The sequence below is a fragment of the Salvelinus namaycush genome, unplaced genomic scaffold (assembly GCF_016432855.1).
Source record: "Salvelinus namaycush isolate Seneca unplaced genomic scaffold, SaNama_1.0 Scaffold233, whole genome shotgun sequence".
In the NCBI taxonomy this organism is placed as follows: domain Eukaryota; kingdom Metazoa; phylum Chordata; class Actinopteri; order Salmoniformes; family Salmonidae; genus Salvelinus; species Salvelinus namaycush.
Window position 1 is genome coordinate 79,154 of NW_024059153.1, and position 144,179 is coordinate 223,332.

The following is a 144,179-nucleotide window of genomic DNA, read 5'->3' on the forward strand; positions in this document are numbered from 1 at the left end:
TGTATTATCTAAGCCCAGGCACCACAGACTGCAGGAGATCCTTGTATTATGTAAGCCCAGACACCACAGACAGTGTTGGAGATCCTTGTATTATGTAAACCCAGACACCACAGACAGTGCAGGAGATCCTTGTATTATCTAAGCCCAGACACCACAGACAGTGCAGGAGATCCTTGTATTATCTAAGCCCAGACACCACAGACAGTGCAGGAGATCCTTGTATTATCTAAGCCCAGACACCACAGACAGTGCAGGAGATCCTTGTATTATCTAAGCCCAGGCACCACAGACAGTGCAGGAGATCCTTGTATTATGTAAGCCCAGACACCACAGACAGTGCAGGAGATCCTTGTATTATGTAAGCCCAGACACCACAGACAGTGCAGGAGATCCTTGTATTATCTAAGCCCAGGCACCACAGACAGTGCAGGATATCCTTGTATTATGTAAGCCCAGGCACCACAGACAGTGCAGGATATCCTTGTATTATCTAAGCCCAGACACCACAGACAGTGCAGGAGATCCTTGTATTATGTAAGCCCAGGCACCACAGACAGTGCAGGAGATCCTTGTATTATCTAAGCCCAGGCACCACAGACAGTGCAGGAGATCCTTGTATTATCTAAGCCCAGGCACCACAGACAGTGCAGGAGATCCTTGTATTATCTAAGCCCAGGCACCACAGACAGTGCAGGAGATCCTTGTATTATCTAAGCCCAGGCACCACAGACAGTGCAGGAGATACTTGTATTATCTAAGCCCAGACACCACAGACAGTGTTGGAGATCCTTGTATTATGTAAGCCCAGGCACCACAGACAGTGCAGGAGATCCTTGTATTATCTAAGCCCAGGCACCACAGACAGTGCAGGAGATCCTTGTATTATGTAAGCCCAGGCACCACAGACAGTGCAGGAGATCCTTGTATTATCTAAGCCCAGGCACCACAGACTGCAGGAGATCCTTGTATTATCTAAGCCCAGACACCACAGACAGTGCAGGAGATCCTTGTATTATCTAAGCCCAGACACCACAGACAGTGCAGGAGATCCTTGTATTATCTAAGCCCAGACACCACAGACAGTGCTAGAGATCCTTGTATTATCTAAGCCCAGACACCACAGACAGTGCAGGAGATCCTTGTATTATCTAAGCCCAGGCACCACAGACAGTGCAGGAGATCCTTGTATTATCTAAGCCCAGACACCACAGACAGTGTTGGAGATCCTTGTATTATGTAAGCCCAGGCACCACAGACAGTGCAGGAGATCATTGTATTATCTAAGCCCAGGCACCACAGACAGTGCAGGAGATCCTTGTATTATGTAAGCCCAGACACCACAGACAGTGCTAGAGATCCTTGTATTATCTAAGCCCAGACACCACAGGCTGAATGACTTGCATTTACAGATCAATTTGGAGATGTGTTTGTATTTTTGGTCCATTAGTATTTTCAAAACGTAAACATTAAAATGTCAAACTTGATCGATTTATACTTTCTTTTGTTTATCATACACGTCATCAACATTTTTAGGAAGTTTAACCACTTTAAAATGGACATGCATCAATAATGTAAAAGCCCATTTCATACAGAATGTTACAAACTGGACTACATTTAGTGACTAACTTAGAAGATGGTGACTGGGTCTAAACAGTCTTTTGGGGTTTGTTGGTCTTCATTCAGTCTAACTTGCCGTTAACTAACTAATTTCCAGGAAGTCAGACTTCCCACACCATTAGATATATTACCCAGAGTTGTGTAGTTACCATTAGATATATTACCCAGAGTTGTGTGGTTACCAATAGATATATTACCCAGAGTTGTATGGTTACCATTAGATATATTACCCAGAGTTGTGTAGTTACCATTAGATATATTACCCAGAGTTGTGTGGTTACCAATAGATATATTACCCAGAGTTGTATGGTTACCATTAGATATATTACCCAGAGTTGTGTGGTTACCATTAGATATATTACCCAGAGTTGTGTGGTTACCAGTAGATATATTACCCAGAGTTGTGTGGTTACCATTAGATATATTACCCAGAGTTGTGTAGTTACCATTAGATATATTACCCAGAGTTGTGTGGTTACCAATAGATATATTACCCAGAGTTGTATGGTTACCATTAGATATATTACCCAGAGTTGTGTGGTTACCATTAGATATATTACCCAGAGTTGTGTGGTTACCAGTAGATATATTACCCAGAGTTGTGTGGTTACCATTAGATATATTACCCAGAGTTGTGTGGTTACCATTAGATATATTACCCAGAGTTGTGTGGTTACCATTAGATATATTACCCAGAGTTGTGTGGTTACCAGTAGATATATTACCCAGAGTTGTGTGGTTACCAATAGATATATTACCCAGAGTTGTGTGGTTACCATTAGATATATTACCCAGAGTTGTGTGGTTACCAGTAGATATATTACCCAGAGTTGTGTGGTTACCAATAGATATATTACCCAGAGTTGTGTGGTTACCATTAGATATATTACCCAGAGTTGTGTGGTTACCATTAGATATATTATCCAGAGTTGTGTGGTTACCAGTAGATATATTACCCAGAGTTGTGTGGTTACCAGTAGATATATTACCCAGAGTTACCCAGAGTTGTGTAGTTACCATTAGATATATTACCCAGAGTTGTGTGGTTACCAGTAGATATATTACCCAGAGTTGTGTGGTTACCAGTAGATATATTACCCAGAGTTACCCAGAGTTGTGTAGTTACCATTAGATATATTACCCAGAGTTGTGTGGTTACCAGTAGATATATTACCCAGAGTTGTGTGGTTACCATTCGATATATTACCCAGACTTACCAATAGATATATAATCCTGATTTACTTAAAGGGAATTGTTGATTTGCTGTAAATTTTTTATTCTAGATAACATTTTATTTGTAAAAATGTGCCCAAAAAAATGCATTTAACATAAATGTCTTTATTATTTTACAGATAGTAAGATGAAAAAAAGTATTTATCGACAATCTGCTGTGGACAAGTCCGGTCCTGGAGTGTCTTAACAAAATGAAACTAAAAATATTTAGGATGACTTCATCCAGTGTCCAGAAAAATGTATTAGCATGAATTAGACATTTGTCTTTCTGAGCAAAAAATAAATACTCAATTCCAAATGTGCTCCTGTACTTCCCTGGTGTTGTCAGTAAGGCCTGGTGATGCCTCTCCCGTTGTGAGGTCTGATCTGTCCCACTGGTGTTGTCAGTAAGGCCTGGTGATGCCTCTCCCGTTGTGAGGTCTGATCTGTCCCACTGGTGTTGTCAGTAAGGCCTGGTGATGCCTCTCCCGTTGTGAGGTCTGATCTGTCCCACTGGTGTTGTCAGTAAGGCCTGGTGATGCCTCTCCCGTTGTGAGGTCTGATCTGTCCCACTGTGCTGTCAGTAAGGCCTGGTGATGCCTCTCCCGTTGTGAGGTCTGATCTGTCCCACTGGTGCTGTCAGTAAGGCCTGGTGATGCCTCCCCCGTTGTGAGGTCTGATCTGTCCCACTGGTGCTGTCAGTAAGGCCTGGTGATGCCTCCCCCGTTGTGAGGTCTGATCTGTCCCACTGGTGCTGTCAGTAAGGCCTGGTGATGCCTCTCCCGTTATGAGGTCTGATCTGTCCCACTGGTGCTGTCAGTAAGGCCTGGTGATGCCTCTCCCGTTGTGAGGTCTGATCTGTCCCACTGGTGTTGTCAGTAAGGCCTGGTGATGCCTCTCCCGTTGTGAGGTCTGATCTGTCCCACTGGTGCTGTCAGTAAGGCCTGGTGATGCCTCTCCCGTTGTGAGGTCTGATCTGTCCCACTGGTGCTGTCAGTAAGGCCTGGTGATGCCTCTCCCGTTGTGAGGTCCGATCTGTCCCACTGTGCCCCTGCTGCGGGTCACCATACTGAAGGTGGCGGGTGGTTTAGGACTCAGCGTTTTGGAGAAGAACCTGAACACAGACTCCATGCAGACAGATGGAGCCACGTTATGACTCTGGGTCCCAGCTGACATCTGAGAGCATCCTGCTTTCAGCGACCCCACCGGCTGGTTCAGGGGCTTGGAGCTCAGTACCCACCTGAAAGGCAACGTCTTATGTAAATGTGCAATGTACAAGAGAATATACGACCCCACCGGCTGGTTCAGGGGCTTGGAGCTCAGTACCCACCTGAAAGGCAACGTCTTATGTAAATGTACCAGAGAATATACGACCCCCACCGGCTGGTTCAGGGGCTTGGAGCTCAGTACCCACCTGAAAGGCAACGTCTTATGTAAATGTGCAATGTACAAGAGAATATACGACCCCACCGGCTGGTTCAGGGGCTTGGAGCTCAGTACCCACCTGAGTCAGTTACTTCCCTGGATCTGATCTGATCCCTCCTGGAGCGTGTCCTGACTTCTCTGGTTATATAAAGACAAGACATCAACCCACCTCCTGGAGCATGTCCTGACTTCCCTGGTTATATAATGACATGACATCAACCCACCTCCTGGAGCATGTCCTGACTTCCCTGGTTATATAAAGACATCAACCCACCTCCTGGAGCGTGTCCTGACTTCCCTGGTTATATAAAGACATGACATCAACCCACCTCCTGGAACATGTCCTGACTTCCCTGGTTATATAAAGACATGACATCAACCCACCTCCTGGAGCATATCCTGACTTCCCTGGTTATATAAAGACATCAACCCACCTCCTGGAGCATGTCCTGACTTCCCTGGTTATATAAAGACATGACATCAACCCACCTCCTGGAGCATATCCTGACTTCCCTGGTTATATAAAGACATCAACCCACCTCCTGGAACATGTCCTGACTTCCCTGGTTATATAAAGACATCAACCCACCTCCTGGAGCGTGTTCTGACTTCCCTGGTTATATAAAGACATCAACCCACCTCCTGGAACGTGTCCTGACTTCCCTGGTTATATAAAGACATGACATCAACCCACCTCCTGGAACATGTCCTGACTTCCCTGGTTATATAAAGACATCAACCCACCTCCTAGAGCGTGTTCTGACTTCCCTGGTTATATAAAGACATCAACCCACCTCCTGGAACGTGTCCTGACTTCCCTGGTTATATAAAGACATGACATCAACCCACCTCCTGGAACGTGTTCTGACTTCCCTGGTTATATCAAGACATCAACCCACCTCCTGGAACGTGTCCTGACTTCCCTGGTTATATAAAGACAAGACATCAACCCACCTCCTGGAACGTGTCCTGACTTCCCTGGTTATATCAAGACATGACATCAACCCACCTCCTGGAACATGTCCTGACTTCCCTGGTTATATCAAGACATCAACCCACTTCCTGGAACGTGTTCTGACTTCCCTGGTTATATAAAGACATGACATCAACTCACCTCCTGGAACATGTCCTGACTTCCCTGGATATATAAAGACATGACATCAACCCACCTCCTGGAGCATGTCCTGACTTCCCTGGTTATATAAAGACATGACATCAACACACCTCCTGGAGCATGTCCTGACTTCCCTGGTTATATAAAGACAAGACATCAAACCCACCTCCTGGAGCATATCCTGACTTCCCTGGTTATATAAAGACATCAACCCACCTCCTAGAGCGTGTTCTGACTTCCCTGGTTATATCAAGACATCAACCCACCTCCTGGAACGTGTCCTGACTTCCCTGGTTATATAAAGACAAGACATCAACCCACCTCCTGGAACGTGTCCTGACTTCCCTGGTTATATCAAGACATGACATCAACCCACCTCCTGGAACATGTCCTGACTTCCCTGGTTATATCAAGACATCAACCCACTTCCTGGAACGTGTTCTGACTTCCCTGGTTATATAAAGACATGACATCAACTCACCTCCTGGAACATGTCCTGACTTCCCTGGATATATAAAGACATGACATCAACCCACCTCCTGGAGCATGTCCTGACTTCCCTGGTTATATAAAGACATGACATCAACACACCTCCTGGAGCATGTCCTGACTTCCCTGGTTATATAAAGACAAGACATCAAACCCACCTCCTGGAGCATATCCTGACTTCCCTGGTTATATAAAGACATGACATCAACCCACCTCCTGGAGCATGTCCTGACTTCCCTGGTTATATAAAGACATCAACCCACCTCCTGGAGCATGTCCTGACTTCCCTGGTTATATAAAGACATCAACCCACCTCCTGGAGCGTGTCCTGACTTCCCTGATTATATAAAGACATGACATCAACCCACCTCCTGGAGCATGTCCTGACTTCCCTGGTTATATAAAGACATCAACCCACCTCCTGGAGCATATCCTGACTTCCCTGGTTATATAAAGACATCAACCCACCTCCTGGAGCATGTCCTGACTTCCCTGGTTATATAAAGACATCAACCCACCTCCTGGAGCGTGTTCTGACTTCCCTGGTTATATAAAGACATCAACCCACCTCCTGGAACGTGTCCTGACTTCCCTGGTTATATAAAGACATGACATCAACCCACCTCCTGGAACATGTCCTGACTTCCCTGGTTATATAAAGACATCAACCCACCTCCTGGAGCGTGTTCTGACTTCCCTGGTTATATAAAGACATCAACCCACCTCCTGGAACGTGTCCTGACTTCCCTGGTTATATAAAGACATGACATCAACCCACCTCCTGGAACATGTCCTGACTTCCCTGGTTATATAAAGACATCAACCCACCTCCTGGAACGTGTCCTGACTTCCCTGGTTATATAAAGACATGACATCAACCCACCTCCTAGAGCGTGTTCTGACTTCCCTGGTTATATAAAGACATCAACCCACCTCCTGGAACGTGTCCTGACTTCCCTGGTTATATAAAGACAAGACATCAACCCACCTCCTGGAACGTGTCCTGACTTCCCTGGTTATATCAAGACATGACATCAACCCACCTCCTGGAACATGTCCTGACTTCCCTGGTTATATCAAGACATCAACCCACTTCCTGGAACGTGTTCTGACTTCCCTGGTTATATAAAGACATGACATCAACTCACCTCCTGGAACATGTCCTGACTTCCCTGGATATATAAAGACATGACATCAACACACCTCCTGGAGCATGTCCTGACTTCCCTGGTTATATAAAGACATGACATCAACACACCTCCTGGAGCATGTCCTGACTTCCCTGGTTATATAAAGACATGACATCAACACACCTCCTGGAGCATGTCCTGACTAACCTGGTTATATAAAGACATGACATCCACCCACCTCCTGGAGCATGTCCTGACTTCCCTGTTTATATAAAGACATCAACCCACCTCCTGGAGCATGTCCTGACTTCCCTGGTTATATAAAGACATCAACCCACCTCCTGGAGCGTGTCCTGACTTCCCTGGTTATATAAAGACATGACATCAACCCACCTCCTGGAGCATGTCCTGACTTCCCTGGTTATATAAAGACATCAACCCACCTCCTAGAGCGTGTCCTGACTTCCCTGGTTATATAATGACATGACATCAACCCACCTCCTGGAACGTGTCCTGACTTCCCTGGTTATATAAAGACATGACATCAACCCACCTCCTGGAGCGTGTCCTGACTTCCCTGGTTATATAAAGACATGACATCAACCCACCTCCTGGAGCGTGTCCTGACTTCCCTGGTTATATAAAGACATGATATCAACCCACCTCCTGGAGCGTGTCCTGACTTCCCTGGTTATATAAAGACATCAACCCACCTCCTGGAGCGTGTCCTGACTTCCCTGGTTATATAAAGACATCAACCCACCTCCTGGAGCGTGTCCTGACTTCCCTGGTTATATAAAGACATCAACCCACCTCCTGGAGCGTGTCCTGACTTCCCTGGTTATATCAAGACATCAACCCACCTCCTGGAGCAGTTCCTGACTTCCCTGGTTATATAATGACATGACATCAACCCACCTCCTGGAGCATATCCTGACTTCCCTGGTTATATAAAGACAAGACATCAACCCACCTCCTGGAGTGTGTCCTGACTTCCCTGGTTATATAAAGACATCAACCCTCCTGGAGCGTGTCCTGACTTCCCTGGTTATATAAAGACATGATATCAACCAACCTCCTGGAGCATATCCTGACTTCCCTGGTTATATAAAGACATCAACCCACCTCCTGGAACATGTCCTGACTTCCCTGGTTATATAAAGACATCAACCCACCTCCTGGAGCGTGTCCTGACTTCCCTGGTTATATCAAGACATCAACCCACCTCCTGGAGCAGTTCCTGACTTCCCTGGTTATATAAAGACATGACATCAACCCACCTCCTGGAACGTGTCCTGACTTCCCTGGTTATATAAAGACATCAACCCACCTCCTGGAGCGTGTCCTGACTTCCCTGGTTATATAAAGACATCAACCCACCTCCTGGAGCGTGTCCTGACTTCCCTGGTTATATCAAGACATCAACCCACCTCCTGGAGCAGTTCCTGACTTCCCTGGTTATATAATGACATGACATCAACCCACCTCCTGGAGCATATCCTGACTTCCCTGGTTATATAAAGACATCAACCCACCTCCTGGAACATGTCCTGACTTCCCTGGTTATATAAAGACATCAACCCACCTCCTGGAGCGTGTCCTGACTTCCCTGGTTATATCAAGACATCAACCCACCTCCTGGAGCAGTTCCTGACTTCCCTGGTTATATAATGACATGACATCAACCCACCTCCTGGAGCATGTCCTGACTTCCCTGGTTATATAAAGACATCAACCTACCTCCTGGAACGTGTCCTGACTTCCCTGGTTATATAAAGACATGACATCAACCCACCTCCTAGAGCGTGTTCTGACTTCCCTGGTTATATAAAGACATCAACCCACCTCCTGGAACGTGTCCTGACTTCCCTGGTTATATAAAGACAAGACATCAACCCACCTCCTGGAACGTGTCCTGACTTCCCTGGTTATATCAAGACATGAGTTCACAACACTAAAAATGGAATATCATGAACATGCATCTTTCGATACTTCCCTGTTTATATAAAGACATCAACCCACCTCCTGGAGCATGTCCTGACTTCCCTGGTTATATAAAGACATCAACCCACCTCCTGGAGCGTGTCCTGACTTCCCTGGTTATATAAAGACATGACATCAACCCACCTCCTGGAGCATGTCCTGACTTCCCTGGTTATATAAAGACATCAACCCACCTCCTAGAGCGTGTCCTGACTTCCCTGGTTATATAATGACATGACATCAACCCACCTCCTGGAACGTGTCCTGACTTCCCTGGTTATATAAAGACATGACATCAACCCACCTCCTGGAGCGTGTCCTGACTTCCCTGGTTATATAAAGACATGACATCAACCCACCTCCTGGAGCGTGTCCTGACTTCCCTGGTTATATAAAGACATGATATCAACCCACCTCCTGGAGCGTGTCCTGACTTCCCTGGTTATATAAAGACATCAACCCACCTCCTGGAGCGTGTCCTGACTTCCCTGGTTATATAAAGACATCAACCCACCTCCTGGAGCGTGTCCTGACTTCCCTGGTTATATAAAGACATCAACCCACCTCCTGGAGCGTGTCCTGACTTCCCTGGTTATATCAAGACATCAACCCACCTCCTGGAGCAGTTCCTGACTTCCCTGGTTATATAATGACATGACATCAACCCACCTCCTGGAGCATATCCTGACTTCCCTGGTTATATAAAGACAAGACATCAACCCACCTCCTGGAGTGTGTCCTGACTTCCCTGGTTATATAAAGACATCAACCCTCCTGGAGCGTGTCCTGACTTCCCTGGTTATATAAAGACATGATATCAACCAACCTCCTGGAGCATATCCTGACTTCCCTGGTTATATAAAGACATCAACCCACCTCCTGGAACATGTCCTGACTTCCCTGGTTATATAAAGACATCAACCCACCTCCTGGAGCGTGTCCTGACTTCCCTGGTTATATCAAGACATCAACCCACCTCCTGGAGCAGTTCCTGACTTCCCTGGTTATATAATGACATGACATCAACCCACCTCCTGGAGCATATCCTGACTTCCCTGGTTATATAAAGACATCAACCCACCTCCTGGAACATGTCCTGACTTCCCTGGTTATATAAAGACATCAACCCACCTCCTGGAGCGTGTCCTGACTTCCCTGGTTATATCAAGACATCAACCCACCTCCTGGAGCAGTTCCTGACTTCCCTGGTTATATAATGACATGACATCAACCCACCTCCTGGAGCATGTCCTGACTTCCCTGGTTATATAAAGACATCAACCTACCTCCTGGAACGTGTCCTGACTTCCCTGGTTATATAAAGACATGACATCAACCCACCTCCTGGAGCATGTCCTGACTTCCCTGGTTATATAATGACATGACATCAACCCACCTCCTGGAGCATATCCTGACTTCCCTGGTTATATAAAGACAAGACATCAACCCACCTCCTGGAGCGTGTCCTGACTTCCCTGGTTATATAAAGACAAGACATCAACCCACTTCCTGGAGCGGTTCCTGACTTCCCTGGTTATATAAAGACAAGACATCAACCCACCTCCTGGAGCATGTCCTGACTTCCCTGGTTATATAAAGACATCAAACCACTTTTGGAGCATGTCCTGACTTCCCTGGTTATATCAAGACATCAACCCACCTCCTGGAGCGGTTCCTGACTTCCCTGGTTATATAAAGACATGACATCAACCCACCTCCTGGAGCGGTTCCTGACTTCCCTGGTTATATAATGACATGACATCAACCCACCTCCTGGAGCATATCCTGACTTCCCTGGTTATATAAAGACAAGACATCAACCCACCTCCTGGAGCGTGTCCTGACTTCCCTGGTTATATAAAGACATCAACCCACTTCCTGGAGCAGTTCCTGACTTCCCTGGTTATATAATGATATGACATCAACCCACCTCCTGGAGCGGTTCCTGACTTCCCTGGTTATATAATGACATGACATCAACCCACCTCCTGGAGCATATCCTGACTTCCCTGGTTATATAAAGACAAGACATCAACCCACCTCCTGGAGCGTGTCCTGACTTCCCTGGTTATATAAAGACAAGACATCAACCCACTTCCTGGAGCGGTTCCTGACTTCCCTGGTTATATAAAGACATGACATCAACCCACCTCCTGGAGCGTGTCCTGACTTCCCTGGTTATATAAAGACATGACATCAACCCACCTCCTGGAGCATGTCCTGACTTCCCTGGTTATATAAAGACATCAACCCACTTTTGGAGCATGTCCTGACTTCCCTGGTTATATCAAGACATCAACCCACCTCCTGGAGCGGTTCCTGACTTCCCTGGTTATATAAAGACAAGACATCAACCCACCTCCTGGAACATGTCCTGACTTCCCTGGTTATATAAAGACATGACATCAACCCACCTCCTGGAGCAAGTCCTGACTTCCCTGGTTATATAATGACATGACATCAACCCACCTCCTGGAGCATATCCTGACTTCCCTGGTTATATAAAGACAAGACATCAACCCACCTCCTGGAGCGTGTCCTGACTTCCCTGGTTATATAAAGACAAGACATCAACCCACTTCCTGGAGCGGTTCCTGACTTCCCTGGTTATATAAAGACATGACATCAACCCACCTCCTGGAGCATGTCCTGACTTCCCTGGTTATATAAAGACATCAAACCACTTTTGGAGCATGTCCTGACTTCCCTGGTTATATCAAGACATCAACCCACCTCCTGGAGCGGTTCCTGACTTCCCTGGTTATATAAAGACAAGACATCAAACCCACCTCCTGGAGCATATCCTGACTTCCCTGGTTATATAAAGACATCAACCCACCTCCTAGAGCGTGTTCTGACTTCCCTGGTTATATAAAGACAAGACATCAACCCACCTCCTGGAACGTGTCCTGACTTCCCTGGTTATATCAAGACATGACATCAACCCACCTCCTGGAACATGTCCTGACTTCCCTGGTTATATCAAGACATCAACCCACTTCCTGGAACATGTTCTGACTTCCCTGGTTATATAAAGACATGACATCAACTCACCTCCTGGAACATGTCCTGACTTCCCTGGATATATAAAGACATGACATCAACCCACCTCCTGGAGCATGTCCTGACTTCCCTGGTTATATAAAGACATGACATCAACACACCTCCTGGAGCATGTCCTGACTTCCCTGGTTATATAAAGACAAGACATCAAACCCACCTCCTGGAGCATATCCTGACTTCCCTGGTTATATAAAGACATGACATCAACCCACCTCCTGGAGCATGTCCTGACTTCCCTGGTTATATAAAGACATCAACCCACCTCCTGGAGCATGTCCTGACTTCCCTGGTTATATAAAGACATCAACCCACCTCCTGGAGCGTGTCCTGACTTCCCTGATTATATAAAGACATGACATCAACCCACCTCCTGGAACATGTCCTGACTTCCCTGGTTATATAAAGACATAACATCAACCCACCTCCTGGAGCATATCCTGACTTCCCTGGTTATATAAAGACATCAACCCACCTCCTGGAGCATGTCCTGACTTCCCTGGTTATATAAAGACATCAACCCACCTCCTGGAGCGTGTTCTGACTTCCCTGGTTATATAAAGACATCAACCCACCTCCTGGAACGTGTCCTGACTTCCCTGGTTATATAAAGACATGACATCAACCCACCTCCTGGAACATGTCCTGACTTCCCTGGTTATATAAAGACATCAACCCACCTCCTGGAGCGTGTTCTGACTTCCCTGGTTATATAAAGACATCAACCCACCTCCTGGAACGTGTCCTGACTTCCCTGGTTATATAAAGACATGACATCAACCCACCTCCTGGAACATGTCCTGACTTCCCTGGTTATATAAAGACATCAACCCACCTCCTGGAACGTGTCCTGACTTCCCTGGTTATATAAAGACATGACATCAACCCACCTCCTAGAGCGTGTTCTGACTTCCCTGGTTATATAAAGACATCAACCCACCTCCTGGAACGTGTCCTGACTTCCCTGGTTATATAAAGACAAGACATCAACCCACCTCCTGGAACGTGTCCTGACTTCCCTGGTTATATCAAGACATGACATCAACCCACCTCCTGGAACATGTCCTGACTTCCCTGGTTATATCAAGACATCAACCCACTTCCTGGAACGTGTTCTGACTTCCCTGGTTATATAAAGACATGACATCAACTCACCTCCTGGAACATGTCCTGACTTCCCTGGATATATAAAGACATGACATCAACACACCTCCTGGAGCATGTCCTGACTTCCCTGGTTATATAAAGACATGACATCAACACACCTCCTGGAGCATGTCCTGACTTCCCTGGTTATATAAAGACATGACATCAACACACCTCCTGGAGCATGTCCTGACTAACCTGGTTATATAAAGACATGACATCCACCCACCTCCTGGAGCATGTCCTGACTTCCCTGTTTATATAAAGACATCAACCCACCTCCTGGAGCATGTCCTGACTTCCCTGGTTATATAAAGACATCAACCCACCTCCTGGAGCGTGTCCTGACTTCCCTGGTTATATAAAGACATGACATCAACCCACCTCCTGGAGCATGTCCTGACTTCCCTGGTTATATAAAGACATCAACCCACCTCCTAGAGCGTGTCCTGACTTCCCTGGTTATATAATGACATGACATCAACCCACCTCCTGGAACGTGTCCTGACTTCCCTGGTTATATAAAGACATGACATCAACCCACCTCCTGGAGCGTGTCCTGACTTCCCTGGTTATATAAAGACATGATATCAACCCACCTCCTGGAGCGTGTCCTGACTTCCCTGGTTATATAAAGACATCAACCCACCTCCTGGAGCGTGTCCTGACTTCCCTGGTTATATAAAGACATCAACCCACCTCCTGGAGCGTGTCCTGACTTCCCTGGTTATATAAAGACATCAACCCACCTCCTGGAGCGTGTCCTGACTTCCCTGGTTATATCAAGACATCAACCCACCTCCTGGAGCAGTTCCTGACTTCCCTGGTTATATAATGACATGACATCAACCCACCTCCTGGAGCATATCCTGACTTCCCTGGTTATATAAAGACAAGACATCAACCCACCTCCTGGAGCGTGTCCTGACTTCCCTGGTTATATAAAGACATCAACCCTCCTGGAGCGTGTCCTGACTTCCCTGGTTATATAAAGACATGATATCAACCAACCTCCTGGAGCATATCCTGACTTCCCTGGTTATATAAAGACATCAACCCACCTCCTGGAACATGTCCTGACTTCCCTGGTTATATAAAGACATCAACCCACCTCCTGGAGCGTGTCCTGACTTCCCTGGTTATATCAAGACATCAACCCACCTCCTGGAGCAGTTCCTGACTTCCCTGGTTATATAAAGACATGACATCAACCCACCTCCTGGAACGTGTCCTGACTTCCCTGGTTATATAAAGACATCAACCCACCTCCTGGAGCGTGTCCTGACTTCCCTGGTTATATAAAGACATCAACCCACCTCCTGGAGCGTGTCCTGACTTCCCTGGTTATATCAAGACATCAACCCACCTCCTGGAGCAGTTCCTGACTTCCCTGGTTATATAATGACATGACATCAACCCACCTCCTGGAGCATATCCTGACTTCCCTGGTTATATAAAGACATCAACCCACCTCCTGGAACATGTCCTGACTTCCCTGGTTATATAAAGACATCAACCCACCTCCTGGAGCGTGTCCTGACTTCCCTGGTTATATCAAGACATCAACCCACCTCCTGGAGCAGTTCCTGACTTCCCTGGTTATATAATGACATGACATCAACCCACCTCCTGGAGCATGTCCTGACTTCCCTGGTTATATAAAGACATCAACCTACCTCCTGGAACGTGTCCTGACTTCCCTGGTTATATAAAGACATGACATCAACCCACCTCCTGGAGCATGTCCTGACTTCCCTGGTTATATAATGACATGACATCAACCCACCTCCTGGAGCATATCCTGACTTCCCTGGTTATATAAAGACAAGACATCAACCCACCTCCTGGAGCGTGTCCTGACTTCCCTGGTTATATAAAGACAAGACATCAACCCACTTCCTGGAGCGGTTCCTGACTTCCCTGGTTATATAAAGACAAGACATCAACCCACCTCCTGGAGCATGTCCTGACTTCCCTGGTTATATAAAGACATCAAACCACTTTTGGAGCATGTCCTGACTTCCCTGGTTATATCAAGACATCAACCCACCTCCTGGAGCATATCCTGACTTCCCTGGTTATATAAAGACAAGACATCAACCCACCTCCTGGAGCGTGTCCTGACTTCCCTGGTTATATAAAGACATCAACCCACTTCCTGGAGCGTGTCCTGACTTCCCTGGTTATATAAAGACATCAACCCACTTCCTGGAGCAGTTCCTGACTTCCCTGGTTATATAATGATATGACATCAACCCACCTCCTGGAGCGGTTCCTGACTTCCCTGGTTATATAATGACATGACATCAACCCACCTCCTGGAGCATATCCTGACTTCCCTGGTTATATAAAGACAAGACATCAACCCACCTCCTGGAGCGTGTCCTGACTTCCCTGGTTATATAAAGACAAGACATCAACCCACTTCCTGGAGCGGTTCCTGACTTCCCTGGTTATATAAAGACATGACATCAACCCACCTCCTGGAGCGTGTCCTGACTTCCCTGGTTATATAAAGACATGACATCAACCCACCTCCTGGAGCATGTCCTGACTTCCCTGGTTATATAAAGACATCAACCCACTTTTGGAGCATGTCCTGACTTCCCTGGTTATATCAAGACATCAACCCACCTCCTGGAGCGGTTCCTGACTTCCCTGGTTATATAAAGACAAGACATCAACCCACCTCCTGGAACATGTCCTGACTTCCCTGGTTATATAAAGACATGACATCAACCCACCTCCTGGAGCAAGTCCTGACTTCCCTGGTTATATAATGACATGACATCAACCCACCTCCTGGAGCATATCCTGACTTCCCTGGTTATATAAAGACAAGACATCAACCCACCTCCTGGAGCGTGTCCTGACTTCCCTGGTTATATAAAGACAAGACATCAACCCACTTCCTGGAGCGGTTCCTGACTTCCCTGGTTATATAAAGACATGACATCAACCCACCTCCTGGAGCATGTCCTGACTTCCCTGGTTATATAAAGACATCAAACCACTTTTGGAGCATGTCCTGACTTCCCTGGTTATATCAAGACATCAACCCACCTCCTGGAGCGGTTCCTGACTTCCCTGGTTATATAAAGACATGACATCAACCCACCTCCTGGAGCGGTTCCTGACTTCCCTGGTTATATAAAGACAAGACATCAACCCACCTCCTGGAGCGGTTCCTGACTTCCCTGGTTATATAATGACAAGACATCAACCCACCTCCTGGAGCGTGTCCTGACTTCCCTGGTTATATAAAGACATGACATCAACCCACCTCCTGGAGCGTGTCCTGACTTCCCTGGTTATATAAAGACATCAACCCACCTCCTGGAGCGGTTCCTGACTTCCCTGGTTATATCAAGACATCAACCCACCTCCTGGAGCAGTTCCTGACTTCCCTGGTTATATAATGACATGACATCAACCCACCTCCTGGAGCGGTTCCTGACTTCCCTGGTTATATAAAGACATGACATCAACCCACCTCCTGGAGCGGTTCCTGACTTCCCTGGTTATATAATGACATGACATCAACCCACCTCCTGGAGCATATCCTGACTTCCCTGGTTATATAAAGACAAGACATCAACCCACCTCCTGGAGCGTGTCCTGACTTCCCTGGTTATATAAAGACAAGACATCAACCCACTTCCTGGAGCGGTTCCTGACTTCCCTGGTTATATAAAGACATGACATCAACCCACCTCCTGGAGCATGTCCTGACTTCCCTGGTTATATAAAGACATCAAACCACTTTTGGAGCATGTCCTGACTTCCCTGGTTATATCAAGACATCAACCCACCTCCTGGAGCGGTTCCTGACTTCCCTGGTTATATAAAGACATGACATCAACCCACCTCCTGGAGCGTGTCCTGACTTCCCTGGTTATATAAAGACATGACATCAACCCACCTCCTGGAGCATATCCTGACTTCCCTGGTTATATAAAGACAAGACATCAACCCACCTCCTGGAGCGTGTCCTGACTTCCCTGGTTATATAAAGACATCAACCCACTTCCTGGAGCAGTTCCTGACTTCCCTGGTTATATAATGATATGACATCAACCCACCTCCTGGAGCGGTTCCTGACTTCCCTGGTTATATAATGACATGACATCAACCCACCTCCTGGAGCATATCCTGACTTCCCTGGTTATATAAAGACAAGACATCAACCCACCTCCTGGAGCGTGTCCTGACTTCCCTGGTTATATAAAGACAAGACATCAACCCACTTCCTGGAGCGGTTCCTGACTTCCCTGGTTATATAAAGACATGACATCAACCCACCTCCTGGAGCGTGTCCTGACTTCCCTGGTTATATAAAGACATGACATCAACCCACCTCCTGGAGCATGTCCTGACTTCCCTGGTTATATAAAGACATCAACCCACTTTTGGAGCATGTCCTGACTTCCCTGGTTATATCAAGACATCAACCCACCTCCTGGAGCGGTTCCTGACTTCCCTGGTTATATAAAGACAAGACATCAACCCACCTCCTGGAACATGTCCTGACTTCCCTGGTTATATAAAGACATGACATCAACCCACCTCCTGGAGCAAGTCCTGACTTCCCTGGTTATATAATGACATGACATCAACCCACCTCCTGGAGCATATCCTGACTTCCCTGGTTATATAAAGACAAGACATCAACCCACCTCCTGGAGCGTGTCCTGACTTCCCTGGTTATATAAAGACAAGACATCAACCCACTTCCTGGAGCGGTTCCTGACTTCCCTGGTTATATAAAGACATGACATCAACCCACCTCCTGGAGCATGTCCTGACTTCCCTGGTTATATAAAGACATCAAACCACTTTTGGAGCATGTCCTGACTTCCCTGGTTATATCAAGACATCAACCCACCTCCTGGAGCGGTTCCTGACTTCCCTGGTTATATAAAGACATGACATCAACCCACCTCCTGGAGCGGTTCCTGACTTCCCTGGTTATATAATGACATGACATCAACCCACCTCCTGGAGCGGTTCCTGACTTCCCTGGTTATATAATGACAAGACATCAACCCACCTCCTGGAGCGTGTCCTGACTTCCCTGGTTATATAAAGACATGACATCAACCCACCTCCTGGAGCGTGTCCTGACTTCCCTGGTTATATAAAGACATCAACCCACCTCCTGGAGCGGTTCCTGACTTCCCTGGTTATATAAAGACATCAACCCACTTTTGGAGCATGTCCTGACTTCCCTGGTTATATCAAGACATCAACCCACCTCCTGGAGCGGTTCCTGACTTCCCTGGTTATATAAAGACAAGACATCAACCCACCTCCTGGAGCGGTTCCTGACTTCCCTGGTTATATAATGACAAGACATCAACCCACCTCCTGGAGCGTGTCCTGACTTCCCTGGTTATATAAAGACATGACATCAACCCACCTCCTGGAGCGTGTCCTGACTTCCCTGGTTATATAAAGACATCAACCCACCTCCTGGAGCGGTTCCTGACTTCCCTGGTTATATCAAGACATCAACCCACCTCCTGGAGCAGTTCCTGACTTCCCTGGTTATATAATGACATGACATCAACCCACCTCCTGGAGCGGTTCCTGACTTCCCTGGTTATATAAAGACAAGACATCAACCCACCTCCTGGAGCGTGTCCTGACTTCCCTGGTTATATAAAGACATCAACCCACCTCCTGGAACATGTCCTGACTTCCCTGGTTATATAAAGACATCAACCCACCTCCTGGAACATGTCCTGACTTCCCTGGTTATATAAAGACATCAACCCACCTCCTGGAACGTGTCCTGACTTCCCTGGTTATATAAAGACATCAACCCACCTCCTGGAGCAGTTCCTGACTTCCCTGGTTATATAAAGACATCAACCCACCTCCTGGAGCATATCCTGACTTCCCTGGTTATATAAAGACAAGACATCAACCCACCTCCTGGAGCGGTTCCTGACTTCCCTGGTTATATAAAGACAAGACATCAACCCACCTCCTGGAGCATGTCCTGACTTCCCTGGTTATATAAAGACATGACATCAACCCACCTCCTAGAGCGTGTCCTGACTTCCCTGGTTATATGAAGACATCAACCCTCCTGGAGCGGTTCGTGACTTCCCTGGTTATATCAAGACATCAACCCACCTCCTGGAGCGTGTCTTCAGCCACTCCCGGCCCGCCGCGTCCAATGGCTGGTGCCACAGGCTGTGGGAGGAGTCCAGGAAGGCCGCCGCCCACACCTGCCTCACCACTTGCTGTGGGCGTCGGCACAGCAGGTCCACGAACGCCAGGCCTCCGTAACCGTGCGCTACCACGACAACATGCCGGGAGACGCAGCGCGACACTAGGAGGTCCCAGACGCGGTGCACGTGTTCCTCTGGAGTCTCCCCAACACCTCCTCCTTGGTTGGGGTTCATCAGGAGGACAGAGCTGCCCTCTTCCAGGACCCTCCTCACGTAGGGGATCATGCTGCCTCTCTCCAGACCCTCGCTGGCAGCAACCCTCCAGCTCCACAGCCCACAGCGCATCGTTCCCCGGTCCTGGACCACCACCAACAGGGTGGCAGGGCTCTCCAGGGCCCCAGGGGATAGGTACACGTAGCCCTGGCTGGGGGCTCCTCGGTGGGGGCTAAAGTAGACTCTGTGGTCCCCCTGCCCCTGGGGCTCTGGTGGAGGTGGGAGGTAGACCTCCTTGCTTAGAGATGGAGGAGGGCGGTAGACCTCCTTTCTGAGAGGTGGAGGAGGGAGGTGAACCTCCTTGCTGAGAGGTGGAGGAGGGAGGTAGTCCTCCTTGCTGAGAGATGGGAGGTAGAGCCTGATGAGGTGCAGCTGCTCCTCCAGGAGAGAGTGAACGTGTTGGGTGACGTGGAGACACAAGGCCCGGTCCTCTCTCTGGGTGGCGTCTGGGTCACAGCCCCGCTGGAACATGAAGGGCTCCTGGGTGACCCGGTGACACAGACGCCCGTCTGAGGTGAAGCGATACGGGAAGATTGAGGGAGGGGAGACAGCCTGACCCCCCTGGCTCTGGGTCTGACCCTGGCTCTTAGCGGTGTCCACCATTAACTCCATCCTGGTGCAAAGCATAAAGGGAGATGTCAAACACTGGGCCAACTGATCCTGTTAGCCTCTAGCCTGGTAGTATTGAGGAAGGGCTATCTGATCCCGTTAGCCTCTAGGCTGGGAGTATTGGGGAAGGGCTATCTGATCCCGTTAGCCTCTAGGCTGGGAGTATTGAGGAAGGGCTATCTGATCCCGTTAGCCTCTAGCCTGGGAGTATTGAGGAAGGGCTATCTGATCCCGTTAGCCTCTAGCCTGGGAGTATTGAGGAAGGGCTATCTGATCCCGTTAGCCTCTAGCCTGGGAGTATTGAGGAAGGGCTATCTGATCCCGTTAGCCTCTAGCCTGGGAGTATTGAGGAAGGGCTATCTGATCCCGTTAGCCTCTAGCCTGGGAGTATTGAGGAAGGACTATCTGATCCCGTTAGCCTCTAGCCTGGTAGTATTGAGGAAGGGCTATCTGATCCCGTTAGCCTCTAGCCTGGGAGTATTGGGGAAGGGCTATCTGATCCCGTTAGCCTCTAGCCTGGGAGTATTGAGGAAGTAAGCACATCGTTATTTGTATACAGGGATCATTTTACATTTCATGTAATAGATAGTGGGCTCCGAAATTATTGACACCCTTGATAAAGATGAGCAGAAATGACTGTATTAAATTATACAAATACTGTGCTATATTGTACGCTGAAAAAAAGACAGGGTAATTATATAATTTTATGCTAATACAATTGCTCCATTGGTGTGTGTGTGTGTGTGTGTGTGTGTGTGTGTGTGTGTGTGTGTGTGTGTGTGTGTGTGTGTGTGTGTGTGTGTGTGTGTGGCCAAAGAGCTCTATTTTCATGTCATCCACCAAATGTAAAGGCTGGAGTTTGTTAAACACTGGAACTTGGATTGGAACCTGGTGCTTTGGTCATATCACCTGTAAATACAGCTCTTTGTCCACGCAGACCAGCGGTGGGTTTGGAGTCCAAATCAGGAAGTATGAGCAGAAAATCTTCGATGTTGTGGGGGTTCCGCTGGTCCTGGGGCTCCGGATGCTTCCGCTGGTCCTGGGGCTCTGATCCTTCCGCTGGTCCTGGGGCTCCGGATGCTTCCGCTGGTCCTGGGGCTCCGGATGCTTCCGCTGGTCCTGGGGCTCCGGATGCTTCCGCTGGTCCTGGGGCTCCGGATGCTTCCGCTGGTCCTGGGGCTCCGGAAGCTTCCGCTGGTCCTGGGGCTCCGGATGCTTCCACTGGTCCTGGGGCTCCGGAAGCTTCCGCTGGTCCTGGGGCTCTGGATGCTTCCGCTGGTCCTGAGGCTCTGATCCTTCCGCTGGTCCTGGGGCTCTGATCCTTCCGCTGGTCCTGGGGCTCCGGAAGCTTCCGCTGGTCCTGGGGCTCCGGAAGCTTCCGCTGGTCCTGGGGCTCCGGATGCTTCCGCAGGTCCTGGGGCTCTGATCCTTCCGCTGGTCCTGGGGCTCTGGATGCTTCCGCTGGTCCTGGGGCTCTGATCCTTCCGCTGGTCCTGGGGCTCTGATCCTTCCGCTGGTCCTGGGGCTCTGATCCTTCCGCTGGTCCTGGGGCTCTGATCCTTCCGCTGGTCCTGGGGCTCTGATCCTTCCGCTGGTCCTGGGGCTCTGATCCTTCCGCTGGTCCTGGGGCTCTGATCCTTCCGCTGGTCCTGGGGCTCCAGATGCTTCCGCTGGTCCTGGGGCTCTGATCCTTCCGCTGGTCCTGGGGCTCCGGATGCTTCCGCTGGTCCTGGGGCTCCGGAAGCTTCCGCTGGTCCTGGGGCTCCGGAAGCTTCCGCTGGTCCTGGGGCTCCGGATGCTTCCGCTGGTCCTGGGGCTCCGGATCCTTCCGCTGGTCCTGGGGCTCCGGATGCTTCCGCTGGTCCTGGGGCTCCGGAAGCTTCCGCTGCTCCTGGGGCTCCGGAAGCTTCCGCTGGTCCTGGGGCTCCGGAAGCTTCCGCTGGTCCTGGGGCTCTGGATGCTTCCACTGGTCCTGGGGCCTTTGTTAACATCAACGGCATCATGAACTCTACCAAGTATCAGGACATTTTAGCCCAAAAACCTGGTTGCCTCTGTCAGGTAGTAGAGACTTGGTCCCCGAGTGGATGTTCCAGTAAACCAATAACCCCAAGCACACATCAAGATCCACAAAGAAATGGTTCATTGGCCACCAACAATCAACATTATGCAATGGCCATCTCAGTCTCCGGACTTAAAAACCCATTGAAAACCTTTGTTTTGAATTGCAGAGGGCAGGTCATTAACACATTTCATACAGTCCTTTTTTCTTCTCTCATCTTTACCAAGGGTGTCAATAATTTGTGACCCCACTGTATATCCTAACCAAGGGTGTCAATAATTTGTGAACCACACTGTATATCCTAACCAAGGGTGTCAATAATTTGGAACCCCACTGTATATCCTAACCAAGGGTGTCAATAATTTGGGACCCCACTGTATATCCTAACCAAGGGTGTCAATAATTTGGAACCACACTGTATATCCTAACCAAGGGTGTCAATAATTTGGAACCCCACTGTATATCCTAACCAAGGGTGTCAATAATTTGGAACCCCACTGTATATCCTAACCAAGGGTGTCAATAATTTGGAACCACACTGTATATCCTAAACAAGGGTGTCAATAATTTGGGACCCCACTGTATATCCTAACCAAGGTTGTCAATAATTTGGAACCACACTGTATATCCTAACCAATAAAAGGTCAAACGGTTTACAAGACAATTTATTTAAACTATGATTTATTTTTGCATTGGATTTGTCAGTTCATGTATCACCATGGCTACTGGCTAATAGCATCCCTCCTCACCAAAACATACCTGGCTAAAGTGATGCGTTGGCACTCGTTAGCCTAAAATAGGCGCCGTATGCGTTCTGGCGATCAGTTGTATACAATAACCCAAAGAAGCCAATGAGAAAAGGCACTAAACGTTACTTTACTATCGACTGAATATTAGTAATGCCCGCTCCGATGACGCTTTGACAGGTGGAAGCTACAAACGAAAAGCGACGACGTGACGTCTCAACCTCCATATATAGGTCAAGGTGCATGTCGTAGCGACGACGTGACGACTCAACCTCCATCTATAGGTCAAGGTGCATGTCATAGCGACGACGTGACGACTCAACCCCCATCTATAGGTCAAGGTGCATGTCATAGTGCGCGCAATGGCATGGAAATGCCGCGTGACATAATCAGTTAAAAAAATAAAAAGTTATGTTTAACTTCGAGATAACAAGCTTCAACCACACAGAGATGCTTTTATTTAAAATATTAAATTTTATTGTACATTTAATTCACACTCTTTATTGCTGAGCAATATGATATGGCCATTTCAGGACTGTCAGCTTTATCCACACATTGTTCCAACAGGAATGTATTATGAAGTATATGAGTTATATATAATTTTTTCCAAATGTTGCTAGATCTTTCTCTATGTCTGCCGGGTGCTGTGAGCGTCTGTGATGATGGTTGGTGGCTTGTATCCAAATGACCTTTCACTGTGTCGATCCGTCTATTTGTCCGTCTACCTCAGTGACCCTGCCGTCACACAGGGGATCGGAACCTCCGGTGCATCTGCAGGAACACAGAGGTCAGAGATCAGAGATTAGGGACAAGGTGAAGGAGTGGTTGATGAGAGGTGTCGTGGTCAGTCAGAGAGTATGAGGGACTAGCAAGTGTTCCCGCTAGCAGAATAAATACGCCTGGTCTGATAACAACCCTTATAGCCATTTCCCCTTTGGGGTCAGTTACAACGAGATGGAGATCAGTCTGGAGTAAGATCCTAATATTCACCTCTGCTGGGGTCAGTTACAACTAGATGGAGATCAGTCTGGAGTAAGATCCTAATATTCACCTCTGCTGGGGTCAGTTACAACGAGATGGAGATCAGTCTGGAGTAAGATCCTAATATTCACCTCTGCTGTGGTCAGTTACAACTAGATGGAGATCAGTCTGGAGTAAGATCCTAATATTCACCTCTGCTGTGTTGTCAGGTGTTGATTCCCCTCGTAACTCTACCTACGAAGAGAAACCTTTTACATTGAGGACACGGTGCTCACCAGAACAACCATCCAGGTAATGTACTGGTAATGTAGTACAGGACTGAAGATGGCGCTGCGGTGGATAGAGAACAACCATCCAGGTAATGTACTGGTAATGTAGTACAGGACTGAAGATGGCGCTGCGGTGGATAGAGAACAACCATCCAGGTAATGTACTGGTAATGTAGTACAGGACTGAAGATGGCGCTGCGATGGATAGAGAACAACCATCCAGGTAATGTACTGGTAATGTAGTACAGGACTGAAGATGGAGCTGCGGTGGATAGAGAACAACCATCCAGGTAATGTACTGGTAATGTAGTACAGGACTGAAGATGGAGCTGCGGTGGATAGAGAACAACCATCCAGGTAATGTACTGGTAATGTAGTACAGGACTGAAGATGGAGCTGCGGTGGATAGAGAACAACCATCCAGGTAATGTACTGGTAATGTAGTACAGGACTGAAGATGGAGCTGCGGTGGATAGAGAACAACCATCCAGGTAATGTACTGGTAATGTAGTACAGGACTGAAGATGGAGCTGCAGTAGATAGAGAACAACCATCCAGGTAATGTACTGGTAATGTAGTACAGGACTGAAGATGGCGCTGCGGTGGATAGAGAACAACCATCCAGGTAATGTACTGGTAATGTAGTACAGGACTGAAGATGGCGCTGCGGTGGATAGAGAACAACCATCCAGGTAATGTACTGGTAATGTAGTACAGGACTGAAGATGGAGCTGCGGTGGATAGAGAACAACCATCCAGGTAATGTACTGGTAATGTAGTACAGGACTGAAGATGGAGCTGCGGTGGATAGAGAGCAACCATCCAGGTAATGTACTGGTAATGTAGTACAGGACTGAAGATGGCGCTGCAGTGGATAGAGAACAACCATCCAGGTAATGTACTGGTAATGTAGTACAGGACTGAAGATGGAGCTGCGGTGGATAGAGAACAACCATACAGGTAATGTACTGGTAATGTAGTACAGGACTGAAGATGGAGCTGCGGTGGATAGAGAACAACCATCCAGGTAATGTACTGGTAATGTAGTACAGGACTGAAGATGGAGCTGCGGTGGATAGAGAACAACCATCCAGTTAATGTACTGGTAATGTAGTACAGGACTGAAGATGGAGCTGCGGTGGATAGAGAACAACCATCCAGGTAATGTACTGGTAATGTAGTACAGGACTGAAGATGGCGCTGCGGTGGATAGCGAACAACCATCCAGGTAATGTACTGGTAATGTAGTACAGGACTGAAGATGGCGCTGCGATGGATAGAGAACAACCATCCAGGTAATGTACTGGTAATGTAGTACAGGACTGAAGATGGAGCTGCGGTGGATAGAGAACAACCATCCAGGTAATGTACTGGTAATGTAGTACAGGACTGAAGATGGAGCTGCGGTGGATAGAGAACAACCATCCAGGTAATGTACTGGTAATGTAGTACAGGACTGAAGATGGCGCTGCAGTGGATAGAGAGCAACCATCCAGGTAATGTACTGGTAATGTAGTACAGGACTGAAGATGACGCTGCGGTGGATAGAGAACAACCATCCAGGTAATGTACTGGTAATGTAGTACAGGACTGAAGATGGAGCTGCAGTAGATAGAGAACAACCATCCAGGTAATGTACTGGTAATGTAGTACAGGACTGAAGATGGAGCTGCGGTGGATAGAGAACAACCATCCAGTTAATGTACTGGTAATGTAGTACAGGACTGAAGATGGAGCTGCGGTGGATAGAGAACAACCATCCAGGTAATGTACTGGTAATGTAGTACAGGACTGAAGATGGCGCTGCAGTGGATAGAGAGCAACCATCCAGGTAATGTACTGGTAATGTAGTACAGGACTGAAGATGGCGCTGCGATGGATAGAGAACAACCATCCAGGTAATGTACTGGTAATGTAGTACAGGACTGAAGATGACGCTGCGGTGGATAGAGAACAACCATCCAGGTAATGTACTGGTAATGTAGTACAGGACTGAAGATGGCGCTGCGATGGATAGAGAACAACCATCCAGGTAATGTACTGGTAATGTAGTACAGGACTGAAGATGGAGCTGCAGTGGATAGAGAACAACCATCCAAGTAATGTACTGGTAATGTAGTACAGGACTGAAGATGGCGCTGCGATGGATAGAGAACAACCATCCAGGTAATGTACTGGTAATGTAGTACAGGACTGAAGATGGCGCTGCGGTTGATAGAGAACAACCATCCAGGTAATGTACTGGTAATGTAGTACAGGACTGAAGATGGCGCTGCGGTGGATAGAGAACAACCATCCAGGTAATGTACTGGTAATGTAGTACAGGACTGAAGATGGAGCTGCGGTGGATAGAGAACAACCATCCAGGTAATGTACTGGTAATGTAGTACAGGACTGAAGATGGAGCTGCGGTGGATAGAGAACAACCATCCAGGTAATGTACTGGTAATGTAGTACAGGACTGAAGATGGAGCTGCAGTGGATAGAGAGCAACCATCCAGGTAATGTACTGGTAATGTAGTACAGGACTGAAGATGACGCTGCGGTGGATAGAGAACAACCATACAGGTAATGTACTGGTAATGTAGTACAGGACTGAAGATGGAGCTGCGGTGGATAGAGAACAACCATCCAGGTAATGTACTGGTAATGTAGTACAGGACTGAAGATGGAGCTGCGGTGGATAGAGAACAACCATCCAGGTAATGTACTGGTAATGTAGTACAGGACTGAAGATGGCGCTGCGGTGGATAGAGAGCAACCATCCAGGTAATGTACTGGTAATGTAGTACAGGACTGAAGATGGAGCTGCGGTGGATAGAGAACAACCATACAGGTAATGTACTGGTAATGTAGTACAGGACTGAAGATGGAGCTGCGGTGGATAGAGAACAACCATCCAGGTAATGTACTGGTAATGTAGTACAGGACTGAAGATGGCGCTGCGGTGGATAGAGAACAACCATCCAGGTAATGTACTGGTAATGTAGTACAGGACTGAAGATGGAGCTGCGGTGGACAGAGAACAACCATCCAGGTAATGTACTGGTAATGTAGTACAGGACTGAAGATGGCGCTGCAGTAGATAGCAGCCGTCTTACTGGCTCCTGACCAATTCTGCTAATGTGTGTGTTTTATTTACGCTGATCTTAACTTTGTTTTGTACATAATGTCTCCACCATCATTTCCAAAAAGAGCCCCTGAACATCAGAACAGCGATCACTAACCTCCATTTGGACGACAATTTCTACTTCAACGAGTCGGCGGCTCTGAACATTCTGCCTTCTCCGGACCAGGCCCTAATCCCCGGGAGAAGCAGGCGAGCCGGAAATCGTGGCGAGCAAATAGACCTCCATTGTCCTCTGTTCTATTGACCAACGTGTAATCACTGGAGAATAAACTGGAGGATCTCCATTCTATTGGCCAACGTGTAATCACTGGAGAATAAACTGGACGATCTCCATTCTATTGGCCAACGTGTAATCACTGGAGAATAACCTGGAGGATCTCCCTTCTATTGGCCAACGTGTAATCACTGGAGAATAAACTGGAGGATCTCCCTTCTATTGGCCAACGTGTAATCACTGGAGAATATACTGGAGGCTCTCCCTTCTATTGGCCAACGTGTAACCACTGGAGAATAAACTGGACGATCTCCATTCTATTGGCCAACGTGTAATCACTGGAGAATAAACTGGACGATCTCCATTCTATTGGCCAACGTGTAATCACTGGAGAATAAACTGGACGATCTCCATTCTATTGGCCAACGTGTAACCACTGGAGAATAAACTGGACGATCTCCATTCTATTGGCCAACGTGTAATCACTGGAGAATAAACTGGACGATCTCCATTCTATTGGCCAACATTGTAATCACTGGAGAATAAACTGGATGATCTCCATTCTATTGGCCAACGTGTAATCACTGGAGAATATACTGGACGATCTCCATTCTATTGGCCAACATTGTAATCACTGGAGAATAAACAGGACGATCTCCCTTCTATTGGCCAACGTGTAATCACTGGAGAATTAACTGGAGGATCTCCCTTCTATTGGCCAACGTGTAATCACTGGAGAATATACTGGAGGATCTCCCTTCTATTGGCCAACGTGTAATCACTGGAGAACAAACTGGAGGATCTCCCTTCTATTGGCCAACGTGTAATCACTGGAGAATATACTGGAGGATCTCCCTTCTATTGGCCAACGTGTAATCACTGGAGAATATACTGGAGGGTCTCCCTTCTATTGGCCAACGTGTAACCACTGGAGAATAAACTGGGCGATCTCCATTCTATTGGCCAACGTGTAATCACTGGAGAATAAACGGGAGGCTCTCCCGTCTATTGGCCAACGTGTAATCACTGGAGAACAAACTGGACGATCTCCCTTCTATTGGCCAACGTGTAATCACTGGAGGATCTCCCTTCGAGACTATCCTATCAACGGGACCTGAAAAACTGTCATGTCCTATTTTTCTCAGGGACGTGGCTGAACGAGGACAAGGATAATATATACAGAATACAAATATAAACGCAACGTCTAACAATTTCACAGATTTTACTGAGTTACAGTTCATATGAGGAAATCATTCAGTTGAAATACATTCATTAGGCCCTAATCTATGGATTTTACATGACTGGGCAGGGGCTCAGGCAAGAGTGGGCCTGGGAGGGCATTGGCCCACCCACTTGGGAGCCAGGACCAGCCGATCAGAATGAGATTTATCCCCACAACAGGGCTTTATTACAGACATAAATACTCTTCAGTTCCATCAGCTGTCCAGGTGGCTGGTCTCAGACGACCAGTTAATAAGCTGGATGTGGAGGTCCTGGCCTGGCGTGGTTACACGTGGTCTACGGTTGTGAGGCCGTTTGGAGGTACTGCCATTGTCACGGCCGTTAAAAGAAGAAGACCAAGGTGCAACTTGGTGAGCGTACATTTTCTTTTATTTAATAAAAATTACACCGAACAAAACAATAAACACAACAAAAACAAACCGTGAAGCTAAAGGCTATGTGACCTAAACATAGTCAACTTCCCACAAAGACAGGTGGGGAAAAGGGCTACCTAAGTATGGTTCTCAATCAGAGACAACGATAGACAGCTGCCCCTGATTGAGAACCACACCTGGCCAAACACACAGAAATAGAAAACATAGAAATAAAGAAACTAGAATGCCCACCCTAGTCACACCCTGGCCTAACCAAAATAGAGAATAAAAGCCTCTCTATGGCCAGGGCGTGACAGTACTCCCCCCCCTCAAAGGTGTGGACACCGGCCGCAAAACCTGACTCTAAAGGGGAGGGTCCGGGTGGGCTTCCTTTGCAGCGGCAGCTCTGGTGCGGGACGTAGACCCCCCTCCGCCTCTGGCTCCCCCCACTTTGGTGGCGCCTCTGGTGCGGGGACCCTCGCCGCCGACCCCAGACTGGGCACCCTCGTTGCGGGCCCCAGACTGGGCACCCTCGTTGCGGGCCCCGGACTGGGCACCCTCGTTGCGGGCCCCGGACTGGGCACCCTCGTTGCGGGCCCCGGACTGGGCACCCTCGTTGCGGGCCCCGGACTGGGCACCTTCGTAGCGGGCCCCGGACTGGGCACCCTCGTTGCGGGCCCCGGACTGGGCACCCTAGTTGCGGGCCCCGGACTGGGCACCCGGACTGGGCACCCAGTAGTAGACAATTTCCTGTTCGTTGTGTCGCAGTAATATGGTTCCTAGTTCTACTCAGGAGCACCTCTAGTTTCCAAATCCACAGAGTGTACAACCCAAGGAGCGTCGCTGCTCAGGGGGGCCCATTCTACTATCTGTACACAATGTACAGATCATAAGGTCCAATAAATTATAGAAGTACATAAACAAAAAACATTGTTGATCATGTAGGCTTGACATATATATATATATATATATATTATTTTTTTAAGACATAATATCTTATATAACTACTTTTAATTATTCTTTGTATGATAACTTACTATAAAATATATTAATAATTATATACATTTTCCATAATTTTCGCCCTAATTATGGGACTTTTATTCTGAAAGGTTGCAAAAATCCGTGACCCGGAAGTACTTAGTCATTCTTGTCTGCTTCATAGCGATGTGACCTTGTGCAACGCGTGATTTTACGAAGGAACCTATTTATCGTAACCTGTAATAGTTGTTTATTTGAAATGATGGTGACGATAACATAAAATATACATTTCTAACATAGTCATAACTTGCAGCTATGCTTTCTCTAATCAAATCCGCTCTTGTCGGATTGGCCAACACTGGTAAATCCACGGGGCTCCAAGGTAAGGTTCTGTCACAGTAGCTAGTTTACCGGACGAGGGGTAGACTTGTGACGGCGCAAACTGTTCAATGTTCTTTGTCTCATCAAAAACATGACAAGACTGACCCGTGTTTTGAAGTGTGCGAGAGGGCTCGACAACGCGTTAAGATTGGAAACGGACGCGAGTAACTAGTGTGGACGAAATGGAGAAAAGATTGCGGATGTAAACAGCTGCGCTTGATTGCGAACAATATTGGTGTCAGTTGTGATATTTAGCGGGAGGATGAGGGTCACGGATCTGAATGGACTGTAGTGGAAAGACAGGAAGAGATCACGATACAGAAAGCGATGGAGAGTAAAGAAAGCATAAAGGGGGCCAAGGTAGGAGACAATAACAGTGATGTGTTGGAGTGGAAAGTGGTGATGGTGTTTGGTGAGACCACAGGGCTTCATTTACACGCGATCCGACTAACCAATGTCATAGAGAAAGAGAGAGGTGTGAAGTCCAACTGGCCCGGTTCATTAGAAAAGGTAGATTGCAAATATTTTGTAGGTGTCAGGCTCATCAAGGGAAGATAATGCAATTGGAAAAGCTTAATGGGAAGAAGATGAAAAGTCATGTCCCTGGTTCTTATGCTAGGTTGAGGAGAGTCATCATGGTTGCTCCTGTATTAACTAGACTGACTGTCAGACTGATGGAGTTGACTGTTCCTGTATTAACTAGACCTACTGTCAGACTGATGGAGTTGACTGTTCCTGTACTAACTAGACCTACTGTCAGACTGGAGTTGACTGTTCCTGTGTTAACTAGACTGACTGTCAGACTGGAGTTGACTGTTCCTGTGTTAACTAGACCTACTGTCAGACTGATGGAGTTGACTGTTCCTGTGTTAACTAGACTGACTGTCAGACTGATGGAGTTGACTGTTCCTGTGTTAACTAGACTGACTGTCAGACTGGAGTTGACTGTTCCTGTGTTAACTAGACTGACTGTCAGACTGATGGAGTTGACTGTTCCTGTGTTAACTAGACCTACTGTCAGACTGATGGAGTTGACTGTTCCTGTACTAACTAGACCTACTCTCAGACTGATGGAGTTGACTGTTCCTGTACTAACTAGACCTACTGTCAGACTGATGGAGTTGACTGTTCCTGTATTAACTAGACCTACTGTCAGACTGATGGAGTTCACTGTTCCTGTATTAACTAGACCTACTGTCAGACTGATGGAGCTTCTACCATGACTGTTCCTGTATTAACTAGACGTACTGTCAGACTGATGGAGTTTCTACCATGCCAGTTCCTGTACCAGCTAGATGAAGAAGGAGCTAGCTAGCTGTGAATGGTTGCCCTACAAACCAACCAGCCAGATGAAGAAGGAGCTAGCTAGCTGTGAATGGTTGCCCTACAAACCAACCAGCTAGATGAAGGAGCTAGCTAGCTGTGAATGGTTGCCCTACAAACCAACCCGTTAGATGGAGCTAGCTAGCTGTGAATGGTTGCCCTGCAAACCAACCAGCTAGATGAAGTAGCTAGCTAGCTGTGAATGGTTGCCCTACAAACCAACCAGCTAGATGAAGTAGCTAGCTAGCTGTGAATGGTTGCCCTACAAACCAACCAGCTAGATGAAGGAGCTAGCTAGCTGTGAATGGTTGCCCTGCAAACCAACCCGTTAGATGGAGGAGCTAGCTAGCTGTGAATGGTTGCCCTGCAAACCAACCAGCTAGATGAAGTAGCTAGCTAGCTGTGAATGGTTGCCCAACAAACCAACCAGCTAGATGAAGTAGCTAGCTAGCTGTGAATGGTTGCCCTACAAACCAACCAGCTAGATCAAGTAGCTAGCTAGCTGTGAATGGTTGCCCAACAAACCAACCAGCTAGATGGAGCAAGCTAGCTGTGAATGGTTGCCCTACAAACCAACCAGCTAGAAGAAGGAGCTAGCTAGCTGTGAATGGTTGCCCTACAAACCAACCAGCTAGATGAAGTAGCTAGCTAGCTGTGAATGGTTGCCCAACAAACCAACCAGCTAGATGAAGGAGCTAGCTAGCTGTGAATGGTTGCCCTACAAACCAACCAGTTAGATGAAGAAGGAGCTAGCTAGCTGTGAATGGTTGCCCTACAAACCAACCAGCTAGATGAAGAAGGAGCTAGCTAGCTGTGAATGGTTGCCCTGCAAACCAACCAGCTAGATGAAGAAGGAGCTAGCTAGCTGTGAATGGTTGCCCTGCAAACCAACCAGTTAGATGGAGGAGCTAGCTAGCTGTGAATGGTTGCCCTACAAACCAACCAGCTAGAAGAAGGAGCTAGCTAGCTGTGAATGGTTGCCCTACAAACCAACCAGCTAGATGAAGTAGCTAGCTAGCTGTGAATGGTTGCCCAACAAACCAACCAGCTAGATGAAGGAGCTAGCTAGCTGTGAATGGTTGCCCTACAAACCAACCAGTTAGATGAAGAAGGAGCTAGCTAGCTGTGAATGGTTGCCCTACAAACCAACCAGCTAGATGAAGAAGGAGCTAGCTAGCTGTGAATGGTTGCCCTGCAAACCAACCAGCTAGATGAAGAAGGAGCTAGCTAGCTGTGAATGGTTGCCCTGCAAACCAACCAGTTAGATGGAGGAGCTAGCTAGCTGTGAATGGTTGCCCTACAAACCAACCAGTTAGATGAAGGAGGAGCTAGCTAGCTGTGAATGGTTGCCCAACAAACCAACCAGCTAGATGAAGACGGAGCTACCTAGCTGTGAATGGTTGCCCTGCAAACCAACCAGCTAGATGAAGGAGCTAGCTAGCTGTGAATGGTTGCCCGACAAACCAACCAGCTAGATGGAGGTAGCTAGCTGTGAATGGTTGCCCTACAAACCAACCAGTTAGATGAAGAAAGAGCTAGCTAGCTGTGAATGGTTGCCCAACAAACCAACCAGCTAGATGGAGCTAGCTAGCTGTGAATGGTTGCCCTGCAAACCAACCAGTTAGATGAAGAAGGAGCTAGCTAGCTGTGAATGGTTGCCCAACAAACCAACCAGCTAGATGAAGGAGCTAGCTAGCTGTGAATGGTTGCCCTACAAACCAACCAGCTAGATGAAGTAGCTAGCTAGCTGTGAATGGTTGCCCAACAAACCAACCAGCTAGATGAAGAAGGAGCTAGCTAGCTGTGAATGGTTGCCCTACAAACCAACCAGTTAGATGAAGGAGCTAGCTAGCTGTGAATGGTTGCCCTACAAACCAACCAGCTAGATGAAGAAGGAGCTAGCTAGCTGTGAATGGTTGCCCTGCAAACCAACCAGCTAGATGAAGGAGCTAGCTAGCTGTGAATGGTTGCCCTGCAAACCAACCAGTTAGATGGAGGAGCTAGCTAGCTGTGAATGGTTGCCCTACAAACCAACCAGTTAGATGGAGGAGCTAGCTAGCTGTGAATGGTTGCCCAACAAACCAACCAGCTAGATGAAGACGGAGCTACCTAGCTGGGAATGGTTGCCCTGCAAACCAACCAGCTAGATGAAGAAGGAGCTAGCTAGCTGTGAATGGTTGCCCGACAAACCAACCAGCTAGATGGAGGTAGCTAGCTGTGAATGGTTGCCCTACAAACCAACCAGTTAGATGAAGAAAGAGCTAGCTAGCTGTGAATGGTTGCCCAACAAACCAACCAGCTAGATGGAGCTAGCTAGCTGTGAATGGTTGCCCTGCAAACCAACCAGTTAGATGAAGAAGGAGCTAGCTAGCTGTGAATGGTTGCCCTACAAACCAACCAGTTAGATGAAGAAGGAGCTAGCTAGCTGTGAATGGTTGCCCTACAAACCAACCAGCTAGATAAAGACGGAGCTAGCTAGCTGTGAATGGTTGCCCTACAAACCAACCAGCTAGATAAAGACGGAGCTAGCTAGCTGTAAATGGTTGCCCGACAAACCAACCAGCTAGATAAAGACGGAGCTAGCTAGCTGTGAATGGTTGCCCTACAAACCAACCAGCTAGATAAAGACGGAGCTAGCTAGCTGTGAATGGTTGCCCTGCAAACCAACCAGCTAGATGAAGTAGCTAGCTAGCTGTGAATGGTTGCCCTACAAACCAACCAGCTAGATGAAGTAGCTAGCTAGCTGTGAATGGTTGCCCAACAAACCAACCAGCTAGATGAAGAAGGAGCAAGCTAGCTGTGAATGGTTGCCCTGCAAACCAACCAGCTAGATGAAGGAGCTAGCTAGCTGTGAATGGTTGCCCTACAAACCAACCAGCTAGATGAAGTAGCTAGCTAGCTGTGAATGGTTGCCCAACAAACCAACCAGCTAGATGAAGACGGAGCTACCTAGCTGTGAATGGTTGCCCTACAAACCAACCAGCTAGATAAAGACGGAGCTAGCTAGCTGTGAATGGTTGCCCTGCAAACCAACCAGCTAGATGAAGTAGCTAGCTAGCTGTGAATGGTTGCCCTACAAACCAACCAGCTAGATGAAGTAGCTAGCTAGCTGTGAATGGTTGCCCAACAAACCAACCAGCTAGATGAAGGAGCAAGCTAGCTGTGAATGGTTGCCCTGCAAACCAACCAGCTAGATGAAGGAGCTAGCTAGCTGTGAATGGTTGCCCTACAAACCAACCAGCTAGATGAAGTAGCTAGCTAGCTGTGAATGGTTGCCCAACAAACCAACCAGCTAGATGAAGAAGGAGCTAGCTAGCTGTGAATGGTTGCCCTACAAACCAACCAGTTAGATGAAGAAGGAGCTAGCTAGCTGTGAATGGTTGCCCTACAAACCAACCAGCTAGATGAAGAAGGAGCTAGCTAGCTGTGAATGGTTGCCCTGCAAACCAACCAGCTAGATGAAGAAGGAGCTAGCTAGCTGTGAATGGTTGCCCTGCAAACCAACCAGTTAGATGGAGGAGCTAGTTAGCTGTGAATGGTTGCCCTACAAACCAACCAGTTAGATGGAGGAGCTAGCTAGCTGTGAATGGTTGCCCAACAAACCAACCAGCTAGATGAAGACGGAGCTACCTAGCTGTGAATGGTTGCCCTGCAAACCAACCAGCTAGATGAGGAAGGAGCTAGCTAGCTGTGAATGGTTGCCCGACAAACCAACCAGCTAGATGGAGGTAGCTAGCTGTGAATGGTTGCCCTACAAACCAACCAGTTAGATGAAGAAGGAGCTAGCTAGCTGTGAATGGTTGCCCTACAAACCAACCAGCTAGATGAAGAAGGAGCTAGCTAGCTGTGAATGGTTGCCCTGCAAACCAACCAGTTAGATGGAGGAGCTAGCTAGCTGTGAATGGTTGCCCTACAAACCAACCAGTTAGATGGAGGAGCTAGCTAGCTGTGAATGGTTGCCCAACAAACCAACCAGCTAGATGAAGACGGAGCTACCTAGCTGTGAATGGTTGCCCTGCAAACCAACCAGCTAGATGAGGAAGGAGCTAGCTAGCTGTGAATGGTTGCCCGACAAACCAACCAGCTAGATGGAGGTAGCTAGCTGTGAATGGTTGCCCTACAAACCAACCAGTTAGATGAAGAAAGAGCTAGCTAGCTGTGAATGGTTGCCCAACAAACCAACCAGCTAGATGGAGCTAGCTAGCTGTGAATGGTTGCCCTGCAAACCAACCAGTTAGATGAAGAAGGAGCTAGCTAGCTGTGAATGGTTGCCCTACAAACCAACCAGCTAGATGGAGCTAGCTAGCTGTGAATGGTTGCCCTACAAACCAACCAGCTAGATGAAGAAGGAGCTAGCTAGCTGTGAATGGTTGCCCTACAAACCAACCAGCTAGATAAAGACGGAGCTAGCTAGCTGTGAATGGTTGCCCTACAAACCAACCAGTTAGAAGAAGGAGCTAGCTAGCTGTGAATGGTTGCCCTACAAACCAACCAGCTAGATGAAGAAGGAGCTAGCTAGCTGTGAATGGTTGCCCTACAAACCAACCAGCTAGATGAAGAAGGAGCTAGCTAGCTGTGAATGGTTGCCCTACAAACCAACCAGTTAGATGAAGGAGCAAGCTAGCTGTGAATGGTTGCCCTACAAACCAACCAGTTAGATGAAGGAGCTAGCTAGCTGTGAATGGTTGCCCTGCCAACCAACCAGCTAGATGAAGGAGCTAGCTAGCTGTGAATGGTTGCCCTGCCAACCAACCAGCTAGATGAAGGAGCTAGCTAGCTGTGAATGGTTGCCCTACAAACCAACCAGCTAGATGATCTTAAAGAAATTATCTTGATGTATTCTTGCAATCTTTGACATGTTTTTGACTGGCTGCCTGCAGCCACTATTATGATAGCTGGGTTGGCTAGCTAACGGCTTTAGCTAGCTAGCAGCAATATAAAACAACGATTGTTTGTTGTCTAGGTGTCCTGCAGAGTCATCTGAAGGTCCTGTCTGCTGGGATGAAGACATACGAGGTGCCTCCAGACTACAGCGGTAAGTATCTTACTTTGCCATGCACCTTCAGCATTCAATCATTTGAACTGGCCTCCTTCAATGAATGAATCATTGTGTTAACCCCTCTCATCTACAATGAATGAAGCATTGTGTTGACCCCTCTTATCTAGAATGAATGAAGCATTGTATTGACCCCCTCTTATCTAGAATGAATGAAGCATTGTGTTAACCCCTCTTATCTAGAATGAATGAAGCATTGTGTTAAACCTCTTATCTAGAATGAATGAAGCATTGTATTGAACCCCTCATCTAGAATGGATGAAGCATTGTGTTAACCCCCTCTTATCTAGAATGAATGAAGCATTGTGTTAAACTCCTCTTATCTAGAATGAATGAAGCATTGTGTTGACCCCCTCTTATCTAGAATGAATGAAGCATTGTGTTAAACCCCTCTTATCTAGAATGAATGAAGCATTGTGTTAACCCCCTCTTATCTAGAATGAATGAAGCATTGTGTTGACCCCCTCTTATCTAGAATGAATGAAGCATTGTGTTAAACCTTCTTATCTAGAATGAATGAAGCATTGTGTCAACCCCTCTTATCTAGAATGAATGAAGCATTGTGTCAACCCCTCTTATCTAGAATGAATGAAGCATTGTGTTAAACCCTCTTATCTAGAATGAATGAAGCATTGTGTCAACCCCTCTTATCTAGAATGAATGAAGCATTGTGTCAACCCCTCTTATCTAGAATGAATGAAGCATTGTGTTAAACCCTCTTATCTAGAATGAATGAAGCATTGTGTTAACCCCCTCTTATCTAGAATGAATGAAGCATTGTGTTAATCCCCTCTTATCTAGAATGAATGAAGCATTGTGTTAATCCCCTCTTATCTAGAATGAATGAAGCATTGTGTTAAACCCCTCTTATCTAGAATGAATGAAGCATTGTGTTAAACCCCTCTTATCTAGAATGAATGAATGAAGCATTGTGTTAAACCCCTCTTATCTAGAATGAATGAAGCATTGTGTTAAACCCCTCTTATCTAGAATGAATGAAGCATTGTGTTAAACCTCTCTTATCTAGAATGAATGAAGCATTGTGTTAAACCCCTCTTATCTAGAATGAATGAAGCATTGTGTTAAACCTCTCTTATCTAGAATGAATGAAGCATTGTGTTAAACCTCTCTTATCTAGAATGAATGAAGCATTGTGTTAACCCCTCTTATCTAGAATGAATGAATGAAGCATTGTGTTAAACCTCTCTTATCTAGAATGGCGACAAGTTGATGGTCATGGAGGTGAAGCATTCAGTTTGCATCATAACAACATTACATCATATCTGTCAAGGTTTCTGACCACACACACACACACACACACACACACACACACACACACTGGCTACAGGTCAAGATCACCCAGACTCCATACACTGTTTACCGTGACCTTGTCTCCTGTCTGTGACCCCTGTCTGTGACCCCTGTCTGTGACCCCTGTAGAGGTTGTGCTACCTGAAAGACCCAAGCTGAAGTTTCTGAACAAGGTGCCCAACTTTAAGAAGGCGAGGAAGGAGATGAAGAAGCTAAGAGACATTCAGGGACCAGCCCAGACAGCCAACACCTTCACCAAGGGACAGTACGGCATCGTGGTGAGTGTGTGTGTGTGTGTTGAATACACAGAGAACACAGTCTACATGCCTACGAGGGTTATGTGTTAAAATATTCTCCCATCAGGGTCTGTGGATGTAGTTACATTGACCTTTAGGGGGAAGTTTTGATCAATGTTCCAGAATTGTTCTGTGATTGATAAAAGTTATTTTATTTCTTCACTGTTTCAAACTTCCTCCTGTCATTGTCCTCCACTTCTTATCCAATCATCCTCCTCTCCTCAGGCACTGGGCGGGGCTACCTCCTTATCTAATCATCCTCCTCTCCTCAGGCGCTGGGCGGGGGCTACCTCCTTATCTAATCATCCTCCTCTCCTCAGGCGCTGGGCGGGGCTACCTCATCTAATCATCCTCCTCTCCTCAGGCGCTGGGCGGGGCTACCTCATCTAATCATCCTCCTCTCCTCAGGCGCTGGGCGGGGCTACCTCCTTATCTAATCATCCTCCTCTCCTCAGGCGCTGGGCGGGGCTACCTCCTTATCTAATCATCCTCCTCTCCTCAGGCGCTGGGCGGGGCTACCTCCTTATCTAATCATCCTCCTCTCCTCAGGCGCTGGGCGGGGGCTACCTCCTTATCTAATCATCCTCCTCTCCTCAGGCGCTGGCTACCTCCTTATCTAATCATCCTCCTCTCCTCAGGCGCTGGGCGGGGCTACCTCCTTATCTAATCATCCTCCTCTCCTCAGGCGCTGGGCGGGGCTACCTCCTTATCTAATCATCCTCCTCTCCTCAGGCGCTGGGCGGGGGCTACCTCTTTATCTAATCATCCTCCTCTCCTCAGGCGCTGGGCGGGGACTACCTCCTTATCTAATCATCCTCCTCTCCTCAGGCGCTGGGCGGGGACTACCTCCTTATCTAATCATCCTCCTCTCCTCAGGCGCTGGGCGGGGACTACCTCCTTATCTAATCATCCTCCTCTCCTCAGGCGCTGGGCGGGGGCTACCTCCTTATCTAATCATCCTCCTCTCCTCAGGCGCTGGGCGGGGGCTACCTCCTTATCTAATCATCCTCCTCTCCTCAGGCGCTGGGCGGGGCTACCTCCTTATCTAATCATCCTCCTCTCCTCAGGCGCTGGGCGGGGGCTACCTCCTTATCTAATCATCCTCCTCTCCTCAGGCGCTGGGCGGGGGCTACCTCCTTATCTAATCATCCTCCTCTCCTCAGGCGCTGGGCGGGGGCTACCTCCTTATCTAATCATCCTCCTCTCCTCAGGCGCTGGGCGGGGGCTACCTCCTTATCTAATCATCCTCCTCTCCTCAGGCGCTGGGCGGGGGCTACCTCCTTATCTAATCATCCTCCTCTCCTCAGGCGCTGGGCGGGGGCTACCTCCTTATCTAATCATCCTCCTCTCCTCAGGCGCTGGGCGGGGGCTACCTCCTTATCTAATCATCCTCCTCTCCTCAGGCGCTGGGCGGGGGCTACCTCCTTATCTAATCATCCTCCTCTCCTCAGGCGCTGGGCGGGGGCTACCTCCTTATCTAATCATCCTCCTCTCCTCAGGCGCTGGGCGGGGCTACCTCCTTATCTAATCATCCTCCTCTCCTCAGGCGCTGGGCGGGGGCTACCTCCTTATCTAATCATCCTCCTCTCCTCAGGCGCTGGGCGGGGGCTACCTCCTTATCTAATCATCCTCCTCTCCTCAGGCGCTGGGCGGGGGCTACCTCCTTATCTAATCATCCTCCTCTCCTCAGGCGCTGGGCGGGGGCTACCTCCTTATCTAATCATCCTCCTCTCCTCAGGCGCTGGGCGGGGGCTACCTCCTTATCTAATCATCCTCCTCTCCTCAGGCGCTGGGCGGGGCTACCTCCTTATCTAATCATCCTCCTCTCCTCAGGCGCTGGGCGGGGGCTACCTCCTTATCTAATCATCCTCCTCTCCTCAGGCGCTGGGCGGGGGCTACCTCCACTTTGGTCACATGGAGATGATGCGTCTGACCATCAACAGGAGGATGGACCCTCGCACCACCTTCGCCCGCTGGCGCATCAACGCCCCCTACAAGCCCATCACCAGGAAGGGCCTGGGCCAGAGGATGGGCGGGGGCAAAGGGAACATAGACCACTACGTCACACCGGTGAAGTACGGACGGATGATTGTGGAGGTCGGGGGACGGCTGGAACTGGGCGAGGTGGAGCCTATCCTCAAGGAAGTGGCCAAGAAACTGCCCTTCCCTGCCAAGGTCAGCCGCCTGCTGGGGATACAGGAAGGGTTAATAAAATGGGCAAAATCTAGAGGTGGTGCTGGCCAATCACAGTAGCATCTTCTCTTCTCTATATGCAGGGATATGTTGGGGGGAAAACTAACTAGTTCCCTATAAGGCTTGGGATATTGAATTCTACTGTGGTAGCATCAGAGACCTCATTACATTCTACTGTGGTAGCATCAGAGACCTCATTACATTCTACTGTGGTAGCATCAGAGACCTCATTACATTCTACTGTGGTAGCATCAGAGACCTCATTACATTGTACTGTGGTAGCATCAGAGACCTCATTACATTGTACCGTGGTAGCATCAGAGACCTCATTACATTCTACTGTGGTAGCATCAGAGACCTAATTACATTCTACTGTGGTAGCATCAGAGACCTCATTACATTCTACTGTGGTAGCATCAGAGACCTCATTACATTCTACTGTGGTAGCATCAGAGACCTCATTACATTGTACCGTGGTAGCATCAGAGACCTCATTACATTGTACCGTGGTAGCATCGGAGACCTCATTGCATTCTACTGTGGTAGCATCGGAGACCTCATTACATTCTACTGTGGTAGCATCGGAGACCTCATTACATTCTACTGTGGTAGCATCGGAGACCTCATTACATTCTACTGTGGTAGCATCGGAGACCTCATTACATTCTACTGTGGTAGCATCGGAGACCTCATTACATTCTACTGTGGTAGCATCGGAGACCTCATTACATTCTACTGTGGTAGCATCGGAGACCTCATTACATTGTACTGTGGTAGCATCGGAGACCTCATTACATTGTACTGTGGTAGCATCGGAGACCTCATTACATTCTACTGTGGTAGCATCAGAGACCTCATTACATTGTACTGTGGTAGCATCGGAGACCTCATTACATTGTACCGTGCCCCGCTATAGGGAGGACAATGAATCTGATTGTAAAGACATGTCTATCATTTCCTCTGATTCTAATCCTCTTCCTGACCTCTAACCTCTGAACCCTCCCTCCACCAGGTAGTAAGCAGAGAGAACCTGGCGGCGATGGAGCAGAAACACTATACCTGACCTTGTGTAACCTCTGACCCCTCCCTCCACCAGGTAGTAAGCAGAGAGAACCTGGTGGCGATGGAGCAGAAACACTATACCTGACCTTGTGTAACCTCTGACCCCTCTCTCCACCAGGTAGTGTCCAGAGAGAGCCTGGCAGCAGGAGCACTATACCTGATCCTGTCCTTATGTAACCTCTGACCTCTCTCTCCACCAGGTAGTGTCCAGAGAGAGCCTGGCAGCAGGAGCACTATACCTGATCCTGTCCTTATGTAACCTCTGACCTCTCTCTCCACCAGGTAGTGTCCAGAGAGAGCCTGGCAGCAGGAGCACTATACCTGATCCTGTCCTTATGTAACCTCTGACCTCTCTCTCCACCAGGTAGTGTCCAGAGAGAGCCTGGCAGCAGGAGCACTATACCTGATCCTGTCCTTATGTAACCTCTGACCCCTCTCTCCACCAGGTAGTGTCCAGAGAGAGCCTGGCAGCCATGCAGCAGGAGCACTATACCTGATCCTGTCCTTATGTAACCTCTGACCTCTCTCTCCTCCAGGTAGTGTCCAGAGAGAGCCTGGCAGCAGGAGCACTATACCTGATCCTGTCCTTATGTAACCTCTGACCCCTCTCTCCACCAGGTAGTGTCCAGAGAGAGCCTGGCAGCCATGCAGCAGGAGCACTATACCTGATCCTGTCCTTATGTAACCTCTGACCCCTCTCTCCACCAGGTAGTGTCCAGAGAGAGCCTGGCAGCAGGAGCACTATACCTGATCCTGTCCTTATGTAACCTCTGACCCCTCTCTCCTCCAGGTAGTGTCCAGAGAGAGCCTGGCAGCCATGCAGCAGGAGCACTATACCTGATCCTGTCCTTATGTAACCTCTGACCCCTCTCTCCACCAGGTAGTGTCCAGAGAGAGCCTGGCAGCCATGCAGCAGGAGCACTATACCTGATCCTGTCCTTATGTAACCTCTGACCCCTCTCTCTCCTCCAGGTAGTGTCCAGAGAGAGCCTGGCAGCCATGCAGCAGGAGCACTATACCTGATCCTGTCCTTATGTAACCTCTGACCCCTCTCTCTCCACCAGGTAGTGTCCAGAGAGAGCCTGGCAGCCATGCAGCAGGAGCACTATACCTGATCCTGTCCTTATGTAACCTCTGACCCCTCTCTCTCCTCCAGGTAGTGTCCAGAGAGAGCCTGGCAGCAGGAGCACTATACCTGATCCTGTCCTTATGTAACCTCTGACCCCTCTCTCCACCAGGTAGTGTCCAGAGAGAGCCTGGCAGCCATGCAGCAGGAGCACTATACCTGATCCTGTCCTTATGTAACCTCTGACCCCTCTCTCCACCAGGTAGTGTCCAGAGAGAGCCTGGCAGCCATGCAGCAGGAGCACTATACCTGATCCTGTCCTTATGTAACCTCTGACCTCTCTCTCCACCAGGTAGTGTCCAGAGAGAGCCTGGCAGCCATGCAGCAGGAGCACTATACCTGATCCTGTCCTTATGTAACCTCTGACCTCTCTCTCCACCAGGTAGTGTCCAGAGAGAGCCTGGCAGCCATGCAGCAGGAGCACTATACCTGATCCTGTCCTTATGTAACCTCTGACCTCTCTCTCCTCCAGGTAGTGTCCAGAGAGAGCCTGACAGCCATGCAGCAGGAGCACTATACCTGATCCTGTCCTTATGTAACCTCTGACCTCTCTCTCTCCTCCAGGTAGTGTCCAGAGAGAGCCTGGCAGCCATGCAGCAGGAGCACTATACCTGATCCTGTCCTTATGTAACCTCTGACCTCTCTCTCTCCTCCAGGTAGTGTCCAGAGAGAGCCTGGCAGCCATGCAGCAGGAGCACTATACCTGATCCTGTCCTTATGTAACCTCTGACCTCTCTCTCCTCCAGGTAGTGTCCAGAGAGAGCCTGGCAGCCATGCAGCAGGAGCACTATACCTGATCCTGTCCTTATGTAACCTCTGACCCCTCTCTCTCCACCAGGTAGTGTCCAGAGAGAGCCTGACAGCCATGCAGCAGGAGCACTATACCTGATCCTGTCCTTATGTAACCTCTGACCCCTCTCTCTCCACCAGGTAGTGTCCAGAGAGAGCCTGGCAGCCATGCAGCAGGAGCACTATACCTGATCCTGTCCTTATGTAACCTCTGACCCCTCTCTCTCCTCCAGGTAGTGTCCAGAGAGAGCCTGGCAGCAGGAGCACTATACCTGATCCTGTCCTTATGTAACCTCTGACCCCTCTCTCCACCAGGTAGTGTCCAGAGAGAGCCTGGCAGCCATGCAGCAGGAGCACTATACCTGATCCTGTCCTTATGTAACCTCTGACCCCTCTCTCTCCACCAGGTAGTGTCCAGAGAGAGCCTGGCAGCCATGCAGCAGGAGCACTATACCTGATCCTGTCCTTATGTAACCTCTGACCCCTCTCTCTCCACCAGGTAGTGTCCAGAGAGAGCCTGGCAGCCATGCAGCAGGAGCACTATACCTGACCTTGTGTAACCTATGACCCCTTCTCTCCACCAGGTAGTGTCCAGAGAGAGCCTGGCAGCCATGCAGCAGGAGCACTATACCTGATCCTGTCCTTATGTAACCTCTGACCTCTCTCTCCACCAGGTAGTGTCCAGAGAGAGCCTGGCAGCCATGCAGCAGGAGCAGCAGGACATGGAGCAGAACAACCAGAACCCCTGGACCTTCCAGAGGATCGCCAGGGGCAACATGCTGGGCATCAGGAAGGTCCTCAGCCCCTTTGACCTCCACAACCACGGGAAGTACAGCGGAAAGTTCCACAACCCAGGCAGGGTGTGAGGGAGTCGCCCGTGGTGCCGTCACATTTTAACAGCTGCGCTTTGGAACATGGCTTGCATCCAAAATGGCAGCCCATGGAGCCAAAATGGCTGCCTATTCCCTATACGGTGCACTACTTTTGACCAGAGCCCAGGTGCCATGTAAGACGCAGCCCATGGAGCCAAAATGGCTGGCAGTCATGGGGAGAATTCTCTCCTTCTGTGTGACTCCCTTATTGGAAATGTAGATCAGTGATTGGTGTTCAATCAGAAAATAAAGACACTTGTCTGAATCTTCTGTTTTTAAACGACTGTTGAATCTTCTGTTTTTAAAACGACTGTTTGAATCTGAATCCATCTGAAGAATGGAAGTTTGTGCCAATGGGTTTGTGTTGGATGGACATTTGTTGACCATCAACGTTGTCTGAAAGATCATTACGTGCCGATCTCTCCGACCCAATACATTTCACTCAGTGATCCACCTGGTCACGTGATGTTGTTAGACTCCACTATGTCACTCGAGCCCAGTTTATATGTCATATGTACAGGGATATACACATGGTACACAGTACAATGAAATGCTGACTACAGGTACACTCATTCAGGTGAGGTCTGATGGCGATAGATAACACACAATGTTTCCACAGCTGTCTCTCTCTATAATATCATGGAATGAAACCCCAACGTCACCATCTAACCAGTATATTATATAGTTACACCCCATCTAACCAGTATATTATATAGTTACACCCCATCTAACCATTATATTATATAGTTACACCCCATCTAACCATTATATTATATAGTTACACCCCATCTAACCATTATATTATATAGTTACACCCCATCTAACCAGTATATTATATAGTTACACCCCATCTAACCAGTATATTATTTAGTTACACCCCATCTAACCATTATATTATATAGTTACACCCCATCTAACCAGTATATTATATACAGTGGGGAGAACAAGTATTTGACACACTGCCGATTTTGCAGGTTTTCCTACTTACAAAGCATGTAGAGGTCTGTAATTTTTTTGTGAGAGACGGAATCTAAACCAAAAATCCAGAAAATCATGTATGATTTTTAAGTAATTAATTTGCATTTTATTGCATGACATATGGGCTGTGCCATTGAGGCATTCTTCATTTTGAAGTAGTCCATTTTCTTCTTCACTATTGGCTGACCCCTCCTGATGACCCAGTTGGACACGACTCCAACAGGGTCACCAGGAGGGATGAGCCAATGAAGTTGAAAGTCCCACCCAGTTTAATAAATTAAAATGGTGAAAGCCCTCAATGGCGCTGCCCTCTGAGGAGTGGAATGGACCTGGAACTCACTTCCTCTTGAAGACTTTGCATTAAGAAAGCAGTTGCAGGGGGCTTGGATTGGGAGTGACGGTGGCTGGGGAAACATGGAGAGGCCAGAGATAACCATACTTGTAAATTGGGCTAAGGAGAAGAACGCTGCCTAAGACGTCCTTTTGGCCACTAGAGGCCTCTATCATCCTCTATGAGGAGTGCGCATTGCCCTTTCCATCATGGCCGCCTGGAGTTGCCTGCTTGCCGCTCATAACGCATGCGCAATGAATACAAACAAATGTTTGAAAGAAATTTACCGCGAAACTGGTAAGTCAAGTTATAAACGTTTGTTTTAAGTGTTTTAGCTATTGTTATTCTACGACATTGGCCCTAACGGCAACGAGAAATTGCATTTCTAAACTGTTATACTAAATCGTCTTGTGTATAAAATGTAAAAAGGTCCTTAGCTAGCTTAACGTTAGCTGTTGTTGACAAAACAAACTACATCCGTGTTTCGTCTAGGCAGTGCTCATGTTTGCTAGCTTTCAGATTGTATATCATTATATATTTAGCGGCTATGTTTTTTTACCACTTTTCCCGTGTATGCCTTGATTAGTTGACTATCTGACGCTGTCTCTTTTTCCTAGTTAAAATATGAAGCCTGTCCGGGGATCTCGACGCGCCCCATCCAAGGCACCTAAAGGCAAGAAGACAGGCGAGAAGCCAAATAAGCCCGGTATAAAGACATGTCAACGGAGAGTATCTCAGGTGAGAACGTTTTGAAGAATTAAACCTCTGAGAGGAAACGGTTGTCCTTTGCTTTCATCTCATCATTCTGTCACACATTCTGTCTGCATGTACCCTCCTCTGCAGGAGGAGCCCCAGCCAGGAACCAGCAGCCAGGTCCCTCAGCCAAAACCACAGAAGAAGAAAAGTGGCACAGTTGCAGGTCCCAGGAAGCTGAAAGGTCAGGAGAAGTGGAAACCTCTGACCAAGTCCTCCATTACGGCTCTAGACAACATACTGGGCCTGTCTATACTGTGAGTAACATCCTCCATTATGGTTCTTGACTGGGCCTGTCTATACTGTAACATCCTCCATCATGGTTCTTGACTGGGCCTGTCTATACTGTGAGTAACATCCTCCATTATGGTTCTTGACTGGGCCTGTCTATACTGTGAGTAACACCCAGGAAGTCGACTGTGAATCTCAGCCACTGTTCATCTGTGTAGGAAAACAGAGGTGCTGTAACATGGCCACTAACCCATCGGTGACCTGAAGCTTGAATATCCCTGGTTTAAGGTTTCACTAGGTTGTTGTTACTGAGTTATTTATTTGTAACCCTCGCTCTGTTTCTCCCTCCGTCCTTTCTCTCTCCTTTTCTCGCTCCTTTTCTCGCTCCCTCAGGTCTGTTCTGGCCGGAAGATGGACTAAGAAAGAGGAATCACAGAAACATCTGAACATTCTGAAAAACAGGTGAGAGAACAGAACTCAGTGTAGGACTGGGGACAGTGGACCCACTATGATCAGTGTTGCCTAGCCCTGTACTGAGGGATCAGCCCATCCATACTCAGTGTAGGACTGGGGACAGTGGACCCACTATGATCAGCGTTGTCTCGCCCTGTACTGAGGGATAAGCCCATCCATACTCAGTGTAGGACTGGGGACAGTGGACCCACTATGATCAGTGTTGCCTAGCCCTGTACTGAGGGATAAGCCCATCCATACTCAGTGTAGGACTGGGGACAGTGGACCCATGATGATCAGTGTTGCCTCGCCCTGTACTGAGGGATCAGCCCATCCATACTCAGTGTAGGACTGGGGACAGTGGACCCACTATGATCAGCGTTGTCTCGCCCTGTACTGAGGGATAAGCCCATCCATACTCAGTGTAGGACTGGGGACAGTGGACCCACGATGATCAGCGTTGCCTAGCCCTGTACTGAGGGATCAGCCCATCCATACTCAGTGTAGGACTGGGGACAGTGGACCCACGATGATCAGCGTTGCCTAGCCCTGTACTGAGGGATCAGCCCATCCATAGATGCACTTATGTCACCCAAAATACTCGATTACTCATTATTTTCATAAACGGTACCAGTCAAAAGTTTGGACACGCCACCTTCCAGAGCTTTTCTTTATTTTTACTATTTTCTACATTGCAGAATAATAGTGAAGACATCAAAACTATGAATTAACACATATGGAATCATGTAGTAACCAAAAAAGTATTAAACAAATCAAACTATATTTTATATTTGAGATTCTTCAAAGTAGTCACCCTTTGCCTTGATGACAGCTTTGGACACTCTTGACATTCTCTCAACCAGCTTCACCTGGAATGCTTTTCCATCAGTCTTGAAGGAGTTCCCACATATGCTGAGCACTTGTTGGCTGCTTTTACTTCACTCTGCGGTCCAACTCATCCTAAACCATCTCTATTGGGTTGAGGTCAGGTAATTGTGGAGGCCAGGTCATTGGATGCAGCCTTCCATCACTCTCCTTCTTGTTCAAATAGCCCTTACTCAGCCTGAAGGTGTGTTGGGTCATTGTCCAGTTGAAAAACAAATGATAGTCCCACTAAGCGCAAACGAGATGGGATGGTGTATCGCTGCAGAATGCTGTGGTGGCCATGCTGGTTAAGTGTGCCTTGAATTCTAAATAAACCACAGACAGTGTCACCACCAAAGCACCCCTACACCATCACACCACCTCCTCCATGCTTCACATGGGAAACACACATGCAGAGATCATCCGTTCACCTACTCTGCGTCTCACAAAGACACAGCGGTTGGAACCAAAAATATCTCATTTGGACTCATCAGATCAAAGGACAGATTTCCAACCGGTCTTATGTCCATTGCTCATGTTTCTTGGCCCAAGCAAGTCTCTTCTTCTTATTGGTGTCCTTTATTAGTGGTTTCTGTGCAGCAACACAGTCTTCTCTGAACAAATCACATTTTATTTGTCACATGCTGTAACGGATTTCCTCCTCTTCATCCGAAGAGGAGGAGCAGGGATTCGACCAAAATGCAGCGTTGTGATTTGACATGATATTTATTGAACAAGACAAAACGAACTATACTTGAATAACTAACCAAAATAACAAACGACGTAGACGAACCTGAACATAAGAACTTACATGACACGAAGAACGCATGAAACAGGAACAGACTACATAAACCGAACGAACAAACAAACCGAAACAGTCCCGTGTGGCGTAACATACACAGACAGACACAGGAGACAACCACCCACAACAAACAATGTGAAACCACCTACCTTAATATGGCTCTCAATCAGAGGAAATGAAAACCACCTGCCTCTAATTGAGAACCATATCAGGTCACCCATTAACAAACATAGAAACACATAACATAGACTACCCACCCAAACTCACGCCCTGACCGTCAAACACATACAAAATAACAGAAAACCGGTCAGGAACGTGACACATGCGCCGAATACAACAGGTGTAGACCTTGCTGTGAAAAGCTTACTTACAAGCCCTTAAGCAACAACAGTTCAAGAAATAGTTAAGAAAATATTTACTAAATTTAAAAAAGTAACCCAAGAAAATTACATAACAATAACGAGGCTATATACAGGGGGTACCGGTACAGGCTAGTCGCTGTGCGGGGGTACAGGCTGGTCGCTGTGCGGGGGTACAGGCTGGTCGCTGTGCGGGGGTACAGGCTGGTCGCTGTGCGGGGGTACAGGCTGGTCGCTGTGCGGGGGTACAGGCTGGTCGCTGTGCGGGGGTACAGGCTGGTCGCTGTGCGGGGGTACAGGCTGGTCGCTGTGCGGGGGTACAGGCTGGTCGATGTGCGGGGGTACAGGCTGGGTCGATGCGCGGGGGTACAGGCTAGTAGTTAAATAAAGGTTAACTAATATACACTATCGTTCAAAAGTTTGGGGTCACTTAAAAATGTCCTTGTTTTTGAAAGAACATTTTTGTCCATTAAAATAACATTTATCAGAAATACAGTGTCGATATTGTTAATGTTGTAGATGACTATTGTAGCTGGAAACGGCTGATTTTTAATGGAATATCTACATAGACGTACAGAGGCCCATTATCAGCAACCATCACTCCTGTGTTCCAATGGCACGTTGTGTTAGCTAATCCAAGTTTATCATTTTAAAAGGAAAACCCTTTTGCAATTATGTTAGCACAGCTGAAAACTGTTGTTCTGATTTTAAAGAAGCAATAAAACTGGACTTCTTTAGACTAGTTGAGTATCTGGAGCATCAGCATTTGTGGGTTCGATTACAGGCTCAAAATGGCCAGAAACAAATAACTTTCTTCTGAAACTCGTCAGTCTATTCTTGTTCTGAGAAATGAAGGCTATTCCATGCGAGAAATTGTCAAGAAACTGAAGATCTCATACAACGCTGTGTACTACTCCCTTCACAGAACAGCACAAACTGGCTCTAACCAGAATAGAAAGAGGAGTGGGAGGCCCCGGTGCACAACTGAGCAAGAGGACAAGTACATTAGAGTGTCTAGTTTGAGAAACAGACGCCTCACAAGTCCTCAACTGGCAGCTTTATTAAATAGTACCCGCAAAACACCAGTCTCAACGTCAACAGTGAGGAGGCGACTCCGGGATGCTGGCCTTCTAGGCAGAGTTGCAAAGAAAAAGCCATATCTCAGACTGGCCAATAAAAAGAAAAGATTAAGACGGGCGAAAGAACAGACACTGGACAGAGGAAAGTAAAAACAGGTTTTTAGACATTTTTGCAAATTTATAAAAAATGTCAAACTGAAATATTACATTTACATAAGTTTTCAGACCCTTTACGCATTCATTTTTATTGAAGCACCTTTGGCAGCGATTACAGCCTTGAGTCTTCTTGGGTACGACGCTACAAGCTTGGCACACCTGTATTTGGGGAGTTTCTCCCATTCTTTTCTGCAGATCCTCTCAAGCTCTGTCAGGTTGGATGGGGAGCGTCGCTGCACAGCTATTTTCAGGTCTCTCCAGAGATGTTCGATTGGGTTCAAGTCCGGGCTCTGGCTGGGCCACTCAAGGACATTCTGACATTTTTTGATACCCTTCCTCAGATCTGTGCCTCGACGTAATCCTGCCTCGGAGCTCTACGGACAATTCCTTCGACCTCATGGCTTGGTTTTTGCTCTGACATGCCCTGTGAACTGTGTGACCTTTATATAGACAGGTGTGTACCTTTCCAAATCATGTCCAATCAATTGAATTTACCACAGGTGGACTCCAATCAAGTTGTACACTGCTCAAAAAAATAAAGGGAACACTTAAACAACACAATGTAACTCCAAGTCAATCACACTTCTGTGAAATCAAATTGTCCACTTAGGAAGCAACACTGATTGACAATAAATTTCACATGCTGTTGTGCAAATGGAATAGACAAAAGGTGGAAATTATAGGCAATTAGCAAGACACCCCCAATAAAGGAGTGATTCTGCAGGTGGTGACCACAGACCACTTCTCAGTTCCTATGCTTCCTGGCTGATGTTTTGGTCACTTTTGAATGCTGGCGGTGCTCTCACTCTAGTGGTAGCATGAGACGGAGTCTACAACCCACACAAGTGGCTCAGGTAGTGCAGCTCATCCAGGATGGCACATCAATGCGAACTGTGGCAAGAAGGTTTGCTGTGTCTGTCAGCGTAGTGTCCAGAGCATGGAGGCGCTACCAGGAGACAGGCCAATACATCAGGAGACGTGGAGGAGGCCGTAGGAGGGCAACATCCCAGCAGCAGGACCGCTACCTCCGCCTTTGTGCAAGGAGGAGCACTGCCAGCCCCCTGCAAAATGACCTCCAGCAGGCCACAAATGTGCATGTGTCTGCTCAAACGGTCAGAAACAGACTCCATGAGGGTGGTATGAGGGCCCGACGTCCACAGGTGGGGGTTGTGCTTACAGCCCAACACCGTGCAGGACGTTTGGCATTTGCCAGAGAACACCAAGTTTGGCAAATTCGCCACTGGCGCCCTGTGCTCTTCACAGATGAAAGCAGGTTCAAACTGAGCACATGAGCACATGTGACAGACGTGACAGAGTCTGGAGACGCCGTGGAGAACTTTCTGCTGCCTGCAACATCCTCCAGCATGACCGGTTTGGCGATGGGTCAGTCATGGTGTGGGGTGGCATTTCTTTGTGGGGCCGCACAGCCCTCCATGTGCTCGCCAGAGGTAGCCTGACTGCCATTAGGTACCGAGGTGAGATCCTCAGAGCCCTTGTGAGACCATATGCTGACACATTCACATTTGTGGCCTGCTGGAGGTCATTTTGCAGGGCTCTGGCAGTGCTCCTCCTGCTCAAAGGCGGAGGTAGCGGTCCTGCTGCTGGGATGTTGCCCTCCTACGGCCTCCTCCACGTCTCCTGATGTATTGGCCTGTCTCCTGGTAGCGCCTCCATGCTCTGGACACTACGCTGACAGACACAGCAAACCTTCTTGCCACAGTTCGCATTGATGTGCCATCCTGGATGAGCTGCACTACCTGAGCCACTTGTGTGGGTTGTAGACTCCGTCTCATGCTACCACTAGAGTGAGAGCACCGCCAGCATTCAAAAGTGACCAAAACATCAGCCAGGAAGCATAGGAACTGAGAAGTGGTCTGTGGTCACCACCTGCAGAATCACTCCTTTATTGGGGGTGTCTTGCTAATTGCCTATAATTTCCACCTTTTGTCTATTCCATTTGCACAACAGCATGTGAAATTTATTGTCAATCAGTGTTGCTTCCTAAGTGGACAATTTGATTTCACAGAAGTGTGATTGACTTGGAGTTACATTGTGTTGTTTAAGTGTTCCCTTTATTTTTTTGAGCAGTGTATAAACATCTCAAGGATGATCAATGGAAACAGGATGCACCTGAGCTCAATTTCAAGTCTCAAAGCAAAGGGTCTGAATACTTATGTAAATAAGATATATATTTTTTTTTTTGAAAAACCTGTTTTTGCTTTGTCATTATGGGATATTGTGCGTAGATTGATGAGGTGAAGGCTGTAACGTAACAAAATGTGGAAAAGGTCAAGGGGTCTGAATACTTTCCAAATGCTCTGTGTATGTATACATGTTGAGCGACTTGAGCCTCTACTGTAAGATGTCTTTCTTGGCTAAACACGTTGACTGTATTCTGGTTCCAGGTTCCTGTCTAAACTGGCTCAACTGCCAGTCCCAATCCAGAAACAGGAAATGATAAGTCATTCATCCCGTCAACACCAGGAAGAGACTAGGAAGTCAGCCGTTGGCAAGAAGATCCTCGACAAGCTGGTGGTGAGACACTGGAAGGGGGGTGTGTGTGTTTCAGTATTTGTGTGTGTGGTTATCTAGTCTGATGCTGTGTGTCCAGGTGGAGCTGAGGGCTGTGGTGAGACACTGGAAGGGCTGTGTGTGTGTGTGTGTGTGTGTGTGTGTGTGTGTGTGTGTGTGTGTGTGTGTGTGTGTGTGTGTGTGTGTGTGTGTGTGTGTGTGTGGTTATCTAGTCTGGTGTTACTGTGTGTCCAGGCGGAGCTGAGGGCTGTGGTGAGACACTGGAAGGGCTGTGTGTGTGTGTGTGTGTGGTTATCTAGTCTGATGCTGTGTCCAGGCGGAGCTGAGGGCTGTGGTGAGACACTGGAAGGGGGGTGTGTGTGTGTGGTTATCTAGTCTGATGATGTGTGTCCAGGCGGAGCTGAGGGCTGTGGTGAGACACTGGAAGGGGGGTGTGTGTGTGTGCGTTTCAGTATTTGTGTGTGTGGTTATCTAGTCTGGTGTTACTGTGTCTCCAGGTGGAGCTGAGGGCTGTGGTGAGCTCTCTAGAACAGCTAGAGAAGGAGAGAGACTCCCTGGAGCACCAGTGTTTTAACCTCAGACAACTACTGGAACAGCAGGAAGAGAGTAACCAGCAGGTAAGACAGACCAGACCTGGGTTCAAATACTACTTCACAGATCTCATATGCCTCCCCACAGCTGGGCCATTCCGTATGCTTTCCCACAGCTGGGCCATTCCGTATGCTTTCCCACAGCTGGGCCATTCCGTATGCTTTCCCACAGCTGGGCCATTCCGTATGCTTTCCCATAGCTGGGCCATTCCATATGCTTTCCCACAGCTGGGCCATTCCGTATGCTTTCCCATAGCTGGGCCATTCCGTATGCTTTCCCACAGCTGGGCCATTCCGTAAATGTACACTTGTTATGCGATAATGATAAATCAGGGATAAATGAGATCCTTTTAGGGGGAGATGCCGTCTGATATGGACATATTGTGATGAATGTAACTATGTTGCTGGATAACACTGTTTCTCAGGGCATAGTTACTTTACATTAGCGGCAGGGCTCTGAACTAGTGGTCTCACTGCCACGTAAGACAACGGACACGATAGCTTATGATTTAAAAAAGAAAAGCTATTTCATGTAACATAACCAGGAAATGCATGATTTTATATTACGATGTGTAACCTGTCAAAATAGGATCCAGAATGATCTGATTTAAAAAAAAAAAAATTGTCTCTTCAGAGAATTTGCCGACATTTTTTAATTTTTTTTACCTTAAGGCTGTATTATTCACAGCCTGAGGAAGTGGGAACTCAAAAAGCACCCTGTTGCTAACTCTCTAAATATGATATTGTTGTAAGATAGATGAATCAAATTAGCCTACATGTCTAATTGTATATCAGTAAATGTAGGCTAATGTCCTACAGAAACTTGCTAGGCCCAGGCTACTTGATGTAGACCTCTTCACTGCAAATGGAGCGCTCGGCTCAAAACCATACTGACTACAGCCTTCTCCGGGTTACAAAGTGGTGCCACGAACCCAATGTTACCGGGTCAGAAATACATCATGTACTCACAGAAAGCTGTGACTCCTCTCTGGAGCCACGAACCCAATGTTACCGGGTCAGAAATACATCACATACTCACAGAAAGCTGTGACTCCTCTCTGGACCCAATAACCCAATGTTACCAGGTCAGAAATACATCACATACTCACAGAAAGCTGTGATTCTCCTCTCTGGAGCCAATAACCCAATGTTACCAGGTCAGAAATACATCATATACTCACAGAAAGCTGTGACTCTCCTCTCTGGAGCCAATAACCCAATGTTACCAGGTCAGAAATACATCACATACTCACAAAGCTGTGACTCCTCTCTCTGGACCCAATAACCCAATGTTACCAGGTCAGAAATACATCACATACTCACAGAAAGCTGTGACTCCTCTCTGGAGCCAATAACCCAATGTTACCAGGTCAGAAATACATCACATACTCACAGAAAGCTGTGACTCTCCTCTCTGGAGCCACGAACCCAATGTTACCAGGTCAGAAATACATCACATACTCACAGAAAGCTGTGACTCCTCTCTGGACCCAATAACCCAATGTTACCAGGTCAGAAATACATCATATACTCACAGAAACCTGTGACTCTCCTCTCTGGACCCAATAACCCAATGTTACCAGGTTAGAAATACATCACATACTCACAGAAAGCTGTGACTCTCCTCTCTGGACCCAATAACCCAATGTTACCAGGTTAGAAATACATCACATACTCACAGAAAGCTGTGACTCTCCTCTCTGGACCCAATAACCCAATGTTACCAGGTCAGAAATACATCACATACTCACAGAAAGCTGTGTCTCCTCTCTGGACCCAATAACCCAATGTTACCAGGTCAGAAATACATCATATACTCACAGAAAGCTGTGACTCTCCTCTCTGGAGCCACGGACCCAATGTTACCGGGTCAGAAATACATCACATACTCACAGAAAGCTGTGACTCTCCTCTCTGGACCCAATAACCCAATGTTACCAGGTTAGAAATACATCATATACTCACAGAAAGCTGTGACTCCTCTCTGGACCCAATAACCCAATGTTACCAGGTCAGAAATACATCACATACTCACAGAAAGCTGTGATTCTCCTCTCTGGAGCCACGGACCCAATGTTACCAGGTCAGAAATACATCACATACTCACAGAAAGCTGTGACTCCTCTCTGGACCCAATAACCCAATGTTACCAGGTCAGAAATACATCACATACTCACAGAAAGCTGTGACTCCTCTCTGGAGCCAATAACCCAATGTTACCAGGTCAGAAATACATCATATACTCACAGAAAGCTGTGTCTCCTCTCTGTTACTAGAACACCAGTAGTTGCTTTGAAGACATCATTTTCCCGCAATAGCATTTTGAGGAACGGTTCTATGCTCGTGCTTTTCAGAATGCATCACTCCCTCCTCCGTGCTTCTCAGAATGCATCCCTCCCTCCTCCGTGCTTCTCAGAATGCATCCCTCCCTCCTCCGTGCTTCTCAGAATGCATCCCTCCCTCCGCCGTGCTTCTCAGAATGCATCTCTCCCTCCGCCGTGCTTCTCAGAATGCATCTCTCCCTCCGCCGTGCTTCTCAGAATGCATCACTCCCTCCTCCGTGCTTCTCAGAATGCATCTCTCCCTCCTCCGTGCTTCTCAGAATGCATCTCTCCCTCCTCCGTGCTTCTCAGAATGCATCTCTCCCTCCTCCGTGCTTCTCAGAATGCATCACTCCCTCCTCCGTGCTTCTCAGAAGGCATCACTCCCTCCATGCTTCTCAGAATGCATCACTCCCTCCTCCGTGCTTCTCAGAATGCATCACTCCCTCCTCCGTGCTTCTCAGAATGCATCACTCCCTCCTCCGTGCTTCTCAGAATGCATCTCTCCCTCCTCCGTGCTTCTCAGAATGCATCACTCCCTCCTCCGTGCTTCTCAGAATGCATCACTCCTCCGCCGTGCTTCTCAGAATGCATCTCTCCCTCCGCCGTGCTTCTCAGAATGCATCACTCCCTCCTCCGTGCTTCTCAGAATGCATCACTCCCTCCTCCGTGCTTCTCAGAATGCATCACTCCCTCCTCCGTGCTTCTCAGAATGCATCACTCCTCCGCCGTGCTTCTCAGAATGCATCTCTCCCTCCGCCGTGCTTCTCAGAATGCATCTCTCCCTCCGCCGTGCTTCTCAGAATGCATCTCTCCCTCCGCCGTGCTTCTCAGAATGCATCACTCCCTCCTCCGTGCTTCTCAGAATGCATCACTCCCTCCTCCGTGCTTCTCAGAATGCATCACTCCCTCCTCCGTGCTTCTCAGAATGCATCACTCCCTCCTCCGTGCTTCTCAGAATGCATCACTCCCTCCTCCGTGCTTCTCAGAATGCATCACTCCCTCCTCCGGGCTTCTCAGAATGCATCACTCCCTCCTCCGGGCTTCTCAGAATGCATCACTCCCTCCTCCGGGCTTCTCAGAATGCATCACTCCCTCCGCCGTGCTTCTCAGAAGGCATCCCTCCTTCCGCCGCTGTTTCTCAGAATGCATCACTCCCTCCTCCGCTGCTTCTCAGAATGCATCACTCCCTCCGCCGTGCTTCTCAGAATGCATCACTCCCTCCGCCGTGCTTCTCAGAAGGCATCCCTCCTTCCGCCGCTGCTTCTCAGAATGCATCACTCCCTCCTCCGCGCTTCTCAGAATGCATCACTCCCTCCGCCGCTGCTTCTCAGAATGCATCACTCCCTCCTCCGCGCTTCTCAGAATGCATCACTCCCTCCTCCGCGCTTCTCAGAATGCATCCCTCCCTCCTCCGTGCTTCTCAGAATGCATCCCTCCCTCCTCCGTGCTTCTCAGAATGCATCCCTCCCTCCTCCGTGCTTCTCAGAATGCATCCCTCCCTCCTCCGTGCTTCTCAGAATGCATCCCTCCCTCCTCCGTGCTTCTCAGAATGCATCCCTCCCTCCGCCGTGCTTCTCAGAATGCATCTCTCCCTCCGCCGTGCTTCTCAGAATGCATCTCTCCCTCCGCCGTGCTTCTCAGAATGCATCACTCCCTCCGCCGCTGCTTCTCAGAATGCATCTCTCCCTCCCTCCGCCGTGCTTCTCAGAATGCATCTCTCCCTCCCTCCTCCGTGCTTCTCAGAATGCATCTCTCCCTCCCTCCTCCGTGCTTCTCAGAATGCATCACTCCCTCCGCCGCTGCTTCTCAGAATGCATCACTCCCTCCGCCGCTGCTTCTCAGAATGCATCACTCCCTCCGCCGCTGCTTCTCAGAATGCATCACTCCCTCCTCCGTGCTTCTCAGAATGCATCACTCCCTCCGCCGCCGCTTCTCAGAATGCATCTCTCCCTCCGCCGTGCTTCTCAGAATGCATCACTCCCTCCGCCGCTGCTTCTCAGAATGCATCTCTCCCTCCCTCCGCCGTGCTTCTCAGAATGCATCTCTCCCTCCCTCCTCCGTGCTTCTCAGAATGCATCACTCCCTCCGCCGCTGCTTCTCAGAATGCATCACTCCCTCCGCCGCTGCTTCTCAGAATGCATCACTCCCTCCGCCGCTGCTTCTCAGAATGCATCACTCCCTCCGCCGCTGCTTCTCAGAATGCATCACTCCCTCCTCCGTGCTTCTCAGAATGCATCACTCCCTCCTCCGCCGCTTCTCAGAATGCATCTCTCCCTCCGCCGTGCTTCTCAGAATGCATCACTCCCTCCGCCGCTGCTTCTCAGAATGCATCTCTCCCTCCCTCCGCCGTGCTTCTCAGAATGCATCTCTCCCTCCCTCCGCCGTGCTTCTCAGAATGCATCTCTCCCTCCCTCCTCCGTGCTTCTCAGAATGCATCACTCCCTCCGCCGCTGCTTCTCAGAATGCATCTCTCCCTCCCTCCGCCGTGCTTCTCAGAATGCATCTCTCCCTCCCTCCTCCGTGCTTCTCAGAATGCATCACTCCCTCCGCCGCTGCTTCTCAGAATGCATCACTCCCGCCGCTGCTTCTCAGAATGCATCACTCCCTCCGCCGCTGCTTCTCAGAATGCATCACTCCCTCCTCCGTGCTTCTCAGAATGCATCACTCCCTCCTCCGCCGCTTCTCAGAATGCATCTCTCCCTCCGCCGTGCTTCTCAGAATGCATCACTCCCTCCGCCGCTGCTTCTCAGAATGCATCTCTCCCTCCCTCCGCCGTGCTTCTCAGAATGCATCTCTCCCTCCCTCCGCCGTGCTTCTCAGAATGCATCTCTCCCTCCCTCCTCCGTGCTTCTCAGAATGCATCACTCCCTCCGCCGCTGCTTCTCAGAATGCATCACTCCCTCCGCCGCTGCTTCTCAGAATGCATCACTCCCTCCTCCGTGCTTCTCAGAATGCATCACTCCCTCCTCCGCCGCTTCTCAGAATGCATCTCTCCCTCCTCCGCCGCTTCTCAGAATGCATCACTCCCTCCTCCGCCGCTTCTCAGAATGCATCTCTCCCTCCTCCGTGCTTCTCAGAATGCATCACTCCCTCCTCCGTGCTTCTCAGAATGCATCACTCCCTCCGCCGCCGCTTCTCAGAATGCATCACTCCCTCCGCCGCCGCTTCTCAGAATGCATCACTCCCTCCGCCGCCGCTTCTCAGAATGCATCACTCCCTCCGCCGCCGCTTCTCAGAATGCATCACTCCCTCCGCCGCTGCTTCTCAGAATGCATCACTCCCTCCGCCGTGCTTCTCAGAATGCATCTCTCCCTCCGCCGCTTCTCAGAATGCATCACTCCCTCCGCCGCTGCTTCTCAGAATGCATCTCTCCCTCCCTCCTCCGTGCTTCTCAGAATGCATCTCTCCCTCCCTCATCCGTGCTTCTCAGAAGGCATCCCTCCCTCCTCCGTGCTTCTCAGAAGGCATCCCTCCCTCCTCCGTGCTTCTCAGAAGGCATCCCTCCCTCCTCCGTGCTTCTCAGAAGGCATCTTTCTCTTTCTTTTCTCCCCCCCAGGCCTACAATTGGTTTTGTAATAGAAGGACTATAAAATAGGAACTAAGCCCATATTTGGGTATCTGGATCTCAGCATAGGCCTCTGGTCATTGTGACATTCATTGTTGGTTCTTTCATTGATACTGCAATATTTTCCCCAGGGCCCAAAGGCTAATACACTATATAGGGAATAGGCTCTGGTCTAATACACTATATAGGGAATAGGCTCTGGTCTAATACACTATATAGGGAATAGGCTCTGGTCTAATACACTATATAGGGAATGGGCTCTGGTCTAATACACTATATAGGGAATGGGCTCTGGGCTAATACACTATATAGGGAATGGGCTCTGGGCTAATACACTATATAGGGAATGGGCTCTGGGCTAATACACTATATAGGGAATGGGCTCTGGGCTCTGGGCTAATACACTATATAGGGAATAGGCTCTGGTCAAGGGTCATTTGAGATGCAGCCTGTGTGCTTCTGTTTATCTCCTCTTCTCTCCCCTTTCTCTCTCTCCTCTTCTTCCCCTACTCTCTCTCCTCTTCTTCCCCTACTCTCTCTCCTCTTCTTCCCCTACTCTCTCTCCTCTTCTTCCCCTACTCTCTCTCCTCTTCTTCTTCCCCTCCTCTTCTTCCTCTCCTCTCTCTCCTCCATGTTGTTTCAGATCCTCCAGTTGTCAGAACAAGGAGTCCTGCGTCTCCCCCCTGTACCTCAGCGCAAAGACAGACCCTTACAGGTCAACAAGCAAGCTATAACACACACACACACACACACACACACACACACAGGTTTCCATGCATTTTGGTAACCATAAACACTAGTCTCTCTAGTTATAACAGCATGTTTTCACCGCTGGGGTTTTATTGTGGCTGTGATCTGAGTTCTGTAGAAGAGGAAGTGACATATCTATGAGGTTCTGCTTCCTGTTAACCAAGTTCTTCCAGGGAAGATTGTTTTCCATTTAAAGACCTCTCAGAATAACCTGGAGGTCTATGACCGTATGACACGAACGTTCAACGGTCTGGAGTCACTTAGAAATGGCCTTTGAAAGAGAAGCACTTTTTTCTTCTCCTCCATTAAAATAACATCAAATTGATCAGAAATACAGTGTCGATATTGTTAATGTTGTAAAGGACTATTGTAGCTGGAAACGGCTGATTTTTTAAAATGGAATATCTACCTTTATCAGCAACCATCACTCCTGTGTTCCAATGGCACGATGTGTTAGGTAATAAAATCAAAGTTTATTTGTCACGTGCTTACAGTGAAATGCTTAGTCCAAGTTAATCATTTTAAAATACTAATTGATCATTAGAAAACCCTTTTGCAATTATGTTAGCACAGCTGAAAACTGTTGTTCTGATTTAAAGAAGCATTAAAACTGGCCTTTAGACTAGTTTGAGTATCTGGAGCATCAGCATTTGTGGGTTCGATTACAGGCTGAAAATGGCCAGAAACAAAGACCTTTCTTCTGAAACTCGTCAGTCTATTCTTATTCTGAGAAATGAAGGCTATTCCATGCGAGAAATTGCCAAGAAACTGAAGATCTCATACAACGCTGTCTACTACTCCCTTCACAGAACAGGAGTGGGAGGCCCCGGTGCACAACTGACCAAGAGGACAAGTACATTAGTGTCTAGTTTGAGAAACAGATGCCTCAGAAGACCTCAACTGGCAGCTTTATTAAATAGTACCTGCAAAACACCAGTCTCAACGTCAACAGTGAAGAGGCGACTCCGGGATGCTGGCCTTCTAGGCAGAGTTGCAAAGAAAAAGCCATATCTCAGACTGGCCAATAAAAAGAAAAGACACTGGACAGAGGAACTCTGCCTAGAAGGCCAGCATCCCGGAGTCACCTCTTCACTGTTGACGTTGAGACTGGACAGAGGAACTCTGCCTAGAAGGACAGCATCCCGAAGTCGCCTCTTCACTGTCGATGTTGAACCTGGTGTTTTGCGGGTACTATTTATTGAACCCGCCAATTTAAAAAAATAAAATAAAAAATGTTTTCTTAGTTTAAAAAACAATGTCATTTCTAAGTGACCCCAAACATTTGAACGGTAGTGTACATGTCATACATTAAAAAGTGACATCTTGGCCTCCTGAGTAGCGCAGCATCGCAGTGCTAGAGGCGTCACTACAGCCCCGGGTTCGATCCCGGGCTGTGTCGCAGCCGGGCCACGACCGGGATACCCATGAGACGGCGAACAATTGGCCCAGCGTCGTCCGGGTTAGGGGGAGGGTTTGACCGGCCGGGATGTCCTTGTCCCATCGCGCTCTAGCGACTCCTTGTGGCGGCCCGGGCGGATGCAAGCTGACTCCTGTCGCCAGTTTTTTCCTCCGGTTGGCCTCCGGGTTAAGCGAGCAGTGTGTCAAGAAGCAGTGCGGCAAGGCAGGGTTGTGTTTCGGAGGACGCATGGCTCTCGACCTTCGCCTCTCCCGAGTCCGTACGTTGTAGTGATGGGACGAGACTGTAACTACCAATTGGAGACCACGAAATTAGGGAGGAAAAAGGGGTAAAAAAGTACCAAAAAACCCAGTAAAATCTTGAAGGAGAAACAGTTTGTCAACTTCTGAGCAACGTAACATGAAATAAGAAGCACTAACTGTTCTCTCCCCTTCTAGGAGCAGATGGTGTGTCTGGTTCGTAGCGGACACTCCGTCACCACGGCCCGTCGCCTAGCAAAGACCCTCCAGACATCAGGGCCTGTCCAGGATGCCCAGACCCTACTGGAACAAGCCTACAGACACGCAGACCGCCTGGTCACTACACCTACAGCTGTCAGCCAATAGCAGGACTCCATCCAGCCTGGTTGGACAATAGCAGGACTCCATCCAGCCTGGTTGGACAATAGCAGGACTCCATCCAGCCTGGTTGGACAATAGCAGGACTCCATCCAGCCTGGTTGGTCAATAGCATGGACTCCATCCAGCCTGGTTGGTCAATAGCATGGGCTCCATCCAGCCTGGTTGGTCAATAGCAGGGCTCCATCCAGCCTGGTTGGTCAATAGCAGGACTCCATCCAGCCTGGTTGGTCAATAGCATGGGCTCCATCCAGCCTGGTTGGTCAATAGCATGGGCTCCATCCAGCCTGGTTGGTCAATAGCATGGGCTCCATCCAGCCTGGTTGGTCAATAGCATGGGCTCCATCCAGCCTGGTTGGTCAATAGCATGGGCTCCATCCAGCCTGGTTGGTCAATAGCATGGGCTCCATCCAGCCTGGTTGGTCAATAGCATGGGCTCCATCCAGCCTGGTTGGTCAATAGCATGGGCTCCATCCAGCCTGGTTGGTCAATAGCATGGGCTCCATCCAGCCTGGTTGGTCAATAGCATGGGCTCCATCCAGCCTGGTTGGTCAATAGCATGGGCTCCATCCAGCCTGGTTGGTCAATAGCATGGGCTCCATCCAGCCTGGTTGGTCAATAGCATGGGCTCCATCCAGCCTGGTTGGTCAATAGCATGGGCTCCATCCAGCCTGGTTGGTCAATAGCATGGGCTCCATCCAGCCTGGTTGGTCAATAGCATGGGCTCCATCCAGCCTGGTTGGTCAATAGCATGGGCTCCATCCAGCCTGGTTGGTCAATAGCATGGGCTCCATCCAGCCTGGTTGGTCAATAGCATGGGCTCCATCCAGCCTGGTTGGTCAATAGCATGGGCTCCATCCAGCCTGGTTGGACAATAGCATGGGCTCCATCCAGCCTGGTTGGACAATAGCATGGGCTCCATCCAGCCTGGTTGGACAATAGCAGGGCTCCATCCAGCCTGGTTGGACAATAGCATGGGCTCCATCCAGCCTGGTTGGACAATAGCATGGGCTCCATCCCGCCTGGTTGGTCAATAGCAGGGCTCCATCCCGCCTGGTTGGTCAATAGCATGGGCTCCATCCAGCCTGGTTGGTCAATAGCATGGGCTCCATCCAGCCTGGTTGGTCAATAGCATGGGCTTAGCACGGACCACCTGACTTTACCTGATACATAGTTAACGTTGTATTCTGTATCGGGAGGAGCCCTATTTGTTCATATCTGTATGTATTTTATTTTTCTAAGTGTTTCTTCTTTTTAGCTGTAGATGATCATTAAAAACCTGTAAAAGTATTTTGGACTGTTTTGATGTTCCTATGACGCTTATAGTTCTTATAATGCATCTAGTCCAGACAGGCTGGGTGACAGGCTTACTTCAGCCCTAAGATAATGCCTCTAGTCCAGACAGGCTGGGTGACAGGCTTACTTCAGCCCTAAGATAATGCCTCTAGTTCAGACAGGCTGGGTGACATGCTTACTTCAGCCCTAAGATAATGCCTCTAGTTCAGACAGGCTGGGTGACATGCTTACTTCAGCCCTAAGATAATGCCTCTAGTCCAGACAGGCTGGGTGACAGGCTTCAGCCCTAAGATAATGCCTCTAGTCCAGACAGGCTGGGTGACAGGCTTCAGCCCTAAGATAATGCCTCTAGTCCAGACAGGCTGGGTGACAGGCTTACTTCAGCCCTAAGATAATGCCTCTAGTCCAGACAGGCTGGGTGACAGGCTTACTTCAGCCCTAAGATAATGCCTCTAGTCCAGACAGGCTGGGTGACATGCTCACTTCAGTAAGATAATGCCTCTAGTCCAGACAGGCTGGGTGACAGGCTTCAGCCCTAAGATAATGCCTCTAGTCCAGACAGGCTGGGTGACAGGCTTACTTCAGCCCTAAGATAATGCCTCTAGTCCAGACAGGCTGGGTGACAGGCTTACTTCAGCCCTAAGATAATGCCTCTAGTCCAGACAGGCTGGGTGACAGGCTTACTTCAGCCCTAAGATAATGCCTCTAGTCCAGACAGGCTGGGTGACAGGCTTACTTCAGCCCTAAGATAATGCCTCTAGTCCAGACAGGCTGGGTGACAGGCTTACTTCAGCCCTAAGATAATGCCTCTAGTCCAGACAGGCTGGGTGACAGGCTTACTTCAGCCCTAAGATAATGCCTCTAGTCCAGACAGGCTGGGTGACAGGCTTACTTCAGCCCTAAGATAATGCCTCTAGTCCAGACAGGCTGGGTGACAGGCTTACTTCAGCCCTAAGATAATGCCTCTAGTCCAGACAGGCTGGGTGACAGGCTTACTTCAGCCCTAAGATAATGCCTCTAGTCCAGACAGGCTGGGTAACAGGCCTACTTCAGCCCTACGATAATGCCTCTAATCCAGACAGGCTGGGTGACAGGCTCACTTCAGCCCTAAGATAATGCCTCTAGTCCAGACAGGCTGGGTGACATGCTTACTTCAGCCCTAAGATAATGCCTCTAGTCTAGTCAAGCTGGGTGACAGGCTTCAGCCCTAAGATAATGCCTCTAGTCTAGTCAGGCTGGGTGACAGGCTTCAGCCCTAAGTTAATGCCTCTAGTCTAGTCAGGCTGGGTGACAGGCTTCAGCCCTAAGATAATGCCTCTAGTCTAGTCAGGCTGGGTGACAGGCTTCAGCCCTAAGATAATGCCTCTAGTCTAGTCAGGCTGGGTGACAGGCTTCAGCCCTAAGATAATGCCTCTAGTCTAGTCAGGCTGGGTGACAGGCTTCAGCCCTAAGATAATGCCTCTAGTCTAGTCAGGCTGGGTGACAGGCTTCAGTCCTAAGATAATGCCTCTAGTCTAGTCAGGCTGGGTGACAGGCTTCAGCCCTAAGATAATGCCTCTAGTCCAGACAGGCTGGGTGACAGGCTTACTTCAGCCCTAAGATAATGCCTCTAGTCCAGACAGGCTGGGTGACAGGCTTCAGCCCTAAGATAATGCCTCTAGTCTAGTCAGGCTGGGTGACAGGCCTACTTCAGCCCTAAGATAATGCCTCTAGTCTAGACAGGCTGGGTGACAGGCCTACTTCAGCCCTAAGATAATGCCTCTAGTCTAGTCAGGCTGGGTGACAGGCTTCAGCCCTAAGATAATGCCTCTAGTCTAGTCAGGCTGGGTGACAGGCTTCAGCCCTAAGATAATGCCTCTAGTCCAGACAGGCTGGGTGACAGGCCTACTTCAGCCCTAAGATAATGCCTCTAGTCTAGTCAGGGCTGGGTGACAGGCTTCAGCCCTAAGATAATGCCTCTAGTCTAGTCAGGCTGGGTGACAGGCTTCAGCCCTAAGATAATGCCTCTAGTCTAGTCAGGCTGGGTGACAGGCCTACTTCAGCTCTAAGATAATGCCTCTAGTCCAGTCAGGCTGGGTGACAGGCTTCAGCCCTAAGATAATGCGTCTAGTCAGGCTGGGTGACAGGCCTACTTCAGCCCTAAGATAATGCCTCTAGTCTAGACAGGCTGGGTGACAGGCCTACTTTAGCCCTAAGATAATGCCTCTAGTCTAGTCAGGCTGGGTGACAGGCTTCAGCCCTAAGATAATGCCTCTAGTCTAGTCAGGCTGGGTGACAGGCTTCAGCCCTAAGATAATGCCTCTAGTCTAGTCAGGCTGGGTGACAGGCTTCAGCCCTAAGATAATGCCTCTAGTCTAGTCAGGGCTGGGTGACAGGCTTCAGCCCTAAGATAATGCCTCTAGTCTAGTCAGGCTGGGTGACAGGCTTCAGCCCTAAGATAATGCCTCTAGTCAGGCTGGGTGACAGGCTTCAGCCCTAAGATAATGCCTCTAGTCTAGTCAGGGCTGAAGCAGGGACGTCACTAGACATTCAGAACATCCGGGGGCTCAGACCTGAAGACCTGAGGCTGACTCCGGGGGCTCAGACCTGAAGACCTGAGGCTGACTCCGGGGGCTCAGACCTGAAGACCTGAGGCTGACTCCGGGGAGGATTTGATCCCTGCGTGACTGATATGAAGCCCCTCCCCTGCACACTAGCAGTGACCGTTTTGCAGAAATATGACGTTAGGTTGCATATCTCACTGCTTTCTTCCATGCGCTGTGCTCTCTTGACGCCAAATAACCAACACTTAATATTAATTCAATGGATTGTGGTCAGTAAACCCATGGAATATGGTGTCAAAAAATGTTTTATTTATTAGCAAGTACAAAGTACAAGTTTATAACTAGAATTTTCAATGAAGAAAAATAGTTGGGAAAAGTATATTTCATTTGGTTGCAATGTTTTCATAAACCAAGTTCAATATTTGACAATAAAAAAAAGCCTCGATGTTGGTCACATTACTGCTAACTAATGTGGGGGGGGGGGGGGGCAACTTCTGCAGCTAATATGTACAGACGCAGGCACCCAACACACTGGAAAATCATGATTTTATCATATTTGTGGTAATAAATCAGATTCCAAGGTCAATTAGCTACAGGACAATATTTCTACCTAACTAATTACACAAAAACATATACTCTCCCTCCAACACCCCTGTAGTAACACATGTACATACCAGCATACCGTCCTTTCTCCAACTAAATATTCACAATGTGAGTTATATGACACAGTACTAGTGTAACGGATGTGAAATGGCTAGCTAGTTAGCGGGTACGCGCTAGTAGCATTTCAATCAGTTACGTCACTTGCTCTGAAACCTAGAAGTAGTGTTGCCCCTTGCTCTGCAAGGGCCGCGGCTTTTGTGGAGCGATGGGTAATGACGCTTCGTGGGTGACTGTTGTTGATGTGTGCAGAGGGTCCCTGGTTCGCGCCCGTGTCGGGGCGAGGGGACGGTTTAAAGTTATACTGTTACATTGATGCTGTTGACCCGGATCACTGGTTGCTGCGGAAAAGGAGGAGGTTGAAAGGGGTGTGAGTGTAACGGATGTGAAATGGCTAGCTAGTTAGCGGGTACGCGCTAGTAGCATTTCAATCAGTTACGTCACTTGCTCTGAAACCTAGAAGTAGTGTTGCCCCTTGCTCTGCAAGGGCCGCGGCCTTTGTGGCGCGATGGGTAACTATGCTTCGTGGGCGACCGTTGTTGATGTGTGCAGAAGGTCCCTGGTTCGCGCCCGTGTCGGGGTGAGGGGACGGTTTAAAGTTATACTGTTACACTAGGATGTTGAGTCCATCCATAAAGATTAGAAATTAAACTGTAGGTGCAAACCTATGACCTCACTCTTTCCCGTGCGCGTGTAACGGATGTGAAATGGCTAGCTAGTTAGCGGTGGTGCGCGCTAATAGCCTTTCAATCGGTGACGTCACTTAGCTCTGAGACCTTGAAGTAGTGGTTCCCCTTTGCTCTGCAAGGGCCGCGGCTTTTGTGGAGCGATGGGTAAAGATGCTTCGTGGGTGATAGTTGTTGATGTGTGCAGAGGGTCCCTGGTTCGCGAGGGGGACGGACTAAAGTTAAACTGTTACATGCAGACATCTTACTGCACTGAAAGATCTCTCAAGATCTGTTCATATTTTTTTTTTATCTTTTTTTTTCAGAAGTAATGTTTAGCAAGGACTACTTCCTCTGGCTTGAGAGAAATATACCATGTTTGTCTTGTGTGGGCCTCCCCTCTCTATGTTCTCGCTCTGCTCTGCTTTCCTGTATCTCCTATAGTACAGAAAACAGCAGAAATATGGAGAGTTCTGAACAGACACACACACAGAAGCAGTATACAGCACACACACACACAATATGAACTAAATCATGTCTAAATCTGGGCTCATTTCTGTTCCTTAATGATATTAGCAGTTCCCTCCATCTTAAACCTGATTTAACATTCAACTGTCTTACTGTTCACTACCTCAATAACCGGCGTTCTGTCGCGTTAGCAACAAAATCCGTGCAACCAAAACAGATGAGGTTGGCTTAGATTGTTAACGTGTAAACTATATTTCGTCTCCGATGTTTATTGAGAAAACAAATACATTTGCACAATGACCACTTGTTTCAAATACATCATTACAGTTGTTGGGGAGCTAGTTATCACGTTAAAAAAATAAAATAAACATATTTGCATTGACATTAAATCAGTCAAAACACGACATGGTATCAATAACATGCTGAAATGAGCCACGTTATGATTCCCCGCATGACAGTGTCACTCTTGCTGGCAGTCTGGCCATCCAGAATCACGACAGGCTGAAGAGCGCACATCGGTTTCCGTCACGTTGACAACCAACCCAGCTACTATGTAGCTAGATGCTAAATCATTGTAAACACAAACAATCTATTCACTTACTCCTGTAAATACAACAACCGTGTTTGTGTTTGCTGAGCTGCGTCTTCACTTCCGTATGTCCATCTTCTATAAATCCAGCTTTGTTTTTTCAACAGATAGCTAGCTAATTGAGCTGACGTTACCAAAAGTAGCTAACGTCATGTTAGCCTTAAATTAGCTAGCTATCTTTATCAGTAATGTATAACATATTTGGACAGTACCTGATTAAACAGTAATTGGTTAGTTGTACTTTTTGTCTGGTGGTGAACAGAGCTTCAGCAGTTGAATTGGATTCGAGTGGTCTAAGGCACTGATGTCAGTGTAAGAGGTGTCACTACAGTCCTTGGCTCGATTCCAGGCTGTATCACATCCTGGCCGTGATTTGGAGTCCTATAGGGCGGCGCACAATTGGCCCAGCGTCGTTCAGGTTTGGCTGTCATAGGAACAAATTCTTATTTATTACAAACTGACATATCTAGTCAAATAAAGGTTAAATAAATAAGTAATCAATAACTGTACTGTCAAAACCCTGCTCATAAAACGTGCTAGGTTGTTAATGAAGCAGCACTGATTGGGTAGTCCCTCACGTTAGTTAGTTTAACGTTATCTGTCAGGGCAGCTTTTGAATCAACATGTTGAATTGTAAGTTAGTCGAATCTGGTTTACTGTGAGGTCAATAACTATGAATAACATTATCATTGTGGGCTAACATAATGCGCTACATTAATAACACGCTGGCAAAGTTGACCTCGCTATTGTTCTCTTGTTTTAATCGGCCACAGAACAATGAGATATTTCAGTGGGTTTTAAAATGTGAAGCATCTGCTTGGCGTTTCCATATGGTACTGAGAGGAAGCCCACTGGCGGGCAGCGGGAGAAGATGGAACGAGATGGATTTTGGCCGACATTTTCAATAAAGTTTTATGTTCCCAAAACTAGAATATGTTATGAACAGAGTGGACTAAATGTTTGTAGACTTTAACCTTTGCAAAAAGTTTTTATTTATTTAAATCGCGTTGTTTAGGAGTTGTAAAGGCGGATTGATTTATTGCACATGCGCACTTCATAGAGGAGGCGTTGCCTAACAGAAATATGCAGATGAGGTTAGAACGCGCCAATAGGATCTCGCTAGGTCGTGCTTGGTTCTGCCCAACGTGGCTCATCTGTTCCCAGCGGAAACGACAGGCTGGGGTCTATCTTGGTTTAGTTATACAAATATTTGTTTGCGCTCGCTACCTCACAGTGGCGGTTCTAGACCATTTCAACTGGGGGGGGGCCAAGCTGGGGCCAGTTGTACTGTTAGAGGGGCCAGTTGTACTGTCAGAGGGGCCAGTTGTACTGTCAGAGGGGCCAGTTGTACTGTTAGAGGGGCCAGTTGTACTGTTAGAGGGGCCAGTTGTACTGTTAGTGGGGCCAGTTGTACTGTTAGAGGAGCCAGTTGTACTGTTAGAGGGGCCAGTTGTACTGTTAGAGGGGCCGGTTGTACTGTCAGAGGGGCCAGTTGTACTGTTAGAGGGGCCAGTTGTACTGTTAGAGGGGCCAGTTGTACTGTTAGAGGGGCCAGTTGTACTGTCAGAGGGGCCAGTTGTACTGTTAGAGGGGCCAGTTGCACTGTTAGAGGGGCCAGTTGTACTGTTAGAGGGGCCAGTTGTACTGTTAGAGGGGCCAGTTGTACTGTCAGAGGGCCCAGTTGTACTGTTAGAGGGGCCAGTTGTACTGTTAGAGGGGCCAGTTGTACTGTTAGAGGGGCCAGTTGTACTGTCAGAGGGGCCCAGTTGTACTGTTAGAGGGGCCCAGTTGTACTGTTAGAGGGGCCCAGTTGTACTGTTAGAGGGGCCAGTTGTACTGTTAGAGGGGCCTAGCTGGGGCCAGTTGTACTGTTAGAGGGGCCAGTTGTACTGTCAGAGGGGCCAGTTGTACTGTTAGAGGGGCCAGTTGTACTGTTAGAGGGCCAGTTGTACTGTCAGAGGGGCCAGTTGTACTGTCAGAGGGGCCAGTTGTACTGTTAGAGGGGCCAGTTGTATTGTCAGAGGGGCCTAGTTGTACTGTTAGAGGGGGGGCCAGTTGTACTGTTAGAGGGGCCAGTTGTACTGTCAGAGGGGCCAGTTGTACTGTCAGAGGGGCCAGTTGTACTGTCAGAGGGGCCAGTTGTACTGTTAGAGGGGCCAGTTGTACTGTTAGAGGGGCCAGTTGTACTGTTAGAGGGGCCAGTTGTACTGTTAGAGGGGCCAGTTGTACTGTCAGAGGGGCCAGTTGTACTGTTAGAGGGGCCCAGTTGTACTGTCAGAGGGGCCAGTTGTACTGTTAGAGGGGCCCAGTTGTACTGTTAGAGGGGCCAGTTGTACTGTTAGAGGGGCCAGTTGTACTGTTAGAGGGGCCAGTTGTACTGTTAGAGGGGCCAGTTGTACTGTTAGAGGGGCCAGTTGTACTGTTAGAGGGGCCAGTTGTACTGTTAGAGGGGCCAGTTGTACTGTTAGAGGGGCCAGTTACATTAGATGTTATTGTTGTCATATTGTTTTCTCCACTGCAGTGCAGGCATTAGCAGGCAAAAGGCCATGTTCATAATCATCATCGTTGCCACTGTCTAATAACGGATGTAAAAAAATAAATAAGAACGATAGTAAAAATGTGTTATGTAAAAATGGTTTCATACTCCACATTTAGGTGGGGGCCACAAGGGGGTCCAAAATTGTTGTCACAGGGGCACTGCCCCCCCCCCAGAACTGCTAGTGCTCCCTCAGAGAATGAACAGTCGCCCTCCGGCACAGGAATATACTTTTTTGGGGGGCGAATAAAAAATGACTGAGAAACCACTGTGACTCGGGCCTTCTAAAGTGCCACCGTACACAGAAATGGTGGTTTTAGGCAGCACTGAAAAGGCAGGGCAGGCCAGGGCTCGTGATTGGAGAGTTCATTGCAGTGTAGCCTAGCTTGTTTTACACCAAGACTCTGGGCTAAATCCCCGAAAGCCCAGGTCTGGTGACGTCAATGGGCTGAAGCAAGCCTGTCACCCAGCCTAAGATAATGCATGTAGTCCTAATAATGGGGCTGAAGCAAGCCTGCCACCAAAAATCTAATTTTATTTGTCACATACACATGGTTAGCAGATGTTAATGCGAGTGTAGCGAAATGCTTGTGCTTCTAGTTCCCGACAATGCAGTAATAACCAACAAGTAATCTAACCTAACAATTCCACAACTACTACCTTATACACACAAGTGTAAAGGGATGAAAAATATGTACATAAAAATATATGAATGAGTGATGGTACAGAACGGCATCGGTAAGATGCAGTAGATGGTATCGAGTACAGTATATACATATGAGATGAGTAATGTAGGGTATGTAAACATATAGAAGTGGCATTGTTTAAAGTGGCTAGCTTAAGATAATGCAATATAGTCCTAATAATGTAGTCCAGATAGGGCTGAAGCAAGCCTGTCACCCAGCCTAAGATAATGCATGTAGTCCAGACAGGGCTGAAGCAAGCCTGTCACCCAGCCTAAGATAATGCATGTAGTCCAGACAGGGCTGAAGTAAGCCTGCCACCCAGCCTAAGATAATGCAATATAGTCCTAATAATGTAGTCCAGACAGGGCTGAAGCAAGCCTGCCACCCAGCCTAAGATAATGCAATATAGTCCTAATAATGTAGTCCAGACAGGGCTGAAGCAAGCCTGCCACCCAGCCTAAGATAATGCAATATAGTCCTAATAATGTAGTCCAGACAGGGCTGAAGCAAGCCTGCCACCCAGCCTAAGATAATGCAATATAGTCCTAATAATGTAGTCCAGACAGGGCTGAAGCAAGCCTGCCACCCAGCCTAAGATAATGCAATATAGTCCTAATAATGTAGTCCATGTATTCCAGACAGGGCTGAAGCAAGTTGTAACGTATGAGTTCATGTTGGCCAGCAGTCATAGTGTATCTCTACAGTCTGCTAGTAAAACTGCAGTAATCCACAATATGTCACAGTGGATCTCTACAGTCTGCTAGTAAAACTGCAGTAATCCACAATATGTCACAGTGGATCTCTACAGTCTGCTAGTAAAACTGCAGTAATCCACAATATGTCGCAGTGGATCTCTACAGTCTGCTAGTAAAACTGCAGTAATCCACAATATGTCACAGTGGATCTCTACAGTCTGCTAGTAAAACTGCAGTAATCCACAGTATGTCACAGTGGATCTCTACAGTCTGCTAGTAAAACTGCAGTAATCCACAATATGTCACAGTGGATCTCTACAGTCTGCTAGTAAAACTGCAGTAATCCACAATATGTCACAGTGGATCTCCACAGTCTGCTAGTAAAACTGCAGTAATCCACAATATGTCACAGTGGATCTCTACAGTCTGCTAGTAAAACTGCAGTAATCCACAATATGTCACAGTGGATCTCCACAGTCTGCTAGTAAAACTGCAGTAATCCACAATATGTCACAGTGGATCTCTACAGTCTGCTAGTAAAACTGCAGTAATCCACAATATGTCACAGTGGATCTCTACAGTCTGCTAGTAAAACTGCAGTAATCCACAGTATGTCACAGTGGATCTCTACAGTCTGCTAGTAAAACTGCAGTAATCCACAGTATGTCACAGTGGATCTCTACAGTCTGCTAGTAAAACTGCAGTAATCCACAGTATGTCACAGTGGATCTCTACAGTCTGCTAGTAAAACTGCAGTAATCCACAGTATGTCACAGTGGATCTCTACAGTCTGCTAGTAAAACTGCAGTAATCCACAATATGTCACAGTGGATCTCTACAGTCTGCTAGTAAAACTGCAGTAATCCACAATATGTCACAGTGGATCTCCACAGTCTGCTAGTAAAACTGCAGTAATCCACAATATGTCGCAGTGGATCTCTACAGTCTGCTAGTAAAACTGCAGTAATCCACAATATGTCACAGTGGATCTCTACAGTCTGCTAGTAAAACTGCAGTAATCCACAGTATGTCACAGTGGATCTCTACAGTCTGCTAGTAAAACTGCAGTAATCCACAGTATGTCACAGTGGATCTCTACAGTCTGCTAGTAAAACTGCAGTAATCCACAGTATGTCACAGTGGATCTCTACAGTCTGCTAGTAAAACTGCAAGGTCCCTAACAGGGCTTTTTAGGGCCACTAGATCTGTTAATCTCCCATATGTACGGTCCCTAACAGGGCTTTTTAGGGCCACTAGATCTGTGAATCTCCCATATGTACGGTCCCTAACAGGGCTTTTTAGGGCCACTAGATCTGTGAATCGTCCCTCCTCAGGGTCCGTCTACTCTTGGAGTCAGACAAGTCGTCGTTGAAGACTCTCTCGATGGTGGAGGGGAGCGAGGCGCGGACGGTGCGCCCCAGGCCCCGCGCAGCGAACACGTAGAGGACAGGGTTCAGGGAGCTCTTCAGGTACACCAGGAACAGAGAGACGTACGCCCCCGTGAACGACGCCCGGTACAGCCCCGCCCGGTCAGGCCGCCCTGCAGCCAGCGCACGCAGGAAGCGGCAGGTAAAGTAGGGCACCCAGCAGCAGAGGAAGAGGAGCATGGTGAGGAAGAGGACCCGGTACAGCCTGGCCATCTGTCTCGCAGTCGCCGAAGAGGAAGAAGAGGAGGATGGAGAGGTCGGTCCGGCGCCCCCTGCCTGCCTGGCGCTCCACAACACGGCTACGTTACTCACCAGGAACACCGTTAACGGCAGGAAGAACCCAGCGACCGTCTCTGTCACAAACAGCCCCTTGCTGTACCCCAGGCTCTCCAGACACTGGGTAGTACCGTTGAACTCCAGCAGGTCGGCAGTGTGGAGGTACGGGGCAGCCAGGGCAGCAGCCAGCCCCCAGAGGACACCACACACCAGGGGAACCGCCCAGCGAGGACGCTTCATACTGGACCAGACCGGCCTGAGGAGACACAGACATCTCTCCACAGCCACGGCACACAGCAGGAAGGCTGCAGCGTATAGCCCCAGGCCTCTCAGGAATACCACCAGGCGGCAGACCAGTTTCCCCATGGGCCAGCTACAGCCGTGGGCCAGGTACGCCAGCATCAGGGGTGTGCGGAGGAGGAGAACCAGGTCAGCCAACGCCAGGTTCACTACGTAGACACGGAAGCTGCTGGCGCCGCGCGTCTCCCCTTTGCCCAAGCTGCCACGCCTCGTCAGGCGGCCACGCCCACGCCAGGCCAACGCGTACACCACTAGGCTGTTCAAGGACACGCCCACCTGGGGACAGATAAGAGGAAGTGATGTCATAGACCAGCAGACACTGCAGGAACCTCAAGAACTGGAGCTATGCCAAGTAGGAATGGTCTTTCTCCAGCCCAGCACTAACCCCCCTGATTCAACATGGCAGGGTCTTGTTCCAGCCCAGCACTAACCCCCCTGATTCAACATGGCAGGGTCTTGTTCCAGCCCAGCACTAACACGCCTGATTCAACATGGCAGGGTCTTGTTCCAGCCCAGCACTAACCCCCCTGATTCAACATGGCAGGGTCTTGTTCCAGCCCAGCACTAACCCCCCTGATTCAACATGGCAGGGTCTTGTTCCAGCCCAGCACTAACCCCCCTGATTCAACATGGCAGGGTCTTGTTCCAGCCCAGCACTAACACACCTGATTCAACATGGCAGGGTCTTGTTCCAGCCCAGCACTAACCCCCCTGATTCAACATGGCAGGGTCTTGTTCCAGCCCAGCACTAACCACCTGATTCAACATGGCAGGGTCTTGTTCCAGCCCAGCACTAACCCCCCTGATCCAACATGGCAGGGTCTTGTTCCAGCCCAGCACTAACCCCCCTGGTTCAACATGGCATGGTCTTGTTCCAGCCCAGCACTAATCCAACTAATTCAACATGGCATGGTCTTGTTCCAGCCCAGCACTAACCCCCCTGATTCAACATGGCAGGGTCTTGTTCCAGCCCAGCACTAATCCAACTAATTCAACATGGCATGGTCTTGTTCCAGCCCAGCACTAACCCCCCTGATTCAACATGGCATGGTCTTGTTCCAGCCCAGCACTAATCCAACTAATTCAACATGGCAGGGTCTTGTTCCAGCCCAGCACTAACCCCCCTGATTCAACATGGCAGGGTCTTGTTCCAGCCCAGCGCTAACCCCCCTGATTCAACATGGCAGGGTCTTGTTCCAGCCCAGCACTAATCCAACTAATTCAACATGGCATGGTCTTGTTCCAGCCCAGCACTAATCCAACTAATTCAACATGGCAGGGTCTTGTTCCAGCCCAGCACTAATCCAACTAATTCAACATGGCATGGTCTTGTTCCAGCCCAGCACTAATCCAACTAATTCAACATGGCAGGGTCTTGTTCCAGCCCAACACTAACCCCCCTGATTCAACATGGCAGGGTCTTGTTCCAGCCCAACACTAACCCCCCTGATTCAACATGGCAGGGTCTTGTTCCAGCCCAGCACTAACCCCCCTGATTCAACATGGCAGGGTCTTGTTCCAGCCCAGCACTAACCCCCCTGATTCAACATGGCAGGGTCTTGTTCCAGCCCAACACTAACCCCCCTGATTCAACATGGCAGGGTCTTGTTCCAGCCCAGCACTAACCCCCCTGATTCAACATGGCAGGGTCTTGTTCCAGCCCAACACTAACCCCCCTGATTCAACATGGCAGGGTCTTGTTCCAGCCCAACACTAACCCCCCTGATTCAACATGGCAGGGTCTTGTTCCAGCCCAGCACTAACCCCCCTGATTCAACATGGCAGGGTCTTGTTCCAGCCCAACACTAACACACCTGATTCAACATGGCAGGGTCTTGTTCCAGCCCAGCACTAACCCCCCTGATTCAACATGGCAGGGTCTTGTTCCAGCCCAGCACTAACACACCTGATTCAACACGGCAGGGTCTTGTTCCAGCCCAGCACTAATCCAACTAATTCAACATGGCAGGGTCTTGTTCCAGCCCAACACTAACCCCCCTGATTCAACATGGCAGGGTCTTGTTCCAGCCCAGCACTAACCCCCCTGATTCAACATGGCAGGGTCTTGTTCCAGCCCAACACTAACACACCTGATTCAACATGGCAGGGTCTTGTTCCAGCCCAGCACTAACCCCCCTGATTCAACATGGCAGGGTCTTGTTCCAGCCCAGCACTAACCCCCCTGATTCAACATGGCATGGTCTTGATTGAAGCCGATTGAATCAAGTGCGCTGGAACGAAAACCTGCACAGCAGTACCTGGATTGATGTAGAATTAACTAGAATTATCTGAACTATAATTATTCTCTAGACTAGAGACTCACCAGGAAGATGAGTATGGTGATTACCATCTGAGTGATGCGGCCTGTCTCTGCCTGCCAGGTATTAGTACAGCCCAGTCCTTTACTGGGTCCTGCTGGGCTGGGAGAGGGCTGCGTCAGGAACCACTGGCTGGTGTTCACAAGGTTCATAGTGGCTCAGATAGGAAGATATAGACCTGGAGCTGCAGTGAGGAGACCTGTGGAGACAGACAGTATGGAGATATATGTTAGTGTGGAGACATCCAGCTAGACCACAGTGAGGAGACCTGTGGAGACAGACTAGCTAGACCACAGTGAGGAGACCTGTGGAGACATCCAGCTAGACCACAGTGAGGAGACCTGTGGAGACAGACTAGCTAGACCACAGTGAGGAGACCTGTGGAGACAGACTAGCTAGACCACAGTATGGTGTAACATTGTATTCCTGTCACCGTTCTGTGACTGACAGCCTGTGGGACTGGTTTCACTGCCTCATCCAACGTGTCCAGCTGGGTCTGGGTAACCTATCCGTCTGTTAACGTGTTGAAACGTACAGGTGCTAATACATTTAATATACGTTTGATGGTCTAAAGATATTACTCAGAGGGCCGGATTCCCAAATCCAAATTAAGCCTTGTCATGGACAAACAATTATTCTAAATGGTGACTTGCCATTGAAAGGGTGTTTTAGTCCAGGACCTGGCTTTAATCTGGGTTTTAGTCCAGGACCTGGCTTTAGTCTGGGTCTTAGTCCAGGACCTGGCTTTAATCTGGGTCTTAGTCCAGGACCTGGCTTTAATCTGGGTCTTAGTCCAGGACCTGGCTTTAATCTGGGTCTTAGTCCAGGACCTGGCTTTAATCTGGGTTTTAGTCCAGGACCTGGCTTTAATCTGGGTCTTAGTCCAGGACCTGGCTTTAATCTGGGTCTTAGTCCAGGACCTGGCTTTAATCTGGGTTTTAGTCCAGGACCTGGCTTTAATCTGGGTCTTAGTCCAGGACCTGGCTTTAATCTGGGTCTTAGTCCAGGACCTGGCTTTAATCTGGGTCTTAGTCCAGGACCTGGCTTTAATCTGGGTCTTAGTCCAGGACCTGGCTTTAATCTGGATCTTAGTCCAGGACCTGGCTTTAATCTGGGTCTTAGTCCAGGACCTGGCTTTAATCTGGGTCTTAGTCCAGGACCTGGCTTTAATCTGGGTCTGAGAAACCTGTCCAGAAAGGGTTTAACGTGTCAAAACCACATGCTTCCTGGTTCATTCATGTCTAGAGTATTTTGGAGGAATGCACAGTGAGTGAGTCAGGGATGTGTTGGGTGAAGGGAATGAGGACCATCCCATCCTGAAGTCATCACCACAAGCACATCCTGAGTTCGGCTCAGCACATCCTGAGTTCGGCTCAGCACATCCTGAGTTCGGCTCAGCACATCCTGAGTTCGGCTCACCACAACCTGAGTTCGGCTCACCACATCCTGAGTTCGGCTCACCACATCCTGAGTTCGGCTCACCACAACCTGAGTTCGGCTCACCACAACCTGAGTTCGGCTCACCACAACCTGAGTTCGGCTCACCACATCCTGAGTTCGGCTCACCACAACCTGAGTTCGGCTCACCACATCCTGAGTTCGGCTCAGCACATCCTGAGTTCGGCTCAGCACATCCTGAGTTCGGCTCAGCACAACCTGAGTTCGGCTCACCACATCCTGAGTTCGGCTCACCACATCCTGAGTTCGGCTCACCACAACCTGAGTTCGGCTCACCACAACCTGAGTTCGGCTCACCACATCCTGAGTTCGGCTCACCACAACCTGAGTTCGGCTCACCACAACCTGAGTTCGGCTCACCACAACCTGAGTTCGGCTCACCACAACCTGAGTTCGGCTCACCACATCCTGAGTTCGGCTCACCACAACCTGAGTTCGGCTCACCACAACCTGAGTTCGGCTCACCACAACCTGAGTTCGGCTCACCACATCCTGAGTTCGGCTCACCACAACCTGAGTTCGGCTCACCACAACCTGAGTTCGGCTCACCACAACCTGAGTTCGGCTCACCACAACCTGAGTTTCACCCCTAAACTCTCTCTCTGGGCCTATATAAACACATCAGACAATATTGTCACACACACACACACACACACACACACACACACACACACACACACACACACACACACACACACACACACACACACACACACACACCTCTTTGAACCTTAACCTTTGAACCTAAATCTCAACCAAATGTAAATCCTAACTAGACGTTGAACTGATGTCTGTGCCCAGTGGGACGCCGCTAATTCTCTCTCTGTCTCTCTCTCTCTCTCTCTCTCTCTCTCTCTCTCTCTCTCTCTCTCTCTGTCTCTCTCTCTGTCTCTCTCTCTGTCTGTCTCTCTCTCTCTGTCTCTCTCTCTCTCTCTCTCTCTCTCTCTGGGCCTGTCCATGCTTATCAGACATACCTAGCTACCTTCCTAGGAATTACTCAATTACAACACACCCTGAACCCCGCTCCAACACACCCTCACCTCCACCAATACAGCCGCCACCCCACCACCACCCCCCATCCTGCCTTGCAACACACCTTCATGTTCATGCCTCCGGGTCTACTTCCAGCACAATGGGAACACTGACTTCTGCCAACTCACTGCAACTCTGTGTGTTCTGATAACTTATCACTTTCACTGACCGCTGCTGAGAGCCATGGCATTTTTTACAAAACACCATATAGAAACACATTTCTTTTCATTTCACAAATACATGTGGTATTTCCAAGTTTTTGTGATAAGATATTAGTTATTTAATAGATCGGTAGGGAAGTTTTAGTGAAGGTTTGACTTACCTGCCTCTGCGTCTGTCGGCCGCCCTGTGCTTCTGAGACGGAGAGAGAGAGAGAGAAGGACAGAGTAAAAGAGGAAGGAGTGGCTCGGCAGATTGATGCAATCTCTTGAAAAGGTAGCTATAGGATGTGTTTCCTCTTCTCTCTCTGTGAAGGCAACACTAAATACGTGGAGGATCATTACACACCCCGCTGATGCTTTCCTGTCTGAGTTCCAGCTACAGGAAGGATCAGGGTGGAGGATCATTACACACCCTGCTGATGCTTTCCTGTCTGAGTTCCAGCTACAGGAAGGATCAGGGTGGAGGATCATTACACACCCTGCTGATGCTTTCCTGTCTGAGTTCCACCTACAGGAAGGATCAGGGTGGAGGATCATTACACACCCTGCTGATGCTTTCCTGTCTGAGTTCCAGCTACAGGAAGGATCAGGGTGGAGGATCATTACACACCCTGCTGATGCTTTCCTGTCTGAGTTCCAGCTACAGGAAGGATCAGGGTGGAGGATCATTACACACCCTGCTGATGCTTTCCTGTCTGAGTTCCAGCTACAGGAAGGATCAGGGTGGAGGATCATTACACACCCTGCTGATGCTTTCCTGTCTGAGTTCCAGCTACAGGAAGGATCAGGGTGGAGGATCATTACACACCCTGCTGATGCTTTCCTGTCTGAGTTCCAGCTACAGGAAGGATCAGGGTGGAGGATCATTACACACCCTGCTGATGCTTTCCTGTCTGAGTTCCAGCTACAGGAAGGATCAGGGTGGAGGATCATTACACACCCTGCTGATGCTTTCCTGTCTGAGTTCCAGCTACAGGAAGGATCAGGGTGGAGGATCATTACACACCCTGCTGATGCTTTCCTGTCTGAGTTCCAGCTACAGGAAGGATCAGGGTGGAGGATTTACCATCTGATACAGTATGATACGTCTACAGGAAGGATCAGGGTGGAGGATTTACCATCTGATACAGTATGATACGTCTACAGGAAGGATCAGGGTGGAGGATTTACCATCTGATACAAATGTTCAAATTTTGGTCATTTTTCCGCTGTCCCGGTAAATTCCACCAGATGGCGAATGGAATCTTATTGCAAATGTACAAAACATCACCAATCACGACATGGCCATTTCTCCTAAATGGAAAAGACTACGAAGACGAAACTTGGTGAGCATAGGTTTGGACTAATGGGCTGTTTGCCCAGAAACAAGATGGCGTCAAGGCCTCAACACATTTTGAGTTATGGCCATTTTTCTGGGATTAAAGGTCAAAAACGAAAATAGAGCGCTAATTTGACCGCTTCACGTCAAAGTACATGTGTCAGGAAAAAAAGAACCAGACATTTATCTATCGCAATTTAAGAGAAATCGTACAATGTACAATTTGTGATGGTCAAAGAAATGTGTTTTCCCCCCCAAAAAAAGTTACACATCCAGTTGGAGCGTGTTCAGACGAATCCATTAAGGTGGGTTTCGGAGCTCTGTGAGATTTCTGTGATTTTCTGAAATCACACACACTCACTCAACCCTCTGTAAATCAGTCAGTTCTTAACGTAAAGACTTAAAATTCAAAATTCTGTAAGAGCCTACCCCAAGGAGGATATGTGTTCACTTTCAGCTTCCTGTGTCAACCGGAAGTGCCTTAAATTGGGGTCATAGGGGCTGTTTTGAAGGGTTAAAAAGGTAACATCTTTCCAAAACTTCATATGTGTGATTAGGCAACCCTCATGAACTGTAAATCACTCATTTCTCCCAACAGTTTGCAATGACATCGCTCCCCAGAGGAATACATTGCCTGCTCCCCTAAATTCAACCTGAAGCCTATGTGGGTTATGAATGTCTAATGAACCTGTCTTCGATGACAATTCATCAGGCCACTGTGAGCTCTACCTGTGTTGATTCTAAGCTTCCTGGAGCAACCGGAAGTCCCTTAAATTGTGGTCATAGGGGCTGTTTCGAAGGGTTAAAAAAAGTCAGATCTTTCCAAAACTTCATATGTGTGATTAGGCAACCCTCATGAACTGTAAATCAGTCATTTCTCCTAACAGATGTCAAAGAAAAAACTCACACACACACACACACATAAAGGATGGAGTGACACAGTGCGGGTCTTAAAGACACACAGAGCCTGCAATAGCATTACCATAATCTCAAGGCTGTGCTGAGTTCAACGAGATGCCCTGCTTGACCGTAGCTCGCTCGGTCTGAGCGCAGCAACCGTTCAAAAAAGTAGGCCCAAAATGAAACCTGGCCCTAAATTTCAGGTGCTTTTGGGTGACAGCAGGAGAACCGTTAGGGTTAGAAGCACAATTCGACCTCAGGAACGTTCCTGAGGTCCTCCCGATCTATGCAAACCTTGACCGTGTGGCATTAACCCTTAACAGTGAAAAGAAGGGGTTTACATCAAACAGTTTGCAATGACTTCTCTACCCATAGGAATACATTGCCTGCTCCCCTAAATTCAACCTGAAGCCTATGTGGGTTATGAATGTCTTATGAACCTGTCTTCCATGACAATCCATCATGCCACTGTGAGGTTTACCTGTGTTGATTCTAAGCTTCCTGGAGCAACCGGAAGTGGTTTTGATATACCCAACCTGCAGATTGTGAAACACTGCATTCAACCCTGTGTAAATCAGTCAATTATTAACGTAAAGACTTTAAACTCGGGATTCTGTAAAAGCCTACCCCAATGAGAATATGTGTTTACTTTCAGCTTCCTGTGCCAACCGGAAGTCCCTTAACCTGTCTAGGACTGGGGTTCCGCTAACCCCTCGCCATCAGCCAATGAAATTGCAGGGCGCCAAATACAAATCTCATAGATCCAATTTCTCAAACATACAAGTATTAGGCACTATTTTAAAGATACAATTCTCGTTAATCCAGCCACAGTGTCTGATTTCAAAAAGGCTTTACAGCGAAAGCTCCACAAACGATTATGCTAGGTCACCACCAAGTCACAGGAAAAACCCAGCCATTTTTCCCGCCAGAGTCACAAAAAGCACAAATAGAGATAAACATGCATAGGACTTCATGTTACACAATACATGTATGTTTTGTTCGATAAAGTGCATATTTATATTCAAAAATCTCATTTTACATTGGTGTGGTACGTTCAGTAGTTCAAAAACATGCTATGATTTTGCAGAGAGCCACATGAATTCACAGAAATACTCATTATAAATGTTTATGAAAATTCAAGTGTTATGCATGGAACTTTAGATACACTTCTCCTTAATGCAACCGCTGTGTCAGATTTCCAAAAAACTTTACGGAAAAAGCATAATCTGAGAACGGCGCTCAGAACCCAAACCAGCCAGAAGAAATATCCGCCATGTTGCGCAGTCAACATTAGTCATAAATACCATTATAAATATTCACTTACCTTTGATGATCTTCATCAGAATGCACTCCCAGGAATTGCAGTTCCACAATAAATGTTTGTTTTGTTCGATAATGTCCATCATTTATGTCCATTTATGTCAAAATAGCTTCTTTTGTTAGGGCGTTTGGTAAACAAATCCAAAGATCTTTCCAAAACTTCATACGTGTGATTAGGCAACCCTCATGAACTGTAAATCAATCACTTCGATAGCTCATTCAAGGACCCCGTAGCAACGCCCGGAAAATGTGGATTTTCAGCACCAATTAAGGTCGTTGCTCGGGCTCCAAATGACCTATCGAGCCGAAACTTGGGTTTCGAGGTCGCCTCAGCTAGGCCTACACATAATGTCAGAACTGGACCCGCAGCTAGAACGTAACTACGTGTTATATGTTTTTATTATGGTTAAAACAGAAGGCGATGTGAATTATGGGCCTGCTCTGAAATATGTGATAGTGGCTTCTAAACGAGTTGGAAAAAGTGGGTGTGGTGTCAGTTTGTATCAGTTTGGTGTCAGAATGATATCTAATTGACTGATGGACGGTGACTTGCGTCCATTTGCAATATGTTTAAACAGTGATAGACCATCACCAAATTGACATTCTGAAATGTACAAAATAAGTTAACAAAATAAGTTACGAACAACGCAAAAAAAAAAACGAACAAAATAGCACAATTGATTACGGGCATGTAAAATGTTAGCCATCCTCTTCGGCGCCATTTTATCATTTCAACAGCCTGAACCATAGAAGGAGCACATGAATATATGACTGTATCATCTGCATATGGATGTAACTTTGCTGGTTGCATCCCATTTCCCAAATCATTAATACAAATTGAAAACAACACAGGAGCTATAATTGAACCCAGGGGGACACCTCTATTAATCTCTAGAAAACTACACTTGTGATTGTCAGCATATATAACACATTGTGTTCTGTCAGAAAGATAATTCCTAAACCAATGTACTGCCCCCTTCACTGAGAACAATGTTACTGAGTCTAGTTAGCAACAATTCATTGTAAACTGAATCAAATGCCTTTTGATAAATCCACAAACAGAGCAGCACAATGTTGCTTTTTAATCAAGTGCATTAATGATGTTGTTTACCACTGCCATAGCTGCAGTTGTGGTGCTGTGCCCCGATCTAAAGCCAGACTGAACCCTGCTCAATATGTTCTTCTCAATTAAGACGGTTTTAGACTGTGATGTTCACTAGGGATTCATAGACTTTGGCCAGGATAGGGAGTTCACTAGGGATTCATAGACTTTGTCCAGGATAGGGAGCTCACTAGGGATTCATAGACTTTGGCCAGGATAGGGAGTTCACTAGGGATTCATAGACTTTGTCCAGGATAGAGAGCTCACTGGGGGTTCATAGACTTTGGCCAGGATAGGGAGTTCACTAGGGATTCATAGACTTTGGCCAGGATGGGGAGTTCACTAGGGATTCATAGACCAGGATAGGGAGTTCACTAGGGGTTCATAGACTTTGTCCAGGATAGGGAGTTCACTAGGGATTCATAGACTTTGTCCAGGATAGGGAGTTCACTAGGGATTCATAGACTTTGGCCAGGATAGGGAGTTCACTAGGGGTTCATAGACTTTGGCCAGGATAGGGAGTTCACTAGGGATTCATAGGCTTTGTCCAGGATAGAGAGTTCACTAGGGATTCATAGGCTTTGTCCAGGATAGGGAGTTCACTAGGGATTCATAGACTTTGTCCAGTATAGGGAGTTCACTAGGGATTCATAGACTTTGTCCAGGATAGGGAGTTCACTAGGGGTTCATAGACTTTGTCCAGTATAGGGAGTTCACTAGGGATTCATAGACTTTGTCCAGGATAGGGAGTTCACTAGGGATTCATAGACTTTGTCCAGGATAGAGAGTTCACTAGGGATTCATAGACTTTGTCCAGGATAGGGAGCTCACTAGGGGTTCATAGACATTGTCCAGGATAGGGAGTTCACTGGGGGTTCATAGACTTTGTCCAGGATAGGGAGTTCACTAGGGATTCATAGACTTTGTCCAGGATGGGGAGCTCACTAGGGGTTCATAGACTTTGTCCAGGATAGGGAGTTCACGAGGGGTTCATAGACTTTGTCCAGGATAGGGAGTTCACTAGGGGTTCATAGACTTTGTCCAGGATAGGGAGTTTAGAGAGAGGACGATAGGTTTTAGCATCTGAGGGCTCTCCACCCTTTTAGCAGTGGGAGGACATCAGTTGATTTCTAAATGCTGGGTATGGAGATGGATCAAGAGACTCATGTTGAAGATGTGAGCTACAGGTTCAGTAATAATATCAGCTGCTGTCTTTAAGAGGGAGGGGATCTGGACCAGCAGCCTTTATAGTGTCTATAGCCTTTTGACTGGGTGCTGTCTTTAAGAGGGAGGGGGTCCAGGTTGTCTGGACCTGCAGCCTTGTAGAGTGTCTATGCTTTTGACTGGGTGCTGTCTTTAAGAGGGAGGGGGTCCAGGTTGTCTGGACCTGCAGCCTTGTAGAGTGTCTATGCTTTTGACTGGGTGCTGTCTTTAAGAGGGAGGGGGTCCAGGTTGTCTGGACCAGCAGCCTTGTAGAGTGTCTATGCTTTTGACTGGGTGCTGTCTTTAAGAGGGAGGGGGTCCAGGTTGTCTGGACCTGCAGCCTTGTAGAGTGTCTATGCTTTTGACTGGGAGCTGTCTTTAAGAGGGAGGGGGTCCAGGTTGTCTGGACCTGCACCCTTGTAGAGTGTCTATGCTTTTGACTGGGTGCTGTCTTTAAGAGGGAGGGGGTCCAGGTTGTCTGGACCTGCAGCCTTGTAGAGTGTCTATGCTTTTGACTGGGTGCTGTCTTTAAGAAGGAGGGGGTCCAGGTTGTCTGGACCTGCAGCCTTGTAGAGTGTCTATGCTTTTGACTGGGTGCTGTCTTTAAGAGGGAGGGGGTCCAGGTTGTCTGGACCTGCAGCCTTGTAGAGTGTCTATGCTTTTGACTGGGTGCTGTCTTTAAGAGGGAGGGGGTCCAGGTTGTCTGGACCAGCAGCCTTGTAGAGTGTCTATGCTTTTGACTGAGTCCTAGAGCGTAGTATTGTCTACAGACTGCAACAGAATAAGAGTATTTTTGTTTTGTTTCACAATGTTTAAAAAGTTGATTTCAACACGGAGGAGGAAGGAACCGTTTTTAGTCACTGGGGCTCTAAAGTTAAAAACACACACACACACACACACACACACACACACACACACACACACACACACACACACACACACACACACACACACACACACACACACACACACACACACACACACACTTATTCCCAGCAGTTCTAATATCAATAGACGGCTTGACTGTATTACAGTTTTTCTCAATTGCTAAAACCCTAAAACCCTAATACCCTAAAACCCTAAAACACTAAAACCCTAAAACCCTAAAACCCTAATACACTAAAACCCTAATACCCTAAAACCCTAATACCCTAAAACCCTAAAACCCTAATACCCTAAAACCCTAATACACTAAAACCCTAATACCCTAAAACACTAAAACACTAAAACCCTAAAACCCTAAAACCCTAATACCCTAAAACCCTAATACCCTAAAACACTAAAACACTAAAACCCTAAAACCCTAATACCCTAAAACCCTAATACACTAAAACCCTAATACCCTAAAACACTAAAACCTTAAAACCCTAAAACCCTAAAACCCTAATACCCTAAAACCCTAATACACTAAAACCCTAATACCCTAAAACCCTAAAACACTAAAATCCTAAAACACTAATACCCTAAAACCCTAATACCCTAAAACACTAATACCCTAAAACACTAATACCCTAAAACCCTAATACCCTAAAACCCTAATACCCTAAAACACTAATACCCTAAAACCCTAATACCCTAAAACCCTAATACCCTAAAACACTAAAACCCTAAAACACTAAAACACTAAAACCCTAAAACCCTAATACCCTAAAACACTAATACCCTAAAACACTAATACCCTAAAACACTAATACCCTAAAACCCTAAAACCCTAATACCCTAAAACACTAATACCCTAAAACCCTAATACCCTAAAACCCTAATACCCTAAAACACTAATACCCTAAAACCCTAATACCCTAAAACACTAATACCCTAAAACACTAATACCCTAAAACCCTAATACCCTAAAACCCTAATACCCTAAAACCCTAAAACCCTAAAACACTAAAACCCTAAAACCCTAAAACCCATTGGCTGAACAAAGTTCTCAGTTGCCTGGACTCATTTAGCTAATTATGCAGTCTGTTGTCGAATACCTTAAACCATTTCACATGGTAAAACACAATTTACAGATCTCACTTAGACATTTCAGCAAAACTCTAAACACATTCTGCGCTCTAATGCACATGCCATCCAAACTGGTAAACACAAGTGACGACAATCAAATACAAATAGAGAACACATGCCATCCAAACCGGTAAACACAAGTGACGACAATCAAATACAAATAGAGAACACATGCCATCCAAACCGGTAAACACAAGTGACGACAATCAAATACAAATAGAGAACACATGCCATCCAAACCGGTAAACACAAGTGACGACAATCAAATACAAATAGAGAACACATGTCATCCAAACCGGTAAACACAACAATCAAATACAAATAGAGAACACATGCCATCCAAACCGGTAAACACAAGTGGCAACAATCAAATACAAATAGAGAACACATGCCATTGATTGAACACAACAATCTAATACAAATAGAGAACACATGTCATTGATTGAACACAACAATCTAATACAAATAGAGAACACATGCCATTGATTGAACACAACCGCTCAAAATTGATTTTTAACCTGTTTCAAATGATGCGACGCGACCAATATGAGCCAGTTCAGAGAGCAAACAGGTTGTTGAAGGTGGGGAGGAGAAAGTCTGAGAATGGATAGAAGAAACAATGTGAGAGGACGAGGACGAGGTGCGTATGCGAGGTGGGCGACGAGGAGGAAGAGGGCAAGAAAGAGGAAGAGGAAGACAAAGAGTGGAAATATCTGATGAAATTCGAGCAACAGTTATAGACCATGTTCTTGTCCATGGACTGACGATGAGGGAAGCAGGACTTAGAATGCAACCCAATATGAGCCCGATTTTCCGTGTCCACCGTAGTAAGGACATTCAGAGAAGAGAACAGGTACAGTATACTACTGTATTTTTGTAATTGCAAATTTACTGTACTACACTATATGCAGCTGTTTTCAATAGACATTTGTAAAGTATAATCACTGTATGTATTGTACTGCATGCATATGTTTTGTAACTGCACAACTACTTTTTGTAGAATTGCAAGGCTACCAACATGCAGGTGGAAGGGACAGCTATATTCACTCTGGAGCAAGAGGCCGTTTATAGTTGGCATGGGTCCTTCAAGATAATGCAAAACGACCTCAGAGAAATCCAGGAACGAGTGATACGAGACAAAACACACACACTTCCCAGGGAATCGACAGTGTGAGCGTTTCCACAATTGACCGTGTCCTCCATCGTAGTAACAGGATGTGAATTGAAACAAGTATACAGAGTACCTTTTGAGCGCAACTCACCAAGGGTGAAAGAACTGCGAGCTCGGTATGTGCAAGTAAGTGTACATTCAGAAACATTTACTGTAATCCAGACTGTCTACAGTACTAACACATACTATGTGAATGACATTACTCTTCAGTACATACAATGTGTGTGAATCAGAAGCCTAATTGTACTCTACAGTATAGCACTGTCTCTGTACGACTTACAAAAATCCTACATTACAGTATATTGTATTTCTACACAGACGATATTTGACTTGGAATCCTTGGACAGTGTCACGGCTGTCATCCTCTTCTTCCTCTGAAGAGGTGTAGCAAGGATCGGACCAATACGCAGCGTGGTAGGTGTCCATGTTTTAATATGGAAAACTGAACATGAACACAAATACAAAAACAATAAACGTGAACAAACCGAAACAGTCTCGTGTGGCACAAACACCGACACAGGAAACAATCACCCACCAAAATACCCAAAGAACATGGCTGCCTAAATATGGTTCCCAATCAGAGACAACGATAAACACCTGCCTCTAATTGAGAACCAATCTAGGCAACCATAGACTTACATAAACACCTAGAATGAACACAACCCCATAAATCTACAAAAAAAACCTAAACAGTACAAACACCCTAGACGAGACAAAAACACACAAACCACCCTCGTCACACCCTGACCTAACCAAACTAATAAAGAGAACAAAGATAACTAAGGCCAGGGCGTGACAGACAGACCCCATGAGTTCATCTTTGTCGATGAAGCAGGCTTCAATCTAACAAAGAGGAGAAGGAGAAGCCGAAACATGATTGGACAGCGGGCCATTGTTGAAGTCCCTGGTCAACGGAGGTGGCAATGTCACAATCTGTGTTGCTATCGGCAACCATGGCGTTCTACATCACCATGTTACACTCGGGCCATATAACACCCAGCACCTTCTAAGATTTATTGCCAATCCAAGAGATATTTTATTTGAGCAGCAGGGTCAAGAGCTAAATGAGAATCCCATTCCCACCTATGTGATAGTGTGGGACCATGTCAGTTTCCACCGAGCTGCTCAGGTTAAGGGAATGGTTTAACATCAATGGTCAGTTTATGAACTTGTACCTCCCTCCATACTCGCCTTTCCTGAATCCGATTGAGGAGTTTTTTTCTCCTCTTGGAGATTGAAGGGTGTACGATAGACAACCCTACACCAGAGTAAATCTGCTGCAAGCCATGGATTTAGCCTGTGGTGATATAGGTGAGGAATCAGGTCAGGAACGTGACACTGTGGTGATATAGGAGAGGAATCAGGTCAGGAACGTGACACTGTGGTGATATAGGTGAGGGATCGTGTCAGGGCTGGATACAGCACACAAGAGGCTTCTTCCCCCCCCCGTTGCCTCAGGAGGGACAATATTGCTTGTGATGTCGACGAAGTGCTCTGGCCCGACCCAGCCCAAAGACAAGAAGAAGCACAGTGATCACATGTTCACTCCTTTGATTTGTGTCCCTTTTAGTATTGTATACTGTAGTACAGTGCATTGTAGGCTGTATACTGTACAATGGACAACTGGTATGGCCCTGCACATTGTGCTTTCCATGTATTAACAGTCCTGACTGCTCAAATAGATTTTGACTGGTTGCAGGTTCATATTAACAAAGAACAAGAATTACAGTATCACAGAGACAAAAGGACAAGAATTACAGTATCACAGAGACCAAGGGACAAGAATTACAGTATCACAGAGACCAGGGGACAAGAATTACAGTATCACAGAGACAAAGGGACAAGAATTACAGTATCACAGAGACCAAGGGACAAGAATTACAGTATCACAGAGACAAAGGGACAAGAATTACAGTATCACAGAGACCAAGGGACAAGAATTACAGTATCACAGAGACAAAGGGACAAGAATTACAGTATCACAGAGACAAAAGGACAAGAATTACAGTATCACAGAGACAAAAGAACAAGAATTACAGTATCACAGAGACAAAAGGACAAGAATTACAGTATCACAGAGACAAAAGGACAAGAATTACAGTATCACAGAGACCAAGGGACAAGAATTACAGTATCACAGAGACAAAGGGACAAGAATTACAGTATCACAGAGACAAAGGGACAAGAATTACAGTATCACAGAGACAAAAGGACAAGAATTACAGTATCACAGAGACCAAGGGACAAGAATTACAGTATCACAGAGACCAAGGGACAAGAATTACAGTATCACAGAGACAAAAGGACAAGAATTACAGTATCACAGAGACCAAGGGACAAGAATTACAGTATCACAGAGACAAAAGGACAAGAATTACAGTATCACAGAGACCAAGGGACAAGAATTACAGTATCACAGAGACAAAAGGACAAGAATTACAGTATCACAGAGACCAAGGGACAAGAATTACAGTATCACAGAGACAAAAGGACAAGAATTACAGTATCACAGAGACAAAAGGACAAGAATTACAGTATCACAGAGACCAAGGGACAAGAATTACAGTATCACAGAGACCAGGGGACAAGAATTACAGTATCACAGAGACAAAGGGACAAGAATTACAGTATCACAGAGACCAAGGGACAAGAATTACAGTATCACAGAGACAAAGGGACAAGAATTACAGTATCACAGAGACAAAGGGACAAGAATTACAGTATCACAGAGACAAAGGGACAAGAATTACAGTATCACAGAGACAAAAGGACAAGAATTACAGTATCACAGAGACAAAGGGACAAGAATTACAGTATCACAGAGACAAAAGAACAAGAATTACAGTATCACAGAGACAAAGGGACAAGAATTACAGTATCACAGAGACAAAAGGACAAGAATTACAGTATCACAGAGACCAAGGGACAAGAATTACAGTATCACAGAGACAAAAGGACAAGAATTACAGTATCACAGAGACAAAGGGACAAGAATTACAGTATCACAGAGACAAAAGAACAAGAATTACAGTATCACAGAGACAAAGGGACAAGAATTACAGTATCACAGAGACAAAAGGACAAGAATTACAGTATCACAGAGACCAAGGGACAAGAATTACAGTATCACAGAGACAAAGGGACAAGAATTACAGTATCACAGAGACAAAGGGACAAGAATTACAGTATCACAGAGACAAAAGGACAAGAATTACAGTATCACAGAGACCAAGGGACAAGAATTACAGTATCACAGAGACCAAGGGACAAGAATTACAGTATCACAGAGACAAAAGGACAAGAATTACAGTATCACAGAGACAAAGGGACAAGAATTACAGTATCACAGAGACAAAAGGACAAGAATTACAGTATCACAGAGACCAAGGGACAAGAATTACAGTATCACAGAGACAAAAGGACAAGAATTACAGTATCACAGAGACCAAGGGACAAGAATTACAGTATCACAGAGACAAAAGGACAAGAATTACAGTATCACAGAGACAAAAGGACAAGAATTACAGTATCACAAAGACCAAGGGACAAGAATTACAGTATCACAGAGACCAAGGGACAAGAATTACAGTATCACAGAGACCAAGGGACAAGAATTACAGTATCACAGAGACAAAGGGACAATAATTACAGTATCACAGAGACAAAGGGACCAGTTTGTGTGAGATGCAGGGTACAGTACTGTAAAAAAAAAAGGGAAGGAGGAGGAAGAGAATTGCAAAGAGCAAAGCAGAGGAGTAATTTCTGATCAATTTCGAGCTACTATGATAGAACACGTTTTCGTTCATCAAAAGACAATGACGGAAAAAATATGAATATTTTTTTTTTAGATTTAAAAAATGTACTTCTCCCTGAGAATTGTATGTTTGGAGCAATGTGTTTTTATATTTTTCGGTGTGTTGTTTACTGACTGCTTGAGAGTGTAAACCGTTTTAAACGTTGTAACGTTGTTTATCACTGTGTTTATGATTTTGAGAGCAGTGTTTGATTTTGAACGCAGGTAAAAACTGTTTTGAGGCGAATGTTTCATTTTGTCGAGAGGAGTCAGAGGTCATGGAAATAGTGCTTGAACATGGTCGTTTTGTGTTTTAATGTTTTCCAGGAAATGGAGCAAGGTTTCAGAAATTGTGTTTTAGCAATTGAGAAAAACTGTAAGGTGAAGAGACAGGAGGTTCCAGGCTGTTACCTTCCATGGTCAATAGATGGCTGTATTAAGGTGTAGAGACAGGCTGTTACCTTCCATGGTCAATAGATGGCTGTATTAAGGTGTAGAGACAGGCTGTTACCTTCCATGGTCAATAGATGGCTGTATTCAGGTGTAGAGACAGGCTGTTACCTTCCATGGTCAATAGATGGCTGTATTAAGGTGTAGAGACAGGAGGTTCCAGGCTGTTACCTTCCATGGTCAATAGATGGCTGTATTAAGGTGTAGAGACAGGAGGTTCCAGGCTGTTACCTTCCATGGTCAATAGATGGCTGTATTAAGGTGTAGAGACAGGCTGGTACCTTCCATGGTCAATAGATGGCTGTATTAAGGTGTAGAGACAGGAGGTTCCAGGCTGTTACCTTCCATGGTCAATAGATGGCTGTATTCAGGTGTAGAGACAGGCTGTTACCTTCCATGGTCAATAGATGGCTGTATTCAGGTGTAGAGACAGGCTGTTACCTTCCATGGTCAATAGATGGCTGTATTAAGGTGTAGAGACAGGCTGTTACCTTCCATGGTCAATAGATGGCTGTATTCAGGTGTAGAGACAGGAGGTTCCAGGCTGTTACCTTCCATGGTCAATAGATGGCTGTATTAAGGTGTAGAGACAGGAGGTTCCAGGCTGTTACCTTCCGTGGTCAATAGATGGCTGTATTAAGGTGTAGAGACAGGAGGTTCCAGGCTGTTACCTTCCATGGTCAATAGATGGCTGTATTAAGGTGTAGAGACAGGAGGTTCCAGGCTGTTACCTTCCATGGTCAATAGATGGCTGTATTAAGGTGTAGAGACAGGATGTTCCAGGCTGTTACCTTCCATGGCCAATAGATGGCTGTATTAAGGTGTAGAGACAGGAGGTTCCAGGCTGTTACCTTCCGTGGTCAATAGATGGCTGTATTAAGGTGTAGAGACAGGCTGTTACCTTCCATGGTCAATAGATGGCTGTATTAAGGTGTAGAGACAGGCGGTTACCTTCCATGGTCAATAGATGGCTGTATTCAGGTGTAGAGACAGGAGGTTCCAGGCTGTTACCTTCCATGGTCAATAGATGGCTGTATTAAGGTGTAGAGACAGGCTGTTACCTTCCATGGTCAATAGATGGCTGTATTAAGGTGTAGAGACAGGAGGATCCAGGCTGTTACCTTCCATGGTCAATAGATGGCTGTATTAAGGTGAAGAGACAGGAGGTTCCAGGCTGTTACCTTCCATGGTCAATAGATGGCTGTATTAAGGTGTAGAGACAGGCTGTTACCTTCCGTGGTCAATAGATGGCTGTATTAAGGTGAAGAGACAGGAGGTTCCAGGCTGTTACCTTCCATGGTCAATAGATGGCTGTATTAAGGTGTAGAGACAGGCTGTTACCTTCCATGGTCAATAGATGGCTGTATTAAGGTGTAGAGACAGGCTGTTACCTTCCATGGTCAATAGATGGCTGTATTCAGGTGTAGAGACAGGCTGTTACCTTCCATGGTCAATAGATGGCTGTATTAAGGTGTAGAGACAGGAGGTTCCAGGCTGTTACCTTCCATGGTCAATAGATGGCTGTATTAAGGTGTAGAGACAGGAGGTTCCAGGCTGTTACCTTCCATGGTCAATAGATGGCTGTATTAAGGTGTAGAGACAGGAGGTTCCAGGCTGTTACCTTCCATGGTCAATAGATGGCTGTATTCAGGTGTAGAGACAGGCTGTTACCTTCCATGGTCAATAGATGGCTGTATTAAGGTGTAGAGACAGGCTGTTACCTTCCATGGTCAATAGATGGCTGTATTAAGGTGTAGAGACAGGCTGTTACCTTCCATGGTCAATAGATGGCTGTATTAAGGTGAAGAGACAGGAGGTTCCAGGCTGTTACCTTCCATGGTCAATAGATGGCTGTATTAAGGTGTAGAGACAGGAGGTTCCAGGCTGGTACCTTCCATGGTCAATAGATGGCTGTATTCAGGTATAGAGACAGGAGGTTCCAGGCTGTTACCTTCCATGGTCAATAGATGGCTGTATTAAGGTGTAGAGACAGGCTGTTACCTTCCATGGTCAATAGATGGCTGTATTAAGGTGTAGAGACAGGAGGTTCCAGGCTGTTACCTTCCATGGTCAATAGATGGCTGTATTAAGGTGCAGAGACAGGAGGTTCCAGGCTGTTACCTTCCATGGTCAATAGATGGCTGTATTAAGGTGTAGAGACAGGCTGGTACCTTCCATGGTCAATAGATGGCTGTATTAAGGTGTAGAGACAGGAGGTTCCAGGCTGTTACCTTCCATGGTCAATAGATGGCTGTATTCAGGTGTAGAGACAGGCTGTTACCTTCCATGGTCAATAGATGGCTGTATTAAGGTGTAGAGACAGGCTGTTACCTTCCATGGTCAATAGATGGCTGTATTCAGGTGTAGAGACAGGAGGTTCCAGGCTGTTACCTTCCATGGTCAATAGATGGCTGTATTAAGGTGTAGAGACAGGAGGTTCCAGGCTGTTACCTTCCGTGGTCAATAGATGGCTGTATTAAGGTGTAGAGACAGGAGGTTCCAGGCTGTTACCTTCCATGGTCAATAGATGGCTGTATTAAGGTGTAGAGACAGGAGGTTCCAGGCTGTTACCTTCCATGGTCAATAGATGGCTGTATTAAGGTGTAGAGACAGGATGTTCCAGGCTGTTACCTTCCATGGCCAATAGATGGCTGTATTAAGGTGTAGAGACAGGAGGTTCCAGGCTGTTACCTTCCGTGGTCAATAGATGGCTGTATTAAGGTGTAGAGACAGGCTGTTACCTTCCATGGTCAATAGATGGCTGTATTAAGGTGTAGAGACAGGCGGTTACCTTCCATGGTCAATAGATGGCTGTATTCAGGTGTAGAGACAGGAGGTTCCAGGCTGTTACCTTCCATGGTCAATAGATGGCTGTATTAAGGTGTAGAGACAGGCTGTTACCTTCCATGGTCAATAGATGGCTGTATTAAGGTGTAGAGACAGGAGGATCCAGGCTGTTACCTTCCATGGTCAATAGATGGCTGTATTAAGGTGAAGAGACAGGAGGTTCCAGGCTGTTACCTTCCATGGTCAATAGATGGCTGTATTAAGGTGTAGAGACAGGCTGTTACCTTCCGTGGTCAATAGATGGCTGTATTAAGGTGAAGAGACAGGAGGTTCCAGGCTGTTACCTTCCATGGTCAATAGATGGCTGTATTAAGGTGTAGAGACAGGCTGTTACCTTCCATGGTCAATAGATGGCTGTATTAAGGTGTAGAGACAGGAGGTTCCAGGCTGTTTACTTCCATGGTCAATAGATGGCTGTATTAAGGTGTAGAGACAGGCTGTTACCTTCCATGGTCAATAGATGGCTGTATTAAGGTGTAGAGACAGGCTGTTACCTTCCATGGTCAATAGATGGCTGTATTCAGGTGTAGAGACAGGCTGTTACCTTCCATGGTCAATAGATGGCTGTATTAAGGTGTAGAGACAGGAGGTTCCAGGCTGTTTACTTCCATGGTCAATAGATGGCTGTATTAAGGTGTAGAGACAGGCTGTTACCTTCCATGGTCAATAGATGGCTGTATTAAGGTGTAGAGACAGGCTGTTACCTTCCATGGTCAATAGATGGCTGTATTAAGGTGTAGAGACAGGAGGTTCCAGGCTGTTTACTTCCATGGTCAATAGATGGCTGTATTAAGGTGTAGAGACAGGCTGTTACCTTCCATGGTCAATAGATGGCTGTATTAAGGTGTAGAGACAGGCTGTTACCTTCCATGGTCAATAGATGGCTGTATTAAGGTGTAGAGACAGGCTGTTACCTTCCATGGTCAATAGATGGCTGTATTCAGGTGTAGAGACAGGAGGTTCCAGGCTGTTACCTTCCATGGTCAATAGATGGCTGTATTAAGGTGTAGAGACAGGAGGTTCCAGGCTGTTACCTTCCGTGGTCAATAGATGGCTGTATTAAGGTGTAGAGACAGGAGGTTCCAGGCTGTTACCTTCCATGGTCAATAGATGGCTGTATTAAGGTGTAGAGACAGGAGGTTCCAGGCTGTTACCTTCCATGGTCAATAGATGGCTGTATTAAGGTGTAGAGACAGGATGTTCCAGGCTGTTACCTTCCATGGCCAATAGATGGCTGTATTAAGGTGTAGAGACAGGAGGTTCCAGGCTGTTACCTTCCGTGGTCAATAGATGGCTGTATTAAGGTGTAGAGACAGGCTGTTACCTTCCATGGTCAATAGATGGCTGTATTAAGGTGTAGAGACAGGCGGTTACCTTCCATGGTCAATAGATGGCTGTATTCAGGTGTAGAGACAGGAGGTTCCAGGCTGTTACCTTCCATGGTCAATAGATGGCTGTATTAAGGTGTAGAGACAGGCTGTTACCTTCCATGGTCAATAGATGGCTGTATTAAGGTGTAGAGACAGGAGGATCCAGGCTGTTACCTTCCATGGTCAATAGATGGCTGTATTAAGGTGAAGAGACAGGAGGTTCCAGGCTGTTACCTTCCATGGTCAATAGATGGCTGTATTAAGGTGTAGAGACAGGCTGTTACCTTCCGTGGTCAATAGATGGCTGTATTAAGGTGAAGAGACAGGAGGTTCCAGGCTGTTACCTTCCATGGTCAATAGATGGCTGTATTAAGGTGTAGAGACAGGCTGTTACCTTCCATGGTCAATAGATGGCTGTATTAAGGTGTAGAGACAGGCTGTTACCTTCCATGGTCAATAGATGGCTGTATTCAGGTGTAGAGACAGGCTGTTACCTTCCATGGTCAATAGATGGCTGTATTAAGGTGTAGAGACAGGAGGTTCCAGGCTGTTACCTTCCATGGTCAATAGATGGCTGTATTAAGGTGTAGAGACAGGAGGTTCCAGGCTGTTACCTTCCATGGTCAATAGATGGCTGTATTAAGGTGTAGAGACAGGAGGGTCCAGGCTGTTACCTTCCATGGTCAATAGATGGCTGTATTCAGGTGTAGAGACAGGCTGTTACCTTCCATGGCCAATAGATGGCTGTATTAAGGTGTAGAGACAGGCTGTTACCTTCCATGGTCAATAGATGGCTGTATTAAAGTGTAGAGACAGGCTGTTACCTTCCATGGTCAATAGATGGCTGTATTAAGGTGAAGAGACAGGAGGTTCCAGGCTGTTACCTTCCATGGTCAATAGATGGCTGTATTAAGGTGTAGAGACAGGAGGTTCCAGGCTGGTACCTTCCATGGTCAATAGATGGCTGTATTCAGGTATAGAGACAGGAGGTTCCAGGCTGTTACCTTCCATGGTCAATAGATGGCTGTATTAAGGTGTAGAGACAGGCTGTTACCTTCCATGGTCAATAGATGGCTGTATTAAGGTGTAGAGACAGGAGGTTCCAGGCTGTTACCTTCCATGGTCAATAGATGGCTGTATTAAGGTGCAGAGACAGGAGGTTCCAGGCTGTTACCTTCCATGGTCAATAGATGGCTGTATTAAGGTGTAGAGACAGGCTGGTACCTTCCATGGTCAATAGATGGCTGTATTAAGGTGTAGAGACAGGAGGTTCCAGGCTGTTACCTTCCATGGTCAATAGATGGCTGTATTCAGGTGTAGAGACAGGCTGTTACCTTCCATGGTCAATAGATGGCTGTATTAAGGTGTAGAGACAGGCTGTTACCTTCCATGGTCAATAGATGGCTGTATTCAGGTGTAGAGACAGGAGGTTCCAGGCTGTTACCTTCCATGGTCAATAGATGGCTGTATTAAGGTGTAGAGACAGGAGGTTCCAGGCTGTTACCTTCCGTGGTCAATAGATGGCTGTATTAAGGTGTAGAGACAGGAGGTTCCAGGCTGTTACCTTCCATGGTCAATAGATGGCTGTATTAAGGTGTAGAGACAGGAGGTTCCAGGCTGTTACCTTCCATGGTCAATAGATGGCTGTATTAAGGTGTAGAGACAGGATGTTCCAGGCTGTTACCTTCCATGGCCAATAGATGGCTGTATTAAGGTGTAGAGACAGGAGGTTCCAGGCTGTTACCTTCCGTGGTCAATAGATGGCTGTATTAAGGTGTAGAGACAGGCTGTTACCTTCCATGGTCAATAGATGGCTGTATTAAGGTGTAGAGACAGGCGGTTACCTTCCATGGTCAATAGATGGCTGTATTCAGGTGTAGAGACAGGAGGTTCCAGGCTGTTACCTTCCATGGTCAATAGATGGCTGTATTAAGGTGTAGAGACAGGCTGTTACCTTCCATGGTCAATAGATGGCTGTATTAAGGTGTAGAGACAGGAGGATCCAGGCTGTTACCTTCCATGGTCAATAGATGGCTGTATTAAGGTGAAGAGACAGGAGGTTCCAGGCTGTTACCTTCCATGGTCAATAGATGGCTGTATTAAGGTGTAGAGACAGGCTGTTACCTTCCGTGGTCAATAGATGGCTGTATTAAGGTGAAGAGACAGGAGGTTCCAGGCTGTTACCTTCCATGGTCAATAGATGGCTGTATTAAGGTGTAGAGACAGGCTGTTACCTTCCATGGTCAATAGATGGCTGTATTAAGGTGTAGAGACAGGAGGTTCCAGGCTGTTTACTTCCATGGTCAATAGATGGCTGTATTAAGGTGTAGAGACAGGCTGTTACCTTCCATGGTCAATAGATGGCTGTATTAAGGTGTAGAGACAGGCTGTTACCTTCCATGGTCAATAGATGGCTGTATTCAGGTGTAGAGACAGGCTGTTACCTTCCATGGTCAATAGATGGCTGTATTAAGGTGTAGAGACAGGAGGTTCCAGGCTGTTTACTTCCATGGTCAATAGATGGCTGTATTAAGGTGTAGAGACAGGCTGTTACCTTCCATGGTCAATAGATGGCTGTATTAAGGTGTAGAGACAGGCTGTTACCTTCCATGGTCAATAGATGGCTGTATTAAGGTGTAGAGACAGGAGGTTCCAGGCTGTTTACTTCCATGGTCAATAGATGGCTGTATTAAGGTGTAGAGACAGGCTGTTACCTTCCATGGTCAATAGATGGCTGTATTAAGGTGTAGAGACAGGCTGTTACCTTCCATGGTCAATAGATGGCTGTATTAAGGTGTAGAGACAGGCTGTTACCTTCCATGGTCAATAGATGGCTGTATTCAGGTGTAGAGAGGTTCCAGGCTATCACAATGTTAGCTTACAATTGGCTCATTCATCCCCCTCTTCTTCCCTGTAACTATTCCCCAGGTCGTTGCTGTAAATGACAACGTGTTCTCAGTCAACTTACCTGGTAAAATAACGGTAAAATAAAAATGTAAAAATAATACAACGTCTACCCCAGCACTGTTTTGGTCAAATGCTGAGGGATGGGCCTGGAGAAATGTAACCACTTTCAGATTACTCAACAGAGCTATGGATGCAAGGACTGACCATCCATGATATCAAAATCATTGTTTTTAACCATGTTATGAGGATATACAGTGTTTGTTAACGTTTACAATGTTTACAAACATAAGAGAAAAACAAGCTTATATTTGGGATTCTCATGGAGTGTAACAGTTCGAACTAAACTCATATAAATTATATTCTTCAAGAATCAATGTATATATATATATATATATGTATATATATATGTATATATATGTATATATATATATATATATATAATTTATAAGTCCAAAAATGGATGTAGCAACTACAGATTTAAGTCTACGAGTTTGATCATGTGTCCATTAGGCCTATGGATGTATTTATTGTTAACAGTATGAATTAGATCGGCTGGGATCCGCACTATGCAGCTGTTAATCCACAGACTGGGATCCGCACTATGCAGCTGTTAATCCACAGACTGGGATCCGCACTATGCAGCTGTTAATCCACAGGCTGGGATCCACACTATGCAGCTGTTAATCCACAGGCTGGGATCTGCACTATGCAGCTGTTAATCCACAGGCTGGGATCCGCACTATGCAGCTGTTAATCCACAGGCTGGGATCTGCACTATGCAGCTGTTAATCCACAGGCTGGGATCTGCACTATGCAGCTGTTAATCCACAGGCTGGGATCTGCACTATGCAGCTGTTAATCCACAGGCTGGGATCTGCACTATGCAGCTGTTAATCCACAGGCTGGGATCTGCACTATGCAGCTGTTAATCCACAGGCTGGGATCTGCACTATGCAGCTGTTAATCCACAGGCTGGGATCTGCACTATGCAGCTGTTAATCCACTGGCTGGGATCCGCACTATGCAGCTGTTAATCCACTGGCTGGGATCCGCACTATGCAGCTGTTAATCCACAGGCTGGGATCCGCACTATGCAGCTGTTAATAGGGAGGTCCATAGGGAGGCCCATAGTGAGGTGCATAGTGGTCCATAGGGAGGCCCATAGTGAGGTGCATAGTGGTCCATAGGGAGGCCCATAGTGAGGTGCATAGTGGTCCATAGGGAGGTGCATAGTGGTCCATAGTGAGGTGCATAGTGGTCCATAGGGAGGCCCATAGGGAGGTCCATAGGGAGGCCCATAGTGGTCCATAGGGAGGTCCATAGGGAGGTCCATAGTGGTCCATAGGGAGGTCCATAGTGGTCCATAGGGAGGCCCATAGTGGTCCATAGGGAGGCCCATAGTGGTCCATAGGGAGGCCCATAGTGGTCCATAGGGAGGCCCATAGTGGTCCATAGGGAGGCCCATAGTGGTCCATAGTGAGGTGCATAGTGGTCCATAGGGAGGCCCATAGGGAGGTCCATAGGGAGGCCCATAGTGGTCCATAGGGAGGCCCATAGTGGTCCATAGGGAGGACCATAGGGAGGCCCATAGTGGTCCATAGGGAGGCCCATAGGGGCCCATAGGGAGGTCCATAGGGAGGTCCATAGAGAGGCCCATAGTGGTCCATAAGGAGGCCCATAGGGAGATCCATAGGGAGGTGTATAGTGGTCCATAGGGAGGCCCATAGGGAGGTCCATAGGGAGGCCCATAGTGGTCCATAGGGAGGCCCATAGTGGTCCATAGGGAGGCCCATAGGGAGGTTCATATGGAGGCCCATAGTGGTCCATAGGGAGGCCCATAGGGAGATCCATAGGGAGGTCCATAGGGAAGTCCATAGGGAGGTCCATAGGGAGGCCCATAGTGGTCCATAGGGAGGCCCATAGTGGTCCATAGGGAGGTCCATAGGGAGGTCCATAGTGGTCCATAGGGAGGCCCATAGTGGTCCATAGGGAGGTCCATAACGGTCCATAGGGAGGCCCATAACGGTCCATTGGGAGGTCCATAGTGAGGTCAATAGGGAAGCCCATAACGGCCAATAAGGAGGCCCATAGTGGTCCATAGGGGTCCATAGGGAGGTCCATAGGGAGGTCCATAGGGAGGCCCATAGGGAGGCCCATAATGGTCCATAGGGAGGTCCATAGGGAGGCCCATAGGACGATCCATAGGGAGGTCCATAACGGTCCATAGGGAGGCCCATAACGGTCCATTGGAAGGCCTATAGGGAGGTCCATAGGGAGGCCTATAGGGAGGTCTATAGGGAGGTCTATAGGGAGGTCCATAGGGAGGCCCATAGTGGTCCATATGGAGGCCCATAGGGAGGTTCATATGGAGGCCCATAACGGTCCATAGGGAGGCCCATAGGGAGGCCTATAGGGAGGCCCATAGGGGTCCATAGGGAGGCCCATAACGGTCCATAGGGAGGCCCATAGGGAGGTCCATAGGGAGGCCTATAGGGAGGCCCATAACGGTCCATAGGGAGGCCTATAGGGAGGTCCATAGGGAGGCCCATAGGGAGGTCCATAGGGAGGTCTATAGGGAGGCCCATAGGGAGGTCCATAGGGGTCCATAGGGAGGCCTATAGGGAGGCCCATAGGGAGGTCCATAGGGGTCCATAGGGAGGCCTATAGGGAGGCCCATAGGGAGGTCCATAGGGAGGCCCATAACGGTCCATAGGGAGGCCCATAACGGTCCATTGGAAGGCCTATAGAGAGTTCCATAGGGAGGCCCATAGGGAGGTCCATAGGGAGGTCCATAGGAAGGCCCATAGGACGGTCCATAGGGAGGCCCATAACGGTCCATTGGAAGGCCTATAGGGAGGTCCATAGGGAGGCCTATAGGGAGGTCCATAGGGAGGCCCATAGGGAGGTCCATAGGGAGGCCCATAGGGAGGTCCATAATGGTCCATAGGGAGGTCCATAGGGGTCCATAGGGAGGTCCATAGGGAGGCCCATAGGGAGGTCCATAGGGGTCCATAGGGAGGTCCATAGGGAGGCCCATAGGGGTCCATAGGGAGGTCCATAGGGAGGCCCATAGGGGTCCATAGGGGGGTCCATAGGGAGGCCCATAGGGAGGTCCATAGGGAGGCCCATAGGGGCCCATAGGGAGGCCCATAGGGAGGTCCATAGGGAGGTCCATAGGGAGGCCCATAGGGTCCCATAGGGAGGTCCATAGGGAGGCCCATAGGGAGGCCCATAGTGGTCCATAGGGAGGCCCATAGGGGGCCATAGGGAGGCCCATAGGGAGGTCCATAGGGAGGTCCATAGGGAGGTCCATAGGAAGGCCCATAGGACGGTCCATAGGGAGGCCCATAACGGTCCATTGGAAGGCCTATAGGGAGGTCCATAGGGAGGCCTATAGGGAGGTCCATAGGGAGGCCCATAGGGAGGTCCATAGGGAGGTCCATAGGGAGGCCAATAGGGCGGCCCATAATGGTCCATAGGGAGGTCCATAGGGGTCCATAGGGAGGTCCATAGGGAGGTCCATAGGGGTCCATAGGGAGGTCCATAAGGAGGCCCATAATGGTCCATAGGGAGGCCCATAGGGGTCCATAGGGAGGTCCATAGGGAGGCCCATAGTGGTCCATAGGGAGGCCCATAGGGGGCCATAGGGAGGTCCATAGGGGTCCATAAGGAGGTCCATAGGGAGGCCCATAGGGAGGCCCATAGGGGTCCATAGGGAGATCCATAGGGAGGCCCATAGGGAGGCCCATAGTGGTCCATAGGGAGGCCCATAGTGGTCCATAGGGAGGCCCATAGGGGCCCATAGGGAGGTCCATAGGGAGGTCCATAGAGAGGCCCATAGTGGTCCATAGGGAGGCCCATAGGGAGGTCCATAGGGAGGCCCATAGGGAGGTCCATAGTTGTCCATAGGGAGGTCCATAGTGGTCCATAGGGAGGCCCATAGTGGTCCATAGGGAGGCCCATAGGGAGGTTCATAGGGAGGCCCATAGTGGTCCATAGGGAGGCCCATAGTGGTCCATAGGGAGGCCCATAGGGAGGTTCATATGGAGGCCCATAGTGGTCCATAGGGTGGCCCATAGGGAGATCCATAGGGAGGTCCATAGGGAAGTCCATAGGGAGGTCCATAGGGAGGCCCATAGGGGTCCATAGGGAGGCCCATAGTGGTCCATAGGGAGGTCCATAGGGAGGCCCATAGTGGTCCATAGGGAGGCCCATAGTGGTCCATAGGGAGGTCCATAGGGAGGTCCATAGTGGTCCATAGGGAGGCCCATAGTGGTCCATAGGGAGGTCCATAGGGAGGTCCATGGAGGAGTCCATAGGGAGGTCAATAGGGAGACCCATAGTGGTCCATAGGGAGGCCCATAGGGAGGTCCATAGGGAGGTCCATAGGGAGACCCATAAGGAGGTCCATAGGGAGGTCCATAGGGAGGCCCATGGTGGTCCATAGGGAGGCCCATAGTGGTCCATAGGGATGTCCATAGGGAGGTCCATAACGGTCCATAGGGAGGTCCATAGGGAGGCCCATAGGGAGGCCCATAACAGTCCATAGGGAGGCCCATAACGGTCCATAGGGAGGTCCATAGGGAGGCCCATAACGGTCCATAGCGAGGCCCATAGGGAGGCCCATAGTGGTCCATAGGGAGGTCCATAGGGAGGCCCATAGGGAGGTCCATAGGGAAGCCCATAACGGCCCATAAGGAGGCCCATAGTGGTCCATAGGGGTCCATAGGGAGGTCCATAGGGAGGCCCATAGTGGTCCATAGGGAGGTCCATAGGGAGGACCATAGGGAGGCCCATAGGGGTCCATAGGGGTCCATAGGGAGGTCCATAGGGATGCCCATAGGGAGGCCCATAGGGATGTCCATAGGGGGGCCCATAGGGAGAACCATAGGGGTCCATAGGGAGGCCCATAGGGGTCCATAGGGAGGCCCATAGGGGTCCATAGGGAGGTCCATAGGGAGGCCCATAACGGTCCATAGGGAGGCCCATAAGGTTCCATAGGGATGTCCATAGGGAGGCCCATAGGGATGTCCATAGGGAGGCCCATAGTGGTTCATAGGGAGGTCCATAGGGAGGCCCATTACGGTCCATAGGGAGGCCCATAGTGGTCCATAGGGAGGTCCATAGGGAGGCCCATAGGGAGGCCCATAGTGGTCCATAGGGATGTTCATAGGGAGGCCCATAGTGGTCCATAGGGATACATAGGGGTACATAGGACTCTGGACAATAGTAGTGTGCTACATGGTGAAAAGGGTGCCATTTGGGACGGAACCACACTGTGTTCTGAGGTCACAGAGCTCTCTTAGTCTGACTGTGTTCTGAGGTCACAGAGCTCTCTTAGTCTGACTGTGAGGGGAATTCCCCCCATCTAGCTCAGATTCCTAGCAAATCCTTCACCTTCATTGTTCCTATCAAGTGAGTGTAAAGTGCTGGACCCCTCCCCAAACCCAACGGTCTCAGGTGTGTTCTGACTAATCATCCATCATAAACCGGGTCACGGTTGGTGTTGTAGGGTCTTGTATGAATAACAGTGTTATAGTTGTTGGTCTTGCTGGTAATTCCAGTTGTCTCTGCGTATTTCCCCTAGGTACTGTATTTGTCATACACAGAGGACTGGGGGAATTGACTTCTAATCAAATGATTTTTTACATATTTCCATTTTGTCATGTTATAACAGGGAAATTGTGTCATGGATGACAATTCTTTAATTTCTGAGTAAAACATCTTTCTCTGGCATTATGTTTGTACATGACAGTCCACATTCGTCACATCTCTGGAAAAGGACCAATGAAATGGAGAGGACAGGTTGTCATGTGATCTATCGCTGGAAAAGGACCAATGAAATGGAGAGGACAGGTTGTCATGTGATCCATCGCTGGAAAAGGACCAATGAAATGGAGAGGACAGGTTGTCATGTGATCCATCTCTGGAAAAGGACCAATGAAATGGAGAGGACAGGTTGTCATGTGATCTATCTCTGGAAAAGGACCAATGAAATGGAGAGGACAGGTTGTCATGTGATCTATCTCTGGAAAAGGACCAATGAAATGGAGAGGACAGGTTGTCATGTGATCTATCTCTGCAAAAGGACCAATACAATGGAGAGGACAGGTTGTCATGTGATCTATCTCTGGAAAAGGACCAATGAAATGGAGAGGACAGGTTGTCATGTGATCTATCTCTGGAAAAGGACCAATGTAATGGAGAGGACAGGTTGTCATGTGATCTATCTCTGGAAAAGGACCAATGAAATGGAGAAGACAGGTTGTCATGTGATCTATCCTGCGTTACAGTGTCTTCAGGAAGTATTCACATCCCTTGACATTTTAACACATTTTGTTGCGCTACAACCTGAATGGGGGTCACTGGCCTACACACAATACCCCATAATGGCAAAGAGGAATTATGTTTATTTAAATGTTTTACAAATTAATGAAAATGAAAAGCTGAAATGTCTTGAGTCAATAAGTGTTAAACCTGTCTGTTATGGCAAGCCTAAATACCCTATAGATACACAAAAGTATACAAAAGTACACTATATATACAATGTTCCCAGAACGTTAAGGCGGACGCACTGTCTCGGCTGTATGATACAGAGGAGCGGTCCACGGATCCCACTCCCATAATTCCAGCTTCTTGCCTGGTGGCACCGGTGGTATGGGAGGTGGACGTGGACATCGAGCGGGCGTCACGTGCAGAGCCTACCCCCCCCCCCCCCCCCCCCCACAGTGTCCAGTTGGGCGTTTGTACGTTCCGTTTGATGTTCACATTCGTTTGATCTGTTGGGCCCACGCTTCACCCTCCTCTGGTCATCCTGGCATCGGTCGGACAGTGCGCTGTCTTGCTGGGAAGTACTGGTGGCCCACGTTAGCTAAGGACGTGAGGGTTTATGTTTCCTCCTGTTCGGTATGCGCACAGTGCAAGGCACCTAGACATCTGCCCAGAGGGAAATTACAACCCCTTCCCGTTCCACAGTGACCGTGGTCACACCTATCGGTGGATTTCATGACGGATCTTCCCCCGTCGCGGGGTAACACCACGATCCTGGTCGTTGTGGATCGGTTTTCTAAGTCCTGCCGTCTTCTTCCTTTGCCCGGTCTCCCTACGGCTCTACAGACTGCGGAGGCCCTGTTCACCCACGTATTCCGGCACTACGGGGTGCCTGAGGATATAGTTTCTGATCGGGGTCCCCAACTTACGTCAAGAGTCTGGAGGGCGTTTTTGGAACGCCTGGGGATCTCGGTCAGCCTTACCTCAGGTTTCCACCCCGAGAGCAACGGGCAGGTGGAAAGAGTCAACCAGGATGTGGGTAGGTTTCTGAGGTCCTATTGCCAGGACCGGCCGGGAGAGTGGGCGGTGTTCATCTCCTGGGCGGAGATGGCCCAAAACCCCCTCCGCCACTCGTCCACCAACCTATCTCCTTTTCAGTGTGTGCTGGGTTACCAGCCGGTCCTGGCACCGTGGCATCAGAGCCAGATCGAGGCTCCTGCGGTGGATGAATGGTTTCGGCACTCGGAGGAGACTTGGAATGCTTCCTATGTGCGACTACAACGGGCCATCAGGCGGCAAAAGGCGAGTGCCGACCGCCACCGCAGTGAGGCCCCGGTGTATGTACCGGGGGATCGGGTCTGGCTCTCGACCCGAAACCTACCCCTTCACCTGCCCTGCCGGAAGCTGGGTCCGCGGTTTGTGGGGCCATTTAAAGTCCTGAGGAGACTGAACGAGGTTTGTTATAGGTTACAACTCACCCCTGATTATCACATTAACCCCTCGTTCCATGTGTCTCTCCTCAGGCCGGTGGTGGCTGGTCCGCTCCAGCAGTCTGAGGTTCGGGAGGTTCCTCCACCCCCTCTGGACATCGAGGGGACCCCGGCGTACACCGTACGAGCTATCATGGACTCAAGGCGTCGGGCGAGGGGCCTTCAGTACCTCGTGGAGTGGGAGGGGTACGGCCCGGAGGAGAGATGCTGGGTACCGGTGGAGGACATTCTAGACCCATCTTTAATACAGGAGTTTCACCGCCTCCGTCCGGATCGCCCTGCATCCCGTCCTCCGGGTCGTCCCCGAGGCCGGTGTCGGCGCGCTGCTGGAGCCGCGCGTCAGGGGGGGGTACTGTCACGACTTCCGCCGAAGTCGGCTCCTCTCCTTGTTCGGGCGGCGTTCGGCGGTCGACGTCACCGGCTTTCTAGTCATCACCGATCCATGTTTCCTTTTTCCTTTTGTTTTGTCTTGATTACGCACACCTGATTTCTATTCCCTTATTATGTTCCTTATTTTACCCGCTCGTCTACCTTTCTGTTTTGTCCGTGGTTGTTTTGTGTTACCGTGTGTGTTGGAGGGTTCTCTCTTTACTTTATGTTTTCTTGTTGGAGATATTCCGGTTTTGTATAATATTTTGAGTAAAGACTTTTGTGTTTTTCTCAAACCTGTGTCCTGCGCCTGACTCAGACAACGAACCCAGCATTTTATCACAGTATCCTCAGTCATCAGGTAGTATTATTTTAGTCTCGTTCAGTAACCTTCTCCTGTTTTGTGTTATCTAACCCTCTGTATCCTCAGTCATCAGGTAGTATTATTTTAGTCTCGTTCAGTAACCTTCTCCTGTTTTGTGTTATCTAACCCTCTGTATCCTCAGTCATCAGGTAGTATTATTTTAGTCTCCTTCAGTAACCTTCTCCTGTGTTGTGTTATCTAACCCTCTGTATCCTCAGTCATCAGGTAGTATTATTTTAGTCTCCTTCAGTAACCTTCTCCTGTTTTGTGTTATCTAACCCTCTGTATCCTCAGTCATCAGGTAGTATTATTTTAGTCTCCTTCAGTAACCTTCTCCTGTTTTGTTTATCTGCCTTTTATTATTATTATTCAACTCACCTTCTGCACCTGCTTCCTGACTCGCAGCGAATACGTTACACCGCCAGACACTGGGAGATGAATTCACCTTTCAGCAGGACAATGACCTAAAACACAAGGCCAAATATACACTGGAGTTCCTTGCCAAGAAGACAGTGAATGTTCCTGAGTGGGCCGAGTTACAGTTTAAAATCGACCTGAAAATGATTGTCTAGCAAGGATCAACAACCAATTTGACAGAGCGGGAAGAATTTTGAAAAGAATAACGGGCAAATGTTGCACAATCCAGGTGTGGAAAGATCTTCGACTTTCTTCCTTTGTAGAGTTTTGTGTGGGTAGATCCGCTTTAATCAGCTCATAGAGACGTAGTGGGTAGATCCGCTTTAATCAGCTCATAGAGACTTAGTGGGTAGATCCGCTTTAATCAGCTCATAGAGACTTAGTGGGTAGATCCGCTTTAATCAGCTCATAGAGACTTAGTGGGTAGATCCGCTTTAATCAGCTCATAGAGACTTAGTGGGTCGATCAGCCTTTAATCAGCTCATAGAGACTTAGTGGGTAGATCCGCTTTAATCAGCTCATAGAGACTTAGTGGGTAGATCCGCTTTAATCAGCTCATAGAGACGTAGTGGGTAGATCCGCTTTAATCAGCTCATAGAGACGTAGTGGGTAGATCCGCCTTTAATCAGCTCATAGAGACTTAGTGGGTAGATCAGCCTTTAATCAGCTCATAGAGACTTAGTGGGTAGATCCGCTTTAATCAGCTCATAGAGACTTAGTGGGTAGATCAGCCTTTAATCAGCTCATAGAGACTTAGTGGGTCGATCAGCCTTTAATCAGCTCATAGAGACTTAGTGGGTCGATCAGCCTTTAATCAGCTCATAGAGACTTAGTGGGTAGATCCGCTTTAATCAGTTCATAGAGACTTAGTGGGTAGATCAGTCTTTAATCAGCTCATAGAGCCTTAGTGGGTCGATCAGCCTTTAATCAGCTCATAGAGACTTAGTGGGTAGATCCGCTTTAATCAGCTCATAGAGACTTAGTGGGTAGATCAGCCTTTAATCAGCTCATAGAGACTTAGTGGGTCGATCAGCCTTTAATCAGCTCATAGAGACTTAGTGGGTCGATCAGCCTTTAATCAGCTCATAGAGACTTAGTGGGTAGATCCGCTTTAATCAGCTCATAGAGACGTAGTGGGTAGATCCGCTTTAATTAGCTCATAGAGACTTAGTGGGTAGATCAGCCTTTAATCAGCTCATAGAGACTTAGTGGGTCGATCAGCCTTTAATCAGCTCATAGAGACTTACCCAGAAAGACTTATCTAATCAATTTAGATTTGTGTGTTTTTTTTTCATCATGAATGTTAGAATTGTCCGAATGTTTCTTCCACTTTGACATTACAGAGTATTTTGTGTAGATCGTTCACACAAAAAAAGACAATTAAATACATTTTAATTGCACTTTGTAAAAGTCAAGGGGTGTGAATCCCTTCCGAAGGCACTGTATATGATTTTCTAGTAGGTGGAGCTATACTGGAACATGAGTCATCAGCCGGTGTGCTGAGCCCCCCCCCTCCCCCCCCCTGATACCACAAGGTCAGAGGTCAGATAGCAGAGGAGATGGGGTTGGCCTTTCTTAGGTCAAAGTACAGACCACTGGAGCAGGTGGAGGGAGATGGCACCAACTGTAGACCGATAAACTGTTACTGATTGATAAATAGTATTCCCTTGTCGGAACCCACAGAGACAGACCGCTATTGCGTATAGCAATGTATAGGAACAGGAAATGACAATCAGTCTGCTCTATAGTACATTCCACGTGCGACAGGAAAACAGAGTGAGGTGAGGTTACCCACGTGGAACTTAAAGAGCACAGAATCAGAGAGAGAGGGAGGGTGATACGTACAATGAGAGAGAGAGAGAGGGAGAGGGGGAGAGAAATACACAGAGAGAGAGAGAGAGAGGGAGAGAAATACAATGACAGAGAGCGAGAGCGAGAGAGAAGAAGGAACAGAAAGTGTTTTTAAACCACTAACACTATCCTCTGTCTTAAACTTTCACAAGTGTTTTCTTCCTGTTTAAATTCTCTAATGTGAAACTACTCATAGAGTCAAAAACGAAAGTAAAGTGTCAAGACAGTTGAGTTGTGGATCAGTAGATTAGATAGTAAAGACAGTTGAGTTGTGGATCAGTAGATTAGATAGTAAAGACAGTTGAGTTGTGGATCAGTGTATTTGATATTAAAGACAGTTGAGTTGTGGATCAGTGTATTAGATAGTAAAGACAGTTGAGTTGTGGATCAGTAGATTAGATATTAAAGACAGTTGAGTTGTGGATCAGTAGATTAGATAGTAAAGACAGTTGAGTTGTGGATCAGTAGATTAGATAGTAAAGACAGTTGAGTTGTGGATCAGTAGATTAGATATTAAAGACAGTTGAGTTGTGGATCAGTGTATTTGATATTAAAGACAGTTGAGTTGTGGATCAGTAGATTAGATAGTAAAGACAGTTGAGTTGTGGATCAGTAGATTAGATAGTAAAGACAGTTGAGTTGTGGATCAGTAGATTAGATATTAAAGACAGTTGAGTTGTGGATCAGTGTATTTGATATTAAAGACAGTTGAGTTGTGGATCAGTAGATTAGATAGTAAAGACAGTTGAGTTGTGGATCAGTAGATTAGATAGTAAAGACAGTTGAGTTGTGGATCAGTAGATTAGATAGTAAAGACAGTTGAGTTGTGGATCAGTAGATTAGATATTAAAGACAGTTGAGTTGTGGATCAGTAGATTAGATATTAAAGACAGTTGAGTTGTGGATCAGTGTATTTGATATTAAAGACAGTTGAGTTGTGGATCAGTAGATTAGATAGTAAAGACAGTTGAGTTGTGGATCAGTAGATTAGATAGTAAAGACAGTTGAGTTGTGGAACAGTAGATTAGATATTAAAGACAGTTGAGTTGTGGATCAGTAGATTAGATATTAAAGACAGTTGAGTTGTGGATCAGTGTATTTGATATTAAAGACAGTTGAGTTGTGGATCAGTAGATTAGATAGTAAAGACAGTTGAGTTGTGGATCAGTAGATTAGATAGTAAAGACAGTTGAGTTGTGGATCAGTAAATTAGATAGTAAAGACAGTTGAGTTGTGGATCAGTAGATTAGATAGTAAAGACAGTTGAGTTGTGGATCAGTAGATTAGATAGTAAAGACAGTTGAGTTGTGGATCAGTGTATTTGATAGTAAAGACAGTTGAGTTGTGGATCAGTAGATTAGATAGTAAAGACAGTTGAGTTGTGGATCAGTGTATTTGATATTAAAGACAGTTGAGTTGTGGATCAGTAGATTAGATAGTAAAGACAGTTGAGTTGTGGATCAGTAGATTAGATATTAAAGACAGTTGAGTTGTGGATCAGTAGATTAGATATTAAAGACAGTTGAGTTGTGGATCAGTAGATTAGATAGTAAAGACAGTTGAGTTGTGGATCAGTGGATTAGATAGTAAAGACAGTTGAGTTGTGGATCAGTAGATTAGATATTAAAGACAGTTGAGTTGTGGATCAGTAGATTAGATAGTAAAGACAGTTGAGTTGTGGATCAGTAGATTAGATAGTAAAGACAGTTGAGTTGTGGATCAGTAGATTAGATAGTAAAGACAGTTGAGTTGTGGATCAGTAGATTAGATAGTAAAGACAGTTGAGTTGTGGATCAGTTGATTAGATAGTAAAGACAGTTGAGTTGTGGATCAGTAGATTAGATAGTAAAGACAGTTGAGTTGTGGATCAGTAGATTAGATAGTAAAGACAGTTGAGTTGTGGATCAGTAGATTAGATAGTAAAGACAGTTGAGTTGTGGATCAGTAGATTAGATAGTAAAGACAGTTGAGTTGTGGATCAGTAGATTAGATAGTAAAGACAGTTGAGTTGTGGATCAGTAGATTAGATAGTAAAGACAGTTGAGTTGTGGATCAGTAGATTAGATAGTAAAGACAGTTGAGTTGTGGATCAGTAGATTAGATAGTAAAGACAGTTGAGTTGTGGATCAGTAGATTAGATAGTAAAGACAGTTGAGTTGTGGATCAGTGGATTAGATAGTAAAGACAGTTTAGTTGTGGATCAGTAGATTAGATAGTAAAGACAGTTGAGTTGTGTATCAGTAGATTAGATAGTAAAGACAGTTGAGTTGTGGATCAGTGGATTAGATAGTAAAGACAGTTGAGTTGTGGATCAGTAGATTAGATAGTAAAGACAGTTGAGTTGTGGATCAGTAGATTAGATAGTAAAGACAGTTGAGTTGTGGATCAGTAGATTATATAGTAAAGACAGTTGAGTTGTGGATCAGTGGATTATATAGTAAAGACAGTTGAGTTGTGGATCAGTAGATTAGATAGTAAAGACAGTTGAGTTGTGGATCAGTAGATTAGATAGTAAAGACAGTTGAGTTGTGGATCAGTAGATTAGATAGTAAAGACAGTTGAGTTGTGGATCAGTAGATTAGATAGTAAAGACAGTTGAGTTGTGGATCAGTAGATTAGATAGTAAAGACAGTTGAGTTGTGGATCAGTGGATTAGATAGTAAAGACAGTTGAGTTGTGGATCAGTAGATTAGATATTAAAGACAGTTGAGTTGTGGATCAGTGGATTAGATAGTAAAGACAGTTTAGTTGTGGATCAGTAGATTAGATAGTAAAGACAGTTGAGTTGTGGATCAGTAGATTAGATAGTAAAGACAGTTGAGTTGTGGATCAGTGTATTTGATATTAAAGACAGTTGAGTTGTGGATCAGTGGATGTGATCCCTCTTACTGGAAGCAGAGCCTTGACTCTGAGATGTAGGCGGCTGTGAATTTCCACCAGGGGGTTTCCCTACTATCTCTCTGTGCCTCTCCCCACCTTCTCTCTCCCCCCTGTCTTTCCCTTCACTCTCATATCGTCGTCTCCTTTCTCTTCTCTCTCACCCAGCATGCCATGGTGACACACTTTCCCTGAGAGACACTATTATAACTGAACAGAAACAAAAGGGTTAGGGTTAGGAGCTAGGGTTATAGGGTTAGGGTTAGGAGCTAGGGTTATAGGGTTAGGAGCTAGGGTTAGGGTTAGGAGCTAGGGTTAGGGTTAGGAGCTAGGGTTAGGAGCTAGGGTTATAGGGTTAGGTTTAGGAGCTAGGGTTATAGGGTTAGGAGCTAGGGTTATAGGGTTAGGAGCTAGGGTTATAGGGTTATAGGGTTAGGAGCTAGGGTTATAGGGTTAGGTTTAGGAGCTAGGGTTATAGGGTTAGGAGCTAGGGTTATAGGGTTAGGAGCTAGGGTTATAGGGTTAGGTTTAGGAGCTAGGGTTAGGGTTAGGAGCTAGGGTTAGGAGCTAGGGTTATAGGGTTAGGAGCTAGGGTTAGGAGCTAGGGTTATAGGGTTAGGAGCTAGGGTTATAGGGTTAGGTTTAGGAGCTAGGGTTAGGGTTAGGAGCTAGGGTTATAGGGTTAGGAGCTAGGGTTATAGGGTTAGGAGCTAGGGTTATAGGGTTAGGAGCTAGGGTTATAGGGTTAGGTTTAGGAGCTAGGGTTAGGGTTAGGAGCTAGGGTTAGGAGCTAGGGTTATAGGGTTAGGAGCTAGGGTTATAGGGTTAGGAGCTAGGGTTATAGGGTTAGGAGCTAGGGTTAGGGTTAGGAGCTAGGGTTATAGGGTTAGGGTTAGGAGCTAGGGTTAGGTTTAGGAGCTAGGGTTATAGGGTTAGGAGCTAGGGTTATAGGGTTAGGGTTAGGAGCTAGGGTTATAGGGTTAGGAGCTAGGGTTATAGGGTTAGGAGCTAGGGTTATAGGGTTAGGAGCTAGGGTTATAGGGTTAGGAGCTAGGGTTATAGGGTTAGAGTTAGGAGCTAGGGTTATAGGGTTAGGAGCTAGGGTTATAGGGTTAGGGTTAGGAGCTAGGGTTATAGGGTTAGGAGCTAGGGTTATAGGGTTAGGGTTAGGAGCTAGGGTTATAGGGTTAGGAGCTAGGGTTATAGGGTTAGGAGCTAGGGTTATAGGGTTAGGAGCTAGGGTTATAGGGTTAGGGTTAGGAGCTAGGGTTATAGGGTTAGGAGCTAGGGTTATAGGGTTAGGGTTAGGAGCTAGGGTTATAGGGTTAGGAGCTAGGGTTATAGGGTTAGGGTTAGGAGCTAGGGTTATAGGGTTAGGAGCTAGGGTTATAGGGTTAGGGTTAGGAGCTAGGGTTATAGGGTTAGGAGCTAGGGTTATAGGGTTAGGGTTAGGAGCTAGGGTTATAGGGTTAGGAGCTAGGGTTATAGGGTTAGGGTTAGGAGCTAGGGTTATAGGGTTAGGAGCTAGGGTTATAGGGTTAGGGTTAGGGTTAGGAGCTAGGGTTATAGGGTTAGGAGCTAGGGTTATAGGGTTAGGGTTATAGGGTTAGGAGCTAGGGTTATAGGGTTAGGAGCTAGGGTTATAGGGTTAGGAGCTAGGGTTAGGGTTAGGAGCTAGGGTTATAGGGTTAGGAGCTAGGGTTATAGGGTTAGGGTTAGGAGCTAGGGTTATAGGGTTAGGAGCTAGGGTTATAGGGTTAGGAGCTAGGGTTAGGGTTATAGGGTTAGGATCTAGGGTTATAGGGTTAGGAGCTAGGGTTAGGTTTAGGAGCTAGGGTTAGGGTTAGGTTTAGGAGCTAGGGTTATAGGGTTAGGAGCTAGGGTTATAGGGTTAGGGTTAGGAGCTAGGGTTATAGGGTTAGGAGCTAGGGTTATAGGGTTAGGAGCTAGGGTTATAGGGTTAGGAGCTAGGGTTATAGGGTTAGGGTTAGGAGCTAGGGTTAGGAGCTAGGGTTATAGGGTTAGGAGCTAGGGTTATAGGGTTAGGAGCTAGGGTTATAGGGTTAGGAGCTAGGGTTATAGGGTTAGGAGCTAGGGTTATAGGGTTAGGGTTAGGAGCTAGGGTTATAGGGTTAGGAGCTAGGGTTAGGAGCTAGGGTTATAGGGTTAGGAGCTAGGGTTATAGGGTTAGGGTTAGGAGCTAGAGTTAGGTTTAGGGTTAGGAGCTAGGGTTATAGGGTTAGGAGCTAGGGTTATAGGGTTAGGAGCTAGGGTTATAGGGTTAGGAGCTAGGGTTAGGGTTAGGGTTAGGTTTAGGAGCTAGGGTTATAGGGTTAGGAGCTAGGGTTATAGGGTTATAGGGTTAGGAGCTAGGGTTATAGGGTTAGGGTTAGGAGCTAGGGTTATAGGGTTAGGAGCTAGGGTTATAGGGTTAGGGTTAGGAGCTAGAGTTAGGTTTAGGGTTAGGAGCTAGGGTTATAGGGTTAGGAGCTAGGGTTATAGGGTTAGGAGCTAGGGTTATAGGGTTAGGAGCTAGGGTTATAGGGTTAGGAGCTAGGGTTATAGGGTTAGGAGCTAGGGTTAGGTTTAGGTTTAGGAGCTAGGGTTAGGTTTAGGAGCTAGGGTTATAGGGTTAGGAGCTAGGGTTAGGTTTAGGAGCTAGGGTTAGGTTTAGGAGCTAGGGTTATAGGGTTAGGAGCTAGGGTTATAGGGTTAGGAGCTAGGGTTATAGGGTTAGGAGCTAGGGTTATAGGGTTAGGAGCTAGGGTTAGGGTTAGGGTTAGGTTTAGGAGCTAGGGTTATAGGGTTAGGAGCTAGGGTTATAGGGTTATAGGGTTAGGAGCTAGGGTTATAGGGTTAGGAGCTAGAGTTAGGTTTAGGGTTAGGAGCTAGGGTTAGGGTTAGGAGCTAGGGTTATAGGGTTAGGAGCTAGGGTTATAGGGTTAGGAGCTAGGGTTAGGGTTAGGAGCTAGGGTTATAGGGTTAGGAGCTAGGGTTATAGGGTTAGGGTTATAGGGTTAGGGTTATAGGGTTAGGTTTAGGAGCTAGGGTTAGGTTTAGGAGCTAGGGTTATAGGGTTAGGGTTATAGGGTTATAGGGTTAGGGTTATAGGGTTATAGGGTTATAGGGTTAGGGTTATAGGGTTATAGGGTTATAGGGTTAGGGTTATAGGGTTATAGGGTTATAGGGTTATAGGGTTAGGGTTATAGGGTTAGGGTTATAGGGTTAGGTTTAGGAGCTAGGGTTAGGTTTAGGAGCTAGGGTTATAGGGTTAGGGCTAGGAGCTAGGGTTATAGGGTTAGGAGCTAGGGTTATAGGGTTAGGAGCTAGGGTTATAGGGTTAGGGTTAGGAGCTAGGGTTATAGGGTTAGGAGCTAGGGTTAGGGTTAGGAGCTAGGGTTATAGGGTTAGGAGCTAGGGTTAGGTTTAGGAGCTAGGGTTATAGGGTTAGGAGCTAGGGTTAGGTTTAGGAGCTAGGGTTATAGGGTTAGGAGCTAGGGTTAGGGTTATAGGGTTAGGAGCTAGGGTTAGGGTTAGGAGCTAGGGTTATAGGGTTAGGAGCTAGGGTTATAGGGTTAGGGTTAGGAGCTAGGGTTATAGGGTTAGGAGCTAGGGTTATAGGGTTAGGGTTAGGAGCTAGAGTTAGGTTTAGGGTTAGGAGCTAGGGTTAGGGTTAGGAGCTAGGGTTAGGTTTAGGGTTAGGAGCTAGGGTTAGGGTTAGGAGCTAGAGTTAGGGTTAGGGTTAGGAGCTAGGGTTAGGGTTAGGGTTAGGAGCTAGGGTTAGGTTTAGGTTTAGGAGCTAGTTAGGTTTAGGGTTAGGAGCTAGGGTTAGGGTTAGGAGCTAGAGTTAGGGTTAGGGTTAGGAGCTAGGGTTAGGGTTAGGGTTAGGAGCTAGGGTTAGGTTTAGGTTTAGGAGCTAGTTAGGTTTAGGGTTAGGAGCTAGGGTTATAGGGTTAGGAGCTAGAGTTAGGTTTAGGAGCTAGGGTTAGGGTTAGGAGCTAGGGTTAGGTTTAGGAGCTAGGGTTATAGGGTTAGGAGGTAGAGTTAGGTTTAGGAGCTAGTTAGGTTTAGGGTTAGGAGCTAGGGTTAGGGTTAGGAGCTAGTTAGGTTTAGGGTTAGGAGCTAGAGTTAGGGTTAGGGTTAGGGTTAGGAGCTAGGGTTATAGGGTTAGGAGCTAGAGTTAGGTTTAGGGTTAGGAGCTAGGGTTAGGGTTATGGTTAGGGTTATGGTTAGGAGCTAGGGTTAGGTTTAGGGTTAGGATCTAGGGTTATAGGGTTAGGGTTAGGAGCTAGGGTTAGGGTTAGGAGCTAGGGTTATAGGGTTAGGGTTAGGAGCTAGGGTTATAGGGTTAGGGTTAGGAGCTAGGGTTAGGGTTAGGAGCTAGGGTTATAGGGTTAGGAGCTAGGGTTATAGGGTTAGGAGCTAGGGTTATAGGGTGAGGAGCTAGGGTTATAGGGTTAGGGTTAGGAGCTAGGGTTAGGTTTAGGGTTAGGATCTAGGGTTAGGGTTAGGGTTAGGGTTATGGTTAGGAGCTAGGGTTAGGGTTAGGAGCTAGGGTTAGGGTTATGGTTAGGGTTAGGGTTAGGGTTATAGGGTTAGGATCTAGGGTTATAGGGTTATAGGGTTAGGAGCTAGGGTTATAGGGTTAGGGTTAGGAGCTAGAGTTAGGGTTAGGGTTAGGAGCTAGGGTTAGGGTTAGGGTTAGGGTTAGGGTTATGGTTAGGAGCTAGGGTTAGGGTTAGGAGCTAGGGTTAGGGTTATGGTTAGGGTTAGGGTTAGGGTTATGGTTAGGAGCTAGGGTTAGGGTTATGGTTAGGAGCTAGGGTTGGGTTTAGGGTTAAGGTTAGGTTTTTGGCTTAAGGTTAGGGATAGGGTTTGGGTTAGGGTAGGAGTACAGGTTAGGGTTAGGTTTAAGGTCAGGGCTTAGAGAAAATGTGATTTTGAATGGGACTGAATTGGGTGTCCCCACAGGGTTAGCTGTACAAGACTGTGTGTTTGGGTCTGTGTTTGGGTCTGTGTTTGGGTCTGTGTTCGCGTTCTGTGAATGTGTTCCTACTGGGCGTGAAGGTGAGGAGAAAAAGCGTGTTAAAAAGGAAACTAACTAACTAGGCCTAATATTAATGAATTAATACTAACTAACTAGGCCTAATATTAATTAATTAATTAATACTAACTAGCTAGGCCTAATATTAATGAATTAATACTAACTAACTAGGCCTAATATTAATTAATTAATACTAACTAACTAGGCCTAATATTAATTAATTAATACTAACTAACTAGGCCTAATATTAATTAATTAATACTAACTAACTAGGCCTAATATTAATGAATTAATACTAACTAACTAGGCCTAATATTAATGAATTAATACTAACTAACTAGGCCTAATATTAATGAATTAATACTAACTAACTAGGCCTAATATTAATTAATTAATACTAACTAACTAGGCCTAATATTAATTAATTAATACTAACTAACTAGGCCTAATATTAATGAATTAATACTAACTAACTAGGCCTAATAATAATTAATTTATACTAACTAACTAGTTATAATATGAATGAATAACTATTATAATAATAATAATTTAATTTAATTTAATGACCGTTTAAACCTGATTCAAGGGGGCCTTTCCTCTCCATAGTTTGAAGTAAAAGGACAATGAGGTGAAGGAGAGACACGGGGTCTTCAGGCAGGTGTGAGGTGAAGGTGAGACAATGGGTCTTCAGGCAGGTGTGAGGTGAAGGTGAGACACTGGGTCTTCAGGCAGGTGTGAGGTGAAGGTGAGACACTGGGTCTTCAGGCAGGTGTGAGGTGAAGGAGAGACACGGGGTCTTCAGGCAGGTGTGAGGTGAAGGAGAGACACGGGGTCTTCAGGCAGGTGTGAGGTGAAGGAGAGACACGGGGTCTTCAGGCAGGTGTGAGGTGAAGGAGAGACACTGGGTCTTCAGGCAGGTGTGAGGTGAAGGAGAGACACGGGGTCTTCAGGCAGGTGTGAGGTGAAGGAGAGACACTGGGTCTTCAGGCAGGTGTGTGGTGAAGGAGAGACACTGGGTCTTCAGGCAGGTGTGAGGTGAAGGAGAGACACGGGGTCTTCAGGCAGGTGTGAGGTGAAGGTGGGACACTGGGTCTTCAGGCAGGTGTGAGGTGAAGGAGAGACACTGGGTCTTCAGGCAGGTGTGAGGTGAAGGAGAGACACTGGGTCTTCAGGCAGGTGTGAGGTGAAGGAGAGACACGGGGTCTTCAGGCAGGTGTGAGGTGAAGGAGAGACACTGGGTCTTCAGGCAGGTGTGAGGTGAAGGAGAGACACGGGGTCTTCAGGCAGGTGTGAGGTGAAGGAGAGACACTGGGTCTTCAGGCAGGTGTGAGGTGAAGGAGAGACACTGGGTCTTCAGGCAGGTGTGAGGTGAAGGAGAGACACTGGGTCTTCAGGCAGGTGTGAGGTGAAGGAGAGATACTGGGTCTTCAGGCAGGTGTGAGGTGAAGGAGAGACACTGGGTCTTCAGGCAGGTGTGAGGTGAAGGAGAGACACTGGGTCTTCAGGCAGGTGTGAGGTGAAGGAGAGACACGGGGTCTTCAGGCAGGTGTGAGGTGAAGGAGAGACACTGGGTCTTCAGGCAGGTGTGAGGTGAAGGAGAGACACGGGGTCTTCAGGCAGGTGTGAGGTGAAGGAGAGACACGGGGTCTTCAGGCAAGTGTGAGGTGAAGGAGAGACACTGGGTCTTCAGGCAGGTGTGAGGTGAAGGAGAGACACTGGGTCTTCAGGCAGGTGTGAGGTGAAGGAGAGACACTGGGTCTTCAGGCAGGTGTGAGGTGAAGGAGAGACACTGGGTCTTCAGGCAGGTGTGAGGTGAAGGAGAGACACTGGGTCTTCAGGCAGGTGTGAGGTGAAGGAGAGACACGGGGTCTTCAGGCAGGTGTGAGGTGAAGGAGAGACACTGGGTCTTCAGGCAGGTGTGAGGTGAAGGAGAGACACTGGGTCTTCAGGCAGGTGTGAGGTGAAGGAGAGACACGGGGTCTTCAGGCAGGTGTGAGGTGAAGGAGAGACACGGGGTCTTCAGGCAGGTGTGAGGTGAAGGAGAGACACGGGGTCTTCAGGCAGGTGTGAGGTGAAGGAGAGACACGGGGTCTTCAGGCAGGTGTGAGGTGAAGGAGAGACACGGGGTCTTCAGGCAGGTGTGAGGTGAAGGAGAGACACTGGGTCTTCAGGCAGGTGTGAGGTGAAGGAGAGACACTGGGTCTTCAGGCAGGTGTGAGGTGAAGGAGAGACACTGGGTCTTCAGGCAGGTGTGAGGTGAAGGAGAGACACTGGGTCTTCAGGCAGGTGTGAGGTGAAGGAGAGACACTGGGTCTTCAGGCAGGTGTGAGGTGAAGGAGAGACACTGGGTCTTCAGGCAGGTGTGAGGTGAAGGAGAGACACTGGGTCTTCAGGCAGGTGTGAGGTGAAGGAGAGACACTGGGTCTTCAGGCAGGTGTGAGGTGAAGGAGAGACACTGGGTCTTCAGGCAGGTGTGAGGTGAAGGAGAGACACTGGGTCTTCAGGCAGGTGTGAGGTGAAGGAGAGACACGGGGTCTTCAGGCAGGTGTGAGGTGAAGGGAGAGACACTGGGTCTTCAGGCAGGTGTGAGGTGAAGGAGAGACACGGGGTCTTCAGGCAGGTGTGAGGTGAAGGAGAGACACTGGGTCTTCAGGCAGGTGTGTGGTGAAGGAGAGACACTGGGTCTTCAGGCAGGTGTGAGGTGAAGGAGAGACACGGGGTCTTCAGGCAGGTGTGAGGTGAAGGTGGGACACTGGGTCTTCAGGCAGGTGTGAGGTGAAGGAGAGACACTGGGTCTTCAGGCAGGTGTGAGGTGAAGGAGAGACACGGGGTCTTCAGGCAGGTGTGAGGTGAAGGAGAGACACTGGGTCTTCAGGCAGGTGTGAGGTGAAGGTGGGACACTGGGTCTTCAGGCAGGTGTGAGATGAAGGAGAGACACTGGGTCTTCAGGCAGGTGTGAGGTGAAGGTGGGACACTGGGTCTTCAGGCAGGTGTGAGGTGAAGGAGAGACACTGGGTCTTCAGGCAGGTGTGAGGTGAAGGAGAGACACTGGGTCTTCAGGCAGGTGTGAGGTGAAGGAGAGACACTGGGTCTTCAGGCAGGTGTGAGGTGAAGGAGAGACACTGGGTCTTCAGGCAGGTGTGAGGTGAAGGAGAGACACTGGGTCTTCAGGCAGGTGTGAGGTGAAGGAGAGACACGGGGTCTTCAGGCAGGTGTGAGGTGAAGGTGAGACACTGGGTCTTCAGGCAGGTGTGAGGTGAAGGAGAGACACGGGGTCTTCAGGCAGGTGTGAGGTGAAGGAGAGACACTGGGTCTTCAGGCAGGTGTGAGGTGAAGGAGAGACACGGGGTCTTCAGGCAGGTGTGAGGTGGCAAAAAAGGTGACAAAAAAGGCTGCCTAAATATGATTCCCAATCAGAGACAACGATAGACAGCTGTCCCTGATTGAGAACCATACCCAGGCCAAAACATAGAAACACAAAACATAGAATGCCCACCCCCAAATCACACCCTGACCTCACCAAATAGAGAAAATAAAACGTCTCTCTAAGGTCAGGGCGTGACAGTAACGTTATGCGAGGACGAGGGTTACCAGGGTTACCATATAATAAAACAATAGCTGGTAGCTGGGTCGTCATGACAACATCTGATGGACGGTATAGTGTAGAGAAGAGGGGTCATTTAGTGTGTAGATGGTAGTGTACAGTCATTAAGAGGTTAGACTCTGACTCAACCTTTCACTCTGAAACCCCCTGGGTGACACACCAACTGACAGAACTCACTGGCATCTCTGTCATGTGGAAATTATCATTGTTGAAAAAAAATTTTTTTTAACTTAATATTTTTTCTTTCTTTCTTTTTTTTTCTTTTTTTTTTTTTTTTTTTTTTATTGGGGTGGATCAGCTTAATATTGCGGAAAGAATGTTGCTTCCAATGTAATTGTCTGCATCATTTCCAATCCCCCATATTTTTTGGGGTAAATATATATATCCATACACGCATGCATACATATATACATATATACATACACATACCTATATAGACATACATACTTTTTTAAAGAATATACCTTTATTATTATTCCCCGCAACCCTACCACCGCTCCCCCAATTGGAGTAAACTAATAAACACTTCTGCTTTTACCTTCAATTTATACATCTTATACCTATTTTACAGACACAGACTACTTTATAATAGTTCTCTCTTGTTTGTTCTTAGTCCTTCCTCTATTTCTGTTGTCCATCCAATTTTATTTCCACTTGTAACTGTGCTATTTCACAAAAGCTCCGCACCTATACACATTTCACAGATCCCGTATGCCCTACATTGTTTATCTTGTTATTAGTCCCACCCTTCAGTTCCACTCAACCCTTCCCATCTATCTTCCAACATCATCCATTTCGGATTTTTATTTGCCATATATTTTTCAACTGTGCTGTGATGCTTCACAAAAGATTTGAACCTTCCTATTCTCATAGCTTCTACAGATTGTAAATTAAAAATAAACATTTTTGCTAAAATAATTATTATATTATTGATTGATTGACTATGGCTTTTCAAATCCCCCAGTATTGCTATCTGTAGCGTTAGTTCTAGGCAAATGTTGCAATTCTTCAGCCATTCCTGGACCTGTGACCAAAAACGAGCTACATATGGACAATACCAAAATAAATGATCTAATGACTCTGCCTCCTCACAACAGAATCTGCAGAGCTGGGAAGATTGTATACCCCATATATATAACATTCTATTAGTTGCAAGAATTTTGTACAGTAATTTAAATTGAAAAATTCGAAGTTTTGAATCCGGCGTTGTTTTGCGTATCAATTCATAAACCATGTGCCATGGAATGGGTACATCGAAAATCTCTTCCCAACTATTTTGCAATTTATATGGCACAGCTGTCAGTTTTTTGGTCCTTAAATGAAATTGGTATATGTTTTTATTTATCACACTTTTCTTTAACCATTTATGTTCTTTAATACAGGGCCGACATACAAGTTCCTTACTTTTTTCCCCTTCTACTTGCCTCTTCCATTTTTGTGGTAATGCTGCAATTAATTGGTTGTAATTTTGGGTAGAGCAGACATTTCCATATGTCTGTGTTAGCTGCATGTGTGACATAACTCCACCAGTCCTATTTATGATATCATTCACAAAAATTATACCTTTTTTAAACATTTCTTCGATAAATACAGTTTTTTTATCAATTACTATATTTGAATTTAACCACAATATTTGTTGTACTATTTGTTCCGTCCTTTCAGGTGGATTAAACTGAAATTGCAACCAACTTTCTAAGGCTTGTTTAAAAAATAAGGATATTTTGGAGATTATTTCCTTTTCAAACAACCGAAAGTGAGCAGGTGTAATCTGAATAAAGGGAAAAAGGCCCTTCTTGAACATAGGATGAGACATTCGTACCAATTTACTAGAGAACCAGTTTGGATTTAAGTATAACTTTTGTATGACTGATGCCTTTAGTGAGAGGTCTAATGCTTTAATATTTAATAATTTCTGCCCTCCGAATTCATATTCGTTATATAAATAGGCCCTTTTAATTTTATCTGGCTTGCCGTTCCAAATAAAATGGAATATTTTTTGTTCATATAATTTAAAAAGCAGGTCACTAGGTGTAGGCAAAACCATAAGCAAATAGGTAAACTGTGATATGACTAAAGAGTTAATCAGGGTGATTTTTCCACAAATAGACAAGTATTTTCCTTTCCATGGTAGCAAGATCTTATCTATTTTTGCTAACTTTCTATAAAAATTTATTGGAGTGAGATCATTTCTTTCTTTTGGGATTTTTATACCGAGTATGTCCACATCTCCGTCAGACCATTTAATTGGTAAACTACATGGCAATATAAAATGTGTATTTTTTAGTGATCCAATACGTAATATGGTACATTTATCATAATTTGGTTTTAATCCAGAGAGGATAGCAAAGGTATCTAGATCCTCTATGAGGCCGTGGAGAGACTCTAGTTGTGGTTTTAAAAGAAAACATGAATCATCAGCGTACAATGACACCTTAGTTTTTAAGCCACGGATTTCTAATCCATTAATATTAATGTTTGATCTAATTTTAACAGCTAACATTTCGATGGCAATAATAAATAGATATGCCGATAGTGGACAACCTTGTTTTACTCCTCTAGATAGTTTAAAACTTTCTGAGATGTAGCCATTATTTACTATTTTACACCTAGGGTTACTATACATAATTTTAACCCATTTTATAAGAGATTCCCCAAAATTGAAATATTCTAGGCATTTATATATAAACTCCAGTCGTACTTTATCAAAAGCCTTTTCAAAATCAGCTATGAAAACCAGACCTGGTGTCCCCGATATTTCATAGTGTTCTATTGTTTCCAGTACTTGCCTTATATTATCTCCAATGTATCGTCCATGTAAAAAACCTGTCTGATTAGGATGAATAATATCTGACAAAACTTTTTTTATTCTATGCGCCAAGCATTTTGCTAGGATTTTTGCATCACAACACTGAAGTGTAAGAGGTCTCCAATTTTTTAATTGGACTGGATCTTTATATATACCACTTGGGTCCTGTTTCAGTAATAACGATATCAGACCTTCTTGTTGCGTGTCTGATAATCTACCATTTATATAGGAGTGGTTAAAACAAGCTAATAATGGTCCTTTGAGTATATCAAAAAAAGTTTTGTATACTTCCACTGGTATGCCATCCAGCCCTGGAGTTTTCCCATCCTTAAAGGCCCCAATTGCATCAAGCAGTTCCTCCTCTGTAATTTGGCCTTCACATGAGTCTTTCTGTACAGATGTTAATTTTACATTATTAATAGGAAAAAAATCCATACAATTAGTTTCAGTTAGTGGAGATGGAGGAGCCTGAAACGAAAACATATTCTTAAAGTACTTTACTTCCTCTTTCAAAATATCATTTGGTGAATCATGCGTGACTCCATCATTTGTAACAAGTTTTAATACATTTTTTTTGGTAGCATTTCTATATTGAAGATTGAAAAAGAATTTGGTGCATTTTTCCCCATATTCCATCCAGTTCGCTTTATTTTTATAATATATTACACTGGATCTTTCTTGAATAAGTTCCTCCATTTCTTTTTGTTTTTCCTCTAACTTATTCTGTGCCTCTATGGTACCGTTTTTATTGCTATCTAACTGTACTGTTAGTCCTTCAATTTCCTTTGTTAATATGGACTCTTTTGATCTAAATTCCCTTTGTTTTATAGATGAGTACTGAATTGCATGGCCTCTAAAGGCACACTTAAAAGTGTCCCATACAATAAGGGGATCTGCTATACCTATGTTATGTCTGAAAAAGTCAGTTATAAAATCTTCTGTCCTAGTTCTAAACAATTTATCATCTAGTAGACTTTGATTAAATTTCCAATATCCTCGCCCACGTGGAAATTCTGTAAGAGAAATATATATGCCAATTATGTGATGATCCGACCGCATTCTGTCCCCTATCAACACTTTTTTAACTTTTGGTGCCAGAGAGAATGGTATAAGAAAGTAGTCAATACGACTAGCTTGATTCAGCCTCCGCCATGTATATCTCACTAAATCAGGGTATTTAAGTCTCCATATATCCACTAATTCCAATATATCCATGACATTCATGATTTCCTTAAGTGCCTGAGGGTGATAGTTTGTAGTGTGATTTCCTTTCCGGTCTATAGAGGTATTTAAGACCGTATTAAAATCTCCCACTATAATAATAGAGTCTAGTGTTGCTTGTAGAGTTGATAAATTCTTATATATATTTTCAAAGAAGCTTGGATCATCATTATTCGGACCGTATAGGTTAACAAGCCATATTTGTTTATTGTCCAATAACATATTTAAAATAATCCATCTACCTTGAGGATCTGTTTGGACAATTTGCACATTTGGATCAAAATTATTGTTAATTAAAACCATCACCCCTTTTGAATTTCTTTGCCCATGGGAGAAATATATTTTGCCCCCCCAGTTCTTTTTCCACAAAACTTCATCTAAAACTGTTGAATGGGTTTCCTGTAAACAATAGATATTATAATCCTTCTCTTTTAGCCAGGTAAATACTGATCGTCTTTTCTTATTATCTGCTAAGCCATTACAATTGTAACTGGCTATACTTATTTCACCACTTACCATAATGAGACACACCTTTCATTCTTTTAATCAGAATATATTTTTGTAAACGTACTATTAAAAAGTAACATAATGATTGAGTGTCTATATAGTTGTACCATGATATTTGCATTTCTACTAAGTAAACCTCCAATTGGTCCCTACTATTCCACCCGCTAAAAGGCCTCATCTCGAGATGGCTTGTCATCCCAATGCCCGGTAGACCACCCTCGACCCCCTGTATCCCATAGCCCTGAACCGACTGGGATCCATTCTTTGAAAAGAGCATACAGTGCCATTTACCGAATTGAAGAAGATCAATTACCATATGCATTTCCATTGCCCTCACCTCGATTTGTATTATATATATCTGTGGATCATCCTCTATTGTCCCTAACATCTTTTACTTCTTCCTTCGCAACAGTTGTGGGATACACACATACACCCACACACACTCAGCCCTTACCCCCACACAACCATAAGCTCACTTTCTCAACAATTGCACCATCCCAGAGCCCAACTCAAGATGGGTCATGATTTACAAATGCACTTGCAGTTGCAGCTGCATGAGAAGGCCTGCAAGACCGCACAAAAAATTAGCAAAAATTGAGAGATTTATTTACCATTGTCATATCCTAGATAATGGAGGTCAAATGTACACCTTATTCCTGAAACACCCACAATACGGCCACCCGTCATGACCATGTCCCCACGCATCTCCATGCAGTCCGACTTTGATTTTGTGCCGCCAGGGCCACAATAATATACCCCCTCTCTGAATGTCCGAGTGTGACCCCCTCCCCATGGGTTACTGCAGCTAGTGTTGCCAGCACTGCCACTGCCTGGGTGGGGGCACCCCACCGGAATCCCCACCGGCTAGGTACAAGGTCGTCATGGTTCTCATTAGCAGCTTTGAGAATTTCCTTGTATATTATGCTCTCCCTTTATGGGGCTTTGGCTTTGCAGGACCAACCCTGCCAAGCAGGCTCAGAATCTTGAGGGGGCAGTGCTGCTCTTGGTCTCTGACCTCATTTTAGCTGCATACAGACCGCTTACAGCGGGCACATATAACAGTTAGGGACTTCTCCTTAGTATCTGGGTCATTCAGGTGGGTGTCTAGGGTATAGTGCCATGGACCGTACCATTAAAATAGGATAATAAATAATTAGATATAATTTATAAAAAAATAAATAAAAAATGTAGTTCTCCATGATAGGACAATAAATAAATAAGACGTATAATTCATTATAAAAGTATATCCATCATCTTAACAACATTGAAAGCCCTCTCATACCCGGCTCACAGCAATACATTGGCTCTGGGATATGCAACCATTTCATTACTCACTCACTCAACTTTCCAAACATAACAAATAAAATAAAAAATAAACACAAACCATACCATCCACACATACTGTGCATTCTGTTTACTTAGTTTTTATCTTTCTTTCTTTCTTTTTAATATATATATATTTTTTGGGGGGGGGGTCAGTTTTAATATTGAGGATAGATTGTAGCTTCCATCAATGTAATTGTCTGCATAATTTCCAATCCACCTTCATATTTTTGGGGGTAAATATATATATTTATATATACACATACATACACATGTTGTATTTCAGCCATTCACACCCTAATGACGGTAATAACTATTTGGGACAGTTTCCTGTCAAGTTCATGTGTATTTACATAGATTAGCTGACAGTATGTGTGATTTCTCATAACCTTCATCCAGACATTCGTAGAGACAGTTCCCTCTGCCACCTTCATAATGACTTTCCGATAGTTGGCAGAGATAGGAGGGAAATTCAGAGGGTTATGAGTCACAAAGAGAGACACCAAGTATAAAACCTGATGCCTCGGTCTGTTACTACTCAGACAGACAGACAGACAGACAGACAGAAAGAGACAAGTAAAGAGAGAGACAGACAGCGAGAGAGAGAGAGAGACAGACTGACAGATAGACAGAGAGACAGAGAGACTGACAGAGAGACAGACAGATAGACAGAGAGACTGACAGATAGGCAGAGAGACAGAGAGACAGACAGAGAGACAGACAGACAGAGAGACAGACAGATAGACAGAGAGACAAAGAGACAGAGAGACAGACAGATAGACAGAGAGACAAAGAGACTGACAGATAGACAGAGAGACAGACAGATAGACCGAGAGAGAGAGACAGACAGATAGACAGAGAGAGAGACTGACAGAGAGAGAGAGAGTGAGAGACTGACAGAGAGACAGAGAGACAGAGAGAGAGAGAGAGAGAGAGAGAGACAGAGAGAGAGAGACTGACAGATAGACAGAGAGAGAGAGACTGACAGAGAGAGACTGACAGAGAGAGAGAGAGTGAGAGACTGACAGATAGACAGAGAGACAGACAGATAGATAGAGAGAGAGACTGACAGAGAGAGACTGACAGAGAGAGACAGATAGACAGAGAGACAGAGAGACTGACACATAGACAGAGAGACAGACAGATAGACAGAGAGAGAGACTGACAGAGAGAGACTGACAGAGAGAGACTGACAGAGAGAGAGAGAGTGAGAGACTGACAGAGAGACAGAGAGAGCGAGAGCGAGAGAGAGAGGCTCATGAAGGAATACGTTGACAAGAGGATGTGTGTTCTTCGTCTTGGGGAAGGAAGTCAACAGCAGGTAACATTATAGATACATCATGATCTCTGGGCTATGAGCTAATGTTTTAGTACGTCCTATAACACATTATATACAACTGTTACTGTAATACCTTTATACAGGATATCTAGACCGTCCTGTTACTGTAATGCCTTTATACAGGACATCTAGACCATCCTGTTACTGTAATACCTGTATACAGGATATCTAGACCATCCTGTTACTGTAATACCTTTATACAGGATATCTAGACCGTCCTGTTACTGTAATACCTTTATACAGGATATCTAGATCATCCTGTTACTGTAATACCTTTATACAGGATATCTAGACCATCCTGTTACTGTAATACCTGTATACAGGATATCTAGACCATCCTGTTACTGTAAAACCTGTATACAGGAAGGACATCTAGACCGTCCTGTTACTGTAAAACCTGTATACAGGAAGGACATCTAGACAAGATATACACAGGATCTGTAGGCCTACGCTATAATCCATCTGCTGCTTATCTTGTCAATAAGATCATCCTCTGTCTGTCTGCAGCCTCTTACTGGAACACTGTGGACGTGATTAAATCTCAAGATAAAATCTTTAAATCTGTCAAGCCCGGGCGTTGAGCTTCGTAGGATCCTAAAGGACGACTATTGAGTGTTTTTCCTAATCCGATGGGTGCTAGGTTTGTGTTCTACAGAGAGAGCCGGTCTCCATCTTTGCCTCTCCCTGTGTCGTTCTGTGACCAAATAACACTCAGCTGAGGAGTTAGAACACTTATTTCTGACATCACGGATGTGTTCCTGTATCCATGACGACTACTGTCCACAGAAGGAGGAGTTAGAACACTTATTTCTGACATCACGGATGTGTTCCTGTATCCATGACGACTACTGTCCACAGAAGGAGGAGTTAGACCTTGAGCTATCAGAGAGAGCTCTGGTTCCTTCATTCTTGTCCTAACCAATCAGGACTGTTGTTCTTGGCCCCCTGTGTCCCTATCACTTTAAACTAGAGGGAGATTCTGGCATGTTAAAAAAAGGCACAGCGAAAAGTGAAATGGACTAAACTGGAACAGAATAAAATTTGACTGGACAATGTATTGTATTTCACATTTTATAAGATCCTAAAGGTCTTTTTTGGGGGGTTCACTCAATATAACTCACCCAATACACCAGTGATTTCTCTAGTCTCTCCATCTGTAGGTGTAAAACCCTGCTAGTGGTCTAACAGCCAGGTGTGTCTTTGTCTCCCCCTCCAGGTCGTTCTCAGTACTGCAGCCGCTCTGCTTCCCAACAGTGGACTGGAGATTCCCAGGTCTGAACAGCTTCCCAGGTCAAGGTTAATGCTAATCGTGATAGGGGTTCTGTTTATAAAAAGACACCTAGCATGTCAGCATTATCCCTGCTCTGGGGCCACACTGCTGCTGCTGCAATACACAGAGGCCCTGAAGGCTGCCTGACTGTTTTGACCCAGCTAAAGGACACATCATGCTTCGTATCGTCATGTCTTGTGTTGATGTGGAACCCTATTCCTTACGTGGTGCACTACTGTGGTCCCGGCCCCCAGGGCTCTGGTCAAAAGGAGTGCACTACAAAGGGAATAGGGTGCCAATGGGGGGACACCCATTGAGTGGTGTTCATGCTGTCCATGACTGGGGTGGTGGGAGTGATGATACCCACATTGTAACAGCATTCATACCAAAACCACCCTCCTCTTCACCCTCCTCCTAAACCACCCTCCTCCTCCTCATCCTCTTCCTAAACCACCCTCCTCCTAAACCGCCCTCCTCTTTATCCTCCTCCTAAACCACCCTCCTCCTCTTCCTCCTCCTAAACTACCCTCCTCTTCATCCTCCTCCTCTTCATCCTCCTCCTAAACCACCCTCCTCCTCTTCTTCCTCCTCCTAAACCACCCTCCTCCTCTTTATCCTCCTCCTAAACCACCCCCTCCTCTTCTTCCTCCTCCTAAACCACCCTCCTCCTCTTCCTCCTCCTAAACCGCCCTCCTCGTCTTTATCCTCCTCCTAAACCACCCTCCTCCTCTTCATCCTCCTCCTAAACCACCCTCCTCTTCTTCATCCTCCTCCTAAACCACCCTCCTCTTCCTAAACCACTCTCCTCTTCTTCATCCTCCTCCTAAACCACCCTCCTCTTCTTCATCCTCCTAAACCACCCTCCTCTTCATCCTCCTCCTAAACCACCCTCCTCCTCTTCACCCTCCTCCTAAACCACCCTCCTCTTCTTCACATTCCTAAACCACCCTCCTCCTCTTCATCCTCCTCCTAAACCACCCTCCTCTTCCTAAACCACTCTCCTCTTCTTCACCCTCCTAAACCACCCTCCTCTTCATCCTCCTCCTAAACCACCCTCCTCCTCTTCATCCTCCTCCCAAACCACCCTCCTCCTCTTCATCCTCCTAAACCACCCTCCTCCTCTTCACCCTCCTCCTAAACCACCCTCCTCCTCTTCCTCCTCCTCCTCTTCTTCCTCCTCCTAAACCACGCTCCTCCTCTTCCTCCTCCTAAACCACCCCCTCCTCATCACCCTCCTAAACCACCCTCCTCTTCATCCTCCTCCTAAACCACCCTCCTCCTCTTCATCCTCCTCCTAAACCACCCTCCTCCTCTTCATCCTCCTAAACCACCCTCCTCCTCTTCATACTCCTAAACCACCCTCCTCTTCTTCATCCTCCTCCTAAACCACCCTCCTCTTCATCCTCCTCCTAAACCACCCTCCTCTTCATCCTCCTCCTAAACCACCCTCCTCCTCTTCATCCTCCTAAACCACCCTCCTCTTCCTCCTCCTAAACCACCCTCCTCATCATCCTCCTCCTGTCCCTGATGGACACAACTTATTTTCCGCTAGGATTTACTGGGTACCAGTCTGTTGTAGATATGTCTCTGGTAGAGGATTGTACTAGCCTGGGTACCAGTCTGTTGTAGATAGGTCTCTGCTAGAGTATTGTACTAGCCTGGGTACCAGTCTGTTGTAGATAGGTCTCTGGTAGAGTATTGTACTAGCCCGGGTACCAGTCTGTTGTAGATAGGTCTCTGCTAGAGGATTGTACTAGCCTGGGTACCAGTCTGTTGTAGATAGGTCTCTGCTAGAGTATTGTACTAGCCTGGGTACCAGTCTGTTGTAGATAGGTCTCTGGTAGAGGATTGTACTAGCCTGGGTACCAGTCTGTTGTAGATAGGTCTCTGCTAGAGGATTGTACTAGCCTGGGTACCAGTCTGTTTGTGCTGATATTCCACTCCTTGTACTCTGTGTCAAATGCCAAACATAAACAGGAGTGTCAGGAATTGGCATGATGGCACAAACCGACTGGTAACCAGGCTAGGGTTGTACAGCCTCAACAGAAGAAACCGACTGGTAACCAGGCTAGGGTTGTACAGCCTCAACAGAAGAAACCAAACCATTTAAAAAAAATGATATTCACATGGTGGGATAGGAGTGTAATATATATTTTTCTCAAAATGATATGATTTATTTCAATAAAATCTGTGAAGTGAAATAAGTTGGAAGACTTCAATAAATTACGTTGTAAAAATAGTCCACATTGTTGTCGACATAATTGTGTTGATCGGTTTTTATGTTTCATCTTGACTATCTGAACATCTGAAGAATTTTACGATTTGGAAAAAACTTAATTCTGTAAAACATTTCAACAAACGAATCAAATTAATGTATTTCCTACTGAGGAGCTCTGTCCTCTACAGTATAATGATAGGTATTTAATGTGTATTTCCTACTGAGTTCTATCCTGTACAGTATAATGATAGGTATTTAATGTGTATTTCCTACTGAGGAGCTCTGTCCTCTACAGTATAATGATAGGTATTTAATGTGTATTTCCTACTGAGGAGCTCTGTCCTCTACAGTATAACGATAGGTATTTAATGTGTATTTCCTACTGAGGAGCTCTGTCCTCTACAGTATAATGATAGGTATTTAATGTGTATTTCCTACTGAGGAGCTCTGTCCTCTACAGTATAACGATAGGTATTTAATGTGTATTTCCTACTGAGGAGCTCTGTCCTCTACAGTATAATGATAGGTATTTAATGTGTATTTCCTACTGAGGAGCTCTATCCTCTACAGTATAATGATAGGTATTTAATGTGTATTTCCTACTGAGGAGCTCTGTCCTCTACAGTATAACGATAGGTATTTAATGTGTATTTCCTACTGAGGAGCTCTATCCTCTACAGTATAATGATAGGTATTTAATGTGTATTTCCTACTGAGGAGCTCTGTCCTCTACAGTATAATGATAGGTATTTAATGTGTATTTCCTACTGAGGAGCTCTGTCCTCTACAGTATAACGATAGGTATTTAATGTGTATTTCCTACTGAGGAGCTCTATCCTCTACAGTATAACGATAGGTATTTAATGTGTATTTCCTACTGAGGAGCTCTGTCCTCTACAGTATAACGATAGGTATTTAATGTGTATTTCCTACTGAGGAGCTCTGTCCTCTACAGTATAACGATAGGTATTTAATGTGTATTTCCTACTGAGGAGCTCTGTCCTCTACAGTATAATGATAGGTATTTAATGTGTATTTCCTACTGAGGAGCTCTGTCCTCTACAGTATAATGATAGGTATTTAATGTGTATTTCCTACTGAGGAGCTCTGTCCTCTACAGTATAACGATAGGTATTTAATGTGTATTTCCTACTGAGGAGCTCTGTCCTCTACAGTATAACGATAGGTATTTAATGTGTATTTCCTACTGAGGAGCTCTATCCTGTACAGTATAATAATAGGTATTTAATGTGTGTCTTGTGTCGCAATGTCGCCATCCAATAGCTGACGACATGGGCGGACCTAAACCACCCATCCAGTCTGCCACTCAGTTGAACCACTCCACAATAAACTGCAAATGCATCCCTCACTCTTCTCTCTCTCTCTCTCTTCAATGTCTGTCATATTTCACTTATACGCATCATAATGCCGGCAGTGGGATTTAATTATTGGATAGAAAATACATTAGGACTCTGTTAGATCGGACTGGAGTTATTCTCTACCTGTCATTCAATCTGGGAAATTACAACAGACTGGAGTTATTCTCAGCCTGTCATTCAATCTGGGAAATTACAACAGACTGGAGTTATTCTCTACCTGTCATTCAATCTGGGAAATTACAACAGACTGGAGTTATTCTCAGCCTGTCATTCAATCTGGGGAATTAGAACAGACTGGAGTTATTCTCTACCTGTCATTCAATCTGGGAGATTAGAACAGACTGGAGTTATTCTGAACCTGTCATTCAATCTGGGAAATTACAACAGACTGGAGTTATTCTCTACCTGTCATTCAATCTGGGAGATTAGAACAGACTGGAGTTATTCTCTACCTGTCATTCAATCTGGGAAATTACAACAGACTGGAGTTATTCTCAGCCTGTCATTCAATCTGGGGAATTAGAACAGACTGGAGTTATTCTCTACCTGTCATTCAATCTGGGAGATTAGAACAGACTGGAGTTATTCTGAACCTGTCATTCAATCTGGGAAATTACAACAGACTGGAGTTATTCTCTACCTGTCATTCAATCTGGGAGATTACAACAGACTGGAGTTATTCTCAGCCTGTCATTCGATCTGGGAAATTACAACAGACTGGAGTTATTCTCTACCTGTCATTCAATCTGGGAGATTAGAACAGACTGGAGTTATTCTGAACCTGTCATTCAATCTGGGAAATTACAACAGACTGGAGTTATTCTCTACCTGTCATTCAATCTGGGAGATTACAACAGACTGGAGTTATTCTCAGCCTGTCATTCGATCTGAACTGGGAAGTTCGGGATTAGAAAGATGCGAGGAGACGGTGTTCTTTTCAGTGTTATTGACATGGGAAAACAAATAGTTTTGTGATCACCTCGTCGTGTGATATTGATGGTTGCCCGGCAGCGTGTGATGGGGAGGTACGTCTGGTGGTTCTGTCTAGGAACGTTGGTCGTCAACCTGAGTCCGAGCTGCTCTGCCGTCATCCTGGAGTCCATCTATTGGAATTCTTCAAATCCCAAGTCGGTACAGTCAATTCTTCTGCAATAAAACCACTCAATATTGCTGTGCAAAAATTCACCTTGGAAATATACTGGAATTAAATACCTGTTATATTGTCAAAATGTTTTCATTTACATTATCTACAAAGATTAAATACGGTGAAGGGATTGCAGAAATGTTGTCCTACTGTAAAATGTAAATCCGTAAATTATTTTTTGAGTAGTGTTTCTGTGGTCTCTGATTTTTTTTTTTTAATAGTAAATTCATTGCCGTGTTTATTAATTTATGATTATTAATTAGTAAATAAATATGAATGTCATGCATATTAGGCTGATATGCAAATAACAAAGCAATTACTAGTGTTACTACGACACAGTAAATACAACATCCCAGACATTCTGGTTGTAAAACTCTCATCTCTCATCTCTCTCCTTTTCAACAGGTTCTCTCCTGGACAGGGGCTGGTCCTGTTCCCTCAGATAGGGGATAAAATGGACATCGTGTGTCCCCGGGTGAGGCCAGGGGTGGTGGAGAACAAGGACCCGGAGTACTACCGTGTGTACCTGGTGACCCGGGAACAACTCCACAGCTGTAGCATCGGCCAATCAGACACCCCGTTACTCAACTGTGACAAGCCAGACAGAGACGTGAAGTTCACCTTCAAGTTCCAGGAGTTCAGCCCTAATCTCTGGGGCCTGGAGTTCCTCAAGGGAAGGGAATATTATATTACCTGTGAGTAGACTTAGCGGGTTGACCACTCCGATGCTGCAGCCCTAAAGGGGTTTATACCACATACCTCTGCAAAGGTAGAACTGTTGTAAACTCAAGGCAATCTTTGAAATCAATGCCCATTGAATTAAGTTAAAACACAGTGACAGTAAAACATGCCGTCCCCTACGAAGGATGCAGCGCTCCCCCTTTTGGGCTAATCATTTTCTAAATGATGTATCTCAAAGAAAAAAAATATATATATATTTCACCTTTATTTAACCAGGTAGGCTAGTTGAGAACAAGTTCTCATTTACAACTGCGACCTGGCCAAGATAAAGCAAAGCAGTTCGACACATACAACAACACAGAGTTACACATGGAGTAAAACAAACATACAGTCAATAATACAGTAGAAAAATAAGTCTATATACAATGTGAGCAAGTGAGGTGAGATAAGGGAGGTAAAGGCAAAAAAAAAGGCCATGGTGGCGAAGTAAATACAATATAGCAAATAAAACACTGGAATGGTAGATTTGCAGTGGAAGAATGTGAAAAGTAGAAATATAAATAATGGGGTGGCAAGACTTGGCAAGACTTGCAATGGCAATGGCAAGACTTGCATCAAGTTTCATCAAAATTTGGGGCCAGTGGAGTCTGAAATATTGTGTGGGTTATCTAGACATATCCCTGAGTATGTGTGCCAAATTTCATCCCTCTTGAGTCAAATAGTTATTGGTCAATAGTTGTCTGTAAAGGGTTGCGTTGAGAGACCGTTGTCCATAGATGCCACATATTAAGTTTCACGCAGATCGGTCATTTGGTGCCAGAAAGGTCGCGTTTTAACGAATTTTTCACAAAATTCAAAATGGCCATCATTCAGATCCATCATAGCGGACGTTATGGGTCCTCGGGCAAATGTATTCCTTGTGAGGAGAGGGACCTATGTACAGAATTTTGTGACTTTAGGTCAAACGGAGTGAGAGGAGTGACCTTTCAAAGATATTCAATCTCTTGGTATCTGGAGGGCTTTCCTCACACTAGGTAGGGTATATAGTATAGACTGTATAGACAAGTATTCAATCTGTCTGGAGGGCTTTCCTCACACAGGTAGGGTATATAGTATAGACAAGTATCCAATCTGTCTGGAGGGCTTTCCTCACACAGGTAGGGTATATAGTATAGACAAGTATCCAATCTGTCTGGAGGGCTTTCCTCACACAGGTAGGGTATATAGTATAGACTGTATAGACAAGTATTCAATCTGTCTGGAGGGCTTTCCTCACACAGGTAGGTATATAGTATGGACTGTATAGACAAGTATTCAATCTGTCTGGAGGGCTTTCCTCACACAGGTAGGGTATATAGTATAGACTGTATAGACAAGTATTCAATCTGTCTGGAGGGCTTTCCTCACACAGGTAGGGTATATAGTATAGACTGTATAGACAAGTATCCAATCTGTCTGGAGGGCTTTCTCACACAGGTAAGGTATATAGTATAGACTGTATAGACAAGTATCCAATCTGTCTGGAGGGCTTTCCTCACACAGGTAAGGTATATAGTATAGACTGTATAGACAAGTATTCAATCTGTCTGGAGGGCTTTCCTCACACAGGTAGGGTATATAGTATGGACTGTATAGACAAGTATCCAATCTGTCTGGAGGGCTTTCCTCACACAGGTAGGGTATATAGTATAGACTGTATAGACAAGTATCCAATCTGTCTGGAGGGCTTTCCTCACACAGGTAGGGTATATAGTATAGACTGTATAGACAAGTATCCAATCTGTCTGGAGGGCTTTCCTCACACAGGTAGGTATATAGTATAGACTGTATAGACAAGTATCCAATCTGTCTGGAGGGCTTTCCTCACACAGGTAAGGTATATAGTATAGACAAGTATTCAATCTGTCTGGAGGGCTTTCCTCACACAGGTAAGGTATATAGTATAGACTGTATAGACAAGTATCCAATCTGTCTGGAGGGCTTTCCTCACACAGGTAAGGTATATAGTATAGACTGTATAGACAAGTATCCAATCTGTCTGGAGGGCTTTCCTCACACAGGTAGGTATATAGTATAGACTGTATAGACAAGTATCCAATCTGTCTGGAGGGCTTTCCTCACACAGGTAGGGTATATAGTATAGACTGTATAGACAAGTATCCAATCTGTCTGGAGGGCTTTCCTCACACAGGTAAGGTATATAGTATAGACTGCATAGACAAGTATCCAATCTGTCTGGAGGGCTTTCCTCACACAGGTAGGGTATATAGTATGGACTGTATAGACAAGTATCCAATCTGTCTGGAGGGCTTTCCTCACACAGGTAGGGTATATAGTATAGACTGTATAGACAAGTATCCAATCTGTCTGGAGGGCTTTCCTCACACTAGGTAGGGTACAGTGCCTTGCAAAAGTATTCATCCCCCTTGGCGTTTTTCCTATTTTGTTGCATTACAACCTGTAATTTAAATGCATTTTTATTTGGATTTCATGTAATGGCCAGACACAAAATAGTCCAAATTGGTGAAGTGAAATTTTAAAAATGACCTGTTTCAAAAAAATAAAATTAATTTAAAAACGGAAAAGTGGTGGGTGCATATGTATTCACCCCTTTTGCTATGAAGCCCCTAAATAAGATCTGGTGCAACCAACTACCTTCCGAAGTCACATAATTAGTTAAATAAAGTCCACCTGTGTGCAGTCTAAGTGTCACATGATGTCAGTACATACACACCTGTTCTGAAAGGCCCCAGAGTCTGCAACACCACTAAGCAAGCGGGCACTATGAAGACCAAGGAGCTCTGCAAACAGGTCAGGGACACATTTGTGGAGAAGTACAGGTCAGGTTTGGGTTATAAAAAAATATTTGAAACTTTGAACATCCCACGGAGCACCATTAAATCATTATTATAAAATGGAAAGAATATGGCACCACAACAAACCTGCCAAGAGAGGGCCGCCCACCTAAACTCACAGACAAGGCAAGGAGGGCATTAATCAGAGAGGCAACAAAGAGACCAAAGATAACCCTGAAGGAGCTGCAAAGCTCCACAGCGGAGATTGGAGTATCTGTCCATAGGACCACTTTAAGCCGTACACTCCACAGAGCTGGGCTTTACAGAAGAGTGGCCAGAAAAAAGCCATTGCTTAAAGAAAAAAATAAGTAAACACGTTTGGTGTTCGCCAAAAGGCCTGTGGGAGACTCCCCAAACATATGGAAGAAGGTACTCTGGTCAGATGAGACTAAAATGTAGCTTTTTGGCCATCAAGGAAAACGCTATGTCTGGCGCAAACCCAACACCTCTCATCACCCCGAGAACACCATCCCCACAGTGAAGCATGGTGGTGGCAGCATCATGCTGTGGGGATGTTTTCCATCGGCAGGGACTGGGGAACTGGTCAGAATTGAAGCAGTGATGGATGGCGCTAAATACAGGGAAATTCTTGAGGGAAACCTGTTCAGTCTTCTAGAGATTTGAGACTGGGACGGAGGTTCACCTTCCAGCAGGACAATGACCATACGCATACTGCTGAAGCTACACTCGAGTTGTTTAAGAGGAAACTTTTAAATGTATTGGAATGGCCTAGTCAAAGCCCAGACCTCAATCCAATTGAGAATCTGTGGTATGACTTAAAGATTGCTATACACCAGCAGAACCCATCCAACATGAAGGAGCTGGAGCAGTTTTGCCTTGAAGAATGGGCAAAAATCCAAGTGGCTAGATGTGCCAAGCTTATAGAGAAATACCCCCAAGAGACTTGCAGCTGTAATTGCTGCCAAAGGTGGCTCTACAAAGTATTGACTTTGTGGGGGGTGAATAGTTATGCACGCTCAAGTTTTCTGTTTTATTGTCTTATTTCTTGTTTGTTTCACAATAAAAAAATATTTTGCATTTTCAAGTGGCAGGCATGTTGTGTAAATCAAATGATACAAACCCCCCAAAAATCTATTTTATTTCCAGGTTGTAAGGCAACAAAATAGGAGAAAATGCCAAGGGGGGTGAATACTTTCGCAAGCCACTGTATATAGTATAGACTGTACAGACAAGTATTCATGTTTGTTCAGAGGAGACTGCCATCTTCCCTGGTCGTCTCCTGTCATATTTCATCTAGTTCAGCAGTGTTATCAGGGACGTGTTGGTCAACCAGGCAGCGTCTTCCCTCGTCGTCTCCTCCTCCTCCTCCTCCTCTTCTCCCCTTGTCTCCTCCCCTACCTCCCAGGACTCTGAGGCTCTCTGACAGTGCTACTCCTCCATGGTATCCAGAGAGCCAGTCTCACCATGTACTGTAACTTTACCCCTCGTCTCCTCGACCTCCTCCTCCTCCTCCTCCTCTACCTCCCAGAACTCTGAGGCTCTGACAGTGCACCTCCTCCATGGCATCCAGAGAGCCAGTCTCACCATGTACTGTAGCTTTACCCCTCGTCTCCTCCTCCTCCTCCTCCTCCTCCCCTACCTCCTAGGACTCTGAGGCTCTCTGACAGTGCTACTCCTCCATGGAAGCCAGACACTGTGATTCTAAGAGCTTACATGCCCCAAATCACACAATGCTTTTAACAGCATGAGACAGATATGACGTGAGCTCTCATGGCAACCTAGCTAGAAGCATGAGAAGCTGTCATCTGAACTAAATGGTCCTAAAGGGGGGGGTGTGTGTGTGTGTGTGTGTGTGTGTGTGTGTGTGTGTGTGTGTGTGTGTGTGTGTGTGTGTGTGTGTGTGTGTGTGTGTGTGTGTGTGTGTGTGTGTGTGTGTGTGTGTGTGTGTGTGTGTGTGTGTGTGTGTGTGTGTGTGTGAGAGAGAGAGCAAGAATGTGCGTGAGTAACGTATCGTGAACCTACCGGTTCCAAGTTTGAAAAGCGTGTACTTTATTTTTCCTGATAGAAATAACAAGATTCACCATGTACTGTAATTTACTACTGATAAGATCTATTGATAATTGTAAATATTTGTAAATACACAGCTCAATTGTTTTAGATGGTCTTTCTTTATATTCCTTGGAGCCGAATGTGAAACCAGTCATATGGAAGCAAACTGAAAATCATATCAACATGACATGTATGGCGACCCCTTTTCCACAGTAAAAATAGGCTATAAAATAGCTGTGAACGGGGTTTTTTCCACAGAATTTTCATTTTTATGCCCTCATCATTTACGTGGATGACATTTGATCACTCAAACTTTAGGCTTCTGTAGGGTTGAACCTGCCGAGTTGATGAATGCGCTTTGGTACGTTTTAATTATGTTCCCGGGCTTTTTCTCCGTTTTATTTTACCATTTGTATCGTGTTAAATATGATCTACTATCGGGAGCCACCGTCAGTAAAAACCCACATACATTTAATTGTTGGCTTCATTCCTTTCCCGTTTACCGTTCTTTCATCTGTCACGTCTGTGTAGTTGTTCCCGAGGGTCGCTGGCATTAGTGGGATCGTATCAGGCTAACGTTGTGCAAATAATGTACAGGCATGTAGCCTATTTTAATCATGAGGAAACTCAGACTTCACTTAGCAGGTTAAACCTGGAGCCTGGTGCTCGGTTCACGACGACTGGACCGTTGTTATACGGTTCCATGGTAAGGAGGGAGTGTGAGAGAGAGAGACGGTATACGGTTCCATGATTAGTGATAATTCGGGGAGATCTATAGGATTATTGATCAACCCCCTATTCTATCAATGTTTCCACCTTCCAATATGTCATGGATTGAACGTGGACAGGGCAACTTTCAGGATGAATCAACTCATTGTATTTTTTATTCATCAATATATTTAGCGCGTAAAGGCTCTCGAACCCGTGTTTTTAATGATTCATACATACTTTCCTAACCCTAAAAGTCAGTGGTGTAAAGTAATTAGGTAAAACAAATACTTTAAAGTACTACTTAAGTAGTTTTTCTGGATATCTGTACTTTACTTTAATATTTATATTTTTGACAACTTTTACTTTTTACTCCGTACATTTTCCCTGACAGCCAAAAGTACTCGTTACATTTTGAATGTTTAGCAGGACAGGAAAATGGTCCAATTCACACACTTGTCAAGAGAACATCTCTGGTCATCCCTACTGTGATCTGGAGGACTCACTAAACACACAAATATGCATATATTTAGATGGCTTTGTTTCATTGATACCTATATTCTGAACCCGTTCTATTTGTATTAAACCGTTATTTTAACTAGGCCGCCCCTATTGAGTCTGTCGACAAAATTCAAATTAAAGGTATACCCTATTTAAAGGGATGGCTTAAGATTAACGTACTGAAACCCCCATTGATTGAAAAACTCCCAAGAGAAAAAAGTGTTGGCCAGCTAGTGGGAAGGTTTTCAGCGGTTGAATTAAATGTATTCCCGAGTGCGCACGGTAGCCACACCCGCAGAGCGCATTAACACAACGGAATAATGCCTTGATCACACCGTCAGTATGTTTCGCGCAAAATGGTATGCGGGCAAAGTTCAACATTCACCTTCTGCTACCATTTCTGTCAAGCCATCACGGCATACAATTTGATGCATACGTTCGATAAATCTAATTTATGCACCACACAGAACGCGCTGCAACTGGCTCTGCAACGCAATGCTGCAAGGCAAACGCAGCGTTCCATTGGAAATGAATGTACTTCTGGTGTACCAAAACGCAAAAACACTGTTGGTGTGATCGAGGTGTTAATAAGGCAAGTCTGAATAGCAAATACTGAGAAGTGCTTAGGAAAGGCATGTGTAGGAATGTCATAAATTCATAAGTTGGGATATGCATAATGTCTACTATTTATCTATTCAATGTTGTCTCTCCCTCTCTCCCTCTCACACTCCTTCCTTCCTTCCCTCTTTCTCCCTCTCTCTCCCTCTCTCTCTCCCCCTCTCTTTCTCTCACCCTCCCTCCCTCTCTCCCTCCTTCCCTCTCTCTCCCTCACACTCCTTCTTTCCTTCCTTCTCTCTCTCTCCCTCTCTCTCCCTCTCTCTCTCCCCCTCCCTCCCTCCCTCCCTCCCTCTCTCCCTCTCTCCTTCTCTCCCTCTCTCCCTCCCTCCCTCTCTCCCTCTCTCCCTCTCTCAGCGACCTCCACCAGCTCTCTACAGGGCCTGGACAACACTGATGGAGGAGTGTGTAGAGCCACATCCATGAAGCTGGTACTGAGAGTAGGACAGAGTAAGTTATGTGTGTGTATTGTGTTGTCTGTGTGTGTGTCTTTGTGTCTGTGTGTGTGTGTGTGTGTGTGTGTGTGTGTGTGTGTGTGTGTGTGTGTGTGTGTGTGTGTGTGTGTGTGTGTGTGTGTGTGTGTGTGTGTGTGTGTGTGTGTGTGTGTGTGTGTGTGTGTGTGTAGGGAAGAAGGACATTGAGAGAATGAGAGTGGTGGATGGTTTGCTGTTTATCACCTGTGTATGATGCATAATGATACTGGTAGAGAGAATGAGAGTTTCTGCCAAACTGTTTATCACCTGTGTATGATGCATAATGATACTGGTAGAGAGAATGACAGACATACTGGGGCAGGGACGTACACAGACATACTGGAGCAGGGCCGTACAGAGACATACTGGGGCAGGGCCGTACACAGACATACTGGGGCAGGGACGTACACAGACATACTGGGGCAGGGCCGTACAGAGACATACTGGGGCAGGGCCTTACACAGACATACTGGGGCAGGGCCGTATCACAGACATACTGGGGCAGGGCCGTACAGAGACATACTGGGGCAGGGCCTTACACAGACATACTGGGGCAGGGCCGTATCACAGACATACTGGGGCAGGGCCGTACACAGACATACTGGGGCAGGGCCGTATCACAGACATACTGGGGCAGGGCCGTACACAGACATACTGGGGCAGGGCCGTACACAGACATACTGGGACAGGGCCGTATCACAGACATACTGGAGCAGGGCCGTACACAGACATACTGGGGCAGGGCCGTACACAGACATACTGGGGCAGGGCCGTACACAGACATACTGGGGCAGGGCCTTACACAGACATACTGGGGCAGGGCCGTACACAGACATACTGGGGCAGGGCCGTACACAGACATACTGGGGCAGGGCCATACACAGACATACTGGGGCAGGGCCGTACACAGACATACTGGGGCA

The 144,179-nt window shown here is 46.7% G+C and overlaps 5 protein-coding genes across 7 annotated transcripts; 3 read left to right on the forward strand and 2 right to left on the reverse strand.

Moving 5' to 3' along the window:
* Window positions 1-2,939: 2,939 nt before the first annotated feature.
* On the reverse strand, window positions 2,940-23,225 carry si:ch73-41e3.7 (uncharacterized protein LOC572312 homolog). The gene is made up of 3 exons (XM_038984356.1): window positions 23,056-23,225; window positions 19,318-20,241; window positions 2,940-4,069 (listed from the first exon to the last, which is right to left on the reverse strand). Exons 2-3 carry the CDS (start codon window positions 20,238-20,240, stop codon window positions 3,823-3,825), a joined length of 1,170 nt encoding a protein of 389 aa, XP_038840284.1. The 5' UTR covers window position 20,241; window positions 23,056-23,225; the 3' UTR covers window positions 2,940-3,822.
* Window positions 23,226-30,365: 7,140 nt separating this feature from the next.
* mrpl16 (mitochondrial ribosomal protein L16) lies at window positions 30,366-44,898 on the forward strand. 3 transcript variants are annotated; one of them, XM_038984346.1, is made up of 5 exons: window positions 30,366-30,591; window positions 36,877-36,948; window positions 38,410-38,558; window positions 40,458-40,751; window positions 44,421-44,898. In XM_038984346.1, exons 1-5 carry the CDS (start codon window positions 30,525-30,527, stop codon window positions 44,610-44,612), a joined length of 774 nt encoding a protein of 257 aa, XP_038840274.1. In that variant the 5' UTR covers window positions 30,366-30,524; the 3' UTR covers window positions 44,613-44,898. The 3 variants fall into 3 exon arrangements, with proteins under 3 accessions (XP_038840274.1, XP_038840276.1, XP_038840275.1); XM_038984348.1 differs by lacking the exon at window positions 44,421-44,898 and adding an exon at window positions 42,278-44,412; XM_038984347.1 differs by lacking the exon at window positions 44,421-44,898 and adding an exon at window positions 41,950-42,218.
* A 1,296-nt stretch (window positions 44,899-46,194) lies between these two features.
* LOC120038687 (centromere protein Q) lies at window positions 46,195-66,733 on the forward strand. Its single transcript, XM_038984349.1, has 8 exons — window positions 46,195-46,224; window positions 46,545-46,665; window positions 46,771-46,937; window positions 47,305-47,373; window positions 53,030-53,159; window positions 53,654-53,773; window positions 60,279-60,350; window positions 62,240-66,733. The coding sequence occupies exons 2-8, from the start codon at window positions 46,552-46,554 to the stop codon at window positions 62,405-62,407; spliced, it is 840 nt and encodes a 279-aa protein (XP_038840277.1). The 5' UTR covers window positions 46,195-46,224; window positions 46,545-46,551; the 3' UTR covers window positions 62,408-66,733.
* Window positions 66,734-73,864: 7,131 nt separating this feature from the next.
* Window positions 73,865-77,030, reverse strand: LOC120038690 (C5a anaphylatoxin chemotactic receptor 1). The gene is made up of 2 exons (XM_038984353.1): window positions 76,884-77,030; window positions 73,865-74,836 (listed from the first exon to the last, which is right to left on the reverse strand). The coding sequence occupies exons 1-2, from the start codon at window positions 77,028-77,030 to the stop codon at window positions 73,865-73,867; spliced, it is 1,119 nt and encodes a 372-aa protein (XP_038840281.1).
* Window positions 77,031-135,265: 58,235 nt separating this feature from the next.
* LOC120038691 (ephrin-B2a-like) lies at window positions 135,266-143,533 on the forward strand. Its single transcript, XM_038984355.1, has 4 exons — window positions 135,266-135,396; window positions 135,819-136,108; window positions 143,141-143,233; window positions 143,490-143,533. The coding sequence occupies exons 1-4, from the start codon at window positions 135,266-135,268 to the stop codon at window positions 143,531-143,533; spliced, it is 558 nt and encodes a 185-aa protein (XP_038840283.1).
* The last annotated feature ends 646 nt before the right edge of the window (window positions 143,534-144,179 follow it).

Excerpts from the sequence above, each read along its gene's own strand:
- si:ch73-41e3.7 (XM_038984356.1), bottom strand. The coding sequence starts at position 20,240 with ATGGAGTTAATGGTGGACACCGCTAAGAGCCAGGGTCAGACCCAGAGC. Across the intron at positions 4,070-19,317 it reads CTGAAGACACGCTCCAGGAG|GTGGGTACTGAGCTCCAAGC; the intron begins GTGGGTTGATGT and ends GTTGCCTTTCAG.
- mrpl16 (XM_038984346.1), top strand. The coding sequence starts at position 30,525 with ATGCTTTCTCTAATCAAATCCGCTCTTGTCGGATTGGCCAACACTGGT. Across the intron at positions 38,559-40,457 it reads AGGGACAGTACGGCATCGTG|GCGCTGGGCGGGGGCTACCT; the intron begins GTGAGTGTGTGT and ends TCCTCTCCTCAG. Across the intron at positions 40,752-44,420 it reads AACTGCCCTTCCCTGCCAAG|GTAGTGTCCAGAGAGAGCCT; the intron begins GTCAGCCGCCTG and ends TCTCTCCACCAG.
- LOC120038687 (XM_038984349.1), top strand. The coding sequence starts at position 46,552 with ATGAAGCCTGTCCGGGGATCTCGACGCGCCCCATCCAAGGCACCTAAA. Across the intron at positions 47,374-53,029 it reads CTGAACATTCTGAAAAACAG|GTTCCTGTCTAAACTGGCTC; the intron begins GTGAGAGAACAG and ends TTCTGGTTCCAG. Across the intron at positions 53,774-60,278 it reads AGGAAGAGAGTAACCAGCAG|ATCCTCCAGTTGTCAGAACA; the intron begins GTAAGACAGACC and ends ATGTTGTTTCAG.
- LOC120038690 (XM_038984353.1), bottom strand. The coding sequence starts at position 77,030 with ATGAACCTTGTGAACACCAGCCAGTGGTTCCTGACGCAGCCCTCTCCC. Across the intron at positions 74,837-76,883 it reads TCACCATACTCATCTTCCTG|GTGGGCGTGTCCTTGAACAG; the intron begins GTGAGTCTCTAG and ends ATCTGTCCCCAG.
- LOC120038691 (XM_038984355.1), top strand. The coding sequence starts at position 135,266 with ATGGTTGCCCGGCAGCGTGTGATGGGGAGGTACGTCTGGTGGTTCTGT. Across the intron at positions 136,109-143,140 it reads AAGGGAATATTATATTACCT|CGACCTCCACCAGCTCTCTA; the intron begins GTGAGTAGACTT and ends TCCCTCTCTCAG. Across the intron at positions 143,234-143,489 it reads GGTACTGAGAGTAGGACAGA|AGAGAATGAGAGTTTCTGCC; the intron begins GTAAGTTATGTG and ends TGATACTGGTAG.